The 144,179-nt window shown below is 47.5% G+C and overlaps 1 protein-coding gene across 1 annotated transcript; it reads right to left on the reverse strand.

The window, feature by feature from the left end:
- Positions 1 to 22,842: 22,842 nt before the first annotated feature.
- GABRA4 (gamma-aminobutyric acid type A receptor subunit alpha4) lies at positions 22,843 to 84,737 on the reverse strand. Its single transcript, XM_068137644.1, has 9 exons — positions 84,428 to 84,737; positions 84,199 to 84,317; positions 69,390 to 69,457; positions 64,986 to 65,206; positions 64,799 to 64,881; positions 62,815 to 62,958; positions 59,892 to 60,044; positions 55,383 to 55,642; positions 22,843 to 33,190 (listed from the first exon to the last, which is right to left on the reverse strand). Exons 1-9 carry the CDS (start codon positions 84,508 to 84,510, stop codon positions 32,657 to 32,659), a joined length of 1,665 nt encoding a protein of 554 aa, XP_067993745.1. The 5' UTR covers positions 84,511 to 84,737; the 3' UTR covers positions 22,843 to 32,656.
- Positions 84,738 to 144,179: the final 59,442 nt, after the last annotated feature.

Genomic DNA, 144,179 nt, shown 5'->3' on the forward strand with positions numbered 1-144,179 from the left:
CAGCTCAGCTGTGCTGTGTGTCATCAGTTCCCATCCTGCTCTCTCGTTTTAATTAGACTCTCTTGCAGGCAACAAATCAGACCGATATTCTTCCTAAATGCTGCAAGTGCCCAGAGCAAACTGTGAACACTAAGGGAGAAACAAAGAGGCAAACTAGATGTTTGTGCTCTTTAAGACACAAGAGCTTTGCAAACACAGTGGAATCTATCAAAATAGCCATGTTCCAGGGAGAGGTGGCATCTTACTATCACTGCAGTGTTATTTCAAAGTTGTCAGGCAGAGATACTTCTGGCAGAGAGAGACTCTCCATGAGAGCTGGCTTGGGTTATCTGAGGCTCCTGGCTCAGGTCCTACCTCTGTTTCCTTCCTTGCTGTTTCTTCCCACCAGTGGGATAACGTCATGGGCATGGCTTGTGGTAACAGCCAGGAAAGGCAGGGGATGGCAGCAGGGATGTGTGGTCCATGCCTTCTTCCAATCAGCTCAGTGACTACCACAACTACTTTAAATTTAGAATCATAGAATGGTCCAGGCTGGAAGGGACCTCCAAAGGTCATCCAGTCCAACCTCCCTGCAGTCAGCAGGGACAGGTTGGGGAGGTGGTGAAAGCCTCATCCCTGGATGTTTTTACAGCCAGGCTGGATGTAGCCCTCAGCAACCTGCTGTAGTGTGAGGTGTCCCTGCCCATGAAAGGAGGGTTGGAACTGGATGGTCCTTGAGGTCCCTTCCAACCCTGACAATTCTATGATTCTATAATTCTATCCCCAACTAGATCAGGCTGCCCAGGGCCTTGTCGAGCCTCACCTTGAATATCTCCAGGGAGGGAGCCTCAACCACCTGCCTGGGCAACCTGTTCCAGTGCTCCACCACCCTCACAGTGAAGAGCTTCTTCCTGACATCCAATCTAAATCTGCCCTTCTCTAGTGTGAAGCCAAACCCCCAGCTGCCTCACTTTTCACCAAGAGCAACAGATTACATCCACCTTGTTTGGTGAAAGCCAACCCAAGCAGATAAAGTGCCCTTCTTTAGGTGGGAGTACAGGGCACCCCAAGCTCTTCCAGTGAAACATTCTCCTTTCCTCTTACACATCTTTCTTCCTCCCTCAAAAGGATACTGCACTGCTTGTGTTAGTACCAATGGTGCCAGAGAGCCAAAAGTTAGCCCTCCTCACTAGGGGGTACCTGAATGGAGGAAGTCCAGATACCAAAGGTGCAATCATCCTGTGCCAGACTGCAGCACGTGTTTGTAAGCACAGCATTACAATATTTTAAGCACTCTAACAGCTTCTGTGCTTCAGGGGGAGAAAAAAAAGAGTTCCAGGCATGATGTGCTGAGCTGCATGGAGGCAGGTCTCATTCTCTGAAGGAGGGGCAGAACTCTCATCTTCCAGCGTTTCTAACTTGGCTAAGACACATGAAAAACATCTTCCACTGCTCTCACTATTGTCACAGGGGGGGAAAAAAGAAACCATTTGCAAAGGGAAAGATTTGCAGGCATTCACAAATCAGCAGAGCATTTTACAAGAAGAACTGAATTGCTTGTACACTGCATGAGCCATATAACTACAAGTTAATTACAGCATGAAGTGCAGATTTGAAGGATGATCACAGATTAGGCCCTGGGCATGCATAGAGCAAGAGCCTTTCATTTGAAATGATCTCAGTTAGGGGAAAAAAAACCTGGAGAGCAGAAGCTTTACTCCTGAGGAGGTGGAGGTAAGCTGTTTTACTGAGGCAGGAATGCACTCTGGCAGGGGAATAGGAAATAAGAGCTAATGAAGACAAGCAAAAGTCTGTCTTTGGGATGCCAGCACCTGCTTTAAGGGAATATAGGGCTGCTCATGTGAGTGACATCAACTGCATGACCCTGATAAAATTAGTGGTTTAATACAACCCTCAAAAAGTAGAAAAGGTTCACAGGCTCACAGGATATCAGGGGTTGGGAAGGACCCAAAGAGATCATCCAGTCCAACCCCCCTGCCAGAGCAGGACCATGCAATCTAGCTCAGGTCACAGAGGAATGCATCCAGAAGGGCCTTGAAAGTCTGCAGAGAAGGAGGCTCCACAACCTCTCTGGGCAGCCTGTACCAGTGCTCTGTGACCCTCACAGTAAAGTTCCCCCTTGTGTTGAGGTGGAACCACCTGTGCTGCAGCTTACATCCATTGCTCCTTGTCCTATCCCAGGGAGCAAGTGAGCAGAGCCTGTCCCCTCCCTCCTGACCCCCAGCCCTCAGATATTTATAAACATTTATTACATCCCCTCTCAGTCTTCTCTTCTCCAGACTGAACAGCCCCAGGTCCCTCAGCCTCTTCTCACAGGGCAGTGCTCCAGTCGCTTAATCATCCTCATAGCCCTCTGCTGTACCCTCTCCAGCAGATCCCTGTCCCTCTTGAACTAGGGAGCCTAAACTCAGGTTAAAGATGTCAGTGATATGAGCTGACTGCCACCAAATTCACCATTTTGGACACTCCCCAGATCTCCATAAGTGAAGGGAAAGGAAAAGAAAACAACTATTGCCGTGCTGGGCCAGGCTAACACACCAAGGGAACAGACGCTGCTTGAACAGCTGCCTGTTGACACGCTGCAAACACATGCACGTTTGCCAAGGCAGGCAGCTCCTAGGGATTATGCTTTCCTCTGAGTAGCTATCAGCTTGCAGCATGCATCTGACTTTAGAAAAAAAAAAAAAAAGAAAAGGAGGGGGAAAAAAAAAAGAGGTTTAAAGAAAATGGATTGAACTGCAAACAAAAATAGCAGCGAGCACAGGCAGAGCTCAAACAGCTGCATTGCAGTAGATGTTTGCTTTGAGCATCGCCGTGACACAACAGCAGTCAGCAGAAGCTATCCAGTGAGCAGGTTCAAAAGGGATGCCAGGAGGGTTGCTAGTTCTTGTACTCCCACTGACTGGGATGACAAAGCCCTGAATGTAATTGCCAGGCAGCAAGAACTGTGCCGAGGTGCTTCGAACAAAGGAACATAAAGGTTTCTATGATCGGTTTAGATCTGACGAGACACAGGGTGGGGACAGCATGGGGAAGGGGAAGACAGAGCCACCAGCAGACTGACGAGAACACTAGAGACACACACTGCAAGGGGGAAGCCTGGCACTGCAGAAAGGAAAATCATTGCACAGTAGTGAAAATTAAGGATGAGGAATAGCTCCTAGAAGAATGAAGGGGAACTAAATAACATAAAGTCACATAAACAGTGAAAAGCTTTGGGCCAAAGTCTATCTTTCCATGTCTGCATCACCAAACATGACTGAGACAGGGTCCCTGGGGTTACAGCTACACAGCACTGATGTTAAGGTGATCACTGGATCACAGGATGTTAGGGGTTGGAAGGGATCTCTGGAGATCATTTAGTCCAACCCCCAGCCAGAGCAGGACCACAGAATCCAGCACAGGTCACAGAGGAACACATCCAGATGGGTCTTGAAAGTCTCCAGAGAAGGAGGCTCCACAAACCCCCTGGGGAGTCTGTTCCAGTGCTTTGTGACCCTCACAGTGAAGAAGTTCCTCCTCCTGTTGAGGTGGAACCTCCTGTGCTGTAGTTTGTATCCGTTACTCCTTGTTTATATCCATTACCCCTTGATTATGTTCCTCCTAGGTGCCCAGCTCTGTCAGATCTCTCAGCAGACACCCCTCACTAATGACACTGTGTGTGCTGAAAGAGCTTACCACGAACTAAGCTGTTTGTTTGTTTTTAAAGGAATGCTACAAACCCAGGTTAACAACTCTGGATGCCTTGGCAATGAATGATCTGAGCTAAGCTTAGATATACTGAGGAAGAGGAATTAGCCAACCCAATTTTTCCCAACACAATTACAATCCAGCAACCCTCCCAAACCTGGAAGTGCTCAAATCCCTTCAACACAACCTAATAGAATCATAGAATCAGCTAGGCTGGAAATTACCTCAGAGATCATCAAGTCCAACCTAACACCTCCTGACAAGTAAACCATGGCTCCAAGTGCCACATCCAATCCCTTTTTGAACACCTTCAGGGATGGTGACTCCACCACCTCCCTGGGCAGCACATCCCAATGGCCAATTACTCTCTCAGGGAAGAATTTCCTCCTCACCTCCAGCCTAAACTTCCCCTGGCACAGCTTGAGACTATGTCCTCTTGTGCTGCTTGCCTGGGAGAAGAGACCAACCCCCACCTGGCTACAGCCTCCTTTCAGGTAGCTGTAGAGAGCAATAAGGTCTCCCCTGAGCCTGCTCTTCTCCAGGCTAAACACCCCCAACTCTGTCAGCCTCTCCTCATAGGGCTTGTGAGAGCTCACTGGCAATCTTCTATGTTTCTGCTTCAGCCTGCATAATTCAGCTTCTAGCTGCCAGCCAAACCTCAAGGGAAAGCCCCAAGTTAGCTATTTCTCCAACAGTCTCGACAGCAGCCTGTTTCAACAAGTTTCCTAATGCCCATCATTTGCTCTGGATCAGTTACACTGTGAGCACTACTTTCTCTGGAATGTGTATGCCAGAGGGATGCTTTCCAGCACCAGATCACCATTTCAGCGTGCAGCTTGTGTCCCAGCAGAGCTTTTAGCACAGGTACAACAGGATCCTAGCTCAATTGCACAGCATCTCAGTTGCACAGCATCTCGATTGCGCAGCATCTCAATCAGAGCTGGTGAATACACAAGCAACAATTCCTGCCCATTAAGTTCTGAATGGGCATGGCTGTAACTTTCTATTGCACAGAGCCTCTAAACTACCTGAGGAAAAAACCCAAAATGCAAACCAGCCTGTTGTCATTTGTTGGTTTTCTTTTTCATCAACCCTCATTTATTCTCCTCTTGGAAACACAGAGCTAAGAAAAGCTGACTTGAATCAAGAGCTGGGATCAACATGCTTCTTTTCTTTCTTGATGCCATGCTTTAGTTGATTAGGTGGTGTTGGATGATGGGTTGGATGTGATGATCTTGAAGGTCTCTTCCAACCTGGTCTGGTCTGGTCTGGTTCTATTCTATTCTATTCTATTCTATTCTATTCTATTCTATTCTATTCTATTCTATTCTATTCTATTCTATTCTATTCTATTCTATTCTATTCTATTCTATTCTATTCTATTCTCAGCTATTTTTTATGACCCAGTGGCTTCCTCAAAATGAATGGACCTACTCTTCCCATTTCCTTACTTCTCACCCCTGGCCAGTGAGTAAATCCTTTTAATACTTGATTACTTTCAGCCAAACCAATTCATTACTACCCTTATCTTTCCCATGCTGGTTTTAATCAAGTCTCTAATATTCTTGCAAATGCCTCCTTTAGTTTTTCACCTCTGGCTTAAGTTCCCCCCCCATTTGATGTCACAGCATCCTTATTCATAGTTTATCCATTAGCACCACACACGAGTGTTGACTCTCAGAAATGACATTTCTTCCCATCAACAGTTATTTCTGTCCTTGCTGATGAGTAGATATTTCATTCTCCTACTTTTATATATCATTTCAGTACAACTCTCCCTTATTATTGTTGTTTTTTCCCTATATCTCCATCATAGAATAGAATAGAATAGAATAGAACAGAACAGAACAGAATAGGAATAGAACAGGAATAGAATAGGAATAGAACAGACCTGACCTTTGAGATTATCATGTCCAACCTATCACCCAGCACCATCTAATCAACTAAACCGTGACACCAAGTGCCTCATCCAGTCTCTTCCTAAACACTTCCAGTGATGGTGACTCTACCACCTCCCTGGGCAGCACATTCCAATGGTCAATCTCTCTTGCTGGGAAGGAAATCTTCCTAACATCCAGCCTAAACCTCTCTTGGCACAGCTTGAGACTGTCCCCTCTTGTTCTGGTGCTGCTTGCCTGGGAGAAGAGACCAACACCCACCTGGCTACAACCTCCCTTCAGGTAGTTGTAGAGAGCAAGAAGGTCTCCCCTGAGCCTCCTCTTCTCCAGGCTAAGCAACCCCAGCTCCCTCAGCCTCTCCTCACAGGGCTGTGCTCCAGACCCCTCCCCAGCTTTGTTGCCCTTCTCTGGACACCTTCCAGCAAACTCAACATCTTTCCTAAACTGAGGAGCCCAGAACTGGACACAGCACTCCTTTTACAGAAAGCCACACATCAGGGATATTGACTTGATTTGCCATTGCTAAGCCAGGAGGCCCTGAAATGAATAAAGGTATCGAGATTCCCCCCCTACACCCCCCACCACCCCACCCCCCCCTCTAATAGCTTGAAGTCAACAGCATTTAGGGTTTGCTTTTTTTATCCCTCACCATTTCCTGTTGGAGGATCAGAAAAGCTGTTCCCTTTATGTAATTGTTCCCTCAAATTGCTGTTTTCCAATCTGCATAATGTATCGTTTAAGCAAAGGTAAAGCAGCATTTCATCTTGGTAATTTCTGCCACAGCTGAGGCTGCAAAATTGCTCCTTGTTAGAAGGAAATTTTGGAAAAGTGCAATCACTGCAACTTCCCAGATGGCAACCAACAGTTTTTTGTTTGGTTTTGTTTGTGTTTTGGGGGGGGGGGGGGATGTTTGATCACTCTGCTGCAATAGTATGTTATAGATATGCTTTTTTGTTGTTGTTGTTGTTTGCTATTTGGTTCAAACCAGGAAATATTTGCTCCAACTGAGGTCACTGAAGATTTTCAGGCACATTTTTTTACAGAATACAGAAATAGGATAGGATAGGATAGGATAGGATAGGATAGGATAGGATAGGATAGGATAGGATAGGATAGGATAGGATAGGATAGGATAGGATAGGATAGGATAGGAAAGGATGGGATAGGATAGGATAGGATAGGATAGGATAGGATAGAATAGAATAGAATAGAATAGAATAGAATAGAATAGAATAGAATAGAATAGAATAGAATAGAATAGAATAGAATAGAATAGAATAGAATAGAATAGAATAGAATAGAATAGAATAGAATAGACCAGGTTGGAAGAGACCTTCAAGATCATCACATCCAACCTATCAACCAACCTAATCCACCTAATCAACTAACCCATGGCACCAATGACCACATGAAGTCTCCAATTAAGCAGGTTGGAAGAGACCTTTGACATAGTATCATAGTATCAGTCAGGGTTGGAAGGGACCACAAGGATCATCTAGTTCCAACCCCCCTGCCATGGGCAGGGACACCCCACACTAGATCAGCCTGGCCAGAGCCTTGTCCAGCCTGGGCTTAAACACCTCCAAGGACAGGGCCCCAACCACCTCCCTGGACAACCCATTCCAGGGCTTCACCACTCTCATGGGGAAGAACTTCCTCCTCACCTCCAGCCTGAATCTCCCCACCTCCAGCTTCATTCCATCCCCCCTAGTCCTATCACTACCTGAGATCCTGAGCAGTCCCTCCCCAGCCTTCCTGTAGGCCCCCTTCAGATACTGGAAGGCCACAATTAGGTCACCTGGGAGCCTTCTCTTCTCCAGACTGAACAGCCCCAACTCCTTCAGTCTGTCCTCATAGGAGAGGTGCTCCAGCCCTCTGATCGTCCTCATGGTCTTTCTCTGGACACCTTCCAGCACCTCCCGATCCTTCTTGTAATAGGGGCTCCAGAACTGGACACACATACTCCAGGTGGGACATCATCGAGTCCAACTTATCACCCACCTCCAGCCTCCCTTCAGGTGGTTGTAGAGAGCAATGAGGTCTCCCCTGAGCCTCCTCTTCTCCAGGCTAAACAACCCCAGCTCCCTCAGCCTCTCCTCACAGGGCTGTGCTCCAGACCCCTCCCCAGCTTTGTTGCCCTTCTCTGGACATGTTCAAGAGTCTCAATGTCCTTCTTAAACTGAGGGGCCCAGAACTGCTGCAGATCTATTTGCATGAGCCATATTGTTGTCATTAACCCTGAGGGAAGCACTGCAGTGGTTGCTGGGAGCTGAAATGTTCCCCAGAGCTTGCTTTGATCAGGACAGATGTCATTAAAAAAAAATAGAAATAGAAATAAAAGAAATAATCACAGGTTTTGCAATGTTGAAGGGTTGAGCTTGAAAAGCAAAGACAATGATTGGGGGGTGAGGGGGGGAGCCACTTTTAAAACCTCATTTTTGCAAGCCAGCAAAGGCAAGATTTTCACATTTTCCATGAAAAAAAAGAGGTGGAAATTGTGTTCAGCTCTGATAGGAAAAATAAGGCAGGCTAATAAACCAGCCACTGAGGAGGGATGTGCATGCCCCATTTTAATAGATGTGATCTAAAGAAAGAAATTCAAGTGAGAGGTTGCATCAGCTGGCAGATGATGGAGAAGGATGGCAGCCCAAAAGGAAGCAAAGGAAGATGACAGAAGCAGGCACAAATCTTGTTTAACTCTGCTGACCACCCACACAGGTCTGTGACTGAGTACTGCAGGCATCAAGGCTGGGTACCCTGCTTGTCTTGAAGTGCAAAGAGAGGAGAGATCAGGTGCACAAAGGATTCCTGAGCCAGGTGAAGAGCCTCCGGGTGACAGGCAGAATTTTCTTTCTCTCTGGAGTTTTTTTTCTCTCACAGGATCACAGGATCTTAGAGGTTGGAAGGGACCTGTGGAGAGCAAGTCCAACTCCCCTGCCAGAGTAGGGATGATCAAATGATGACAGAGAGAGGTTGAATTGCTTGAACATTTCCAGAGAAGGGCAACAAGGCTGGGGAGGGGTTTGGAGCACAGCCCTAAGGGGAGAGGCTTAAGGAGCTGGGGTTGCTTAGCCTGGAGAAGAGGAGGATCAGGGAAGACTTTATTGCTGTCTACAGGAGGGGCTTGGCCTCTTCTCCCAGGCAACCAGCACCAGAACAAGAGAACACAGTCTCAAGCTGTGCCAGGGGAAGTTTAGCCTGGATGTTAGGAAGAAATTCTTCCCAGAAAGAGAGATTGGCCATTGGGATGTGCTGCCCAGGGAGGTGGTGGAGTCACCATTGCTGGAGGTGCTTAGGAAGAGCCTGGATGAGGCACTTGGTGTCATGGTTTAGTTGATTAGATGGTGCTGGGTGATAGGTTGGACTCGATGATCTCTGAGGTCTTTTCCAACCTGGTTAATTCTGTATACTGAATGTGTCAGAATTATTTCCTAGACAACAAGAAGCATTTGCAGAGGGCTACACTGCAGTAAGACATTGTGATTTCCCACTGAAATACAGGTATTAATGGTATACAATGCCATTAACTAATGGCAAAGTTAAGTTTGGCCTTCAGCAAGGATTGTTATAACCCTGTGAGGTATTTCTCTCTGCAACTGCTCTTTAAAAATAGAGTAGAATAGAATTAACCAGGTGGAAAATGACCTTTGAGATCATCAAGTCCAACCTATCACCCAACACCATCTAGTCAACTAAACCATGGCACCAAATGTCTCATCCAGGCTCTTCCTAAACACCTCCAGTGATGGTGAGTCCACCACCTCCCTGGGCAGCACATTCCAATGGCCAATCTCTCTTTCTGGGGAGAACTTCTTCCTAACCTCCTATCAAAAGGCCTACTTCCAGCAAACAGTTTGCTGCATCCCTACATACGTTCACAAGTCAAAGAGCTAATTTGCAGCTGCTGCTTAATGACCAGGTGAAATCACAGTCCTTCCAGGAACACAAGGACTCTTCCCTAACCCTTGCAGTTTGGTGTACCTATGCTACTAGGTTAAACTTGCCTAGGATCTTTTCTTGCTGCTGCTGACAGCTGGCACTGAACTGTGCAATTCCATTTACTCCTCTTGCCTTCCATGGAGGACAACTGCGTATGGGAAAAGCTCCTATTAAGGAACTCCCAAATTGTGTTCAGGTGCAAGCCAAAGCCACTCCAGAGTCTAGTTTAGGTGTTTAACTTCTATCACAGACAGAGTCAGGAAGAAACACAAGCAAGCAAGAGATAAAATCATGTCTGGGTGTCTGGGGAGGTGGTTGGAGCCCCATCCCTGGAGATATTCAAGGTGAGGCTCAACAGGGTTCTGGACAACCTGATCTAATTGAGGATGCCTCTGTTGACTGCGGAGAGGGTTGGATTGGATGACCTTTGGAGGTCCCTTCCAACCCAGACCATGATTCTTTGTCTCATTGTCCAAATGCTTGCCTGCAGACTGTAATTACAGCACTGGTAGGCACCAAGGACAGCTCCTAAATGGCTACATAAGTGTTTTGGGTTTTCTTCCTCTTTCCCACCAGGTATCTGAGAGAGGTTTGCATAGTTGCCTGAACAATTCATAAATGAAGCAAATTGTGACAAAATGAAGATGAAGACATTGTTCTTGCATTGATTCATAACTCAGGAAACTCTTCACAACTGTTATTTACTTCACAGACAATTTCAGTCCTGATTAAGTAGAGCATCCTTCTTCAGGAGAGCACTTGAGAATGTTCTCAAGTCCCATTGAAGTCAATTATTCGGTTAGTTCATGGAATCATAGAATCAATAAGGTTGGAAAAGACCTCAGAGATCATCAAGTCCAACCTGCCACCCAGCACCTCCTGACTAACTAAACCATGGCTTCAAGGTTGAGGTAATTGAGGGAATTGGTTACAGAGAGAGTTTGAGGAAGAATATTGGACAAAGGAAGGCATGAACTGAGAAGCAGAGGAGAGAAACAGAGACAATATATAGGGCAAGGCTTAACAGGAAAAAGAAATTATATATATACACACATATATATATAAAACCCCAAAACCCAACAACCCAGGGGTTGAGGTTAAATTAAATTTCAGGAAGAAGCTCTTCCCCATGAGGGTGGTGAGAGACTGGCACAGCTTGCCCAGGGAGGTGGTGGAAGCCTCATGCCTGGAGGTTTTTGCAGCCAGGCTGGATGTGGCTGTGAGCAACCTGCTGTAGTGTGAGGTGTCCCTGCCCATGGCAGGGGGCTTGGAACTGGCTGAGCCTTGAGGTCCCTTCCAACACTAACAATTCTATGATTTACATTTGGTAGCCTTGGACCACTGTACGTTGGCCATTGTAGGGAACTGTACCTCACTTTTTAGCAGCTCCAGCACAAACAGTGGAAAGTGTCTTCTGTATGTAAGACAGAACACAGAATTAACCAGGTTGGAAAAGACCTCTGAGATCATCAAGTCCAGTCTATCATCCAACACCATATGATCAACTAAACCATGGCACCAAATGCCTCATTCAGTCTCCTTTTAAACACCTCCAGGAATGTTGACTCCACCACCTCCCTGGGCAGCACATTCCAATGGCCAATCTCTCTTTCTGGGGAGAACTTCCTAACATCCAGCCTAAACCTCCCCTGGCACAGCTTGAGGTTGTGTCCTCTTGTTCTTCTTTCATTTCTCTACCACTCTTGCAAAATGCTTTATTCTCTACCAATTCCCCTAAAAAACTCTTTAAATAAGCCTCTTAATAACACAACACAAAGCTATTTGTAACTTGAATCAGGTCACTTGTGAGCTCACCTATTTTAAAGGCATGAATGTGATATGTATCAACTGAAGAGTGAAAAAAGGCACTGAAATAATGGTCACAGAGCAATGCAACAGCAATGCATTTCCAAGGACATAACCAATACTCAACAGGGGTTAAAAAAATCCATAACAATGAATTAAGCACACTATTAAGTAATTATTTGGTTGATTTACTCAATTTAGTACACCCTGCTTCTGTCATAATGGAAGTAAGAGATGCTCACATTATGGAAGAGAATTTACTCAAGGAATTTGACTTTCCTGTGAACAAAGCAGCCATAAATCAAGGTGCATGAAACAAAGGAATCAGAGAATCATAGAATTGTTAGGGTTGGGAGGGACCTCAAGGATCAGCCAGTTCCAACCCCCCTGCCATGGGCAGGGACACCTCACACTACAGCAGGTTGCTCACAGCCACATCCAGCCTGGCTGCAAAAACCTCCAGGGATGAGGCTTCCACCACCTCCCTGGGCAACCTGTGCCAGTCTCTCACCACCTCCATGGGGAAGAACTTCTCCCTAACATCCAATCTGAATGGTTTGTTCCATTAATACTCAGGCCTGTTCTCTCAGCTCTCAGTTTCAGCTTCTGTACCCAGCAGAAGTGATTAAAGAGGATGGGAGTCACATAGAGAGCACAGAAGCAGACCTCAAATATCCTCTTTCTTTGTGTGACAGCCACAGCAAGAGTGGTCAGGGATTGCAATGAGCTGCCCAGGGAGGTGGTTGAGTCACCAAGCCTGGATGTGTTTAAAGGTGGTTTGGATGTGGTGCTTGGGGCTATGGCTTAGGGGTGAACCTTGTAGAGTAGGGTTAATGATTGGACTTGGTGATAGTCTTTCTACAGCTGGATCTGTGTCCACACAACCCACCTAAGGCTTAGGACCCTTCAGTGGAGCTTGGCAGCGTTCAAGGCCAAATCCAGCAGCATCTCCATGCACTCTAACCTCTGTCTATACACACTCCACATGCAATGTTACCTGGTGCTAAGGCTCCCTGGACATCCAGGATCCTCAAGCAAGGGATCCAGGAACACTCTGAAAAGTGTGTCCAAAATTATGTCCTAAAGCTCATCCAAGTCCAACCCCCCTGCCAGAGCAGGATCACCCAGAGCAGATCACACAGGAAGACATCCAGGTGGGTTTTGAATGTCTCCAGAGCTGGAGACTCCGCAGCCTGCCTGGGCAGTCTGCTCCAGGGTTCTGTCACCCCCCTAGTAAAGTTTTACCTCATGTTGAGGTGGAACCTTCTGTGCTTCCACCACTGCCCCTTGTCCTGCCATTGGGCATCACCAAGCAGAGCCTGGCTCCATTCTCTTGGCACTCACCCTGCACATCAACAGGGATGAGGTCACCCCTTAGTCTCCTCCTCTCCAAGCTACAGAGCCCTCAGCTCCCTCAGTCTCTCCTCATAAGAAGGATGTTCCACTCCCTTCATCATTTTTGTGGCTCTGTGCTGGACTCTTTCAAGTATTTCCCTGCCCTTTCACCTATGTACAGCTTGCACCTATACACAGCTTGTAAAATGGGCAAGACCCCTTGGAGGTCTTTTATGGGCAAGTGCCCTACCCATTAGCCTTGTAAAGGCAGGACATGAGAAGTACCTCAGTCTGTAGTCACAGAATCACAGAATTTCAGGGGCTAGAAGGAACCTCTAGAGATCATCCAGTGCAATCCCCCCACCAGAGCAGGACCACCCAGAGCAGATCACACAGCAACTCATCCAGGCAGGTTTTGAGTATCTCCAGAGAGGGAGACTCCACAACCTCCCTGGGCAGCCTGCTCCAGGGCTCTGTATCAGCCTAGGAAAAGCATACCCAGCAGGCACAGCACTGCCCAACCCTGAGCTGGTGTGGTTTTGGCATTCTTTCCTCCTGCTTTGAGCGACAGTTCAGAGCAGCTCTTTCTTCAGCTTCTTGCCATCTGCAAAAGGAAATACTTCAGTACATTTTTAGTGAATTTACTGTAGTTGAAAATGAAATTTTCTCAGTTGAGAAAAAGTTGAGGAGCAAAGAGGAAAGGTAATAAAGGAAATACACCTAAAATTCCAATCAACACCAGTGAGAACACCTGGCCATCTTGTCCCTTGTGTGTTAGTTCTCCAAGCAGACTCTTTTCACCCCATAGCTTTGGGGCAGCAACACAATTCCTGTCCAAAGGCTTTCATCAGCATTAAAGCCAGCTCAGCAACACAGATAAATCCTCTATTACAGCCCACCCTTCAGCACCATTTTCCAGCAAAGTTGATAGTTTCCCTAAATCTTGCTGGCTTAATCACATCAAATCCTGCTTTCATCTTCCCTCACCTAATAACATCAGGTTGTGACCAGTTCCTTTCCACTCTCACACACTAGGACTACTAATCTTCACCCTGTCTCTTGAATTTATCCTCCAACCTCCCTCAGCCATGCTCTCTTTTCCAACCTGGTCTATTCCATTCCATTCCATTCCATTCCATTCCATTCCATTCCAATTCCTATCCCTATTTCTATTCCTATTCTTATTCTTATTCCTATTTCTATTCCTATTCTTATTCCTATTCCTATTTCTATTCCTTCCTAAGGTGAAGTCAATGCAGTTTCCTGTCTCTTTATACCTGTGCTGGCTGTCATCCTGACATGCCACTTGCTGGCATAAACTATGAAATACCACATGGATTACATCCAACACATTCCCAGGTGTTCATAGAATCATAGAATCAATGAGGTTGGAAAAGACCTCAGAGGTCATCGAGTCCAACCTGTCACCCAACACCTCATGGCTAACTAAGCCATGGCTTCAAGTACCACATCCAATCCTTTTTTGAACATCTCTACTTATATCTTGAGCTGGGAACTGGCTGGTTTCCTAGACAATTTCATAGAATCATAGAATCAATAAGGTTGGAAAACACCTCAGAGATCATCAAGTCCAACCTGTCACCCAACACCTCCTGACTAAGTAAACCATGGCTTCAAGCGCCACATCCAATCACCTCCAGGGACAGTGATTCCACCACCTCCCTGGGCAGCACATTCCAATGACCAATTACTCTTTCTGGGAAGAACTTTCTCCTCACTTCAAGCCTAAACTTCCTCTGGCACAACTTGAGACTGTGTCCTCTTGTTCTGGTGCTGCTTGCCTGGGAGAAGAGACCAACCCCCACCTGGCTACAATCTTCCTTCAGGGAGTTGTAGAGAGCAATAAGGTCTCCCCTGAGCCTCCTCTTCTCCAGGCTCAACACCCCCAGCTCCCTCAGCCTCTCTTCACAGGGCTGTGCTCTAGACCCCTTCCCAGCCTCATTGCCCTTCTCTGGACATACTCAAGTGTCTCAATGTCCTTCTTAAATTGAGGAGCCCAGCAATGGACACAGTACTCAATTTCATTCTCGTCATCCCAAACCATCTAGCAGGCTGAGCTGGTTTTACCTTTGGTACATGCTAGGTCAGAGTCTGCTTAGTAGAGGACCAGCAATATTCAGCATAGAAGACTAGGACACTCTATTCAAAGCACAGCACACTTACCCATCTCTTCCCCAGGCCCATGCCGACAGAGCATCCCACAATACAGCTATGAGATGAAGCCCTGCAGAAAGGAAGGAGAGAAGGGCAAAAGGCAGTGACATGCAAAGAGCCAGAACCTGACTTCCCCAGCTGAGTTCTCCTCAGTTCTTCTGAGAAGGAGTACAGACAGAAGCAAAACATTTCAATGGGAATTGAGAGCACCTATTCTCAGCTCAACCTCAAATTTTTCACAGGACCTTAGGGACAGCAAACCCAGGCTCAATTCCTGTCAACTCAGACCAAAGATATACATACCACAGAAGTGTCATGGTCATGACCATCAGGAGCAGATCCTAGTGCTCTCAAGAAACACCAATCACATCCAGGTACGTGAAGTGGTATGAAAAATGAATTCAGGAGGTGCTTTCATAGAATCATAGAATCAGTAAGGTTGGAAAAGACCTCGGAGAGCATCAAGTCCAACCTGTTACCCAACAGCTCATGAATAACTAAACCATGGCTTCAAGTGCCAGGTCCAATCCCTTTTTGAGCACCTCCAGGGACAGTGACTCCACCACCTTTGCACCAACCCAGAGCAAAGTTCCTAATTCAGCCTGCAGACTGAATCCCTCTTGTACCACCAGCATCCAGAGCTTTGGCTTGCTTAAGAATCTGATTCCAGTATGCACTCAAGTTAATGGCTACTTTCCCTGGATGCTACACAGGAATCATCCATATCCTACCAGCAAAATTCCTTGCCTAATCAATGTGAATGCCATTAATAACACATAGGATGTGAGGTAGCATCATCCCATGCAGCACATACAACTCATTTGTCCATCAGGCTTAAAAAGCACAGTAAGCACAGTCACAGAAGCCAGGAGAAAGGGATGGAGAGTCTCCCAAACCTAGGGACTAGCAGCGGTTATCAAACGCAGCAGATTTCTTGGCATCAACATCTGTGCCTGAAGCAAGCAGCAATTACAGCACTTAGCTGCACTGTAAGCTCTCCTGACAGCTCTCATCTCAGCCTGCAAAAAAGATTTGATGGTCCTCACTTAGCAAAAGAGATGAGGCTGTCCTGCTCCTCGCTTCTGACAGGCCACCCTGCAGACAGAAATCATTTCTCCTTGCTTCTCTCTTCACACATATTTCCTGCTGAGTATTTTTCATCCTTACTGAAACACATATTTTTTTTGCAAGTCAAGGGGTAATGGATGTAAACTCCAGCACAGGAGGTTCCACCTCAACAGGAGGAGGAACTTCTTCACTGGGAGGCTCACAGAGCACTGGAACAGGCTGCCTAGAGAGGGTGTGGAGTCTCCTCCTCTGGAGACTTTCAAGCCCCATCTGGAAGCATTCCTGTGTGACCTGTGCTGGGTTCTCTGGTCCTGCTCTGGCAAGTAGGTTGGACTGGGTGATCTTTAAAGGTCCCTTCCAACCCCTAACATCCTGTGATCCTCTGATCTTAAGCCCATGCATTTTAATGCATGGAAGTTTTACCAGGTCTAAGCACAGAATATCAGAACAAAACCACTGTGAGACATGTAAAAAAGTCAAGCAGCTGACAATTGGCTTGGTGGCAGGTGAGGCAAGGAGAAGGATTGCTCCACAGGAATGAATGAAGTTAAAAATAACAATAATGATGACAATAATGATGACAATGATGATAAAGATAATAACAATAATGATCACAGGATCATAGGATGTCAGGGCTTGGAAGGGATCCAAAGAGATAGAATCATAGAATCAATCAGGTTGGAAGAGACCTCCAAGATCATCCAGTCCAACCTATCACCCAGCCCTATCCAATCAACCAGACCATGGCACTAAGTGCCTCAGTCAGGCTTTTCTTAAACACCTCCAGGGACGGCAACTCCACCACCTCCCTGGGCATCACATTCCAATGGCAAATCACTCTCTCTGTGAAGAATTTCTTCCTAACATCCAGCCTGAACCTCCCTTGGCACAACCTGAGGCTGAGTCCCCTTGTTCTGTTGCTGGTTGCCTGGGAGAAGAGACCGCTCGTCAAGTCCAACATCCCTGCCAGAGCAGCGGTGATAATAAAATAAAGATGATGATGATGATGATAACATAATAATAATAATGATAATAATAATAACAATAATAACAACAAATTGGGCACTAGTAGCATGAGCATTATTTGTTCCCACAGCTGTGAGAGGCAAGGTAATTTGTTTAGCTTTTAACTCGTTCACGCAGCGAGGCACATCCCGGCAGCGGCACATCAGCAAAGCGCTGTGCCACCCTCATAAATGATACAACAGGTGATCATTCCTCGTCGTGCTGATGAAACCCATCCCTTTATCTGCTCAGATGTGAAGCACTGGGTCGATTGAACCATTTAGCTAACATCAAGACTCCAGCAATCACAGCAGGAGGAACCGTCTCAAGCAAGCTTCTTGCTCCGCTCCTTTTCTCTTGCTTCAGGCCACAATTAGGAAGACAACTGCTTAAGAACTCTCACACTTGTATTTTATTGGACATCAATATACACTGGAGTATAATAGGAACAATTCTCTCTTTATTTTTTAATTCTTTTTTTATTTTCCTTTTTTTTTTCCCATTTTTTTTTTCTTTTCTTTGCACAATCTCTCTTGCAAGAGGGATTTTGTTCTCCAAATACATAGATGTTCATAATACAGGAAAGGTTAACAGTTAAGCTGCACAATAGCAAAATAAAAAACCCAAGTTGACAGCTACCCAACCACCTTTGAAGTTTGATTTAGGATGGCCAGGTGACCAGCACTGAATATGTGCATTCAGCTCAGTTGGTTTGATTCTCCCAATCCTCCCAGCCACGCTGCTCCATGCGACAAAAATGGGCACCAGGGAGAGCCTAAAAAGAATTCAACTCCACCTTCCCCTTTGCTTTGATTTCCTTACTGTTTTTCCCCCCATGTATGAGCCAATACAAAGGGACAAATGTCAGGATTTGGCATGGCACAGCAACTCTTGCAACATGCATCCAGGGCAGTCACATATTGCAGAAGTAGTAAATTACTGGCAGAGAAGTTAAGGGATTTAGGGCTTTCCTAGGAGGGGGTTAAAAGAAGCATTTATATAGAGAGAATTTATATAGAATTTATATAGAAAGAATAAACCAGGTTGCAAGAGACCTTCAAGATCATCATGTCCAACCCATCAACCAATCCAACCCACCTAAAAAACTAACCCATGGCACCTCCTGAAGACCTCCAATGATGATAACTCCACCACCTCCTCAGGCAGCCCATTCCAATGGGCAATCACTCTTTCTGTATAGAACTTCTTCCTAACATCCAACCTAAACCTCCCCTGGTGCAGCCTGAGACTGTGTCCTCTTGTTCTGGTACTGGCTGCCTGGGAGAAGAGACCAACCTCTGCCTGTCTACAACCTCCCTTCAGGTAGTTGTAGAGAGCAGTAAGGTCACCCCTGAGTCTCCTCCTCTGCAGGCTAAGCAGCCCCACCTCCCTCAGCCTCTCCTCATAGGGCTGTGTTCCAAGCCCCTCACCAACTTCATTGCCCTTCTCTGGACTCGTTCCAGCAAGTCAACCTCCTTCCTAAACTGAGGGGCCCAGAACTATGCTGTTTCAGTGTGCATTTTCTGCATGCCATGGCTCTTACAGACAGCAAAGAGAAAAATTACTTTTAAAAGCTTTGTATTCTTCACTGGGAGTATTCCTTAACGACACCTAAAGCTAAGCTCAGATGCTTTGGTTGCACAGGAAAAGAAAAGCTGAGAGTTAATTAAAATCCCAGCAAACACTATCTTCTTGCTCTTCTCTTTCTTTTAGCTTAAAAATGAATAGAGTAGAGTAGAGTAGACTAGACTAGAGTAAACTAGACTAGACTAGACTAGAATAGAATTAAATAGGTTGCAAAAGACCTTTGAGATCACCTTCGAGTCCCACCTATCACCCAACACCATCTAATCAACTGAACTATGGCACTAACTGACTCATCCAGGCTCTTCTTAAACACTTCCAGTTGATGGTGACTCCACCACCTCCCTGGGCAGCACATTCCAATGGCCAATTACTCTTTCTGGGAAGAACTTTCTCCTCATTTCAAGCCTAAACTTCCCCTGGCACATCTTGAGACTGTGTCCTCTTGTTCTGGTGCTGGGTGCCTGGGAGAAGAGACCAACCCCCTCCTGGCTACAACCTCCCTTCAGGTATCTGTAGAGAGCAATAAGGTCTCCCCTGAGCCTCCTTTGCTCCAGGCTAAGCAACCCCAGCTCCCTCAGCCTCTTCTCACAGGGCTGTGAGACCTCTGGTCTCTACCCTGGTGATACTCAGTGCAAACACAGCCCACTGCCAAGGAGCAGATGTGCAAATCCTGCAACATCCCAGTAACTGCTGCCCCCCACCTCAGCCATGAAGCATGGGAGCATAGCCAGGAAATGGTCCAGGGTGAATCAAAAGGGTGCAAATGTAGCAGGACACACTGAGGAGTGTATTTAGACTGTACATTTAGGGGGCTTTAAATAGCTAACAAGCAGCTCTTAAGCCTAATTCAACTCTCACATCTTACCTCAGCAAAATTCCTAATGGTCTCCAGCTTCAGCTGTTCTTACCCAGAACTGAGCTACTTTCTCCTGCTGAACAGACTGCTCCACCAGGACTAATTTTAGAACTATGAAACCACACTCCTAACTCAGCAGCAGGCCCGGCACTCACCAAGTGCCCTCATGACTGGTCTGACAATCTGAACCTAAAAATTCCTAGGCCTTGTTTGCAGATGTTGCCTTCTGCACTCCCTCCATAGCACAGCACTGGGAAAACCTGGAATTGTATAGGGAAGCTGGTAATTTGCACACTGAACAAGAATAACTGAGAGCATGAAGATCAAAGGATTTTCTTTTCCTCATATATTTCCTATTACTTGATGTCATTATATTTAGGTATAGGATACCTAGACAGAAAGTGAGAAATAACACTTTTTACAGCTCTCCAAAGTTCTTCTACCTTCTCTTTACCTATGGCCTTCACATTCACCAAGGGAAAAAATAAAATGCATATCACAGAATCAGAGAATTGTCAGGGTTGGAAGGGACCTCAAGGATGATCTAGTTCCACACCCCCTGCCATGGGCAGGGACACCTCACACTACAGCAGGTTGCTCACAGCCACATCCAGCCTGGCCTGTTTTGTGCTCCAAGAAAGCATCCCCAGTGCTCCAAGGCTCACAAAATCACAGAATTAACTAGGTTGGAAAAGACCTCAGAGATCATCAAGTCCAACCTATCACTCAACACCATCTAATCAACTAAACCATGGCACCAAGTGCCTCATCCAAGCCTCTCTTAAACACCTCCAGGGATGGTGACTCCACCACCTCCCTGGGCAGCACATTCCAATGGCCAATCTCTTTCTGGGAAGAATTTCTTTCTAAGATCAAGCCTAAACCTCCCCTGGCACAGCTTGAGACTGTGTCCTCTTGTTCTGGTGCTGGGTGCATGGGAGAAGAGACCAACCCCCACCTGGTTACAACCTCCCTTCAGGTGGTTGTAGAGAGCAATGAGGTCTCCCCTGAGCCTCCTCTTCTCCAGGCTAAGCAACCCCAGCTCCCTCAGCCTCTCCTCACAGGGCTGTGCTCCAGACCCCTCCCCAGCTTTGTTGCCCTTCTCTGGACACCTTCCAGCATCTCAACATCTTTCTTGAATTGAGGAGCCCAGAATTGATGCCCCACAGTAGAGCTTGGATGGACAGCAATGTACATGCCCCCCAGCTGGCAGCAGCATGTTGGGGGGAGGGTAATTGCAACCCACCACCAAGCTTTTACCTCACATCTTTCCAATCTTCTGATCACAGCATCAGAAACCTCAGGACAGATTAACTGCGCTGATCCTCGGGCAGGGTTCACAGTTGGTGCTGAATTCCACATTGTACTCAGCTGGTGCCTAAATGGCCTACTGGGAAAAGAGCTTAGGGGACATTTCCCTAAGTGGCTTAATCCAATATAAGATCTGCACTGGCTCTGAAAGAGGCATCAGCAAGGCAGCAGCTTTCACACACCAATCTGCAACTCTGGAACAGGTTGCCCAGGGAGGTTGTGGCTGCCTCCTCCCTGGGGGTGTTGAAGGCCAGTCTGGATGAAGCCTTGAGCAGCCAGGTCTAGCTGAGAGCTGTCTCTGCCCATGGTGGGGAGGTTGGAGTAGATGATCTCTGAGGTCCCTTCCAACCTAAGCCCTTCTATAATTCTATATGCTGGGTCACAAAAGCATCTTTGCCTTTGATAGCAAACACTGAGGTTGAGGATGGGCATCCTCAGATGTGTCAATGTTAATCGCAGCCCACAAGCTCCAGGACTAACTGCATTAGCAGAAGTGCTCAGCACTAAAAAGCTTCCACAAACTCAGGTAGAGGAATGAAGACCTACAAATTTAGTAGGGTGCTATAAGACTTCCAAAACCTGACTGTTTCTGCAGTGAAAGTTGCTGGGGGGGTTTGTTTTCATTTGGTTTTAGGAGTTGGTTTGTTGGTTGATTTTTTCATTTGTGTTTTGTTTCGCTGGTTTCTTTTTTATCTCCCCAAGTCTCTCCTTCTCTAATAACTGGATGAAATCAGAGGCAACAATCTCTGTGTTCAGTCTCTTCAACACAAAGCAAGTTAAATAATAGAATTGTCAGGGCTGGAAGGGACTTCAAGGATCAGCCAGTTCCACCCCCCATGCCATGGGCAGGGACACCTCACACTACAGCAGGTTGCTCACAGCCACATCCAGCCTGGCTGCAAAAGCCTCCAGGGATGAGGCTGCCACCACCTCCCTGGGCAACCTGTGCCAGTGTCTCACCACCCTCATGGAGAACAGCTTCTTCCTAACATCCAGTCTGAATCATTTCTAGTTTTCTTCCATCCCCCCCAGTCCTATCACTCCCTGACACCCTCAAAAGTCCCTCCCCAGCTTCCCTGTAGGCCTCCTTCTGATCCTGGAAGGCCACACTAAGGTCACAAAGCTGAAAGTTCCAATGTGCTTCATTACTGAGGATTCAACATGTGGAGTCTCAGAAAGATTTAAACATCTATAAAAGGAAAATTAGAAGAAATAGAGAAAATCAAATTGAAAAATAAAATTAATGTTTGGGGTTTTTTAACCTTTTTTGGTTTGGTTTGGTTTGGTTTGGTTTCTTTTGTTAAGGAATGTTCTAAAGCAGAGTGAAACAGGCTCTGAAAAGCTCACTATTTTCCCCTTAGCAGCATTCTGTCTCCTCATTCTTCCTGGCTGCTGATGAAAATACCCTGCTTTAATGGAAGCAGCTTCAGTGGGATACAAATGTTTCTAAGAGCACATTAGCAACTTATTTTCTTTATTACTTTCTCATTATACTTCTAACGAAGAAATAATTATTTCTAGGCTGTTTCCTGCCAGATGCTGTTCTAGTACCTCTAATAGGACATAGCTTAAAATAACTGCTTGGTGGCAAGAAACTAATTTCTTCATCCTTAGTCATGCTTTCCCTTCTCTTCCTTTTCTCTTCCTTCAAATAACTTTCTCTCTCATAAATTCTGCTCTTTTTTTCCCCCTTTCCTTTCTTTCTTTCTTTCCTTCTTTTTTTTTCTTTCCTTCCTTCCTTTTCTTTCTTCCTTTCTTTCCTTCCTTTCCTTCCTTCCTTCTCTTCCTTCCTTCCCTTCCTTCCTTTCCTTCCTTCCTTTCCTTTCTTCCTTTCTTTCCTTCCTTCCTTTCCTTCCTTTCTTTCCTTCCTTTCCTTCCTTTCTTTCCTTATTTTCCTTCCTTCCTTTCTTTCCTTCCTTTCCTTCCTTTTCTTTTCTTTCTTTCCTTTCTTCCTTTCCTTCCTTTCCTTCCTTTCTTTCCTTTCTTTCCTTCTTTCCTTTCTTTCCTTCCTTCCATTCCATCCTTCCTTTCCTTCCTTTCCATTCTTTCCTTCCTTTCCTTCCTTTCCTTCTTTCCTTCCTTTCTTTCTTTCTTTTCTTTCTTTCTTTCCTTTCCTTCTTTCTTTCCTTTCTTTTCTTTCTTTCCTTCTTTCTTTCTCTCTCTCTCTCTCTCTTTCTTTATTTCTCTACCCTCTTAGAGAGCAACACCTGCACCCAACTTGGTGTCACCTGCAAACTTACTAATGGTGGACTCAATCCCCTCATTCAGATCATCAATAAATATATTGAATAGGATTGGGCCCACTAGTCACCACTAGTGAGTGGCCTCCAGCTGGATGCGGCACCATTCACCACCACTCTCATCTAACAACCTGGTACATTCCAGCAGAATAAGAGATGTTTTCCAAGCTTACCCATGGAAAGCAGACTGCAAAGTCACTGTGAGCAACGGTAACTCTCTCATCTTTTGAAAGCACTTCGAAGAAATACTTGCACATGTTCTTGACTTCATGAGTTTTCCATCCTTGGACATCTTTACTTACCACAGAGCTGAGCCACCAGCATAAGATGATAAGGCAAGGCAAAGCAGTAGTCAACTAAATTCATGATGCATCAAGCTCAAAAGTCCAGCTGAGTGCTTCATACTGTCACCTCTTTCTTCTACCAGCCTCCAGTTAAGTTTTTGCCAAGGATGAAAAAACATATTCACAAACAAGGATTATTAGTTTTTTAATGCTCTTTTTGCCACCAGGTCATCTGGAGAATGTTCTGTCAGTTAACAGCAACATGGATACAACATACACACACAAACCAACCCCCAACACAGTAAACCTTGAAGGAGATCAACAACAGCACCAGCAGGAAGCAGAATATAATCCAGATCTCTGTGCTGGTCAAGGGTTAATTCAGTAGCATTGGGATCATTCTGTTGAAACTAGTAATAGGAAGATAAGGGGAGGGGGCTGGGAAATACCTACCTTAACACAGTGCTTTCCATCCAGACAGGTACTCTTCCAAAACAAGTCTGCTTGCAAGTGTGTCTTAGAATCATGGAATGGTCTGGGTTGGGAGGGACCTCCAAAGCTCATCCAGTCCAACCCCCTCTGCAGTCAGCAGGGACATCCTCAACTAGAGCAGGTTGCCCAGAGCCCTGTCAAACCTCACCTTCAGTATCTCCAGGAATGGGGCCTCAACCACCTCCCTGGGCAACCTGCTCCAGTGTTCCACTACCCTCGTGGTGCAGAACTTATTTCTAACATCCAATCTCAATCTGCTCTTCTCCCATTCCATAGAATCAATAAGGTTGTAAGAGATCTCAAAGATCATCAAGTCCAAGCCATTGTCCTCATGCTATCACTGCAGGCCTTTGTAAACAGTCTCTCTCCAGCCTTCTTGTATCCCCCTCAGGTACTGGCAGGCTGCTATTAGATCTCCCCAGAGCCTCCTCTTCTCCAGGCTGAACTCCCCCAGCTCCCTCAGCCTGTCCTTGTAGCAGAGCTGCTCCCCTGATCATTTTTGTGGCACTTCTCTGGACTCTCTTGAGCTTGCTTCCCTGACAATTCAGGGAATTCACACTGTTTGAGTGGATTCATCTGGCTATAGGTCCAGGCTGAGACCCCCATTAGTATTTTTAAATGCTATTATTTAAAAAGGGCAGTCCATAAATGCTGGGAGTTCAAATGGGTTTCTAAAAAGGGAATCTCCCAGGCTTTTCATTTTTGCTGCTGTTAATTGCATTTTAAAGGAGTCATCCTGCTCTCAAGTTGCTCTCACACAAGAAAATAAAAATAGAATAATGACCAAAAGAAGAAAAAAATGATCTGGTGTATGGCAGTGGAGAGCATCTGGTTTGCTCTCTAGTGGAATAATATCAAAAGCATAAGAAAGTCCAAGAGATACTTTTAGATCATAGAATCATTAAATTGTCAGGGTTGGAAGGGACCTCAAGGATCAGCCAGTTCCAACCCCCCTGCCATGGGCAGGGACACCTCACACTACAGCAGGTTGCTCACAGCCACATCCAGCCTGCCTGCAAAAACCTCCAGGGATGAGGCTTCCACCACCTCCCTGGGCAACCTGTGCCAGTCTCTCACCACCCTCATGGGGAACAACTTCTTCCTATCTTCCAATCTGAATCTATCCATTTCTGGTTTTATTTCAATTCCTGCCAGTCCTATCCCTCCCTGACACCCTCAAAAGTCCCTCCCCAGCTTTCTTGTAGCCTCTTCAGATACTGGAAGGCCACAATTAGGTCTCCTCAGAGCCTTCTCTTCTCCAGACTGAACAGCCCCAACTCCCTCAGTCTGTACTCATAGGAGAGCAACTCCAGCCCTCTGCTCATCCTCATGGCCCTTCTCTGGACACCTTCCAGCACCTCCAGATCCTTCCTGTAATAAGGGCTCCAGAACTGGACACAGGACTCCAGGTGGGGTCTCACCAGAGCAAAGCAGAGGGGGAGAATCACCTCCCTCAACCGGCTGGCTGTGCTTCCCTTGCTGCAGCCCAGGATGTGATGCACTAAGCTAAAGACTGGGATGCAGTGCTAGTCAGTTCTGAGACCAATACCTACTGCATTGTCCAATCCACGTGGAGACCAAATATATTGTACAAATTCTTCCCATTTGACAAGAATTGCATTTTTCATTCTCTCCACTTCTGCACAGAGCACAAACCCTTAGCAAAGAGAGAGCTTCTCAGAGTGCTCAGTACTTCACACCATTCTCACTTGCCTGGGATGTGGGCAAAAACTGACTTTCAGAGTCTGCTTCACTCAGAACATGCTGAAACTTACCACACTCGTATCCTCCAAAAGAAAAGCTACAGCTTGACTCTAATAGAGACTGTAAAAATGAAGACATATCAGACTCTCAAAATCATGCATTTTTCCTGCATGGTCTACTCACAGAATCAGAACCAACCAGGTTGGAAGAAACCTCCAAGACCATCAAGTCCAACTGATCACCCAACCCTATCTAATCAACCAGACCATGGCACTGAGTGCCCCATCCAGGCTTTGCTTAAACACCTCCAGGGACTCCCAACTCCACCACCTCCCTGGGAGGAAACAGCACAATGGCCAATCTCTCTTTCTGGGAAGGACTTCTTTCTAAGATCAAACCTAAACCTCCCCTGGCACAGCTTGAGACTGTGTCCTCTTGTTCTGGCTCTGGTTGCCTGGGAGAAGAGTCGATGTGGTGGTGTTAGGTGACAGGCTGGAGTTGATGATCTCAGAGGTCTAGTCCAGCCTCAATGATTCTATGATCCTGTGATTTTTTTCCTTTCAGTAAACATCCTGTCAATGAAAAACACCTCTTGATGTCAGTGCATCCCAGTACACAGAATCACAGAATGTTAGGGGTTGGAAGGGACCTGCATCAAGTCCAATCCCCTGCCACAGCAGAATCACCCAGGGCAAGCTGCACAGGAATGCATCCAGGTGGGAGACTCCACAACCTCTCTGGGCTGCCTGCTCCAGGGCTCTGTCACCCTCACCATACAGAAGTGTCTCCTCACGCTGAGTTGGAACCTCCTGTGTTCCAGCTTGTACCCACTGCTCCTTGTCCTATCACTGGGCTCCACCACAACGAGCCTGGCACCTTCATCTTGACACCCACCCCTCAGCTATTGATAGACACTGATCAGATCCCCCCTCAGCCTTCTCTTTTCCAGACTAAAGAGCCTCAGGGCTCTCAGTATTTCTTTCTTTCCTTCTTTCAAGTAACTTGTAAAAGAAATAAAGGTTTGAGGGAAAAAATCCAACCACCACCACCAACAACAAAATATCTCTATTTGGAGAGGAAAGTTCCTCTGTCATTTGACTCAATTATTTTTTTCCTGGATTTTTCTTCCTAGCTTTAGGGGCTGGGGGTGTGGTGGTTAATACTGACCTCTGTAAGGCTCTTTACCCTTTGGAGTTTTCACTAAGACATTTTATTTCCAGGGTTTTGCTCCTCTAGCTTTATGCTGTGTTGCTTTATGCTTGTCAGGCTATGAAGCAAATCACCTCCTGTTCTCCCTGCTTCCCACTACTGACCTGCTGCAGACTTACTGCCACATACATTTCTGCAGTACTTCTACAGCTTTAATAATCCTTGGCCTCATCCACAGTGTCAATAAATGTGGCACTTCACACCTAGGCTTCTCAGCACAGAATCACAGAGTTGTCAGGGTTGGAAGGGACCTCAAGGCTCAGCCAGTTCCAACCCCCCTGCCATGGGCAGGGACACCTCACACTACAGCAGGCTGCTCACAGCCGCATCCAGCCTGGCCTTAAAGACCTTCAGGCATGAGGCTTCCACCACTTCCCTGGGCAACCTGTGCCAGTGTCTCACCACCTTCATGGGGAAGAACTTCTTCCTAACATCCAATCTGAATCAACCCGCTTCAAGTTTTGCTCCATTCCCCCCAGACCTTCAATAAATAATTCCAACCCTTCCACCATGGGCAGGGACACCTTCCACTAGCCCAGGTTGTTCAAGGCCTCATCCCGCCTGGCCTTAAATACCTCCAGGGAGGGCACATCCATAACCTCCCTGGGCAACCTGTTCCAGTGTCTCACCACCCTTACTGTCAAGAATCTCTTCCTAATCTTCAGTCTAAATCTGCCCTCTTCAAGCTTCAATCCATTCCCTCTCATCCTATCACTACAAGCCCTTGTAAAAAGTCCCTTCCTGGCTTTTTTAGTATTTTTTTTTTTAGTATTTAGTATTCCTAAGGTTGGAAGAGACCTCAAAGATCATCAAGTCCAACCTGCCACCACAGGCCTCATGACTAGAGTAGGGAGGACACTACTGCCCACTGCAGGCTCGAACTCACGACCTTCCCATTAAGGGTCTGATGCGCTCCCTTCCTGTAGGCCCCCTTCTGGTACTGGAAGACTGCTTCCATCTCCAAGCTCCAAAGCTCCAACATAGAATCACAGAATCATAGAATTGTCAGGGTTGGAAGGGACCTGAAGGCTCATCTAGTTCCAGCCCTACTGCCATGGGCAGGGACACCTCACACTGTATCAGGTTGCTCACAGCCACATCCAGCCTGGCCTCAAAAACCTCCAGGGATGAGGCTTCCACCACCTCCCTTCTCACAACAGGTCAAAAGCTCAAACTACCTCTGAGAGGAGGTCACCCTGGAGGGCTGGGGTTTGCCACCTCACTCAGCTTCGTGACTTTCCCAATTGGAGTGAAACCTGCCAAGAGAGGGCTGTTAGAAATCTGACCTTGCCCACAACAGACTATAAAATACCCTGCCCTTCCTGGGAAGGCAGACTTCCAGAGCCAAGCTTTTCCAACTGTTTTTTTTCCTCCAGTGACTGTGTTGGTGTTTGGGGCTGCATCACTGCAATCTGTGGGAGTTTTGCTGTTGGTAGCAAAGTCTCCGAGGAAACAGCAGGCAGTGGAGATCCATCCCTGTTTCCTGGCAAGGTTTGGGGGTGGGTTTTTCTGGAGGGGGGTGGGGTGTGCTTTTTAACTAGTTTCTAGTTTCCTGTTGGTGGAGATGACCTCTTTGAAGCATTTGGTTAGGTTGAAACCACTATGGTTCTGTCATTAAAAAATAAATGAGAAATAAAGGCTTGTTTGACCAGACCAATAGAGAGAGGGGGGGAAAATACATAAAATATCTCCTGTAGAATTCAGCTCACTCAAATCCAGCCCTAATAAGCCATTTGGTCACTGAAATGATACCAGCAGCATTCTCCCTCAGGATTGGAGTTAGCAGTGTCGAACACTTGGGCCATTATATTTAGCATATTACTGCTTTGCCTGTGCTTCTGAACTGCACAGCATTCAGAACCTGGCAGGATGACCAGAGTACACTGCAGGCTCTTCACTCTCTCTGATCACTCTACAGGGAGATTAAATATAATGAAGAGAAACACTGCTAACTGTAAATTCCTATTTACGCACACAGAAAACTAAATGTAGCAGAGTACATCAAATGAGTCCTGAACCTACAATGAGATTTTATATGTGTGTGTGTGTCTGTATATTTATCTATATATACATGTATATATAGATACAGAATACAGAATTAACCAGGTTGGAAAAGACCTCAGAGATCATCGAGTCCAACCTATCACCCAACACCATCTAATTAACTAAACCATGGCACTATGTGCCTCATCCAGGCTCTTCTTAAACACTTCCAGGGATGGTGACTCCACCACCTCCCTGGGCAGCACATTACAATGGCCAATCTCTCTTGCTGGCAAGAACTTGTTCCTAACATCCAGCCTAAACCTCCCCTGGCACAGCTTGAGACTGTGTCCTCTTGTTCTGGTGCTGCTTGCCTGGAAGAAGAGACCAAACCCCACCTGGCTACAACCTCCCTTCAGGTAGTTGTAGACAGCAAGAAGGTCTCCCCTGAGGCTCCTCCTCTCCAGGCTAAACAACCCCAGCTCCCTCAGCCTCTCCTCACAGGGCTGTGCTCCAGACCCCTCCCCAGCTTTGTTGCCCTTCTCTGGACACCTTCCAGCATCTCAACATCTTTCCTAAACTGAGGAGCCCAGAACTGGACACAGGACTCAAGGTGTGGCCTAACCAGTGCTGATTACAGGGCAGAATGACTTCCTTGCTCCTGCTGGCCACACTGTTCCTGATCCAGGCCAGGATGCCATTGGCCTTCTTGGCCACCTGGGCACATTGCTGGCTCATGTTCAGCCTTCTGTTGATCAGTACCCCCAGGTCCCTTTCTGCCTGGCTGCTCTCCAGCCACTCTGACCCCAGCCTATAGCACTGCATGGGGCTTTTGTGGCCAATGTGTAGAACCTGGCACTTGGATGTGTTAAACCTCCTGCCTTTGGACTCTGCCCATCTGCCCATCCTGTCAAGGTCCCTCTGCAGAGCTCTCCTAACCTCTAACAGATCACCTCCTGCCCCCAGCTTGGTGTCATCTGCAAACTTACTGATGATGATCTGGATGGGGATATTGAGTCCATCAGTAAAGATATTCAAGAGCATGGGGCCCAGCACTGATCCCTGGGGGAACACCACTAGTGACTGGCTGCCAGCTGGATGTGGCACCAGGAGGGAGAGAGTGGGGGAAGAGGTGAATGGGTCCCCTGGACACATCCAGGGAGGGGGTCTGAGAAGTTTCTATGTTGTTTATAAATTGCAAATATATATAGTATATATATATTGCACATTTTGCATATATTCATTGCATTTTATGTTTCTAGATTGCAGTTTGCATGTAAATGGAGCTTCATTTGCTTCCATCCCAAACTGAGCTGGTCTGGCAATTTATTCTGGGGGGTAGCTTTCTCCAAATTTGTTTGAGGGGTGTTTAATTTCAACCCACCAAACGTATTCAGGCTGATCTTGGTCAAACAGCCTGAACCAGTGTTGATCCTACTGAAGAATACACTGAAAAACTTGATTACACAATCAGTATCCAGGGCTGGGTGGAAGGAAGAGCCAGCTGTTCCCAGTGAATTGTTTAAAGCCCTGACTGAGAGGAAGCATCCTTGGTTTTCACCACAGAGGGAAGTAAACTTCTGGCACACACACTAGGTTCTCAACACAGAAGGCCATTGTTCTTCATCCTAGAAATGTTTTATCATTTGTGCAGTCATGAGCAGTAATTGCCAGAGGGTCAGCTTTGTTTCTTCTGGCTTCACAAAACAAATCATCTCTTGTGTACTATCTTCTGTTCTGCCAGTCCCCCAAAAATATAAATACCAAAAATGTGACCAAATTAGGGAAGAAACAGCTACAGCAGCTAGAGAGACATTCAAAGATGCAAACTGCTGCATTGAAACATCTTGCATGGGTTCTCCATCCCCAGCTGGGTGCTGTGGTTTGTCTAAGGAGTGTTGTGATTCCAGACATGAAGGGGGAAAAGGAAAGGACCATCCCTGGCCTTTTGAGAACATCACTTAAGTCAGGAAGACTGAGGTAAGTGTTTACATCACTACATCATCACAAAGCCATGCAAGATGTTCCCCCAGCCTGTGCATTCAAACATTGACAGTCCAGTGCCGGACAGGACGTAGCAGCTTGGGATCCACACCACACACTGCAGTAAACACCTCCTGCAGTTTCCCAGGTAAACTAAAGGTCAGATTCTCAGCCATAAACTGGCTAAAAGATTTGGAGAGACAGAAAGAGGCACAGAGATCCAGTCATAGTCCCACCACCATGGCTCTTTTTTACTCTGATTCCTGTCCCAGCATAATCTAGGGCAGCCTTGAGCGTGCCCTCAGTTCCCCCAGCCACCTGTGGTCTCCGTCAGTCACTTGATCGATACCTGGGCATGGAACCGCTCCACACTCACCTGATCTGCCCTTCAACATGAAACTTTGACAACAGGCAAGCAAGCTGCTACTCCAATCAACCCAAGCTAAGGGTCAGCCCAGACACAGCCAGATCACAGCTGAGAATTTGGCCTTCGCTTTTCACTTGTCACCTGCACAGAAATGCAAACCATTTGCTCCGCCAGATGGATCCTTACAAGTGTTTTGAGGTTCACTGTCAGCATATCTTGCACCCAGTCTGGTGAAAAGAACACTTCTGATCCAGATCTCTATCAGGTTTTAACTAATTCTTTAATGAAGCTTCTTGCTTGTATATTGCAGTTTGAGCCACTAAGGAAAGTGCCTACCTGTGCCATAGTTTAAGAGAAACAAATGAAGCATAGACAATTCCCCACCCCCCACACCCCCTCCTCAGGCTCCACATAGAAACTTTCTTTACTTCTTTATGTCACAGCATTCCTTCACAAAAGGGTTTTGCTCATTGACTCAAAGGTGTGCCACAGCCATGCTGATCAAAACACAGGAAAATTGGCTCTGCTTGATTTTTAAAGCCACTTTTAAACCCCGGGTGGAAAATTCAGCTGGACTCGCATAAAGGCAGAGATTTGTGTTTAAAGGAAATCAAAGGAGTGGGACTGAAAAATATCAGGGAAGGGAAAATAAAAAAGACTCCCTCCCCCCCCAAAAAAAAACACCCCAAACTAAACCCAAAGCATCCAAAGAAAGAAGAGTTCAAATAAAAAGCTGAACATTGTAGGCCTGGTTCTCAATCTACCGCAATGGATTTAATCGAGGAGTAAACCCACTCGAGCCGCTCGGCAAGCTCAAAGAAGAATCACGCGCTCCAGGTCACCTTGCCAAAGAGAGAGAAAACCTCCAATTGTGAGAATTACATCAGGGTTCAGATTTTTACAAGGTTCACCCGTTGGGGTTTTGGTTTGGGTTTGTGGTTTGTTTGTTTTTTTGGAGTGAGAATTTCCCAGGTTGCAACGCAAAAGAACGCTCAGTAAAAATATTCGGAGCTCTACAACTCCTTTGCATAACTTCTCTGGAGTTGCACTCTCCCAGGCTGGACTCTCTCTTCTTTTTTCCAACACTCATTTTTCTCCTTCCCCCCCTCCCCCTCATTCTGCCAGTTTTAAAAGCTAGGAAGGTTAAGTCCTTTCCTAGCAAGCCCTGTCAAAATACTCGGGACGTGGTGGCCCTTGGCACTCTGAGAATGCAATCCAGTGTCCCAGACAGCAGTGCTGGGTGCCTTGGGGAGTCGTAATAATCAACATGCATCCTCCTAGCAGTCCAGATGTGTTCCACTGCACAGCTGGGCACCTCTGCCTTTCATTTGCTTTAGGTGCCTGCTCCTCCCAAAGGCATATTTCTTTGCAGCCAGGGTAGTCTGTCTGAGGAGAGTGATGGTTTGCCTGCTAGCTGAAGGGAGGAAGGCAAACCTGTTTGCTCCTCCCAAAGGCATATTTCTTCGCAGCCAGGGTAGCCTGTCTGAAGAGAGTGATGGTTTGCCTGCTAGCTGAAGGGAGGAAGGCAAACCTCTTCCCCATTCCTCTGGTAGAAGTGAACTAAATCATCCCCACTAACTCCAGCCTTTACAACGGGAAAGTTGCACACAGCTTTTATAAATAAGAATTATTGACCCTTATTTTTCTTTCTTTAAATAGTTTCAAAAGAAGAAACTCTGCATCAAATATGAGTATAATTTAGGAACTACTACATAGCAGCAAAACTACATTAGACTTTCTGATTTTTCCATGGTGTCCTTGGATAGATACACCACCCAGTAGACCATGTTAAATGCTCCAAAGGTAACAGGAAATAAAATGCGTGCATATTTGTCTATCTTACTCGTGCCAGAGTGGGAGGCAGGGGGAGCAGGTGGTGTGGCAGCAGATGGCTTTGCAGATGCTCCTAATGTATTAGGTGTGGTGGTCTGAATCTGCTCCAGTCTAGATCCAAGCAAGTGCTGAATGGAAGGGGATCCAGCTGTGGCATGCTGGGATACAAATCCAGTTAAAATTGGGGTGGAAGGAGGAGCTGGAGGGGTAGCTCTTGCGGAAGATAATGTCTCTGATGCGTTGAGGCGTGTGAAAGGGTTGGGGCTCGATGCAGAAAGGGAGTGGGGTGTAATGTCAGAAGACCCCTGAGCTACAGAGGGAGGCTGGATGGAGCTGTGCCTTGTGTCAATTCGGCTCCCACCGTCAGCTTCGGACTGTACTGTGGCGTTGGTTCTTTTCCTCACGTTTGAATTGGCATCTGTGCTCTGCAGAGTGACCGGGGGGGGGGGGGGGAAAAACAACACAACAACAACCAAGTCATCTTTAAAACCAACACTTCAGCAGAAGCAATGCAAGCTTCACAATCAAGCACTGTCAGAATAAGGCTCACAAATGGAATCAGCAAATACTCATAAATACAATCAGTAAATAGCATAAATATAATCAGTGACTAGAACCTGAAGCACAACGATGCTGCATGCTCATGAAAACAGGTTGAACAGCATATAAAGTGATCAACAAGAGCTCTCTTTACCTGTGGCTGGGACCCCAGGGTGAACACATCTGAGGCATCACGCTCCATGCAGCGTGGTTACCTATGCAAACTTACCACCGTCAGGGTAAGGATTCGTGGGTTAGAGCTGAGGTTTACTGCCAGCCTCACGCTCAAAACAAAATTATCTGGTGCTTACCTACTTCTCTGATGACATAAAACCATGCTGGATGCAACTTACCAGCCAGTGTGGCTTCCTTCAGCTTTTTATCTCCAGAAAAGTAACTACCACATATTAAGATTTCTAGCCTGTCACATCCAGAGCAGATGCTATTAAAATGCAAGTGTTCACCAAACCAAGTCACCACATTGCTGCTCTGTCAGAAACAAAGGCAATGCTTTTTTACATCAACCACAGGCAATAAACTCTCCAGCTGCAACTCAGCCACTGAATAAATCAGTCTTTAATCAACTACTCCTTCCCATTAATTAAGAAAAGTGGTGAATTCTCCATCACTTGATGTCTTCAGGCAAGTCTTAGATGTCTTTCTGAAAGATAACTTAAGCCAAATAGCACTTATTAGGCTGGATGAGAAAGTGAAATAGAGATAAGGAATTAGGATGAGAAACTGAAAGAGAGATAAGGAATTAGACATGAGGAATCCAGCAGAGTTCAATATATTACTGGCTTCTGGGAGTGGGACTCAGGCTCTGCTTTCCTTCTCTGCATTTAACAGGATGCTTAATGTGACCTGAATCTCCTTCTGGAAGTGTACCTGAAGAACAGACTTCTGAACCTTCAGCCCTGCACCCAAAGCATGATATAAAACACACGATGTTTTAGAGCAAATTCAGATACCAAGAGATTTTAGATGGAATATGTGAATATATTTTGCACAAAGACTCACTGCCTTCCTAAAAGACAACTATTCCCTGGCAGACAGGGTACATACACTCACCAGCAGCAACACAGGTCTAAATCCAGGCAGGAGCAAACAATTACTTCATAGATATTGAAAATAAATTGATTTTAAATCACATAGTAAGCACCTTTCTGATGACAGATCCCTGGAGGTTTTAAAGGCCAGGCTGGATGTGGCTCTGGGCAACCTGACCTCGTGTGATTCTATGATTCCATGACAGCATTCCCAAGCATTGCCCTGGATTCACTGTGCCTTTGTTCCACCTTCCTTCCATCCCTACCAGGAAACCCTGCCAAAGCTCACAGCACAAGTAAAAGGGAGAGAAAGTGGGAAGCAATCTTTCTTCCTTCTTTCATTCAAAAGCAGTTCTCTCCAGCTAAGTGCCAGAGCAGCAACAGAGAACAACTCACGTGTTATTCTAGGTACTACTAGTGCCTTGAGTAGTGAGAAGAGTGTCTGCTGCAGCAGTTGTGCTTAGCTGTTTTGCCCAAAGAAACAGAGAAAGCAGAGCTGATGGTAATCACTGAGTCATTTTGCTTATGTATTTCTCCCCTGTCCAGCTGAGAAGGGGGAATGATAGAGCATCTTTGGTGGGCACCTGGCTCCAGCCAGGGTCAAAGAATCATAGAATCAATAAGGTTGGAAAAGACCTTAGAGATCATCAAGTCCAACCTATCACCCAACACCTCCTGACTAATTAACCATGGCTTCAAATGCCACGTCCAAGCCTTTTTTGAACACCTTCAGTGATGAGGACTCCACCACCTCCCTGGGCAGCACATTCCAATGGCCAATCTCTCTTGCTGGGAAGAACTTCTTCCTAACATCCAGCCTAAACCTCTCCTGGCACAGCTTGAGACTGTGTCCTCTTGTTCTGGTGCTGCTTGCCTGGGAGAAGAAACCAACCCCCACCTGGCTACAACCTCCCTTCAAGGAGTTGGAGAGAGCAAGAAGGTCTCCCCTGAGACTCCTCTTCTCCAGGCTAAGCAACCCCAGCTCCCTCAGCCTCTCCTCACAGGGCTGTGCTCCAGACCTCTCCCCAGCCTCATTAACCTTCTCTGGACACCTTCAAGTGTCTCAATGTCCTTCTTAAATTGAGGGCCCAGACACAGGCCTCACAGTGTGGCCTAACCAGTGCTGAGCACAGGGGTAAGTCACCCCAGGCACAAAAGCCAAATATAAAGCATGACAATCAAATGGAACCAAAGTTAAAATGCAATCCAAGAAATGAAGGGATTATGCAAATAAAGATGCCTTCCTGAGGGCAAGCCAAGAAACTGCTCCATTATCCTGAGCCAACAGAGAGCTGCTGTGCTAGTCCAGATGGGGCTCCACAGGAAACACTGAGTCCACTTCTTTTTTTTTTCCACATTCCCATTCTAGACTGAGAAAAGATCTGATTTTTCTGGAGGCATTTCAGGGAGATTTTGGGGAGATATTGAAAATGGTGTCACTCAGGAATGTAAAATAGGAGCCTGGAAGCTTCCCCCAAATAGAGTTACATTACAGCACGAAACAGAAGCCTTAATAGATTTGCCAAAGATTGTCTTTGTACAAGCACAACAACTTGCTGCTTCTGTAAATGACACCTCACCCTTTCATTCTGACTTGGTCCAACCAACTCCACGCTTCACAACCACCACCAAACCCAAAGCTGTAAGTATAGAACATAGGGGAGGACACTACTGTCCACTGCAGGCTTTATTTAGAATAAACCTTTATTTAGAATAAACCTTTATTTAGAATAAACCAAACCAGGTTGGAAGAGACCTTCAAGATCATCGTGTCCAACCCATCAACTAATCCAACCCACCTAAACAGCTAACCCATGGCACCAAGCACCCCATCAAGTCTCCTCCTGAACACCTCCAATGACGGCAACTCCACCACCTCCTTGGGCAGCCCATTCCAATGGGCAATCACTCTCTCTGTATAGAACTTCTTCCTAACATCCAACCTGAACCTCCCCTGGTACAGCCTGAGACTGTGTCCTCTTGTTCTGGTGCTGGCTGCCTGGGAGAAGAGACCATCATCCGCCTGTCTACAACCTCCCATCAGGTAGTTGTAGAGAGTGATAAGGTCACCCCTGAGCCTCCTCTTCTCCAGGCTGAGCAATCCCAGCTCCCTCAGCCTTTCCTCACAGGGCTTGTGTTCCAAGCCCCTCACCAACTTTGTTGCCCTTCTCTGGACTTGTTCCAGCAAGTCAACCTTCTTCCTAAACTGAGGGGCCCAGAACTGGACACAGGACTCGAGCTGTGGTCTAACCAGTGCAGTGTCCAGGGGCAGAATGACCTTGAACTCACGACCTTCCCATTAAGGGTCTTATGTGCTACCAGCTGAGCCACTGCTTTGCTGTAACCTTCTCCAGAGGAAACCTTCTCACTATTGATCCCATCAGGAGAAATCATCCTCAAAATGAGGAGGAACTTCTTCACTGTGAGGATCACAGAGCACTGAACAGGCTGCCCAGAAGTGTTGTGGAGTCTCCTTCTCTGGAGACTTTCCAGCCCCATCTGGATGTGTTCCTGTATGACCTGTGCTAGATTCTATCGTCCTGCTCTGGCAGGGGGGTTGGACTCGATGATCTCCAGAGGTCCCTTCCATCCTGTGAGCCTTCCAAGATCAATCTACACAATTTATTGTTAACCAAGTGGCAGATTTGTGGAGCAAGTCTGCTGGTCAGCTCCTATGACTATTTAGAATCATAGAATGGCCAAGGCTGGAAGGGACCTCCAAAGGTCATCTAATCCAACCTCCCTGCAGTCAGCAGGGACATCCAATTAGACCAGGTTGCCCAGGGCCTCATCAAGCCTCACCTTGGCATCAGGAGTTGCAGACCAGTGTTCTTGATCCTTGCTCTATCTTTCCAGGAGTCCATGTGCTGAAGTCAGGAGGCTTACCTCAGTGTAAAGGCAGAAGGGATATGGAACTGGCAACAGCTGTCTTATACAGGACTGTCCAGTGAATAATGGCTTTAATCTAAAGACCGTCTAAGAGATGCCCTGCTGCCTTCAGTGGGCTTTTGACCAGAGCTCTGTACACATGCACAGCAGTGCCAAGTTCTGAAGATAGTTGTAAAAGAAATGACAATGCAAAGAACAACAACAAAAATCCCTCTGCAACAAATCTATCCCCAGAAACCAATCTGCAGGTTATTTGCTTTTCCACTGAAGCTCAACTCTGAGGGCTGCTGCTCCTCACTACCGCACTAAAATGATGCACAAATATGAATCATAGAATCAATCAGGTTGGAAAAGACCTCAGAGATCATCAAGTCCAACCTATTGCCTAATACCTAACACCTCCTGACAACTAAACCATAGCTTCAAGTGCCACATCCAGTCCCCTCTTGAACACCTCCAGGGATGGTGACTCCACCACCTCCCTGGGCAACACATCTCAATGGCCTATTACTCTTTCTGGGAAAAACTTTCTCCTTACCTCCAGCCTAAGCTTCCCCTACTGCAGCTTGAGACTGTGTCCTCTTATTCTGGTGCTGGTTGCCTGGGAGAAGAGACCAACCCCCACCTGTTTACAACCTCCCTTCAGGTAGTTGTAGAGAGCAATGAGGTCTCCCCTGAGCCTCCTCTTCTCCAGGCTAAGCAACCCCAGCTCCCTCAGCCTCTTCTCACAGGGCTGTGCTCCAGACCTCTCCCCAGCCTTGCTGACCTTCTCTGGACATGATAGTTTCATAGTTTCATTCAGGGTTGGAAGGGACCACAAGGATCATCTAGTTCCAACCCCCCTGCCATGGCCAGGGACACCCCACACTAGATCAGGCTGGACAGAGCCTCATCCAGCCTGCTCTTAAACACCCCCAGGGATGGGGCCTCGACCACCTCCCTGGACAACCCATTCCAGGGTTTCACCACTCTCATGGTGAAGAACCTCCTCCTCACCTCCAGCCTGAATCTCCCCACCTCCAGCTTCATTCCATTCCCCCTAATTCTAGCACTACCTGAGATCCTGAGAAGTCTCAATGTCTCAATGTCCTTCTTAAGTTGAGGAATCCAGAACTGGACACAGTACTCAAAGTGTGGCTTAACCAGTGCTGGGTCAATCTAAGCTCATCAATATTTAACAAGGTTTGCACACTATAAACAGCTGCTCTCCTAATGTGGATATCCTGAAACTTTCTCTAAGCCTACTAAAGCCTTGACTTAAGCCTCTCTCCAAAAAAAAAACAACAGTACAGTTTCCTCTGTATTACCAGGTTTTGACAAGTGAGCCAATTTTGCACTTCAGTGAAGTCAAGATTGCAAATTTAGCATGCACTGAAGCAGCATACAGCAGCTGAGCTGAGATTCATGAGGGGGGGACCAGCAGCCCAGCAATATAGCAACACTGAGCTGACAAACTTAAGTCATCTTGTTACAGAACAAAGAGAGCTGGTAACAACCACAGAGTGTACTCCCTGTGATAAAGCCAACCGAGAGCCTGTAAAACAAACAAGAACATAGAATCACTGAATTGTCAGGGTTGGAAGGGACCTCAAGGATCAGCCAGTCCCAACCTCCCTGCCATGGGCAGGGACAGCTCACACTGCAGCAGGTTGCTCATAGCCACATCCAGCCTGGCTCCAGGGATAAGGTTTCCACCACCTCCCTGGGCAACCTGTGCCAGTGTCTCACCACCCTCATGGGGAAGAACTTCTTCCTAACAGCCAATCTCAATCTACCCAGTTCTAGTTTTGCTCTATTCCTCCCAGTCCTATCACTCCCTGACACCCTCAAAAGTCCCTCCCCAGCTTTCTTGTAGCCCTCTTCAGATCCTGGAAGGCCACAATTAGGTCTCCTTGGAGCCTTCTCTTCTCCAGACTGAACAGCCCCAGCTCCCTCAGTCTGTCCTCATAGAAGAGCAGCTCCAGCCCTCTGCTCATCCTCATGGCCCTTCTCTGGACACATTCCACCACATCCAGATTCTCCCTGTAATAGGGGCTCCAGAACTGGACAGGGTACTCCAGGTGGGCTCTCACCAATGTGGTGTACAGGGGGACATCAGCCTTGTGGATTCCTCCACCTTTCTTAGTCTTACTAGAAATTATTCATGGACAAGAAACAATTCATCTAACTGAGATCTGATGAGGCCACTCGTGAGTACTGGGTTCAGTCTGAGGATTCCCACTACAAGAAAGACACTGAGATGATGGAGCAGGTTCAGAGAAGGGCAACAAAACTGGCGAAGGGTCTGAAGAACAGGGCTGGGGAGAAGCAGCTGAGGGAACCGGGGGTGTTTCGTGTGGAGAAAAGGAGGATGACCTCCTCACACTCTAGAGCTCCCTCAAAGGAGGTCAGAGACAGGTGGGGATTGGTCTGCTCTCCCCAGTAACAAGTGGATGAGAGATGTCCTGTTTGCACCAGGTTTAGGTTGGAGATTAGAAGACAATTCTTAACTGTAAGGATTCTCAAAGAATAGGCTCCCCAAGGAGGAGTCCCAGGGGAAATGCAGCAATAGTAAAAGTCATTACCAGGGCATCAGGCAGCTTTATCCTTAAGACAGTATTTAAGTGCATTTGCCAGCACTGAGACACTGCATGCTGCAAGAAAGTCTTGTGCTGGTTCAGCACTGCACAGTGAGCTCCTTCATACAGCATGGATTCATAGAATGGGTTGGGTTGGAAAGGAATTTAAAGATCATCTGGTTCCAAACACCCTGCCCTGGGCAGGGACACCTCCTACTAGACCAGGTTGTGAAGGCTTCATCCAGCCTGGCCTTGAACACCTATGAGGAGAGGCTGAGGGAGCTGGGGGTGCTTAGCCTGGAGAAGAGGAGGCTCAGGACAGACCTCATTGCTCTCTACAACTACCCAAAGGGAGGTGGTAGCCAGGTGGGGGCTGGTCTCTACTCCTAGGCAAGCAGTACCAGAACAAGAGGACACAGTCTCAAGCTGCCCCAGGGGAAGTTTAAGCTGGATGTTAGGAAGCAATTCTTCCCAGCAAGAGAGGTTGGCCATTGGAATATGCTGCCCAGGGAGGTGGTGGAGTCACCATCACTGGAGGTGTTCAGGAAGAGCCTGGCTGAGGCACTTGGTGCCATGGTTTAGTTGATTAGATGGTGTTGGGTGACAGGTTGGACTCAATGATCTCAAAGGTCTTTTCCAACCTGGTTAATTCTGTATTCTTTCTGTACTCATTGTGCTGTTCTATTCTATTCTATTCTACTCTATTCTATTCTATTCTATTCTACCTCCAGGGAGGAGGCATCCATGACTTCCCTGGGCAACCTGTTCCAGTGTCTCACCACCCTCACTGTCAAGAATTTCTTCCTAATCTCCAGTCTAAATCTGCCCTCCCCAAGCTTCAATCCATTCCCTCACATCCTATCACTACAGCCCTTGTAAAAAGTCCCTTCCTGGCTTTCCTGCAGGGCCCTTTCAGGTCCTGGAATGCCTGTTACACAGCAGCTTTAAATCAGCCTGCACTTATAAATTCCTCCACAGTTTTACTAATGGATGCACCCCATTGGAATGGGAAGCCAAAAATCAGCAATTCCTCGTGCCAGAGCTAAGAGACAACCAGTGAGCACCAAAAACCCCCTTTGCAGCCCCTCTTGCCACTAGGAAGCATAGGCACCATCAACTGAGGAAGAGGCACACTTTAAAGCTGTCTGTTTGCAACAGTATTTGCAGTAGTATTGGCAATAGAATTGAGAGTGTGATGGGTTGAAAAATTACCTCCCAAACTAATTTGGAGACAGTACCCTCTAAAATACCATTTGCCAGCCCAGCTCAGTTGGAAAGCAAATGAAGCTACATTTACAAGCACAACTACAGTCTAGCAATATGGAATGCAATGAGCATGTACAAATTAGACAATATTTACATGTATTTACATTTTACAATCAGCACAAGAACCCCCTGGACAAAACCAGGGAGGTTACCAAGAGCTTCCTCCTCTTCTCCCCCTTCTGCCCTATATATAGGACAAGAGAAAGAGAAGGGCAGAAGGAGAAGGGCAGAAGGAGAAAGAGAAGGGCAGAAGGAGAAAGAGAAGGGCAGAAGGAGAAAGAGAAGGGCAGAAGGAGAAAGAGAAGGGCAGAAGGAGAAAGAGAAGGGCAGAAAGAGAAAGAGAAGGGCAGAAAGAGAAAGAGAAGGGCAGAAGGAGAAGGGCAGAAGGAGAAGGAGAAGGGCAGAAAGAGGAGAAGGAGAAGGAGAAGGGCAGAAGGAGGAGAAGGAGAAGGGCAGAAGGAGGAGAAGGAGAAGGAGAAGGGCAGAAGGAGGAGAAGGAGAAGGAGAAGGGCAGAAGGAGGAGAAGGAGAAGGGCAGAAGGAGGAGAAGGAGAAGGGCAGGAGGAGAAGGAGAAGGGCAGGAGGAGATGGAGGAGGGCAGAAGGAGATGGAGGAGGGCAGATAGTAGTTTATTAGTACTTAGCCACAACAAGAATGCAGCCAAGGTCAGCAACAGCCAGGCAAAAGCTACCAGCTAAGTATCTGCTAGAGTGGAGAAACCAAAAAGAGAGCAAGAGTGAGTTTACACAACTAACTTTATGTTTATGGTCAGCCCAGTGGGATGAGTTAGACCTTATGACTCTTTTCCCTTTTACATCCACTGGCAATTTATTTACATTCTACCACTTCTCCATCTGTGTAATTTTTTCCTAGGCATCAGCCTGAAACTGCCACAGAGAGGCATTCTAATTTGCCTCAGCACTCTGGAAAAGAGCTCAGCAGCCCTGGGGTTGGATGTGCAGACACTTCAGAAGCCCTGAGTCAGCCTCATCCCACAGCAGACCTTCACAGCAACACTGAGCAAAGCCCCCAGGCTTTGCACCATTTGCTTGCTTTGCACACTGCTGCAGGTCAATACATCTTCTAGGTCCTTAGCAGATCTCTGGCATGGGGTAGCACTGAACTGGGATATCACTGGGACAGAGGCAGTACAATATTGAAAGCTGAAGCCTCTGTTTTCTCGGGGATAAATTCAAAGCAGAATTTCCAAGTCACAACACCTCCATCTGGTACCAGTGCTAGCAGGAGAAAGCTAACACTATGGCATCCAGCAAGCAGCTATAAAAACCAGAGAGAAACACCCTGGGTAAGATCACAGTCTAAATTATGTCTCCACAGAAGCATCCACCTAACTGTACCAAGTGCTTTCAGCTCCTTCCTGAAGCTTACTGAGTCAGACTGTAAAAGGACACTCATGAAAAGATTGTCCTCCTCTACAGGAAGCCATCAGCCAGGGTGGGAGAGTAGGTTTGGGTATCACAGAATTTCAGAGCTCCAAGGGACCTCAAAAGATCACCCAGTCCAAGCCCCCTGCCAGAGCAGGGTCCCCTAGAGCAGGTCATACAGGAACACATGCAGGTGAGTTTTGAATGGCTCCAGAGAGGGAGACTCCACAACCCCCCTGGGCAGTCTGTTCCAGGCCTCTGTCACCCTCACAGGGAAAGCATTTTTCCTCATATTTACATGCAACTTCCTATGGCTCAGCTTCCACCACTGCCCCTTGTGCTGTCACTGGGCATCACCCAGCAGAGCCTGGCTCCAACATCTGGGCACTCACCTTTACATCTTTATCAACATTGATGAGGTCACCTCTCAGTCTCCTCTTCTCCAAGCTAAAGAGCCCTCAACTCCCTCAGTCTCTCCTCATAAGGAAGATGTTCCACTCCCTTAATCATCCTTGTGGCTCTGCACTGGACTCTCTCAAGCAGCTCAGTGTCTTTCTTGACCTGAGGGGCCCAGAACCAGACACAATATGCCAGATGCAGCCTCTCCAGTGCAGAGTAGAGGGGGAGAAGAACCTGTCTCAACCTTCTAACCACAGCCCTTCTAATCCATCCCAGAATGGCATTGGCCTTCCTGGCCACAAGAGCACATTGCTGGCTCATGGTCATCCTTCCATCTACCAGGATCCCCAGGTCCCTGTCCCCTTCACTGCTCTCCAGAAGCTCTGCCCCCAACCTATGCTGGTGCATGGAGTTGTTCCTTCCCAGGTGCAAGACTCCACACTTGCCCTTGTTGAACTTCAATAATAACAGGAGACCTCCTCTCAAATCTGCCCTGATTGTGGCACTGGACACTAGGAAAATATGGTTTTTTCCCCCTGCAAGAGTGGTCAGGGATTGGAATGTGCTGCCCAGGGAGTCCCCAAGCCTGGATGTGTGGTTTGGATGTGGTGCTTGGGGCTATGGTTTAGGGGTGAACCTTGCAGAGTAGGGTTCTGGGTTGGACTGGGTGATCCTGAGGGGCTTTTCTAGCCTGAATGTTTCTGTGATCAGCACAGGCTTCACACCATTTACTGGAGGTGTTTAGAAGGAGACTGGATGGGGTGCTTGGTGCCATGGTTTAGTTGATCAGGTGGTGTTGGATGATGGGTTGGACTTCATGATCTTGAAGGTCTCTTCCAACTTGGTTTATTCTCTTCTCTTCTCCTCTACTCTACTCTATTTCACTCTACTCTATTTCAAGCTACCCCCACCAGTCTACTGGATATTTTAGGACAAGAGGCCCTTGTTACAGATACTGTATTCTACACATGTCCATCTCAATCTCACCTTCCTGTTGCAGGGCATGCACCCACAAGCTGGCTCCAGAAACAGCTCTGCTCCTTCTCTCTGACCCCCTAAAAGTTACTTAACGTAACAACAGCAGGCCCTGTAGGCATTTAACATCCCCCAGACTGCAGAGCAGCCTAACTGCTAATAACATTCTCCAAGACAGAATGGGAAGGACTCAAGCCTGCCCACACTCCCACATGGGAGGCAGTACCTAATAGGTAAACTGGCCACTCAGATGACACACAGGAGTTATTTTTCCACCTCAAATGCAAGGCAAACTCTTTGGAAGCAGCAAGTCAGTTCTGTACATGCCTACCCTGGGAAAATATAGTAATTAAGATTTTTACATGCCTCATCACCATTGTGCAGACTTAAATGCTTAAATCCCAGTTGAAGAGGGACAGGGATCTACTCCAGAGAGCGCAATGGAGGGCCACAAGGATGATGAAGGGACTGGAGCACTGCATTATGAAGAGAGGCTGAGACCTGGAGCTGTTCAGTCTGGAGAGGAGAAGACTGAGAAGGGATCTAATAAATGTCTGTAAATATCTGTGGGCTGAGTGTTCAGGAAGGAAGGGACAGCCTCTGATCACTGTGCCCTGGGACAGGACAAGGGGCAATGGATGTAAAGCACAGCACAGGAAGCTCTACCTCAACACAAGAAAGAACTTCTCTGTGAGTGACAGAGCACTGGAGCAGGCAGCCCAGGCAGGCTGTGGAGTCTCCTTCTCTGGAGACTTTCCAGCCTTGTCTGGATGTGTTCCTGTGTGACCTGTCCTGGATTCTATGGCCCTGCTCTGGCAGGGGGGGTGGACTCAAAGATCTCCGGAGGTCCCTTCCAACGCCTAACATCCTGTCATCTCACCAAGTTATAAGAAAAACAAGACAAAATAAACCCAAACAAAATCCACATGCAAACAAAATAACCAACAAGGAGACCAAAGCAACACATGAAACCCAACCAAGCAATGAAAAAAACCCCAAACAACAAACCCTGAAAGGGCACCACAGATAGAACAGTTTTCAGATTGCACAGAGCTTTACTCTTCAGAATAATCAAGCATACAACACAGAGGTCTTACTGTAATGAAAAGTGAACAGTACAGCTAGGAGAGCTCTGCAGAGGGACCTTGGCAGGCTGGGCAGATGGGCAGAGTCCAAGGGCTTGAGGTTTAGCACATCTAAGTGCCAGGTGCTACGCATTGGCCACAACAGCCCCATGCAGTGCTACAGGCTGGGGTCAGAGTGGCTGAGAGCAGCCAGGCAGAGAGGGACCTGGGGGTACCGGTTCACAGAAGGCTGAACATGAGCCAGCAGTGTGCCCAGGTGGCCAAGAAGGCCAATGGCATCCTGGCCTGCATCGGAAATAGTGTGGCCAGCAGGGGCAGGGAAGTCGTTCTGCCCTGTGCTCAGCACTGGTTAGGCCACACCTTGAGTCCTGGGTCCAGTTCTGGGCTCCTCAGTTTAAGAAGGACATTGAGACTCTTGAATGTGTCCAGAGAATGGCAACAAAGCTGGGGAGGGGTCTGGAGCACAGCCCTGTGAGCAGAGGCTGAGGGAGCTGGGGTTGCTTAGCCTGGAGAAGAGGAGGCTCAGGGGAGACCTTCTTGCTCTCTACAACTACCTGAAGGGAGGCTGAAGCCAGGAAGGGGTTGGTCTCTTCTCCCAGGCAAGCAGCACCAGAACAAGAGGACACAGTCTCAAGCTGTGCCAGAGGAGGTTTAGGCTGGATCTTAGGAAGAAGTTCTTCCCAGCAAGGGAGGCTGGCCATTGGAATGTGCTGCCCAGGGAGGTGTTGAAGTCCCCATCCCTGGAGGTGTTTAAGAAGAGCCTGGATGAGGCACTTGGTGCCATGGTTTAGTTGATTAGATGGTGTTGGGTGATAAGTTGGACTTGATGATCTCTGAGGTCTTTTCCAACCTGGTAAGTTCTGTATTCTGTAAATAAACAAACTCATGGAATGTTGGGGCTTGGAAGGGACTCCAGAGATCACACAGTGTAACCCCCTTGCCAAACAGCAGCACCTTGGGCAGGTCACATAGAAACACATCCAGGTGGGTTTTGAACACCTCCAGAGAAGGAGACTCCACAACCTCTCTGGACAGCCTTCCATGCCAATGTTACTAAACCTTCAATGAGACACAGGGAGTTAATACATGGGAAGGTCAGTGCTGTGCCAGATGAAAGCTCAGCTTTCCCAAACAGGGAAATCTCTGTTAATTCAACCAAAACCCGATGCACGACTGGGAAGGCTTCAAGCACCCCAAGTCCTGGCATTGCTTGCTGTTTAGCTGCAACATGGAAACTGTTTGTGTGGCAATTTCAGTAATATTTTCCTATGAAACTCCACCACAGTGGTTTTAATCCTCACCCTTCCTTCCTAAGAAAACAGTCTGTTCTTCTGGGAGGGAGGACATCAGATAGCCTGCCAACTTCACACCATATGACATTTACCAGGGAAGTAGCATGTCATCAGGGTAAATAATGCTGCTTGTCCCAAATCCCACTGAGTCACCATATTGCCATGCTGCTAGCAAATGCTCAGCTTGGAGGAGAAAAACCTACCATGCTTTATTCTTCTGTTGTAGAGCCAGTCAATCAAAATTGGACTGGAACACTACTAGAGGCTTTGGGTTGCTTTACAGAGCCCTCCAATAGAATCACAGAATCAATAAGGTTGAAAAAGACTTCAGAGATCATCAAGTCCAACCTGTCACCTAATGCCTAACACCTCCTGACAACTAAACCATGGCTCTAAGTGCCACATCCAAGCCTTTTTTGAACACCTCCAGGGATGGTGACTCCACCACCTCCCTGGGCAGGGCAGCACATTCCAGTGGCCAATCTCTCTTGCTGGGAAAAACTTCGTCCTAACATCAATCCTAAACCTCCCCTGGCACAGCTTGAGGCTGTGTCCTCTTGTTCTGGTGCTGGGTGCCTGGGAGAAGAGACCAACCCCCACATGGCTACACGCTCCTTTCAGGGAGCTGTAGAGAGTAATGAGGTCTCCCCTGAGCCTCCTCTTCTCCAGGCTAAGCAGCCCCAGCTCCCTCAGCCTCTCCTCACAGGGCTGTGCTCCAGACCTCTCCCCAGCCTCATTGCCCTTCTCTGGACACATTCAAGTATCTCAATGTCCTCCTTAAACTGAGGAGCCCAGAACTGGACACTTGTAAAAAGGACCAAGTGAAAGCCCTACCTGCCCTGAAACACAATGAATTCTAGCCCTTAGCTTTAGCAGCTCAAAGAGCAATGTGCATTCTCTGGAGAGAGAAAAGGGAAGGGAGATGAAGTCAAAAAGCCAGTCCACCATCCAGGCCCTCAGTGTGCAATCTGAATGGCATGATGGAAGGAGAGGAGAGGTACAGAAGTGCATTCTGTATTCTATATTCCACTATTAGACAGGCCTAAAAGTGCACAGTGTGGAGGAAACATGAATTCAGGTGTATTAAAGAGGTGAGCATTAGAAGTTATTAAGGAGATGATAAGTAAAAGGACTTTTTTTCCCCAAAAGGTGGGTGCCAGATTTGTGCCAAATCAGCCTGTGCAGTGCTCAACAGCCACACCCATGCAGCCATATGGGGATGTACATAGAGTCACCTTTGCAAGTAGATCACAGGAGGCCAGGGGTTGGAAGGGACACAAAGAGATCAGCAAGTCTGCCTCCCCTGCCAGAGCAGGACCATAGAACCTGGCTCAGGTCACAGATAGAACAGAATAGATGGTACTTAAGCACTGGTGTGAACAGTTCTGAACAACCCCACCTACCAGTACAGGTTGGGGGTTGCTCTGTTGGAGACCACCTCTGGGGAAAAGGAGCTGGGAGTCCTGGTGAGCAAGAGGATGAACATGAGCCAGCAATGTGCCCTTATGGCTAAGAAGGCCAACAGCATCCTGTTGTATATTTGAAGGGGTGCAGTGTCAAGGCCACATCTGGAGTATTGTGTCCAGTTCTGGGCCACTCAGCTCTAGAAGGACCTCAGGAAACTGCTGGAGAGTCCAGTGCAGAGTCACAAAGATGCTAAAGGCAGTGGAACATCTCCCTTGTGAGGAGAGACTGAGGGACCCGAGGGCTCTTTCGCTTGGAGCAGAGAAGCCTGAGGGTGACCTCATTCCTGTTGATAAAGATGTGCAGGGCAGTCAGGAAGATGGAGCCAGGCTCTGCTCAGTGATGTCCAAGGACAGGACAAGGGGCAATGGGGCAAGCTGGAGCAGAGGAGGTGCCACAGGAACACAAGGGGAAAAAAATTCATTGTGAGGGTGACAAAGCCCTGGAACAGGCTGCCCAGAGAGGTTGTGGAGTATCTCTCTCTCTGGAGACATTCAAAACCTGCCTGGATGTGCTCCTGTGTGACTTCCTGTAGGTGATGCTGCTCTGGCAAAGAGCTTGGGCTGGATGAGTTCTGGAGGTCCCTTCCAATCCCTAACATTCTGTGATCCTGGAGGGGTTTTATTCCTAGCACCACAACAATGAAAGAGCTGAAAACATCACTACAGAGGGGGGAGAAAAAAAAACCCAAATAAATCTATGATGGCAGGTCATGTGCTACCCAGCTTTGGAGGTGCTCTGTGCAGCATCTATCAAAGGAAGAGCTGCTGATTAGGGAGCAAAGACCTTCATTGTCTTCTGTATCTTTAATTTTCAGTGACCTTAAAATTGTGGTTACATTTGCTTCAGTAGTTTGCTGAGAATGCCTTGAGCACTCATTGCCTCCCAGATCTCCCCAAGCCTCTCAAGGTTTATTTCTTCTGACTCCCAATTTTCCCAGTGCAAAAAAAAAATGAAGCCAGGCAGACATCACCTAGGCAGCTGTGAAACCCAGGGGCAGTCTGGTGCCCACCAGTTGAAAAGCCTTTGTGGAGGGGAAAGAAAACTGCACTTTCAATATAAACACAGGAAAAGGTTTGAGCAGAAATGTACAGAGGCAGAGAGTCACAGAACGGTCTGGGTTGGAAGGCACCTCCAAAAGTCATCCAGTCCAACCCCCTCTGCAGTCAGCAGAGACATCCTCAACTAGATCAGGTTGACACAGAGCCCTGTTGAGCTATGGCACCAAGTGCCTCATCCAGGCTCTTCTTAAACACCTCCAGTGATGGTGACTCCACCACCTCCCTGGGCAGCACATTCCAATGGCCAATCTCTCTTGCTGGGAAGAATTTCTTCATAACTTCCAGCCTAAACCTCCCCTGGCACAGCTTGAGACTGTGTCCTCTTGTTCTGGTGCTGGTTGCCTGGGAGAAGAGACCAGCCCCCACCTGGCTAACTTCTTCCTACCATCCAGCCCAAAAATTAGATCAATATGAGACCCATCTTAATGCCTGCCACTGGTATTGGTTTGAAAACACCTTTCATTCTTAAACAGGAACATATGTTGCTTATTCTAATAGCCATAAGGTTTTTCATTCTAAGAACTTAACAGCCTAATCATTCTAAATAATTGTGCTAATAATAGTCACTCAAATATTATTCCAATATTCCTTATGGTTATGTTTTCTGGAGCGTGGTGGGGGCTTTCTCCAGCTGATTAGCACAATGACAGAGAGTCACAGAATGGCTCAGGGACCTCAGAGATCATATCTTCCAACCTCCCCACCATGGGCAGGGCCAGGCCTCAACTAGACTCAGCTGCTCAAGGCCTCATCCAACCTGGCCTTGGAGAACCCAGGGAGGAGGCAGCCACAACCTCCCTGGGCAGCCTGTTCCAGAGTCTCACCACCCTCATACTGAAGAACTTCTTCCTAAGATCCAGTCTAAACCTACTCTCCCTCAGCTTCAAACCATTCCCCCTTGTCCTGTCTCTAGACACCCTGATGAAAAAGTCCCTCTGCAGCCTTCCTGTAGGATCCCTTCAGGTCCTGGAAGGCAGCTCTAAGTTTTCCCCAGAGTCTTCTCTTCTCCAGGCTGAACACCCCCAGCTCCCTCAGCCTGTCCTCATAGCAGAGGTGTTTCAGCTTTGTATCATCTTTGTGGCCTCCTCTGGACTCACTCCAACAGCTCTGTGCCCTTCTCATGCTGGGGACACCAGAACTGGAGACAGTGTTTAAGATGTGGTCTCAGCAGAGCAGAGTCAAGGGGCAGAATCCCCTCTCTTGCCCTGCTGCCCTCACTCCTCTGGCTGCAGCCCAGCACACAGCTGCCTGCTGGGCTGCATGAGGGCACTGCTGGCTCATGCTGAGCTTCTCAGCAACCAACATCCCCAAGTCTCTTTCTTCAGAGATGCTCTCAACCTATTCTGCACCCAGTCTGGATTTGTGCTGGGGATCACAGGATGTTAGGGATTGGAAGGGACCTCTGGAGGTCATCAAGTCCAACCCCCCCTACCGGAGTAGGACCACAGAATCCAGTGCAGGGCACACAGGAATGCATTGGCCCAACCCAGATGCAGGACCTTGCACTTTTGACTTGTTGACCCTCATGCAGTTGTCATGCATTTAAGGCATTTAGTTTTACAATTAAAACCAAGGGGGTTCAGCATTTGCTAGAATAACCACCCCAAAGTTTGACATCCCTGAGTTATGTTGAAGTTTTCAAAAGCAGAGCATTATTCTAAGCCAGTGAAGTTTCCCAGTGTCCACAATAAACACTGTCAGGTATTTGAGCAGCAGATGAGTAACAGCCAAGCAGATCCCTCACATTCCCTGGCCTACTGTTGTGGTAGTTCATTATCATACAAACAGGAGAGTGAGCAATTACCAGATGTCCTGGTAAAGGCTGGAGGGGTTAGCACTCCAGCAGGACCTTTTGGTTAGTTATAAATTAGGGGGGGAAATTAAACTCCTGGGGGCATTGTGCACTAAAAGCAAACCCAAACAAACAGCCGCCAAACCCCCACACACAGCAGCCAATAAAACCCCTAAACAGCAGCCAAAAACCCCCAAACAGCAGCCAAAAACCCCCAAACAGCAGCCAAAACAGCAAGGAAGAAGTAGTAGTGAAGCAGCCTGGTTTAGTATTATTATTATTATTAATAATAATAATTCTTGAATAGTAATCAGGACCTTTCACCACCTTTACCTCCAAGTCAATCTTCAGTGGGATTAGAATAGAATAGAACAAACCAGGTTGGAAGAGACCTTCAAGATCATCGTGTCCAACCCATCAACCAATCCAACCCACCCAAACAACTAACCCATGGCACCAAGCACCCCATCAAGTCTCCTCCTGAACACCTCCAATGACGGTGACTCCACCACCTCCCTGGGCAGCCCATTCCAATGGGCAATCACTCTCTCTGTGTAGAACTTCTTCCTAACATCCAACCTAAACCTCCCCTGGTGCAGCCTGAGACTGTGTCCTCTTGTTCTGGTGCTTGCTGCCTGGGAGAAGAGGAGGAAACTTTGAGGGTTATAGCCTACTTGTGACCGAGTTTGAAGCCATCATTCAGTTCAAAAGGTTCATTTGAGTCTGACCTGGTTTTTCCCAAGTTTCACACTCCTTTAACAAACAGCTGAGGTTGAGGCTCATGTTCACAGGGGTTTGGAGCCTATTTTTTAAAGATTGTTGTTTGTTTTTTTTTCCTCCAGTAGCATTCTTCATCTCCATAATGGGGCAGGTCTTTAAAAAGACACTTCACAGGAATACAGGGAAAGGGAAATAGTGCAGGAGCATAAAAATAGATTCAGGGGTACAATAACAAACCCTAAATCGTTCATTTCCATCACACACACTGACTTGCAACAACATTGCTGCTTTTACATAAGACAGGAGTTCAGAACACTTCAGGACAGGTTGATTCCTTCTAACCTGAATGCATTTTAACTTGCTCCCAAGAGAAGGAAACCAGAGAGGACTGCAGTGTAAGGCATCTCTCTTGGCTTAGACAGACTCCAGTCCTATCTCTCTGTGCTTGACTGAAGGGGTGAGTGAGGTTGTCAAAGTCAACAAAGCAAAACCCCAAAGCCAAGCACTAACTAAAGCCAAGCACTAACCAAAGCCAAACCAAGCACTAACCAAAGCCAAACCAAGCACTAACCAAAGCCAGGCAAAACCCCAAAGCCAAGCAAAACCAAGCACTAACCAAAGCCAAGCACTAACCAAAGCAAAACCAAGCACTAACCAAAGCTAAGCACTAACCAAAGCCAAGCCAAGCACTAACCAAAGCCAAACCAAGCACTAACCAAAGCCAAGCCAAGCACTAACCAAAGCCAAGCACTAACCAAAGCCAAGCCAAGCACTAACCAAAGCCAAGCCAAGCACTAACCAAAGCCAAGCACAAAACAACTTCAGGTTTGACACAGAAGTTTTCCTTGAGTCCTGGCAATTGTACTGCTACCAGCAGAATTTCTAGGATGATAATGGCAATGTGGTGCAACCTTTTTTAAACACTAAGTGGGTTAAGACAGCAGAGGGATGTTTCATAAAGGTGTCTAGGATAAGGGGGAATGGTTTGAAACTGAGGGAGAGTAGGTTTAGACTGGATATTAGGAAGAAGTTCTTCATTATGAGGTAGGTGAGACCCTGGAATAGGCTGCTCAAGGAGGCTGTGGCTGCCTCCTCCCTGGGGCTGTTGAAGGCCAGTCTGGATGAAGCCTTGAGCAGCCAAGTCTGGTTGAGACCTGTCCCTGCCCATGGTGGGGAGGTTGGAGTGGATGATCTCTGAGCCATTCTATGATTCTGTGACTGATTCAATGAAACCCATCATTTATTAGCACTCCTCAGGAGTGCCTGAGATGCAGGCTGTACAATCATGGAGCTTAACATGAACCAATACCTCTGTGTACAAGACAAACTCCACACTACTATAAACATACTTTTTCTTGTTCCTGTCTCCTACTAGCAGCCAACAGAGTGATGAGTAACCAACTCTTCAGGAGCACATCTATCCTTTTAAGCAGAAATGGGAGCTAGCAGAACAACACAGCCAGGAGATTGAAAACAGTAATGATCTGAAGTAGGAGAGCGAAGAAGAGGAAGAAAAATGGAAGTGGGTGGACAGCAGCTGAGCAGTGATAGCAAATGGAAGGGGTGGGAAGGCAAGGGAGAGCAGATGAATAGGGAAGGAGACAAATGAGATGTGAAAAGAGACAAAGGACAAAATTACCAAGACTTAGTCTAAAACAGTGTTTCTTAAATCATGGCTCAGGCACAGGAAATTACAAAATCATCCTGACAGGAAGAACAAATTACAATGCTGCTGTCAATGTCTTACTTCTTGAGTGGTGTTGCCAAGAGTCAATCATGGCTGGGAATTACAGCCTTCTGCATGGCTGGTGCAAGTGCGGTAATGACTTTGTTAGCTAAGTAGCTCATGAATAGAAACTGATGCAGCAGAGAGTAAAGCATAGGAACAGGAAAACAGAGCAAAGGAGAACCACTGGTGAGCTCAACTGGAAATCCAAGATCAAGATGGAGATCACGCCAGTATTAACTGTTCCACATATTAAGATAGCTACCACACAAGTCACACCCAAAGGTGTTCAGGAGTTAAGCTGCAAAGATACACAAATGACATCAAAATGCAATGTCTACTGGACACAAAGCTTTCATCCAGCATTCTTCAACACTCCTGAAACTCATGAAGAAAGAAGGCTCCAGATAGGTAATACAGGCAAGTAAAGGAGCACTGTGATGTCCAAGAATAACTGCAATGCTTTAGCTTATTTAAATCTCTTAAAGGCATTAGTCACATAAAACAACATGCTGCCTTTATCATAGAATCAATAAGGTTGGAAAAGACCTCAGAGATCATCAAGTCCAACCTATCACCCAACACCTCATGACGAACTAAACCATGCCTCCAAGTGCCATGTCAAATCTCTTCTTGAACACCTCCAGGGATGGTGACTCCACCACCTCCCTGGGCACCACATTCCAAGGGGCAATCACTCTCTCTGTGAAGAACTTTCTCCTCACCTCCAGCCTAAACCTCCCCTGGCACAGCTTGAGACTGTGTCCTCTTGTTCTGGTGCTGCTTGCCTGGGAGAAGAGACCAACCCCCACCTGGCTACAACCTCCCTTCAGGTAGTTGTAGACAGCAATACAGCTCCCTCAGCCTCTCCTCACAGGGCTGTGCTCCAGACCCCTCCCCAGCTTTGTTGCCCTTCTCTGGACACCTTCCAGCATCTCAACATCTTTCCTAAACTGAGGAACCCAGAACTGGACACAGGACTCCAGGTGTGGCCCAAGCAGTGCTGAGTACAGGGCAGAATGACCTCCCCGCTCCTGCTGGCCACACTGTTCCTGATCCCGGCCAGGATGCCATTGGCCTTCTTGGCCACCTGGGCACACTGCTGGCTCATGTTCAGCCTACTATCAGCCAGTACCCCCAGGTCCCTTTCTGCCTGATTGCTCTCCAGCCACTCCGACCCCAGCCTGTAGCACTGCATGGGGTTGTTGTAGCCATTGTGTTGAACCTGGCACTTAGATCTATTAAATCTCATGCCCTTGGGCTCTGCCCATCTGTAACACCTTGGTCTGTATAATCAGTTCAATCAGAATCAATGTGGGAAAGGAAAGAAATTTTCCTGTGGACACTCACAGTACATGACCATCACCAAAACCAAGCTAAATATAGAAGAGGGTGTGGGTATGGATGGGCATAACCTCTTCCTTCCCCCTGAACTAACTAGGCCTGGAGAAGAGAAGGCTCCAGGAAGACCTTCTGGTGGCCTTTCAGTCCTTGAAGGGGCTGATAAGAAAGCTGGGGATGATAAAGACAACTGTTTAGCAGAGTCTGTTGTGATATAACAAGGGGTGATGGCTTGAAACTAAAAGAGGAAGATTTAGGCTAGAGCCAAGGAAGAAGTGTTTTACACTGAAGGGGAGACACTGGCCCAAGCTGCCCAGAGAGGAGGTAGATGTTGGGGTGGATTGTATCATAGTCAGGGATGGAAGGGACCACAAGGATCATTCAGTTCCAACCCCCCTGCCATGGGCAGGGACACCCCACACTAGATCAGGCTGGCCAGAGTCTCATCCAGCCTGGTCTTAAACACCCCCAGGGACGGGGCCTCAACCACCTCCCTGGACAACCCATTCCAGGGTTTCACCACTCTCATGGGGAAGAACCTCCTCCTCACATCCAGCCCGAATTGTGGTAGTATTAGGTCCTGCCTTTAAAATTTTTCACAGATCTTAAGCAGAAAAGTAGTACAATATAAATAAATCACTATTGGGTGTGAAAAGGAAAATAAAGATACTTCTAAACAAGTCCATTGGATAGGTATCTAGGCAGGTGATGGAGTCACCATCACTGGAGGTGTGTAGGAAGAGCCTGGATGAGGCACTTGGTGCCATGGTTGAGTTGATTAGATGGTGTTGGGTGATAGGTTTGACTTGGTGATGTCTGAGGTCTTTTTCAACCTGTATTCTGATGCAGGTTGGGTGGGCTAGATGACCTCTGAAGGTGCCTTCCAACCCCAAACATTCTGTGAATGCCGCAAGTAAGAACTGAGTCACAAATGCTGCGTGGCATCAGCCTTCCGCTAGCCTGACTTACACTCCTTTGTTAGCTGAGATGGGACCTGGGAGGAAGGAGAAGGCCTATTTGCAAAGACCACCACCACCAGGAAAGAAGAAAAACCTTTGTATAAGCTGGCAACCTACCGTGAACGTCTCTTCTGTGCTTCTTTCTCTTTGTATTGGAGCAACCGGGAATTCAAGGAGGGATTTCACCGTCTTCCTCTTGGCTTTTTCCATCTGAATGTTAGTGAAGTAGTTGACAGCAGCAAACTCAATGAGAGCAGAGAACACAAAAGCGAAGCAGACGGCTATGAACCAGTCCATGGCAGTAGCATAGGAGACTTTTGGCAGTGAATGCCTGGCGCTGATGCTCAGCGTCGTCATCGTCAACACCGTGGTTATTCCTGCCAGGAAACAGAGCAAAAGAGCACTGCTGAATCCAGGTAAAACTAAGGGAGAATTAGGAAAATAACTTCAAACAAAGAATTTAAAATCGCATTTAAAATCACTTAGGAGTCTTTCTATGCTGCTTGTGAGCAGTGCATTAGATTTAAGTCATGGAATTGTTAGGGTTGGAAGGATTGTCCCATGGGCAGGGACACCTCCCACTACATCAGGCTGCTCACAGCCACATCCAGCCTGGCCTTAAAGACCTCCAGGGATGAGGCTTCCACCACCTCCCTGGGTAACCTGTGTCAGTCTGAGGGGGGAAAAAGAAAAACTTCTGAGAAGTTATTTTTCCTCCCAGAAAGGAATCTTCAGATCCCTGCTTAGCTCTATTCTTCCTGATTCTACCTGTGTCCACTTCAAGCAAGTGGTTTATCTGAATTGCCACTCTAAACACATTTGTTTAACAGATGTAAGAACAGGGTGAAGTGACTTGAATGACCAACCACTTCCCAAGCACAGGAAGGAGAGGGGAGGCTGTGCCCTTGTGGCCAAGAAGGCCAGTGGGATCCTGGGGTGCATTAAGAGGAGTGTGTCCAGCAGGTCCAGGGAGGTTCTCCTTCTCCTCTACTCTGCCCTGGTGAGGCCACACTTGGAATATTGCATCCAGTTCTGGGCTCCCCAGTTCAAGAGAGACAGGGATCTGCTTGAGAGAGTCCAATGCAAAGCTACTAGGATGATGAAGGGACTGAAGTATTGCCTGGTGAGGAGAGGCTGAGAGCCCTGGGGGTGGTTAGTCTGGAGAAGAGAAGATTGAGAGGGCATTTAATAAATGTTTATAAGTATCTGAGGGCTGAGTGTCAAGAGGGATGGGATAGGCTCTGTTCCGTTGCACCCTGGGATAGGACAAGGAAGAATGGAATGGAATGGAATGGAATGGAATGGAATGGAATGGAATGGAATGGAATGGAATGGAATGGAATGGAATGGAATGGAATGGAATGGAATGGACCAGGTTGGAAAAGACCTTCAAGATCATCACTTCCAACCTATCACCCAACACCATCTAATCAACTAAACCATGGCACCAAGCACTCCATCAAGTCTCCTCCTAAACACCTCCAGTGATGGTGACTCCACCACCTCCCTGGGCAGCACATCCCAGTGGCAAATCTCTCTTTCTGTGAAGAATTTCTTCCTAACATCCAGTTCCACCTCAATATGAGGAGGAACCTCTTCCAGAGCTACTCTCAACCTACTCTGCACCCAGCCTGGACTTGTGCCTGGGATCAGCCTTACCCAGATGCAGGACACTTTGGCTTGTTGAATCTCATGCAGCTGTCACTCATTTAAGGCATTTAAGTATATTTCAGAATTAAAACCAATGGGGTTTAGTATTTTCTAGAAAATCCACTTGAAAGATTGTCATTACTGAGTTCATAGAATCAATAAGGCTGGAAAAGACCTCAGAGATCAAGTCCAACCTATCACCCAACACCTCATGACAACTAAACCATGGCTCCAAGCGCCACGTGCAATGCTCCAATTACTCTTTCTGGGACGAACTTTCTCCTCACCTCAAGCCTAAACTTCCCCTGGATCTGAGGTTTCCAAAAGCTTGTGAAGTGATGTACCAGTTCACCTAATGCAATGCTTGAGTTGAGAGCTAGTGGGGTTCTTAGCAGGTTTACAGGTTGTTCCTGCTATAGCTAATCATTAACCTTGTCCAATTTGTGCATTAAACACTCAGGTGTTTGAATGGGCCAGCACATAGGAACACTAATCCCTACCACTCTTGCCAGCATCTATCTATAGAAAGGCTTTTTGCAGAACATTCTCTTCCTGATTAAGTCCTGCTTTTGTCTACAGTACATAATAAAGTCAAGATATTGCTCTATAAAGGCTGCTTTAAAGAAATGTTTTCCTCCCACTTCTTTGTTAGGAATCAAATCATATTTTCATTTAATTTCTTATGTTTTGGGTTTTCCACAGAAGCTTCTTTGGGCTTCTTGTTTTTTATTTTCAGTGTTCACTGTAGCTTCTCATTGAATCAGAGAATTGTCAGGGTTGGAAGGGACCTCAGGGATCATTCAGTTCCAAGCCTCCTGCCATGGGCAGAGACCCCCCTCACATTAGAGGGAAAACTCACATAATCCAGTTCCAACCCCACTTCCATGGGCAGGGACACCTCACATTATAGCAGGTTGCTCACAGCCACATCCAGCCTGGCCTTCAAAACCTGCAGGGATGAGGCTTCCACCACCTCCCTGGGCAACCTGTGCCAGGCTCTCACCACCCTCATGGGGAAGAATTTCTTCCTAACATCCAATCTCAATCTACCCACTTTTATTTCTTTTCCATTCCCCCCAGTCCTATCACTCCCTGACACCCTAAATAGTCCCTCCCCAGCTTTCTTGTAGCCCCCTTCAGATACTGGAAGGCCACAATTAGGTCTCCTTGGAGCCTTCTCTTCTCCAGACTGAACAGCCCCAACTCCCTCAGTCTGTCCTCATAGTAGAGCAGCTCCAGCCCTCTGATCATCCTCATAGCCCTTCTCTGGACATACTCCAGCATCTCTAGATGTGGGCAACCTGTGCCAGTGTCTCACCACCCTCATGGGGAAGAACTTCTTTCTAACACCAATCTGAATCTACCCATTTCTAGTTTTTTTTTCCTTCCCCCCCCCCAATCCTATCACTCCCTGACAACCTAAAACGTCCCTCCCCAGCTTTCTTGTAGCCCCCTTCAGACACAGGAAGGCCAGGTCATTCAAGCTGTATTTTGATGAAGACAATTTTAATATCTTGTGATCATGTTTCTTTCAAATTCATTTTTGCAGTGGCACTAGCAGAAAGGAGAAAAGAGCACTCAACATGACATTTCAGTAAGAGGATCTAAGACTTACTCATTGCAAGCTTCTCCTGAGGACACTGATATAATAAGACATCTGCACATCTTGCACACTCCCAATCAAATGATTGTACAAGTGTTTTAGAAAGTGTGAGTTCACATAATTATGCTACTGCTCACTGGAGGATAAAACTGCTCTGGATGCAGACAAAGGAGCTGACTGTGTTATTCAGGGCCAGGTCTTCCCAGTTTGCTCTCCACAGCAAGTAGAATCCTCAGGGATGTGCATCTATTTGCCACAGGCAACCATGCCACTCCCTTCAGGTTCTGTGTTCTGAGTTCCTCTTCAGATTGCAAGGGTTCACATAATACTCTTCATACACTGGCAGCAGAAATTGCTCTGACTTTACATTGCCCTTCTTGTTCCTCCACTATTGAAGAATCAGAGAATGACTTGGGTGAGAAGGGACTATAAAAATCACAGAATGGTCCAGGCTGGAAGGGACCTCCAAAGGTCATCCAGTCTGACCTCCCAACACTCAGCAGAGACATCCCCACATAGATCTGGTTGCCCAGAGCCCTCTTGAGCCTTACCTTGAACATCTCCAGGGATGGAGCCTCAACCACCTCCCTGGGCAGCCTCTTCCAGTGCTCCACCACCCTCATGGTGCAAAACTTGTTCACAGTATCACCGTATCACCAAGGTTGGAAGAGACCTCAAAGATCATCGAGTCCAACCTGTCACCACAGACCTCATGACTAGACCATGGCACCAAGTGCCACATCCAATCCCCTCTTGAACACCTCCAGGGACTGTGACTCCACCACCTCCCTGGGCAGCACATTCCAATGATGAATGTCTCTCTCTAGGAAGAACTTTCTCCTCACCTTGAGCCTAAACTTCCCCTGGTGCAGTTTGAGACAGCATCCTCTTGTTCTGGTGCTGGTTGCTAGAGAGAAGAGACCAACCTCTTCCTGGCTACAACCACCTTTCAGTTCCTAACATCCAATCTCAATCTGCTCTTCTCCAGTTTGAAGCCATTGCTCCTCATCTTGTCCTTGCAGGCCTTTGTGAACAGTCTCTCTCCATCCTTCCTGTAACTCCTTTCAGGTACTGGCAGGCTGCTATTAGATCTCCCCAGAGCCTCCTCTTCTCCAGGCTGAACAACTCCAGCTCCTTCAGCCTGTCCTCTAACCCCCTGATCATTTTCATGGCCCTCCTCCAGACCTGTTCCATCAGTCACCTAAACCATCCTAGCTCAAACCCCCCTGCCCCAGGCAGGGACACCTTCCATAGACCAGGATGCTCAATGCCCAATCCAGCATGGAAGCAATGGAGTACAAAGGCCTATTCTATGGCAAGTCATGAAAAAAGAGGAAACATGAGGAAGAAATAAACAGAAAAGCAGCAATTACCAAACACAGTCCTGGCTGGAACAGACTCCTTATTGATCCAAAAAGAAACTTGAGAAAGGATCACGGTCATGATGCATGGGATGTAGGTCTGGATCATAAAATAACCCATTTTCCGTCTCAGGTGGAAGTAAACTGTCATGACAATATATTCACCTAGAATAAAAGAGAGAACAAAACAGGTGGGTTTGGTTGGTTTGGTGTTGGTTGGTTTGGTGTTGGTTGGTTTGGGTTCTTGGGGTTTTTTGACTGCTTGTAAAATTTGTCTTGCAGAATAACTGTTTCAGGTTATCCCCCTGGGACCGTTTAAGATGCTGCCCTTCGTACCCCTTAACGTGCACAGAGGACCTTAGAGGCAAGGATCAATGAAAAGTTTGGAATGAATGGAAAGTTTTAAATGAAAAACCCCTGGAAGCAGTAGCTCCTTACAGTGCCCTTCAGAAGGTGATAGGAAAAAGGTGACAAATGGACAGTTAATATTAGAGTACTATATAAGCATATATATAAGCATATAGTATAAGCATGACTAAAAATCATAGAATTGTCAGGGTTGGAAGGGACCTCAAGGATCAGCCAGTTCCAACCCCCATGCCATGGGCAGGGACACCTCATATTACAGCAGTTTGCTCACAGCCACATCCAGCCTGGCCTTCAAAACCTCCAGGAATGCGGATTCCACTATCTCCCTGGGCAACCTGTGCCAGGCTCTCACCACCCTCATGGGGAAGAACTTCTTCCTAACATCCAAACTGAATCTACCCATTTCTAGTTTTGCTCCACTCCCCCCAGTCCTATCACTCCCTGACACTCTCAAAAGCCCCTCCCCAGCTTTCTTGTAGACCCCTTCCAATACTGGAAAGATACAATATGGTCTCCTTGGGACCTTCTCTTCTCCAGACTGAACAGCCCCAACTCTCTCAGTCTGTCTGTTTTGGCTTCTGTTGAATAAAAGAGTCCCAAGGCAGAAGCTCTCTACCTCCCACAGCACCCATAACATTGTGATTCCTACCTGCCAAACCAAACAGTACCAGCAGTGCTGCACATTAAATGTCATGGAAGCAACTCTGCTTTCTTCGCTAGGTTTCTACATCAGCACTGCAGCAATAACCATGCAAAATGCACAACTCCCTGACAGCACTTAACAATACTCTGATGCTCATCTAAAATGTTGGCATTCACATTAAAAAAAACCTCCCCCCAAAGAAAAAGAAGGGCAGTTTTGCCATCAACTGAACAAATTGCCTACATAAAACGCTACAGAACGAGCGGTCGGGGGGACGGTAAAGAATCTCTGGGCTGAGAAGTAAATTCTGAGTGGATGGCAAAAATGCTGCTTTATCTTGGAGAAGAAGACAAAAAAAATCCCACAAACCACTCCTTAGAGCCATACATCAAATCTATTTGATTCATGTGTTTCATTTTGACCCTCTCACACAACACCCAAACTTGCTGATGGCTCAGGAAAGCATTCCAAACGTTAAAAATACTTTGGGAGTGTGCTTGTTTATCCCCACACTGCTCATCAGGGATACTTCACTCATTCTGCAGGGCCTGTGGCTGCCATTTGCCTTGTTTCTTACAGCACAAATCAGCAGAAGCATCTATTGTGACTAATGCATTTGTGCCTATCCTTATCTGACTAGAGGGTTTTTATGGCTCTAATAACCCATTCTGTGCGCTGCACTTCTGTGCCGAGCTGTTTGCACCGCCACACAAAGGAAGTCTTTTGCACATAATGTGGATACAGTGCTGAGAAATTACTTCCTCACCCAGGCATCCTCTTGACTCTTCAAACTGCATTTTAAGCAGTGATTAAATGCTCATTTTGTCCCTTGGAGTAATGATCTCATTCCAGCTCTCTGAAAGACCGTCGCAATCGACGGTAATGAATCTACCAATGCAAAGCTGAAGGACAGAAACCCAGCTCAGATTTGTGCTCTCAGCCCTCAACATAAACCCTCTGGCAGCCAGTAGAACACCTGACATAGAATTTCATAGAATAAAAAAGAATCAAGCAGGTTGGAAAAGACCTCAGGGATCATCAAGCCCAACCTATTACCTAATACCTAACACCTCCTGACCACTGAACCATGGCTCCAAGTGTCACATCCGATCCCTTTTTGAACACCTCCAGGGATGGGGACTCCACCACCTCCCTGGGCAGCACATTCCAAGGGCTAATCTCTCTTTCTGGGAAGAACTTTCTCCTCACCTCGAGCCCAGACTTACTCTGGCACAGCTTGAGACTGTGTCCTCTTGTTCTGGTGCTGGTTGCTTGGGAGAAGAGACCAACCCCCACCTGTCGACAACCTCCTTTCAGGTAGTTGGAGTGAGCAATAAGGTCTTCCCTGAGCCTCCTCTTCTCCAGGCTAAGCAACCCCAGCTCCCTCAGCCTCTCCTCATATGGCTGTGCTTGACGCCTCTCCCCAGCCTCATTGCCCTTCTCTGTGTCTCAGTGTCCTTCTTAAACTGAGGAGCCCACAACTGGACACAGGACTCAAGGTGTGGCCTAACCAGCACTGAGTACAGGGCAGAATGACTTCCCTGCTCCTGTTGGCCACACTATTTCTGATGAAGGCCAGGATGCCATTGGCTGTCTTGGCCACCTGGTACCTGGTTCATATCTCCACTGACTTCAGTGCTTATTGCTAGACCAAGGCAGTGCCTTGGTAGTGTAGCTACTACAGAATGACACTGCCCTGTGAGCAGCAGAGCCTGGATGCTTTCCTTTTCTTCCTTTTGTTTTGGTAGGAAAAAACCCCAACACTTCTAAGTGTCATCAGATGGTTTCAGGAAACGTTTCAATTCTGCAAATGTCAGAAGGGCAGCCAAGCTTAATAGCCTCAGGAAGGAAAGAAAGAAAGAAAGAGCAATTTCCCAGGGTTTGGTTTTACCTCAGGCTGGTCTCCAGTGACGAGATTCCTACCTGTGATAGATTTAATAGTTTCAGTGGACACCGTATGCCCAAGCAGGTCATACTGAACTAAACTGGAAGACTCCTCAGGAACTTCCACAGACTTCTCAGGTCCTTTTGTCCAGGTATAAATCATTTCACTCTTTGGATAAGCATCTACAACACAGCAGCAACAGGCATAAATAGGAAACTTCTCATGCCTGACTTAAGACCCCACTCCAAACCTACTGCAACCGAACAGCAAGGCTCACACTAACCACGTTAGAAAAGCCACCCCTCAGGGGACAATAAATGGCAGCTAAGGTCATATATCAAGTGCTGCACCACAGCTTTACATTAAAATGTGATGTCTGAACAGCGAGTTCATTCTGGATCAGCCCTTTCTTGGCATGAAAGGTTGATCTTTAAATTATCTTTGAAAGCTTTGTTAAAAAAACTCACAATAAATTAATCCTTCCAATCTGCTAGCATATAAAACCAGCATGTATAAGGAGGACACACTTTGGAGGCTGGCTCTACATTCCTTCACAGGCAAGAATGATTACACTTTATAACTAGAATAGACTAAAAGCTGCAATATTTTAAACTTGGGTTTAAAATATTTGCCAGAAACCAGAGGTGAGTAAAAACAAACAAACAAACAAACAAACAAAAACCCCAACCACAACAAAAAAAACCCCACCTCCCAACAGCCCAAATAAACAGATTCACCCAAAGAAACATTGCACATGTACTACAATAGACATATAACTCAGGGCTAGCATTCAATCCCTACACAGCCCAAACTCCTGTTAAAATGCAGTGAAATCAGTCTTGCATTTGGAATGGCTCCATTTCATTTCAAGTTTCACTGAGGGAAAGGATCAGATTAGTGTAAAGCACAATTTTCTGCTGGCTGGTGATTCTGCCTGAGGGAACGTGCCCGTGGAGGAGCCCTCAAGTATTGAGGCTCCCTTATCACACAGCTAATACCAAAGCCACATCTGGCAGCACCTCGGCTCCAGTCTCATCCTAAGGGGGATGAAAAAACCTTATCAAAGCCACGTCTTTAATGCTGCCCTTTTGGCTGACTACCCATCTGTACAAACCAAATTTATGCTAAGCAAACATTATGAGGAACTTCCAGCCATTTCTAGCCTCAGAGCTCTGGGGTCAAGGCAGACAGATTAATGTCCAGCCACTGACTACACTGGAGCGTAAAGCTGAGAAGTCAGTGACTGAGAAGGCTTAGAAGCATGACAAGGTAGGGAAGGAAGTGCACTAACCAACCCCAGGCAGTCTCAGAGATCCTTGCTGTGGATTCAAATCAGAGAATAACCACCTCCCTTGGTTATTATGCATGTATGTCCCAAAATAGTTTGGAGATCACCCAAAACTTTCTCTCTGACTTCAAAGCAGAAAAGGAAAGTCACCTGCACTGAGGATTCCTCTCATCAGTCTAAGAATTATTTATCTAGTCCAAACTTGTCATGCAGACTCCCATTTTAGTCCAGAAGATAGACAATTAAAGCTCAAATCCCTGCACATAACCTACACAGCTACCCTTAGGCTGCCAATGTGCCCCCACTAACTGTAGAGAGTCAAATAACCTCCTTCCCTAGGATGATGTAAGTTGGGATGGAGCCCACCCTCTTTGCCTCCTCCAAAGACTCTGAGTACACAATTCCTCCCTGAGAATCAAGAAACACAAGTGCTAATGTCAAGCAGTTGTGTAGCCCCAGCGGTGTGGTTTAACATAACAGCTGAATCCCTGCTTGCTTTTCGCTTCTCTTCCCGGGGTTATATTTTGAGGCCCTGAATAAAATTCCCAAGCAACTTAACAGGAGTTTTCTCTGCATAGGGATTGTTGTAGCACCAAGACTAATACTCAGAAAGCTCAGCAATTGCTCCAAAAAGAAAAAAAAGAAAGAAAAGGAAAGAAAAAAAACAGAAAAAAGAAATCTACTTCCACTACTTAAATTCTGTAGTTACAAGAAATGTCGTAATTGCAACTTACAACTCCCAAATTTGAGAGGACAAGCATGACCATCCATGGGAAAATCCACTAATCTCATGGGACACTCTGCACTTATTGTAAGCCTATAATGGAACAAATTGAATAGTCTCTGGTTGCCATTTTGTCTGGGCAGTACAACTTTTGCATACAGTCATTGGTAAGAAGCTGAAACGAGCACGTTCGATACCTCATGGTGTACAGGATGGTGCCGTTCCTCATTATTCTGAAGAGCTTATTCGGGGCTGTCATGTTATGGGCCACAGACTTCTTCCCATTCCTGAAGAAAGTGTCAGGAGTCCACACCTTGGAAACCATCAAGTTGTTCAGCCTCAGAATTTCAATAGGGCCATCGTATTTTAACCTCTTGTCCACCCAGGTCTGACGGAAGAAGACATCCATTGTGTACTCCTGGGGCAAATTTCAGGACAACAAAGAAGAATAGGAACAGAAGAGAAATAGAAGAGAAATAGAAGAGAAATAGAAGAGAAATAGAAGAGAAATAGAATTAACCAGGTTGGAAAAGACCTTTGAGATCATCCAGTCCAACCTATCACTCAATGCCATCTAATCAACTAAACCATGGCACCGAGTTCCTCATCCAGTCTCTTCCTTATCACTTCCAGTGATGGTGACTCCACCACCTCCCTGGGCAGCACATCCCAATGGCCAATCTCTCTTTCTGGGAAGAATATCTTCCTAACATCCAGCCCAAACCTCCCCTAGCACAGCTTGAGACTGTGTCCTCTTGTTCTGGTGCTGGTTGCCTGGGAGAAGAGACCAACCCCCACCTGGCTACAACCTCCCTTCAGGTAGCTGTAATCCCTCAGGAGCAAAGTAATCAATAGCAAAGAAAGTGCCAAGTCCACTACACAAACATATTTCCATCCACTACAGTGTGCAGCAGCTCAATATCCCACATTAGTCATATCAATAAATTGCCACACAGATCTCATCATTAAGGCATCATTAATCTAATTAGGTTGCAGGAAGCAGGCAACTGAATTTGTAGTCAAGCGTGGAACTGGAAATGGAAGAGTCTCTGACAATAAACATCAACAGAGTTTTAAATAAAAGATATCCAGGGATTTATTATTCTTCCCTTTTCCTGCTGCTGGCTAAATTAAAGCTACCAGGAGAAATGATTGCTTCCACTTTAAAGTTAGGAAAGAAAAGTCAATTTCCGCTCCTGGAAAGTGAGCTTTCAACTGAGGCAAGCTAAATATTTCCTTTGCCATGCCCACTAAACACAGATGATGAAATTCCATACACACAGATTTGCCTTTAGCTATGTAGATAATAAATAAACCCACAAACTTCCTCAGAAAAGCCTTTCAGGTGCTCCAAGGAAAACATGCAAGCAGCACTTGCGCGAGCACAGGCACACCATGAGAGACCCTATGGGAAAGAATGGGCACAGGGATGCATTTCTCTCAGCACCGAAACAAAAAGCATCATGAGGCACTGGGGAAAAACAAAGCTTGAAGTGCTTTCTAACTTAGAGCTGTGATGTTTGTTGTTAATTCAAACAATGTTTCCTGACTTGATTTCCAAGTCATCTGCACAATGCAGCTCTTGCAATTGAGCTTAGAATCATAGGATTGGAAGTGACCTCAAGGATCAGCCAGTTCCAACCTCCCTGCAGTGGGCAGGGACACCTTATACTACAGCAGTTTGCTCACAGCCACATCCAGCCTGGCCTTCAAAACCTCCAGGAATGTGGATTCCATTATCTCCCTGGGCAACCTGTGCCAGTCTCTCACCACCCTCATGGGGAAAAACTTCTTCCTGACATCCAGTCTGAATCTACCCATTTCTATTTCTTTTCCGATCCCCCCAGTCCTATCACTCCCTGACACCCTCAAAAGTCCCTCCCCAGCTTTCTTGGAGCCCCCTTCAGATCCTGGAAGTCCACAATCAGTTCTCCTCGGAGCCTTCTCTTCTCCAGCCTGAATAACCCCAACTCCCTCAGTCTGTCTTCATAGGAGAGGTGTCCCAGCCCTCTGACTTGCATGGCCATTACCTATCAGCAGTGCCCAGGCAGCACATCTGCTGGCGGGATGCATTTGAGGGTTACAGCTTTCTTCCTTGCCATGTCTGCATCTTCCATTACAGTTTAATCAGTGAAAAGTCTCTTTTCTAGTGTCATCTCTTGATGGTGACTTCTTCATAGCTCCTAAGTAGCAGTTTCTGTTATTAGCTTCTACGTGAATGATTTTGCAACGCAAGCTTTCAAGTGCTTTCATTTTCCTGGGCACCAAAGTAATCCAGCTCGAAAAAGACACTCTGATCATCCCCTCCACTAAGACTATGTCACACTTGGTTGTTGGAGTTTCATGAACGCTGCCACATTCAGATTACCCTGGGTCACTAATGGCTACATGAACTAACATTTCATAGAAACACAGAATGGTCTGGGTTGGAAGGGACCTCTGAAGGTCATCCAGTCCAAACCCCTCTGCAGTCAGCAGGGACATCCTCAACTAGATCAGGTTGCCCAGAGCCCTCTCCACCCTCACCTTGAATATCTCCAGGGATGGGGCCTCAACCACTTCCCTGGGCAACCTGTCCCAGTATTCCACTACCCTCACGGTGCAGAACTTGTTCCTAACATCCAACCTAAATCTGCTCTGCTCTAGTTTGAAACCACTGCCCCTTGTCCTGTCACTTCAGACCTTTTTAAAGATACTCTCTCCAGCCCTCCTGTAGCCCCCTTCAGGTACTGGAAGGCTTCTATGAGGTCTCTCCAGAGCCTCCTCTTCCGCAGGCTGAACACCCCCAGCTCCCTCAGCCTGCCCCCATAGCAGAGCTGCTCCACTCCCTTGTCATTTTCATGGCCTTCCTCTGGACCCTCTCCATCAGGTCCATGTCCTGCCTATATCGAGGGCTCCAGACTGAATGCAGTACTCCAGGTGAGGTCTCAAAACAATCCCTTGATCCTGAATAGCCTCCTAGCTAACTCCTAATAACAAAAGGAGAAACATCTGCTACAAACTCTCCTTTTACCATTTCTTTACCTTCAGTCCACTATAACTTACCACGTGGCACCACATCAAATGCTTCAGTGAAACCTGAGTGATGCCATGCAGCCCTCACTTTAGATTTGAGGCACGCCTTACTAGACCTCCTTTCAACCAGATTCTCATCCCCCTTATCATCCTGAACAGCATCATCCTGTAGATGGTAAAATCCATTGCAACAAGAGACTGATCTCTAAAAGAATCTCTTGCTATCACATAACCTTTCCATGTGACAGAACCAAACCAGGTGCAGTGTGGCAAGAAAGTTATTGCCCCAAAACTGTCTTTCCCTTAAAAAAGTTCAATTCATAGAATTGTCAGGGTTGGAAAGGACCTCAAGGATCAGCCAGTTTCAACCCCCTTGCCATGGCCAGGGACACCTCACACTACAGCAGGTTGCTCACAGCCACATCCAGCCTGGCTGCAAACACCTCCAGGCATGAGGCTTCCACCACCTCCCTGGGCAACCTGTGCCAGCGTCTCACCACCCTCATGGGGACCAACTTCTTCCTAGCATCCAATCTGAATCTACCCATTTCTAGTTTTGCTCCATTCCCCCCAGTCCTATCACTCCCTGACACCCTCAAAAGTCCCCCCCCAGCTTTCTTGTAGCCCTCTTCAGATACTGGAAGGTCACAATTAGGTCTCCTCAGAGCCTCCTTTTCTCCAGACTGAACAGCCCCAACTGCCTCAGTCTGTCCTCATAGGAGAGCAGCTCCAGCCCTCTGACCATCCTCATGGACACCTTCCAGCATGTCCAGATCCTTCCTGTCCTAGGGACTCCAGAAGTGGATGCAGTACCCTAGGTGGGGTCTCAGCAGAGCGGAGTAGAGGGGGAGAATCACCTCCCTCAACCTGCTGGCTATGCTGTGTGAATTTTGTGGGAATTCTTGGATATTTTATACTAATAAAAGAAGTTATTGTCTGATGGAAGGAAATACTACTGGATTAAATAAGTGAATGACAATTTTACTGGATTTGACCTCAAACGAGTGCTGATACCCCTCAGACACACCCACAAAAACCGCAGCAGGTGTAAACGTAACATTTGTCCTCTATTTCATGAGTGTGGCTTTTGACATTGAGTTTCTGCAGCCTGCTTCTGAAAACACTTGCTGAAAGTGGTGCTGAAAGGGGCAGAGAGACCAGCAAAGGGCATTCATCTGAAAGGAAAACGTCAACAAGCGCTGTGAAGCGATGTCGTGGTTATTATTCACCTGAGAGTAACACCGCTTCCAAAAAGGAGAGGCAATTTCAAAGACATGGCACATTTTTTTTCCCCACAGCAGACTGACTGAGACAACTCCCTGCAAGGCCTGATTCTGCCTCTCTACTCTATCAAAACCTGATTTAAATCCCACGAAGCAAATTCCTTTAAGCCAGCCAAAAACCAGCGAAAATGCGACCAGAATCAGGCCTGATGTAGCTAATTATAACCTGTAAATTAAGCTGTTACTAATCTTGCCTGCTTTGCATGATTGACAGAACAGTACAGATGAAGCATCCACTCCTTACTGCAGAGCTAATGGTTTCTTAGAACCAGGAAATGGCACTTTAATCCCAGAGATACATACCATTTCTACATCAGAAACAGGTCCAAAACTGGTGACATAGATATCTGTTTTGACTTCGGTCACAGGACCTAATGGATGGAAAAGGAAGTGAGCAAGGGGGAAAAAAAAAAAGAAAAAGAAATTAATTTTGCAGGCCAACACTTCCCACAAATGATCCTGGCAGCTGTGAACAGTTATCACTTCAAGGGTTCTGTGAAGGAGCAAGAGCAAAATGCAAACACAGGTCCCTAACAACAAGCGCTGCCCAATTACCTCTGGCCACCTCAGTAAATCACAACCCACATTTCCATGCAAATCCCCATCCAGAAAAGTCAAGCTTGCCTCAACAGATAACAGGTGCCAAAGAAAGTTAGTCATGAGGTAGAACAGAACAGAAGAGAATAGAACAGAACAGACCAGGTTGGAAAAGACCTTTGAGATCATCGAGTCCAATCTATCACCCAACACCATCTAATCAACTAAACCATGGTTCCAAGTGCCTCATCCAGGCTCTTCCTAAAGACCTCCAGTGATGGTGACTCCACCACCTCCCTGGACAGCACATTCCAATTGTCAAACTTTCTTGCTGGGAAGAACTTTCTCCTCACCTCCAGCCTAAACTTCCCCTGGCACAGCTGGAGACTGTGTCCTCTTGTTCTGGTGCTGCTTGCCTGGGAGAAGAGACCAACCCCCACCTGGCTACAACCTCCCTTCAAGGAGTTGTAGAGAGGAAGAAGGTCTCCCCTGAGCCTCCTCTTCTCCAGGCTAAGCAACCCCAGCTCCTTCAGGCTCTCCTCACAGGGCTGTGCCCCAGACCCCTCCCCAGCCTTGTTGCCCTTCTCTGGACACGTTCAAGTGTCTCAATGTCCTTCTTAAATTGAGGAGCCCAGAACTGGACACAGGACTCAAGGTGTGGCCTAACCAGGATATTTCCATTTCTGAGGGTCTGAATTTGGTTCCACATGCCTGCCTTGGGTGAACCAGTGATACTTAGGACACTTTGAAAACAGTGCACTGAGCAGAGGTCCTGCACTCTTCCAGCTGGATATGCCACATGCAGCCACATCCAGCTGGAATACCTTAACATTCCATTTCCTTTGCCACAGGACAGAAACATCTTGACATTTCAGCTAGGCATTCACTCCACAGCACACACTACAGTTCCCCTTAAACCACGGAGCACAGTATCACAGTATAACTAAGGTTGGAAGAGACCTCGAGGATCACCGTGTCCAACCTATCACCACAGACCTCATGACTAGACCATAGCACCAAGTGCCACGTCCAGTCCCCTCTTGAACACCTTCAGGGACGGTGACTCCACCACCTCCCTGGGCAGCACATTCTTCACACACTAATTTCATTGGGATTTAGGTCTGTTCCCAGCGTTAAAGGCTAGGGAGCTGCTAATCATTACCAGTTATGATGATCGCAGTATCACAGTATCACTTAGGTTGGAAAGGACCTCGATGATTCTGTGATCAAAACCATTAGCTAATGGTTTACATCAGGTAATTAACTCACATCATTTTATATTTTATGAATTGCAACACACACACACACACAAATCCACTGCTGGTCTCATCCAACAGTATCTGTCTGGGGGGGGGGGGGAAAGGATGTTAGGAAGAAATTCTTCCCAGCAAGAGAGATTGACCATTGGGATGTGCTGCCCAGGGAGGTGGTGGAGTCACCATCACTGGAGGTGTTCAAGAAGAGACTGGATGAGGCACTTGGTGCCATGGTTTAGTTGATTAGATGGTGTTGGGTGATAGGTTGGACTCGATGATCTCCAACCTGGTTAATTCTGTATTCTGCTAACACAAAAAAGGCATCATCTACCAATTGACTTCAGCAGCTTCTAAAACCCTACAACTCTAATTTGTAACGAGGAGAAGGGGCTGTTAATTCAGGTCCTAGCATAGTATCTGCCATCTAAAAAAAGGAAAGGAGGAAAGAAAACTAATAAAACAATAATAACAACAATACCTGTTCAGAGATGTCACTTTGTAGCAAATGTTGAAAGGAGAAAAAGAAATAAGCCACTGGAAAACAAGGAACCTGTACTTAGAATCATAGAATCAAAAAGGTTGGAAAAGGCCTCAGAGATCAGCAAGTCCAATCTGTCACCCAGCACCTCATGACTAACTAAACCCTGGCTCCAAGTGCCACATCCAATCCCTTTTTGAACACCTCCAGGGATGGTGACTCCACCACCTCCCTGGGCAGCACATTCCAATGGCCAGTTACCCTTTCTGTGAAGAACTTTCTCCTCACTTCGAGCCTCAACTTCCCCTAACACAGCTTGAGACTGTGTCCTCTTGTTCTGGTGCTGGGTGCTTGGGAGAAGAGACCAACCCCCACCTGGCTACAACCTCCCTTCAGGTAGCTGACCACCTCCCTGACTTCTTGCACCCAAAGCAAGGCTGAACAAAAAGCACAGCAAAACCATGCAAAATTATTTCACTAAACAGTTTGCCAATTATGTAGAGATGAACAGAATCACAGAATCACCAAGGTTCAAAGAGACCTCAAAGATCAGCAAAGAGTTTTTCAGCTAAATGTCAAGGAAAAAAAACAACCAACCAACTTTGCTGGAAGTTAAGAGTTTCACAGGACAGTCCTTGAGATTTTATCTTGGTACAAATTCACCCTGAGACAGTTGATAACTCATCAGTCCCTACAGAGTTGGATGGTTTGGCAGGTAGTGATAGGACTAGGGGGAATGGAATGAAGCTGGAGGTGGGGAGATTCAGGCTGGATGTGAGGAGGAAGTTCTTCACCACGAGAGTGGTGAAGCACTGGAATAGGTTGTCCAGGGAGGTGGTTGGGGCCCCATCCCTGGAGGTGTTTAAGCCCAGGCTGGATGAGGCTCTGGGCAGCCTGATCTAGTGTGGGGTGTCCCTGCCCATGGCAGGGGGGTTGGAACTAGATGATCCTTGTGGTCCCTTCCAACCCTGACTGATATAGTGATACTATGATACTATGTCTGGAAAGCCCTGAGTGCTTTGACCAGTGTAGTCCAATGGCAATTCCTGAGCATAACCATTTCTGGAGAGGAGAAGAGCTTCAAGAGACTGGAAAAAACTCATACTAGAGCTGTCAAGATAGTGGAAGTGAAGACATTCATCTGCAGCACTAGAAAATACGTGAGAAAAGCTCAGTCATACCACACAGAAATAGACCTATCCAGTCATAGAATCAATAAAGTTGGAAAAGACCTCAGAGATCATGAAGTCCAGCCTATACCTAACACCTCCTGACAACTAAACCATGGCTTCAAGCACCACATCCAATCACCTCCAGGGACAGTGACTCCACCACCTCCCTGGGCAGCACATTCCAGTGGCCAATCTCTCTTGCTGGGAAGAACTTTCTCCTCACCTCCAGCCTAAACCTCCCCTGGCACAGCTTGAGACTGTGTCCTCTTGTTCTGGTGCTGGTTGCCTGGGAGAAGAGACCAACCCCTACCTGGCTACAACCTCCTTTCATGTAATTGTAGAGAGCAGTAAGGTCTCCCCTGAGCCTCCTCTTCTCCAAGCTAAACACCCCCAGCTCCCTCCCTGCTCAGTCATAGCTGATCTCCCATAACCCATCATTTATGGAGGGCTGGTTTACAAGGCATCAACATTTGTTTCATCTGAACTTGAACTGCTTCTGAAAGCAAAGTTCTCTAGAAATTAAAAGGTCCTCTTCCCACACAGCTCTAATAAGTAAATGAGGAATTAGTTTCTTTCCCAATACCTGAATACAGAATATTGCACTCAGTTCCTGAATCTCTTTCAGGAGATTCCTGAATCTCTTTCTCAGGAACTGCTTTATTTGTTAGTTCTAAGGGACTAAATAGGAATATTCCTTTTAAAAACCCACAAAGCTAAGCAACAACAAAACAACTCCAAAAACCAACCAGTGAACCCTGAACTGCTTTTCTCTGCTGATCTCTTTTTCTCTCTGCTCACAGAACACTGTAATTTTATAATCATGATCAAATTGAGGAAAGGCACAGATTTTTTCCCCCCACAGGCACGAGCTGCTCCTCCTCAGGCCTTGATTTCTTTTGTTTTAGTAAATGATTACAGCTTCACGGGTAATTAAGTGTTCAGATGCTTTTTGCAAGCCTATTTCTTGAAGTTTCTTGGAAGGGGAGAGCTAAGACCACGAAGCTAATCTCCAGATCAGCAAGCCCACAACCTAATGCTATTAGAAATCCTACGGCAGCAGCGCAGGACTGAAAGCTATGCTTGAGTTCACTCTTTAGTAACTGCTCTTCTGCTCTCAAACCTTTATGAGCAGGACCCATGAGAAAGATGGAACCAGGAAATCTCAGACAACAATGATGCCAGAAAACAAGGCTGAAATTGAAGTCTACCCAACGTGACAGCAAAAATAATGCTCAAATCACACTTCAAGCCACTAGAAAACAGTAGATGAATGGGGATCTGGAAAAAAATTGGGGGATTATAACAGTTTTCCAGCTAGTACTGATGTGCAAATGCTTGCTTTGCCTCCCAAACCTTGGTCAAACAGTAAAACGTTTGGGAGGAGTGAAGGCAGCAGCAAGGGACAGCAAAGCTGATTATCCTCCTAATGCTTTTTCTCCAGCTGCAGCCCTGTCATGCTCCACATCTTCCACCTACATTGTCAGTTCACATCTCTAAAGGCCAACTCTTGGATCCTCCAGCACATCCCAGTATTTAATGCCAACCCAGGGGTATCTATGGCGACACCAAAACCTCTCTCTCTCATTCTTCTTGTTCTGGAAGAAAATAGAACTCCGGGTGGTAACAATAGCAGGGGAACAAATAGTGAGTCATGATTCCCTCTTTTCTGAGTGTATATTTTTTTTTAACTATTATTAATCATGGGAATTCCTGTCAAGGAGGAGGTGATCTGCAGTCACCTAACCTACTTTTAACTGGAGATTCAAGCAGCCCTCCGAAATGAAGGTGTTGCACCGCTTCATCAAGCCGGGCTCTGCAAGCTAAAGATCCTATGAGAATCCTTCACACCACTGCCTGCAATAAAATGCAGCACGTTGTAAGAAGGCCAATTAACTTTAAATATGACCATTTGGGCTTACCCCTCAATGGATGTTCAGAAAGCATCTAGCCACCATAAATCTTCAGGAACACTGAGGAGCTATTTATAACGTGCTGGTGTGTATTTTTATGTCAATGAAATAGGAGGAGAGTCCTACACACTGCAGTGGGAACAGTTAAGTCTGAATCACGGCTTGCAAGATGATATACTTTAAAGAAGCTCAGGCAGGATTAAAAGCAACCCCTGCAAAAAGCCAGAATAGTTCAGCATTAGATAGAGATGTTGCATGTGGGCTGAAGAAGCGATGCCAGGCCCTAACCCCGTGAAGAGGAACAGAAGACAGCTCTCCCATGCATTTTATGCCAACATATGGGTTGAGCTGCAGCACAGCTCCCAGCTAAAGACTTGGGGCTCTATTATCCCTGCGTCTCCATAGGCAACTGTCACTGCAGAGATCTCCACTGTATGTAAACACTCAAATCCTGCCCAGGCTTTCTGTGTCTTGCAGATTTCGCCATCAAGAGTCACACAACCAATTGGGGAACAGGGAAAATAAAACAACAAAAGGTTACAACGTACAAAAGTGCAATTTAAATCCTAAGTGTAGTTATGGCTGCTGTTAGGAGATCAGTCCCAAGATACATAACTACATGAAATGTTGCATCAGCTCTTACAGCTATATCTAAAAACAAAAGAGAAAAGAAAAAAGAGGGAGAGGGGAAAGAGAAAAAAAAAAAAAAAAAAAAGAAAATAAAGAAAGAAAAAGGAGAAAAATAAAAAAGGTTAAAAAGAAAAAGGAAAAAAAAAAAAAAAGACAACGTAAGAAGAAAAAAAATAGAAAAAAGAAAAATGAGGGGAAAAAAGAGAAAAAGTAAAACAAATAAGAGGAGAAAAGAAAAATAAAAGAGAAGAAAAGAAAAAGAGGGAAAAGAGAAGAAAAGGAAAAGAGAAAAAAACAAGAAAAGGAAAAGAGAAAAAAACAAGAGAAGAAAAGGGAAAGAGAAAAAAACAAGAGAAGAAAAGGGAAAGAGAAAAAAACAAGAGAAGAAAAGGGAAAGAGAAAAAAACAAGAGAAGAAAAGGGAAAGAGAAAAAACAAGAGAAGAAAAGGAAAAGAGAAAAAAAGAGAAGAAAAGGAAAAGAGAAAAAAACAAGAGAAGAAAAGGAAAAGAGAAAAAAAAGAGAAGAAAAGGAAAAGAGAAAAAAGAGAAGAAAAGGAAAAGAGAAAAAGAGAAGAAAAGGAAAAGATAAAAAGAGAAGAAAAGGAAAAGAGAAAAAGAGAAGAAAAGGAAAAGAGAAAAAGAGGAGAAAAGAAAAAGAAAAAGGAGAAGAAAAGAAAAAGAAAAAAGAATAAAAGAAAAAGGAAAAAAGAGAAGAAAAAGAAAAAAGAGGGAAAAAAGAAAAAAAAAGAAAAAAGAGAAAAGAAAAAGGAAAAAGATAAAAGAAAAAGGAAAAAGAAAAGAAAAAGGAAAAAGAAAAGAAAAAGGAAAATGATAAAAAAGAACAAAGAAAAATAAAAAAGAGAAAAAAGAAAAAGATAAAAAAAAGTGAGAAAGAAAAAGAAGAAAGAGGGAAAATAAAAAGAAGAAATAAAAAAAAAAAAGAAGAAAAAAGAAAAAAGGGAAAAAATAAGAAGAAGAAAAAAAGAGTTGCTAAAGATTTTTTGCCCCCCTCATATAACTCCATGTGGAATACTTGGTGCTTTCTCTTTCCATATTCTTTCTGCCTGAAAAGGTTTGTACCTTTTAATTGAAGTTTAAAACAAAAGAGCCATCATATGAAGCACGTTCCCTTGTTTAGTGATAGGAAAAGAAGGAATGGCCTCAAGCTACACTTGAGGGGGGAGGTTTAGATTTTTCCCAGCAAGAGTGGTCAGGGATTGGAATGTGCTGCCCAGGGAGATGGTGAAGTCACCGACCCTGGATGTGTTTCAAGGTGGTTTGGATGTGGTGCTTGGGGCTATGGTTAAGGGCTGAGCCTCGCAGAGTAGGGCTCTTGGCTGGACTTGGTGGTGCTGAGGGTCTTTTCCAACCTGAATGTTTTTGTGATTCTATCTGAAAGAACAGCTGAGGACACCTGCCATATGTGAGATTTCTGTCAAGAAGCCAAAACACCTAGGTAGGGCATTTTTACAAACAAACAGATATCAATGTGGAACTCACACACATGGGCTACACTCTCTACCAAGCCCAGCAGCACACAGCCACCTTTGCCTCCAGATCTGCTCACCCATTAAGACATTTAAACCCTGAAAAGGTAAAGCCATACTTCCAGAAATGAGGAGATGAGTGTTTGTTTTCCTGCTCATCTTTGCTGAGACAGCCAACAAGCCTGCTACCGGTGCCAGTTTTCATGATGTGGACACCTGTCTACTCAGAAGTGGCCTAAGAATATCAGCTAATTTTATACAGGTCACTGAACAACAGACAGATGGTGATGACTTCAAGCATTACTAACCTGGGCCAAATTCAAATCAGTCAACTACAAGTATCTAAGACCATATCCTGTTAAGCCTTTGAGTCACTCTCCCCAGCTGAGGAAGGCTGGACAACTGCCTGGAAAAAAATAATAACCTATCAGCTTCCCTGTCTAATCACAGAATCACCAAGCTTGGAAGAGACCTCGAAGATCATGCTCACTTCAAGTCCATTTGCAATCTAAGATGAGAATAAAAGGGAATATCCATTATGCTGAGCAACGGAATCACAGAAACATTCAGGATGGAAAATACCCTCAGCATCACCAAGTCCAACCATTAACCCTGCTCTACATGTTTCACCCCTAAACCACAGCCCCAAGCATCACATCCAAACCACCTTTACACACATCCAGGCTTGGGGACTCCACCACCTCCCTGGGCAGCACATTCCAATCCCTGACCACTCTTGCTGGGGAAAAAAAAACTTTCCTAATGTCCAGTCTAAAAGCTTGAAGGTAGGCATGGGATCCTCACAAGAGCAGATAACCCTGTAGGTGGAGTTCCCTAATGACAGAAAATCATTTTTGCTCCTCAAATGTATTCTGTGTTTATTTTCTGACTAAAGTCACTCCTCCCTCACCGACAGGAAATGAAACTCCTCAGAAACGCTGCTCATCAGCTGAGCATCACACAGCCTGCAAGGGACAGAGAAGCCCTCACCCATCCCTCTTAAGGGAGACAATGGCCAACAGATTTAACTCCACCAAGGCCTCTGTTGCACTTCACAGGTATGAGATCATGAGGAAGAATATGAAAAGAGAAAGCAAAAGGAAAATGAATGAAGGCAGAGCAGTTTCTTCTGCTCGTGAGCCACGGTACATGGCAACTTCCAAGCAGAGAGTCTCAAAGCTGTCACCATTTCTGTAGCTGATAGTGAGTCTCTCAGCTCATGCCAGAGTAAGTCATGCAAGTAGAACCCAAGAGGAGAGCAAGCTCCAGCTTTCACTGCCTGATGAGTAACTACACCCCACCAAGCCGGTGACATGCTGTGGGTGATTCTCTCAGCTTGTTCAGAGCTGAAGTCAGCAGGTTTAGCAGGCAATCTAAGAGCCTTGGGCTGGAGGCACGCCACACACCACCTCCTTTCTTTGGCCTGGCCATATAATTGGCCATTAAAAGCAAGACACCAGGGATGAGGTCTTCTCTAAAAGACACAGTTCATTAAAATTAGCAGATACAGGGCAGCACAACCAGCTCGAGCCTTTCCATGCCTTCTTACCTCCCTAGGTGCAGGTTGAAGTGTGATGAGTTACTGCATCAGGCAAGTTTCAAAGGCACTGTTACAGTTTAAGTTACAATCCAAAGCAGGTTTGAATGGATCTGGCAGGGCCTGATTTAAATCAGGAGTTGCTCAGGTAAAGCCTGAAGCCATGCAAAAGTTCAAAACAGCGAATCAGATCCAGGCCTTTTGTTGTAGTCAGGTGGGGGTTGGTCTCTTCTCCCAGGCAACCAACACCAGAACAAGAGGACATAGTCTCAAGCTGCACCAGGGGAGGTTTAGGCTGGATGTTAGGAAGAAAGTCTTCCCAGCAAGAGAGATTGGCCATTGGAATGTGCTGCCCAGGGAGGTGGTGGAATCACCATCACAGAAGGTGTTTAAGAAGAGACCGGATGGCGTGCTTGGTGCCATGGTTAGAGTTGATTAGATGGTGTTGGGTGATCTCAAAAGTCTTTTCCAACCTGGTTTATTCTATTCTATTCAAGAAAATAATGCTCCTTTTCACAAGTGTCTGGAGTTCTACCAGCACTTTGAAACTAATCTCCAATGGAAAGTTAACAAGGGGGTCATCAGAAAACCCAACCCCCCCCACCTTCTGCAACTTCCTATAGTTCTCCTCTGTCAGACACAAAAGTTTTAAAAGCAAGATGGAAACTGCAGCCAGGCCACAACCAGAAAGAGTTTTGCTGCAAAGTTTTACAGCACCGTGGTAACGCTCCTGAACTTTCCCAGCAGATAATGCTTTTAATTAATCACACTATAAGTAGCTTCTGTTCTTACAGAGTGGTTTAGACCAGGAAACCCCCAGGCATTACAGATTGCATTCTTGAAATTCAGGCTAATGATAATAATGGGGCACAGAGTGGAGGGAATGGAACTGACTTAATTTCCACCACACTATCTTCAGACATCACACAGCATTACTTTATTCATTAGTCCCTCAATACCTTCCCCCTACTGAAATTCAAAACTCTTATGCATTTTAAGTCTTCCTGACAGCACTTGGGTTTAGGTTAGGATTTTTTCCCCCTTTCCTATACAAAACTCCTCACTCTGCTTAGTTTCATTAAATTTCTAGGTGAAATCTCTTTGCCTCCCTCTTGCTTCTTCAGATTCTATCCCTCTCCAAACTTAATAGGAACTTCCACTTAAATGGTCTTTAATAATCTCTTTCTTTGTTAACCATTCTGGTATTAGAATTGTAGAATCAACCAGGTTGGGAAAGACCTCAGAGATCATCAAGTCCAACTTATCACCTAACAACCTCATGACTAACTAAACCATGGCTTCAAGTGCCACATCCAATCCTTTTTTGAGCACCTCCAGGGATGGTGACTCCACCACCTCCCTGGGCAGCACATTCCAATGTCCAGTCTCTCTGGGAAGAGCTTCTACCTAACATCCAGCCTAAACCTCCCTTTGGCACAGCTTGAGACTGTGTCCTCTTGTTCTGGTGCTGGTTGCCTGGGAGAAGAGACCAACTCCCATCCTTTCAGGAAGCAAGAAGGTCTCCCCTGAGCCTCCTCTTCTCCAGCCTAAACAACCCCAGCTCCCTCAGCCTCTCCTCACAGGGCTGTGCTCCAGACTTCTCCCCAGCCTTCTTGCCCGTCTCTGGACACATTCAAGTGTCCGAATGTCCTTCTTAAATTCAGGAGCCCAAAACTGGACACAGTACTCAAGGTGTGACCTGACCAATAAGGGGGCAGAATGACTTCCCTGCTCATTGTTTAATGCATTACCAAACCTCAGAGTGCTTAGTAAGTGACAGAAGCTTTTTAGAATCAGTTAAATCCCTTCCATAAATCATAGAATCAACCAGGTTGGAAAAAGACCTCAGAGATCATCAAGTCCAACCTCTAAAGTGAGTTTGTAACACAAGGTATCAATCCAATGGCAAGGGGAAACTTCTTGTTTCTATTAACCCTCATCCCATGCCACGCTTCTGCATAAGGAGTACCAAGAAGGGATTCCACATACTCCACTGAGAGATCATTTGCACATTTGGAAGCATGCTCAGGCAAATTAACTTCTCCCCTGGAAGTACAAAAATAAGAAATGTGCTAATTAATGACAGCGTGGGGAATCTGCATCCAGTTTTAGGAAATCTCCAATATTTAACATTTTCTACTCTTTTTTCTCCCCCCTACCCCTGCACACAACAAATCTTCATGAGCTGTGGCAACTCTGGAAGACGCCAGTGACACGCACAATTTGGCTATCCCCGCCCCAGGTCTGATTTTCCAAGCTCATTTTGCACCCGAATTAGAATCGTAGAATGGTAAATAGAATCAAAAAGGTTGGAAGAGACCTCCAAGATCATCAAGTCCAACCTGTGAAATGTTTTCATTTAATCTGAAGTTCCAATTCAGCAGCAGTCAGACCTCTGTGCAGCTCTCTCTATTTTTTATTTTTTTTTGTTGTTGTTGTTCTTAAAATAAAGCCTGGGTTTCATTGCGAGCCACGTGAAAACTGGATGGTGAATCAGCTTCGAGAAGAAAACAGAAATAAATACTCTGCTGCTCATCAGAAAGTGATGCAGCTTTAGCATCACACCAAAACACACTACCACTTCCCCAGCTTGAAATAGTCCCGTTGCCCTCTGACATTTGGTTTGCTAGGCTACAAACTAGCAAGTGGCCCACTTTTAAGATGCAAATCTCGTTTGTCATAAAGGTTGGAATAGAATAGAATAGAATAGAATAGAATAGAATAGAATAGAATAGAATAGAATAGAATAGAATAGAATAGAATAGAATAGAATAGGATAGGATAGAATAGAATAGAATAGAATAGAATAGAATAGAATAGAATAGAATAGAATAGAATAGAATACTACACAACAGAACACAAGAGAATGGAACACAACAGAACGGAACGGAATGGAATGGAACACAACAGAATTAGCCAGGTTAATTTTTGCCATTGGTCAGATCTGACTTTTGGACATAATACAAGAGTACAGAAAGAATACAGAATTAACCAGGTTGGGAAAGACCTTTGAGATCATCGAGTCCAACCTATCACCCAACACCATCTAATCAACTAAACCATGGCACCAAGTGCCTCATCCAGTCTCTAAAGAGAAAAGATTTGTCAACACACCAAAAAATCCCCACCCCAAAACACCAAAAATATTGAGAAAACTTGATTTGCATAGCATAGATTTTCATAGCTAATCCATAGTTACTTTACAGTAATACATACTAACACATAGGCACTTTAGAGAGTGGAGCTAAGTTAAAAAAATAAAAAAGCAAAGAAAAAAAAACCAAGAAAAATAAAAATAAAAAAGAAAATAAAAGAGAAAAAATAAAAAGAAAGAAGGAAAGGAAAAGCAGAAGAAAGAAGGAAAGGAAAAGACAGAAGAAAGAAGGAAAGGAAAAGACAGAAGAAAGAAGGAAAGGAAAAAACAAAGAAAGAAGGAAAGGAAAACGGGAAAAAGGGAAAAAGGGAAAAGGGAAAGGTTAAAGAAAGGAAAGAGGAAAGGTTAAAGAAAGGAAAGAGGAAAGGAAAAAGGGAAAAAGGAAAGGAAAAAAGGAAAAAGGAAGGAAAAAGAAAGGAAAAAAGGAAAAAGGAAGGAAAAAAGGAAAAAGGAAGGAAAAAAGGAAAAAGGAAGGAAAAAAGGAAAAAGGAAGGAAAAAAAGGAAAAAGGAAGGAAAAAAGGAAAAAGGAAGGAAAAAAGGAAAAAGGAAGGAAAAAAGGAAAAAGGAAGGAAAAAAGGAAAAAGGAAGGAAAAAAGGAAAAAGGAAGGAAAAAAGGAAAAAGGAAGGAAAAAAGGAAAAAGGAAGGAAAAAAGGAAAAAGGAAGGAAAAAAGGAAAAAGGAAGGAAAAAAGGAAAAAGGAAGGAAAAAAGGAAAAAGGAAGGAAAAAAGGAAAAAGGAAGGAAAAAAGGAAAAAGGAAGGAAAAAAGGAAAAAGGAAGGAAAAAAGGAAAAAGGAAGGAAAAAAGGAAAAAGGAAGGAAAAAAGGAAAAAGGAAGGAAAAAAGGAAAAAGGAAGGAAAAAAGGAAAAAGGAAGGAAAAAAGGAAAAAGGAAGGAAAAAAGGAAAAAGGAAGGAAAAAAGGAAAAAGGAAGGAAAAAAGGAAAAAGGAAGGAAAAAAGGAAAAAGGAAGGAAAAAAGGAAAAAGGAAGGAAAAAAGGAAAAGAAAAAAGGAAAAAGAAAGGAAAAAAGGAAAAAGAAAGGAAAAAAGGAAAAAAGAAAGGAAAAAAGGAAAAAGAAAGGGAAAACAGGAAAAAGAAAGGGAAAACAGGAAAAAGAAAGGGAAAAAGGAAAAAGAAAGGGAAAAAAGGAAAAAAGGAAAAAGAAAAGGAAAAAAGGAAAGGAAAAAAGGAAAAAGAAAATGAAAGGGGGAAAAAAGAAAAAGGAACAGGAAAGGGAATAAAAAAATAAAGAAAATTAAGAAAGGAAAAAGGAAAAAAGAAAATTGAAGGGGAAAAAAAGGTCTATTCTTGCAAAATCTCCAGCAGAGGACAACTGTATTAAAATGAAAACCAAGGAAAAATAGATCTCCTCTTGCAAAATCTCCTGCAGAGGACAACTGTATTAAAATAAACCCCCCCCCCCCAAAAAAAAAAAATTCTGCTCTTGCAAAAATCTCCTGCAGAGGACAACTGCATTAAAATAAAAGACCAAGCTCAACTGCATGCCACATTACATATTTAGTAGTTTGTTTAATTTTGGAAGTCTGATAATGCTCATAAAGCATCTTTGCTAGATGACTAATTAGTTGGCATTCAACCCCAAATGATGCCAAACATAGCACATCTCTTGTACGCGTGCAGAAGTGTCTGTAGCCTCTCCGCAGAGACTGAGCGGCGCAAGGCCGCTCCTCCTGGGGCTCACAAATTTAGCTTCCTTCCCTCCCTCCTAACGTGCAAGGTAACTTCTAGAGAAGACCTCGCTTATGCCATGCGTTCTATAAGGGATAAAAGGGAGCCACGGAGGACGGCTGCTGCCCCTTTGGCAACCGCAGTCCTGCATGTGAGCGCTGTATGTGGCATGTGGGGAACGTGTTGGCATACATGTCAGTGGAGAGATGGATCACGTGCACGAAGAAGGTACTTTGAGAGGAGGGAGAAAGTATTTCGCAGCATAAACCTACGCAAGGATTCTCATTCAATCCTGTATAGGAAGCAGCCTATAAAACACTCCCGGTAGCTTTGTGCATCATCAGAAGGGATGTAGCATTTCTTTTTTCACTCTTTCCCCCTCTCCTCCCTTCCCCCCCTTGCTTTAAAATTGGTGGGTTTAACATCTTCGTTCCAGCTTCCAAAATAAAACTTTCATTTCATCGGGATCCTAACGATTTTTAATTCTGTTTTTGGTTCAAAGTCCCCACAGAGTAACATCAAAACCACTAAAGAACAGCGAGTCTGGCTGCTGCTTCAGCAGCACGGCGCTAAACTGCATCTTAACAGCCTGGGGCAGGGAAGAAGCACCAAACCCCCACACGCAGAGCACAGGTGAAGGCAAATTGAAGACTCCTCCACATACAATTCCTACACGGCAATTAAGTACGCTGCTTCTAAATCAAAGCTGGAATTGGAGTGGTTCTGGTAAATGTCTGGTGTGCTCAGGCACCTGAGCTCTGGTTTTCCCTAACTAGTTGAACAGAACCCATCAGAGACCTACCCTCAAAAGATACTAAAAGTACACTTGTTTCTATCAAGTACCCCATCCGCGGCAATTAAGGGTCGCAAACGGCCAAGAACCTGAAGCACCTGGTTGTTAGACAGGTCCCTCCAACCTCCTCAAGCCAACACACACCGGCTTTAGGGTTGGGGTTTATTTTCCCAGGCGCAACAGCAGCAACCCGAGCCCGGGATGTGGGCAGAGCAGCGAAGCGGGGGCTGAGCCCGGGACCGCCCCAGCGGGGCCCCCACGGCCGGGGTTGTTCAGCGCCCCCCGGAGCTTTCGGGGCCAGGCGCTGTCTCGCTGCCGGCCCTTCCCTCCCCGGAGGGCTCGGACCCTGGGCTGGGGAGAGGGACATACAGGCACACACTGAGGTTTTCGGTCTATAACGGGTCGGTACGAGCGGCCATCCTGCCCAGCGCCCCTACCCGCCCCCACGCTGGCACCGCGCCGCCACCGTACCCCCGAATCCCGGTCGCAGCCGGTTGTCATAGCCATCCAGGAGGCTGTTCAGGATGCTGGTGAAATTCTCCGGCCACAATTTCTCCTCTTTTTTGCTCTGCCCTGGCGGCCCGGTGAGACTAGGAGGCAAAGAGGGAACGGAGGGTGAGCGATGCCGCCCGCAGCCCCGTGCGTGGGCAGCGGCACCGGCCACCCGGGCCCCCCGCCGCCGCCGCCGGGGGGTACTCACCACGTCGCCAGGCACAGGCAGTGCAGGAGGGCGATGGAGAGACCCGAGGACATGGCGATGGCTGGCTCCTTGGCAGAAACCATCTTTGCATGCCATACTTCACGCCTGGGCACGTTAAACGCCTTGTCCGGGGCGGGGAGGGGGACGCGGGGCCCGGCGGGAGAGGAGGGGGGCGGCGGCGGTGGCGGCAGCCCCCGGCGGCCCTACATGCGCGGCGCCCCGGTTGCCAGGCGCCCGGCACGGGCGGAGGAGAGGCGAGTTTCCCCGCACCGTTAACTCTCTCGGGGCAACAGGCGCCGGTCGCCGCCGCCGCTCCCCGGCACCCCGCTCCCACCTCCGCCCCGCCCCGCCCGCGGCCCCGCGCTCCGCCCCGCTCTCCCCTCACGGCCGCCCCGTGGCACAGGGCGGCCGCCGGGCCAGCAGAGCCGCTCGCTGCCCGCCGGCGGGGGAGACTGTGCCGGAGGGGTGGCTGGGGCCGGCGTGGTGCTGACCGCAGCGGGCAAGGCTCCGTGCGTCCCGACCATCTCTGCTCCCCAAGGGGGGAAACGAAACGAATGGGGGGGAGTGATTAATTCCCTAGCGAGGAGGGGCTGGGAGCAGGAGGGTCCCTGCGCTCTGATGGGAGAAGGAGAAGGAGAAGGAGAAGGAGAAGGAGAAGGAGAAGGAGAAGGAGAAGGAGAAGGAGAAGGAGAAGGAGAAGGAGAAGGAGAAGGAGAAGGAGAAGGAGAAGGAGAAGGAGAAGGAGAAGGAGAAGGAGAAGGAGAAGGAGAAGGAGAAGGAGATGGAGAAGGAGAAGGAGGAAAGAAGAGGGAGAGGAGAAGGAGAGGGAAAGGAGGAGAAGGAGGAGATGAGGAGGAAGAGAAGAGAGTGAGCTCTAATTTCAAGGTTAAAACAGATGGGAGTGAGTGGGTTATCCCAGGTTTCTAAAGCAAAATGCCAGAATAAGGGAATGGCTTCACATTGTTTCTTTTTTTTTCTTTCCTTTTTTTTTTTTTTTTCCATTCCTATAATTAGGAAATAAGATTTGGTGACCCAAATAATTTCCATTATGCAAGGTCCAGGGGATTCTGCAACGATTACACTAAAATCCACTCCAAAGTGTTGCTGGCCTGTCACAGGCTATTGGGATGGTTGGGCAGAGAGGACATGCAGGAGACAGGGTGGGGAATAGTTCCACACATACACCAGGTGTCATAGTATCATAGTATCAGTCAGGGTTGGAAGGGACCACAAGGATCATCTAGTTCCAACCCCCCCTGCCATGGGCAGGGACACCCCACACTAGATCAGGCTGGACAGAGCCTCATCCAGCCTGCTCTTAAACACCTCCAGGGACGGCACCCCAACCACCTCCCTGGACAACCCATTCCAGGGCTTCACCACTCTCATGGTGAAGAACCTCCTCCTCACATCCAGCCTGAATCTCCCCACCTCCAGCTTCATACTGGCAATAAACAGCTTGGCTTTGTGCTCAAGTGTGCAGCAGGGACAGTTGTTTAGGTTTGGAAACCTGTGCAGGTCAGTTTCAACGAGGATGCTGAAGTTCATGATGAAGGAGCACATAAAGCAGGTACCGTGAGTGACTCCAAGATTACAGTACTGTCAATGCTGACAGGAAAGGGCATTATTCATTACTTCCTACAGTATCTACAAGCACTGAAATGCCTGATTATCTTCAAAACTACCATGCACTTGAAATTTTCCTGAATGTACTTCACAGCTTGTTCCAGCTTGGGTGCCCTTTGCTAATTCCTCAGGAAAAAAAAAGCCAACACAATTAAAGCTGTGCTTGAAATCCATTTAGCTTGCTGATGCTGTTTGTCTTTCAAAAAAACTCTGTCTAGGCACTCGGTTCTGCTTCCAATTTTAAAAGCCCTATTTAGGCCTTTGCAGATTACCAATCTGCTTCCTGAGATTTTGACAGGATCCTGCCTGCCTCACAGGATCCTGATCTGACTGCTTTGCTGGAGGAGCAATTAATGCTCTGTCAAAACCTGACAGCGTGGGCAGCCTGCCCACGGGTGGCACGCCTGCTCCAAGCAGCATTTACAAGCCCAGACAATGCAGAGGGTGGGGTGTCACACCAAGGTCACTCTGGTTCCTGTGATGAGGCTCTGGGAGCAGCCTCTTTAACTCCACACACAGGTGAAAATCAGCATGCCAGCAACAGCCCACTGGCAAAGAGTTTCAGGTGAGACACGTGGACGTCCACTTGGCTTCTGGAGTCATGCCTACAGAGGCTCGGAGGCAAATTATACTCCAGCAGAGAAAGAGATTTTAGCTGCCTATGAAGGAGTAAGAGCTGCTTCTGAGGTAATTGGAACTGAGTCACAACTTCTTCTAGCTCCTAGATTGCCAGTTTTGAATTGGATGTTCCAAGGTAAAGGTTCCTCACCACCCAGTCTGACCGGGAGCAGAAGAAAGATGGATCAGCAGCTCCTCAGGAGTCTGATTTCACCACATCAAATAAGTTGGCCTGTGTTAATCAAGCCACTTTGGATCTTCCCTAATGTAATGTGGGGTTTTTTTAGACTAGTCTTCCAGAGGTTTTTGCAGCCAGGCTGGATGTGGCTGTGAGCAACCTGCTGTAGTGTGAGGTGTCCCTGCCTGTGGCAAGGGGGTTGGATCATCCTTGAGGTCCCTAAGAATTCTATGATTCTATAGGATGGACTCTGGCAAAGGAATACTTAGAACTGGCCTCCAGTAAAGAGAATCTCTCGGGTTTCTGTTCCTTGCTAAAAAACAAACAAACAAAAAAGTAATCTCTTGTTCCAGAACACTGAAAATATTTTAGTAAGGTTAGCTGATCTAGTGATACCTCATTAGAAAAACTATATCACATTCTGGCAGAAGCCAAACTCCCAAAACTAAAGCAAGGGCAGCAAGTGGTAACTGAGAACTGGGAAGAATCCTGCTGGCTAGTCACAGGCACACAGCAAACCGCAGCTCTACAGCGCTGCCACTTCTAGCAGCTGCTGTGGAAGAAAGCCAGCAACACCCTGACAGAGCTGGGACACCCTTGGGTTTAGATTGTTTTGTTACCTTCTGCATATGTATAGACACCTGGCAGAACTGAAATAGAAAAGTTGAGTGGCATTCGACCAGCAATGATCTCCCTGTGTGAATATCCCGGGAAATGTCACTCAAATGGCTTCAAACTGGAAGAAGCTCCATTGAGATAAGGTATTAAGGAGAAATTCTTCCCCATGAGGGTGGTGAGGCACTGGAAGAGGTTGCCCAGGGAAGATGTTTAGGCTCCAAGGAAGGCTGGAAATGTTTAGAGCCAGGTTGGATGGGGCTTGGAGCCTTAAGCAAGCTGGTCTACCAGAGGTGTCCATGCCCATGGAAGTAGGGGTGGAACTAGAGGGCTGGAGCTCCTCTCCTGTGAGGACAGACTGAGGGAGTTGGAGCTGTTCAGTCTGGAGAAGAGGAGGCTCCAAGGAGACCTAATTGTGGCCTTCCAGTATCTGAAGGGGGCTCCAAGAAAGCTGGGGAGGAACTTTTGAGGGTGTCAGGGAGTGATAGGATTGTGGGGAATGGAACAAAACTAGAGCTGAGTAGATTGAGATTGGATGTTAGGAAGAAGTTGTTCCCCATGAGGGTGGAGAGACACTGGCACAGGTTGCCCAGGGAGGTGGTGGAAGCCTCATCCCTGGAGGTTTCTGCAGGCAGGCTGGATGTGTCTGTGAGCAACCTGCTGTAGTGTGAGGTGTCCCTGGCCATGGCAGGGGAGTTGGAACTGGCTGATCCTTGAGGTCCCCTCCAACCCTGACCATTCCATGATTCTAATTATGGTAGCCCTCTCTCAGACCTGTGCATGGAGTCTTAAGGAATGTGGATGCCATAGACCCAGCAGCTGGGCTACAGGTAAAAATCAAACAACTCACTCAGTTATCTCCCCTCCAGCAGTTTTATGAACTGAGGTGCTCTTTGAATGACTCCCAGGTTCTATAGAATATTACTGATTCCTTTTGTCTCTTCAGTACAGTCCTTTAGTACCTTTACTTCAGTAAAGGTACTGAAAAGAGGCTGAGGGACCTGGGGCTTTTTAGTCTGGAGAAGAGAAGACTGAGAGGGGATTTAATAAATGTTTATCAATATCTGAGGGCTGGGGGTCAGGAGGGAGGGGACAGGCTCTGCTCACTTGCTCCCTGGGACAGGACAAGGAGCGATGGATGTTAGCTGCAGCACAGGAGGTTCCACCTCAACACAAGGGGAAACTTCTTCACTGCGAGGGTCACAGAGCACTGGAACAGGCTCCCCAGAGAGGTTGTGGAGTCTCCTTCTCTAGAGACTTTCAAGGCCTGTCTGGATGCATTCCTCTGTGACCTGAGCTAGATTGTATGGTCCTGCTCTGTCAGGGGCGGTTGGACTGGATGTCCTCTCTGGGTCCCTTCCAACCCCTGACATCCTGTGAGCCTGTAAAGGTAACATCAAGTTGAAAGTTTTGTGGGCACAGCAGACCAGGGCACCAGGGAAGAAGTGCTCCTGGCTTCTAACAGGATGCTGATATTGTTGTTTCTCAGAAAAGTTCCAAATGGTGCCCTTGTGTCACACCCTCCCTCCCAGAGGCTTGTATTGGTGTAGGACCCAGGTGCCAGCTGGATGCCTTTACTCCTCCCAAGTGCTAAAACTAAACGAGAAACCACTTTAAATCCAGGAAATTAATTATAATGCTTCTCAGAGCTATCAGCAGTTAATATCTCCCTTAGATCCAGCAATGACCATGAAGAACTCAATAAAATTAATACCATAAGCAGGGATTGGTGTCCTTGACGTGTGACAAACTCTCATTTGTGTACTGCTGAAACTTACACAAAACTAGGCTTGCAGGAAACATAAACCAGTTCCACAGAACAGCAAACAGCCCTGCAAGCCAAGATATATTACCTCTGAGTACTTCTTTATGTCTTCTGATACTGCTCTGGATCTGATACTGACCTTCTGAAATTGCCCTGGCTCCTTTCAACATCTCTTTTAATTACATCTTAAGAAATATTCTGGGTTCCTTTATAACATATTTGTGGCACAGACACATATACAAACTCCCAGGGTGCTCCTTTGTCACCAACAGATTGATGCTGACCTTAAAAAAATACTGCTTCAAATGCTCTTTGACCACTTCACAGCTTTTCTGGGTTATATCATAGAATCAATAAGGTTGGAAAAGACCTCAGAGATCATCAAGTCCAACCTGTCACCCAACACCTCATGACAACTAAACCATGGCTTCAAGTGCCACATCCAATCCCTTGATGAACACCTCCAGGGATGGTGACTCCACCACCTCCCTGGGCAGCACATTCCCGCGGCAAATTAGTCTCTCTGGGAAGAATTTTCTCCTCACCTCAAGCCTGAACCTCTCCTGGTACAGCTTCAGACTGTGTCCTCTTGTTCTCATGCTGCTTGCCTGGGAGAAGAGACCAACCCCCTCCTGGCTACAACCTCCCTTCAGGTAGTTGTAGACAGCAAGAAGGTCTCCCCTGAGCCTCCACTTCTCCAGGCTAAGCAACCCCAGCTCCCTCAGCCTCTCCTCACAGGGCTGTGCTCCAGACCCCTCCCCAGTTTTTTTGCCCTTCTCTGGGCACATTCAAGTCTCTCAATGTCCTTCTTAAATTGAGGAGCCCAGAACTGGACCCAGGACTCAAGGTGTGGCCTAACCAGTGCCGAGTACAGGGGCACAATGACTTCCCTGCTCCTGCTGGCCACACTGTTCCTTCTCCAGACTAGGATGCCATTGGCCTTCTTGGCCACCTGGGCACACTGCAGGCTCATGTTCATCCTACCATCGACCAGCACCCCCAGGTCCCTTTCTGCCTGGCTGCTCCCCAGCCACTTTGCCCCCAGCCTGTAGCACTGCATGGGGCTGTTGTGGCCAAAGTGGAGCACCCAGCACTCAGACTGTATCATGTCTCTCAAAGAACTCAATGACTCCAAGGGGGCTTTGGTGGTTGCAGCTTGGGTAGATAGTCCCTAAAACTGTTTGCTGAATTCAGCATTTTCTCAGCTTCTTCAGCTTTTACCACCCATTCTCCCAAGATTTCTCTGAAGAAATCTCACCCATCGTGGACTATTGTCAGAAGGGGACTATTTTTGCCCAGCTCCATATGCTCAGACAGCACTTGCACGTCTCAAATGGCTTTTAGCTATTCATTTATTTGGGTGGGTTGTTTTTTTCACTGCCCCTATGCTGATGTACCCTCCTGGTGTCTGATAAAATCATATAAGCATTCTGGCCATGCCTCAAAAGTGGTTTTATCCAAAGCTATGTACCTTCAAGTATAGCTCAATCATTTCTTATTTATCACAACACACAGAGAAGTGGAGGTTTGTTTTTTTTTTCATCACTCTTCCCACCTCTACTTTATCATCAGATCAAGCAGAAAGAATAAAAAGAAGTGAGTTTGTTGGGGTTTGTTTTTTTTTCAAGTGGAAGGCATTATCTAACCTTTCTGAGTGCTTGGTTTGATGTTTTATTTGCTATAAGCTCTGGGCTCCACCAGCTTCACTTTACAGGTTGTGCAGGTAAATTGTAGCTTGCATCCTGTTTGCCAGCAGGTTTCATTATGCAGCTGATTTTGTACTGATTTAGTCCTGGCATCGATTCCATGAAGACAGCCAAGCTCATATGGAAAAGACTGGGGAAAACTTTAATGCCCAGCTACATATTTCATAGTTAGAAGCCTTTAATGGCTTCAAAAAAAAAGGAGATGAGACTGGAGTCACTGCCAAGCACCTAAATGTTTCTTTGTCTGAATAGCTAAGTCATTGATTTCTAAGACTTTTTACAGTCTCTGCCCATATCAAGAGAGTTTCTCACAGTCTTGATCTGCATCTTCTCTAAAGGTCAGGAATTGAATGTCCATTCTTTTTGGTAGATGGAATGAAGCTGGAGGTGGGGAGATTCAGGCTAGATGTGAGGAGGAGGTTCTTCACCATGAGTGTGGTGAAACCCTGGAATGGGTTGTCCAGGGAGGTGGTCAAGGCCCCGTCCCTGGAGGTGTTTAAGCCCAGGCTGGATGAGGCTCTGGCCAGCCTGATCTAGTGTGGGGTGTCCCTGCCCATGGCAGGAGGGTTGGAACTGGATGATCCTTGTGGTCCCTTCCAACCCTGACTGATACTATGATACTATGACCAAGAGAGGATATGGATTCCTTTCCTGTACAGCTAACCAGAGAGATTTTCACTCTCAACCTCTCCTGAATTCAGACACATTCAAGTGTGGTGGGTTTGAGAGAGAAGGCTTAGCCTCCTCTCCCCCACACAAAGAGGAAGAAAGAAACCACAGCTAGCCAGGCAGAGAAGCAAAAGGGGGGAAAAATGCTATATTTACAAGCAATTTTGGGGAATGCAGGATATATATATACACAATTTACAGTATTTACAATATATACACAGAAATATACAGCAAGGTGAAAAAAAGAAACAATAATACAGGAACGGAATTCCCTCCTCTGGAGGAGGGTTCCCCCCCTGCACCCCCTTCTCTCCCCTTTTTCCCAAAGAGGGTTAGAATAAACCTTTATTAGAATAAACCAAACCAGGCTGGAAGAGACCTTCAAGATCATCGTGTCCAACCCATCAACCAATCCAACCCACCCAAACAGCTAACCCATGGCACCAAGCACCCCATTAAGTCTCCTTCTGAACACTTTCAATGACGGCGACTCCACCACCTCCCCAGGCAGCCCATTCCAATGGGCAATCACTCTCTCTGTATAGAACTTCTTCCTAACATCCAACCTGAACCTCCCCTGGTGCAGCCTGAGACTGTGTCCTCTTGTTCTGGTGCTGGCTGCCTGGGAGAAGAGACCATCATCCACCTGTCTACAACCTCCCATCAGGTAGTTGTAGAGAGTGATAAGGTCACCCCTGAGTCTCCTCTTCTCCAGGCTGAGCAACCCCAGCTCCCTCAGCCTCTCCTCACAGGGCTGTGTTCCAAGCCCCTCACCAACTTCGTTGCTCTTCTCTGGACTCGTTCCAGCAAGTCAACCTCCTTCCTAAACTGAGGGGCCCAGAACTGGACACAGGACTCGAGGTGTGGCCTAACCAGTGCAGTGTACAGGGGCAGAATGACCTCCCTGCTCCTGCTGGCCACACTGTTCTTAATGCAGGCCAGGATGCCATTGGCCCTCCTGGCTGCCTGGGCACAATGCAGGCTCATGTTCAGCCTACCATCGACCAGTACCCCCAGGTCCCTCTCTGCCTGGCTGCTCTCCAGCCACTCTGACCCCAGCCTGTAGCACTGCATGGGGTTGTTGTGGCCAATGTGCAGAACCTGGCACTTGGATGTGTTCAATCTCCTGCCCTTGGCCTCTGCCCATCTGTCCAGCCTGTCGAGGTCTCTCTGCAGAGCCTCTCTACCCTCCAGCAGATCAACTCTTGCCCCCAGCTTGCTGTCATCAGCAAATTTACTGATGATGGACTCAAAGAAAGAGAGAAAAAGAGCAGTTATTAATTAAAGCAAAGTATATTAGTAGGCCTTAGTTGCTTATCTGTCCAAGGTCAGTCAGGCAGGGAGCCCAGAAGCAGACGAGCTGGAAAGGGGGAGGGAAAGGAGCGAACTGAGGAAAGTCCCAGCTGCACCTAAGCTTTAAACTGCATTTTACCAATCCACCAGTGAAATTAGTTTAGAATATCTGATTGTTTTAATTAATATTCCAAAACATTCAGCCATAGTGTCCCAGCACTGTCTCTTCTCTTAAAGGCACAGCCTCAAACGGTCACATCAAGAGATCATGGGAGACTACCAAAACAAACCCTTCTTCTCTTTGACTTTAGCAAGACTTAGATCTGGAGCTGAGGAGAAACCCGAACCACCTGCTCAGGGAAGGTTTCCATCAGTGGGCTGCCAGGATACTGTGGGTCTGGATTGCACCTCTAGCAATGTATTTATTGCTAGATTCTGGATTTGGGGTCTGCTGATTGCCATTTAAGTGCTGCTCTAGGAGCAGTAACATAGACGCTTAAATTCTTTGCTCTAGGAGCAGTGAGACAGATGTTTAAGTTATTTCTGGCTCTTCTTGCAGGCCAGCTTTCCCTCCCTTCTGTGGTTCTAGTAGTTTTCTTTCCAGATTCATATTTCAGTATCTGGTAACAAAATCATTACCTCCAGTTTTAAAAGGATCTTATTGCACTCATTACAGCAAACACAGAATCGTCATGTAGTCCAACCCCCCTGCAGTGAGCAGAGGCATCCTCCACTGAGGTTGCTCAGACCCCTGTCAAGCCTGACCTTGAATATCTCCAGGGATGGAGCCTCAACCACCTCCCTGGCCTCCCTCCAGTGTTCCACCACCCTCATGTCAAAGAACTTGTTCCTAACATCCAGTCTAAATCTGCTCTTCTCTAATTTCAAACCATTGCCCCTCATCCTGTCACTGCAGGCCTTTGTAAAGAGTCCCTCTGCAGCCTTTTTGTAGCCCCAAGGTACTGGAAAGCCACTATTAGGTCTCCCCAGAGTCTTCTCCAAGCTAAACAAGCCTGTCTCCTTCAGCCTGTCTCCTTCAGCCTGTCCTCATAGTGCAGATATTCCAGCCCCCTAGTCATTTTCATGTTAACAGATGCACTGTTCTGCATAGGTAAGGCTAAGTAAGAACTGGACACAACAAAGTCCAATAATTTCTGTATGGCTGGAAAACAAGATGCAAAAATCATTGAATCATAGAATGCTCCAGGCCAGAAAGAACCTCCAAAGGTCATCCAGTCCAACCTCCCTGCAGTCAGCAGGGATATCCCCAACCCGATCAGGCTGCCCAGGGTCTTGTCAAACCTCACCTTGAATATCTCCAGGAATGGTGCCTCAACCACTTCCCTGGGCACCCTGTTCCAGTGCTCCATCACCCTCACAGTGAAGAGCTTCTTCCTGATATCCAATCTAAATCTGCCCTTCTCCAGTTTGAAGCCACTGCCCCTTGTACTGTCACTGCAGGCCCTTATAAACAGACTCTCTCCATCATTCTTGTGGCCCTCTTCAGGTACTGGGAGGCTGCTATTGGGTCTCCCCAGAGCCTCCTCTTCTCCAGGCTGAACAACCCCAACTTCCTCAGCCTGTCCTCACAGCACAGGTGCTCGAACTCCTCTGGACCCTCTCCACCAGGTCCATGCCCTTCCTACATTGAGGGCTCCAGAGCCGCACACAGTACTCCAGGTGAGGTCTCACCAGAGCAAAGTGGCAGAGTCCCCTCCCTGGATCTGCTGGCAATGCATTTTTTGATGCAGCCCAGGATGTGGTTTGCCTTCTGGGCTGCAAGCTCACTCTGCCTGCTCATGCCCAGCTTCTCATCCCTCAGCACCCCCAAACCCTTTTCCCCAGGGCTACCATCTACAATCTTAAGCAGCAGTGCAATGCCGTAACGCCGCCGAAAATATCTGCGGCGGAACAGGAGCTTAATTGCCGCCTGTTGTATCCCAGGCCGGTCCTTTCACCGCCACCTCAGCTGTGTCCTTTCAAAGCACAGCCTAAGCTCTGTGTAAAACTGAACCTGCAGCTGGCTCAGCCTTGTCTGCTTCATTTCCATGGCCAGAACTCCTACGGAACTGCAGGAAGCGATGCCGACATGCACTTAGCCGTTTATTTTTTCCTCTGACATATGGTATTTATAGGACTGTTCTACAGAGCCATGGTTATTTTAACACACATGTCCTTGATTGCTTGGAATAAGGCTAGAAAAATCCTTTCAGTATACACACACACACACATATATATATTTATTTATATATGTATTGCTATTACTGATTGCAATAAGATTTCTGTGGATTCCTCCAGTTGATTGACACGTGGAAGTTTAAGGAGGCAAACTGTGAGCTCCCTATTTAAGGGGACCTCTACTCCACACACTGCAGTGGAAATGTGTTTGTGGAAGCACTCACTGCAAGAGCTGCCAGTTTGGGGTAAAGTGTTTCTCAGCAAGAAAGCACTAGAGGATTCCTGTGCCTCCATCTCTCGCTGCTCCTCTAACCCTTCTGCTTTGCCAGCACACACACTCATCATCAGGCACATCGCTGCAGCGTGAGCCAAGGGATGCAGGGACCATCAGGGCAGGCCATAGTCACCTTCTCAGTGGCAGAGTGGGGAATAAAGTAACTCTCCTACCTTCAGTCTCTAAAATGGGCATCCCCACGAAAAAAGAAATCCCATATGGTAAGGCAATGTATTCAAGCAGGGGGAGGAAGAAAGATTTCTTTCCTGAAAGCACTGAGGTGAAGGAAATGGCAGCCAGAGTTGTGGGGAGGAATCTGGAAAGCCACTGCCCTGTACCCTGCCTTCCCTGTCAGGGATGCCAAGTTTAATGCAAAATGTGTCACAAATTTGGGTTGCCCAGAGCAACAGCAGCAAACCTCCTGCAGCTTTCAGAGGCAGCAGAGAGGGCAGCGAGGGGAGCAGGAGCAGGAGCAGGGGCAACTCACGAGGGTCTGCCTGGCTCAGGAGAGAAGGGAGAAGGTTGGGTGTTCTCACTTGGAGTCTCCTTCAGCTTCCTGCTTTCAGGCAGAGCCTCCCACTCTGCCACCTAGTTCTAAACCAGCTGCATGCCTCTGCTGGCCCCTGCTCTCAGAGGGAACAGGAGAGCAGAAGCACCAACAAACTGCCTCCCTAGAGTGCTTCACGTTCCCAGTCATTTAACATCTATTAATTCAAGGAGTATAAGAGTCATGGGCCAGTGCCTGGTGAATGAGTTAAATATGCCATGGGAGATGTAGGGCTGGCTCCTGACTCACACTGAACCCACTGGCATCAGGTCTAGCGATTTTCTCCCTGCCTCATGGTGCTTGGCTAGGCCTAGGTCTCTCAAAGGCAGGAAGAGTCTCTCTTTTTTTCCCTTAAAAGGCAGAGAGGGAGTTGCAAATTCTCTGTATTGTACAACAGGGAGGAAAAAGCTGGAAGTTTCACCTGGGTGTTCTAAAAGGCACTACACAGATAATGCAAAACCCTGCTGGTAGATAAGTAGAACTGAGACTTCTGAACCTCATTATCCCTGTGGGGCTGAATTCTGACTCTCAGAAGATTCCAGCAGTACTCAGGAGGCTCTATCTCTGCTGCTCTTTCCTCATGATGCCACTGTGGAGGGTTGGTGAGCCGTGCTCAGCACCATCCCTGCGCTGGCAATGATGTTCAGTGAAGAAGAGACACCTGCCTTTGATTTGGTTCCCTTCCCACTGCTGCTCTCTTTGCTGATGTCAAGGACACACATTAACAACAGAGGCCTTCCTTTCTGCCTTGGAAGAGATACATCCTTTATCTCAGCACATTTGAAGAAACACTGTGTCTCCAGAAGGAGCAAAGAACACCTCCAAAGGTTCTCTGCATCTATCTTAGAATCATAGAGTCAACCAGGTTGGAAAAGACCTCAGAGATCATCAAGTCCAACCTATCACCCAACACCTCATATCTTCTTAACAAGGAATAGTTTCTATAGTAGATGCTAACCTTAGACAAAACCTTCCAGGAAGGCAGGAGAGAGACTGTTTACAAAGGGCTTGTGGTGATAGGACAAGGTGCAATGGCTTCAAACTAAAGAGGAGATTTAGATTGGATGTTAGGAACAACTTCTGCACCATGAGGACACTGGAACAGGTTGCTCAGGGAAGTGGTTGAGGCCCCATCCCTGGAGATATTCAAGGTGAGGGTGGAGAGGGCTCTGGGCAGCCTGATCTAGTTGAGGATGTCCCTGCTGACTGCAGAGGGGGTTGGACTGGATGACCTCTGGAGGTCTCTTCCAACCTAGCCCATTCTATGATTCTGTGATTCCTTACAACTACAACATCCCTGTACTAAACAATATCAGCACTCATGCATTATGTAGAAAACATTCCCTTTAAAATGTTTTAATATAAAACCAAACAGAACAATGTATTTCTTTTGTCTGTAGACAGAGCTGCCAAGCTGACTTCTGCAGTGACCCAGGGGGTCTGTAAACAGCTGAGCAAACTGACATTCAGAGCTGTGCTTGTAAGCTCTGCTTGCAAAGGCAAAATTTGCCACTGTGATGACAGACTTCATCTACAGAAGACCCACAACCAGTCTGCTCTTCATTACCATCTGGTGGTTGCTGTATGGAGTGGCATTACTCACGTGTCCAAAAGTTACTGAGGGGAATTTTCATGTCATCACCAGAGAGAGAAGGATTCTGCTGCAGCAGCAGGCAGCACAAGAGAGCTGGTTTCATCTTCCAGAGGCACGGGCCTCAGAAAACACTGGTTAAAAAAAAAAAAACATGTGGAGAAGATACGACTGAAAAGCATCTGGTGATAGTTCAGCATTTCATCAGTAGTTCAAGGCACACCTGAACAGCATTCCCAAGGAGCTGAGAACTGCTCCCTCCCCCTAACAGCAATGGCAGCTGAGGCCATTTGGGCAAGATAAGGGATCTTGTTAACCATTTTGAGTAACTAGTTCCCACTTCTCCTTCACTACTTACCCAGAGAGGTATCTTACACATAGCAGGGGCCCTGTCTTCAGTGGTAAGCAAGAGGAATCACAGAATTGTTAGGGTTGGAAGGGGCCTCAAGGATCATCCCTGCCTCACACAGGCAGGGACCCCTCACACTAGATCAGGTTGCCCAGAGCCACATCCAGCCTGGCCTCAAAAACCTCCAGGGCTGAGGCTTCTACCACCTCCCTGGGCAACTTGTTCCAATCCCATCCAGGACAATCCCATCCAACAACTACAGAGCTAGCTCTTCCCTCAGACACTTCATGTTCTCCACTCTGTAGCCTCTTCCCTTCCCAAACAATGGTTTCACCAAAGGGAAACTCTGCAGTCAGGTTCAGCTTGAAAGGGTCTTTTGGAAGTAAATGGTTCCATCTCCTGCTCAAAGAACAGCCCAGTTCAAGGTTACATCAGGCAGTTCAGGTCCTCTGAGGAGGTCCTCACCCTTTTCAATCTTCTTGGAGTATTTATTATCCTTGGAGTATTTCTTGTGAGGAAAAGAGTTTCCTCTTATACCAGGTAGAAGAAGAGCAATAACTGCTGAAGTACAACACTCTTGCTTTTACCTAGGTGTATCAATCAATAAATGATTAATACACAGTGACAAACCTTGGGCAGCCAAGTCTAGATGAGAGGTGTCCCTGCCCATGGTGGGGAGGCTGGGTGATAGTTTGGACTTGGTGGTCTCAAAGGTCTTTTCCAACCTGGTTAATTCTGTATTCTGTATTCTGTATTCTGCCTGGCTGCTCTCCAGCCACTCTGTCCCCAGGCTGTAGCACTGCATGGGGTTGTTGTGACCAAAGTGCAACACCCAGCACTTGGACTGGTTAAATGCTATCACCGTGCTTCTGTGAATGTACCCCCAGAAAAAAGTTGCTTGTCTGACTGAACTCAGCCATTCTGTGCCCTTCTTGCTAGAAGCAAAGGAGCTGGGCTCTTATTTATGTGATTCACAGATCCATAAGCCCATGCAGCAAGCACTTCACATCACTGAAATGGGACAAAGAGACACATTGCATTCTAGTGGCTCAGGGTGGTAAAGTACTTCTGAGAGTACTGCTTGTACTTCTCCACTCACTGCTTTGAACAGGACTTATTCAACCTGACAGTTTAAATCAGGTTTTGCAGTGGAGCTGCTTCAGAAAACAATGAAAAGGCAAAGCTGGAGAAAATGAACTCCATTGATCAAAAAAATATAAATGTCTGGGCCATTCCAGTAGCAGTGCTGCATTTCTTATGCCAAAAAAACTCCCCAGGCAAATAAAGACAGGGCCAGGCCTAAAAGGCACAGGTCTCAGTGCAACTTGCCACAGGATACAACAGCCTGCTAAGGGAGCTGCTTGCAATGGAGAGGAATATGTGTGCTCAACCTCTGCAGGGTAAACCAGCAGCTATTGTCTTGCTTCTGACATCTCACCAGCACTCACAAACCCCAGCAGTTAGGAATGCATACAAGGAAGTAGCTAAAACACTTTTTTAAACAGGAGTCATAACAGCATCACACTTTCTATGTCCCTTCCTTAAATATCTCCTTCAAAGCAGCCTCTGCTATTAGGTGATAGGTTGGGCTTGATGATCTCTGAGGTCTTTTCCAACCTGGTTGAGTCTGTGATTCTCTGCACTGCCTTCCTTTTTCCAGCTACACTTCATCTCCTGGCTCCTTGTAGTTAATAAACTCCCTGAGGCCACTAAGCTCTCCAAATGCATACAGACTAACTGCTGCCTTCACCTTCCTCGTGTCAGACTCAACACTTTTTGAATGTCTTCCTTAACTCATCCTGGATGGTTTGCTTTCAAAAGCCAGGATTGCCTTTTATGATTATGTCTGTAACATCTGGCACAAATACCTCAATCTTTAGCTTCTGCTACTTCTCCTGAGCTAGCATCAGAGGGAGAAGGAGTTTGTGAGTCTCTTACACCTGGGATGGGATGGGATGGGATGGGATGGGATGGGATGGGATGGGATGGGATGGAATGGAATGGAATGGAATGGAATGGAATGGAATGGAATGGAATGGAATGGAATAGAATAGAATAGAATAGAATAGAATAGAATAGAATAGAATAGAATAGAATAGAATAGAATAGAATAGAATAGAATAGAATAGAATAGAATAGAAATAATAGAACAGGAACAGAACAGAATAGAATAGAATAGACCAGGTTGGAAAAGACCTTGAGATCACCAAGTCCAACCTATCACCCAGCACCATCTAATCAACTAAACCATGGCCTTCAGGGCTGCCAATGCACATGGCTGGCTCCTTATGGCTGTATTTTTGGTAGACTTCTATGGGCAGAACTTAGTCATTTTGTAAGTGCTACAGCTAAGCCACCCCAACTACAATTAAACCCCATCACATGTGCTAATCTTGACTGGTAAATCCTAAAGACTCCTTCCAAACAGCAATGCTGAAGTCCCATCGAGTTCAGCTGGGAAGTCCCATTTTTTACAGCAACTAAGGACTGAAGTTGGAGGAAAGGAGAGAGACATTCAGTGTCAAGCCAAGCTGCCAAAGCCAGCTGAAAAATCTTTTATTACACTGTTACAAACCATCAATAAAATAATTATTTCCATAAACTTGCACTGCCAGAGTTACAGGAAGAAGCTGTGAGGGCAAAAGAGTCCCGTGGAAACATCTCCAGGAAATGTGTTGTGCTCCTTCTCCACAAGTGACAAAACGGCAGAGAAATACAGACTGCAAAACTGTTCCAAACTGTCACTGCAATTTGTGTCACAAACCATCTACTTGAGTATTTCTGTGTTTTTCAAACATTCTGGCATGTTTCAACCAGAAAAGCAACACCAGAAGTCTGCCTTTGCTCAGAACTAACTCTGCATGACGCTGGAGGAGCCTCGAAGACGGCAGACACATCTCTCAGCGTCCATTAGATGAGGATGACCAGGGGACTTGAGCATCTCCCCTATGAACAGAGACTGAGAGCCCTGGGGTTGTTGAGTCTGGAGAAGAGAAGGCTGAGAGGGGATCTGATCAATGTCTCTCAATATCTGAGGGGTGGGTGTCAAGTGGAGGGGGCCAAGCTCTTTTCAGTGGTGCACAGTAATGAGACAAGGAGCAATGGATACAAACTTGAACAGAGAAGATTTCAGCTCAACATGAGGAGAAACTTCTTCACAGTGAGGGTGACAGAGCCCTGGAGCAGGCTGCCCAGAGAGGTTGTGGAGTCTCCTTCTCTGGAGACTTTCAAAATCCACCTGGATGCATTCCTGTGCAGACTGCCCTGGGTGATTCTGCTTTGGCAGGGTAGTTAGACTCGATGATCTCAGGGGAGACCTTATTGCTGTCTACAACTACCTGAAAGGAGGTTGCAGACAAGTGGGGGTTGGTCTCTTCTCCCAGGCAACCAGCACCAGAACAAGAGGACACAGGCTCAAGCTGTGCCAGGGGAAGTTTAGGCTGGAGGTGAGGAGAAAGTTCTTCCCAGAAAGAGTAATTGGCCATTGGAATGTGCTGCCCAGGGAGGTGGTGGAGTCACCATCCCTGGAGGTGTTCAAGAGGCATATTGGATGTGGCACTTGGTGCCATGGTTTAGTTAGTCATGAAGTGTTGGGTGACAGGTTGGACTTGATGATCTTTGAAGTCTTTTCCAACCTTATTGATTCTATGATTCTATGATCTCTGGAGGTCACTTCCAACCTTCTGATCCTGTGATTACACACAAGGCTGTGTAACACACAGACGAGTTGGCTTGAATTTGAAAGGGATGAATGGGATTTCTGCTGAGCTGCTGTGCAGGGAAGCAGAGAGGCACCCACAAAGCCATAAATTATTGACAGGGCTCTGATTAGTGAGCAGGTAATTCAGCTCCTGAGAGGTCAGGCTATGTTAGAGCATCAATTCACAGAGTCTTTAAAAAAAAACTCCCATCTAAACACAAAATCAATTCCTTTGGTTGAAAAACAGCAACTACAGATCTGTTGTGATCTCCTGCATAGAATAGAATAGAATAGAATAGAATAGAATAGAATAGAATAGAATAGAATAGAATAGAATAGAATAGAATAGAATAGAATAGAATAGAATAGACCAGACCAGGTTGGAAAAGATCTTTGAGATCATCAAGTCCAACCTATCACCCAACACCACCTAATCAACTAAACCATGGCACCAAGTGCCCCATCCAGTCTCTTCCTAAACACCTCCACTGATGGTGACTCCACCACCTCCCTGGGCAGCAACTTCTGCAGCCAGCTCCAGCAACAATCCTGCCCTGGGTGCAGTGCATCAATGGATGGAGGCATAGTTAAGCCTTCACAGCTGGACAAAGTACTACTTGCACCAAAATGTGTCATTTCCTCCAAATCTCCCAAGTCTCTTCCACATTATTATTAACATCTGAGTCTACTAGTGGGAAAATTCACAGAGAAGTGCCCTGAGCGATCTGTTATTATGTCTTGGTAAGGACTATGTGCCCCAGGGGGTGGCTGCACCAGGCCCTGGCAGACCCTCGTGGCAGCCCAGGGGCTCTCACAGGCTCACACACACAGAGAATGGTGAGCTTTCGAGGGGACCTCTGGAGATCATCGAGTCCAAGAAAAGAGCAGAGTCACCCTGAGTAAACCACACAGCAATACATCCAGGCACCTAGGTTTGGAAGGCCTCCAGAGAGAGAAACTCCAGGGCCCCACTGCACACCCTGTGCCAGTGCTCTGCCACCCTCACAATGACGAAGTTTTTCCTTATGTATAATGTGGAACCTTCTGCACTCCACTTTGTGGTCCAGTTTGTCCTGCCACTGGACACCATTGACAAGAGTTTGTCTACATCCTTCTGGCTCCCCAGTTCAAGAGGGACAGGGATCTACTGGAGAGAGTTGAACAGAGAGCTACCAGGATGATTAAGGGACTGGAGCACTGCCCTATGAGCAGGGGCTGAGAGCCTTGGGGCTGGTTAGTCTGGAGAAGACTGAGAGGGGATTTAATAAATGTCTATAAATATCTGAGGGCTGGGGGTCAGGAGGGAGGGGACAGGCTCTGCTCACTTGCACCCTGGGATAGGACAAGGAGCAATAGATAGAAACTACAGCAGAGGAGGTTCCACCTCACCATAAGGGGGTTCTTCTTCACTATAAGGGTCACAGAGCACTGGAACAGGCTGCCCAGAGGGGTTGTGGAGTCTCCTTCCCTGGAGACTTTCAAGACCCCTCTGGATGTGTTCCTGTGTGGCCTGTGCTGGTCCTGCTCTGGCAGGGGGGTTGGACTCCATGATCTTTGGAGGTCCCTTCCAACCCCTAACATCCTATGATCCTATGACACTCTCCCTTCAGATATTGATAAGCATTACCGAGACGCCCCTCAAGTCTCCTCCAGGATTAGCAGCCGCAGCTCTCTCACCCTTCCCTTGTAAGGCAGAAGTTCTAATCCCCAGATCCCGGTCCCGATCTGCCCTGACCGTCGCTTGTTTTCGCCGGCCCCACCGCCGGCACTTGCTGCTACCGCCCTCAACCTCACCGCGGCGGGGTGGGATCGGGTCGGGTCCGGCGCGGTGCCGCTGGGTGCTGAGGCGCCGCAGGCATGCCGCGGGCAGAGGTGCGCTCCGGAGCCGCCACTCCATGCTCCACGCTCCACGCATGCGTTGCGCTGTCGGGAATTGTTGCTTCGCTCCGCACCAAGTTCCAGAGCGTCCGCGGCTCTTCCCCCCTGAAGGCAGCGGTGCGGCTGCTGTGCGGGGGGCGGCAGGAACCCGGCGGGGCGGCCCTCGGGCGCTGCCGCTGGTGCTGGCCGTGGCGCTGGCCGTGGTGCTGACCGTGGCGTGCGCGGCGCGCAGGTGAGCGCCGCCGGGACATGGAGAGGAGACGGGCGTGGAGCCGCTCTGCCGCTTCCCTAACCCACCTGCGCTCCTTCCCGCAGCGCCGACGGGCCCAGCAACATGTCCTACGTGAAGGAGACGGTAGACCGGCTGCTACAGGGCTACGATGTCCTCCTACGGCCCGACTTCGGCGGTGAGGTGTCCGCGCTCCCCTGACCCGAGCCGCCTACCCCGGACGCTCCTAATCCCGTTAACGCCGCCTCCCGCTTCCCCCGCAGGTCCGCCCGTGGATGTAGGCATGCGGATAGAGATCGCCAGCACCGACGTGGTCTCGGAAGTCAACATGGTGAGTGACCGGCGGGCCGTGTCGGACGCCGCTGCCGCCACCGCTGCTGCCACCGCTGCTGCCACCGCTGCTACCTCCCCGCCGCTCCCGGCCGGAGCAGGGGAGCGCCCCTCCACCTCATGGCGCCGCCTGCCGGCCGCGCCGAGGAACTCCACGCCGCCCCGCGGGTGCGGAGGGCGGCAGCGCCGCGGCGGGGACAACTCGGACACCACAGGCTGCACCGACCCCTCGGGGTCCGGCTGCAAAGGGAACTGCCTCCGACGTACAGCCCATGCGATAAAATAGCCGAGCACATCGCGTTGCTAGGAAAAGTTGTTTGCGTTGTGGAGGCAACGTTTCCGTGCCCGCAGTGGCACCCCAGAGGTGCTCCCATGCCTCGGTCGAAATGCCTGCGGCAGGTCGGAGGTTCTGGGTTCTGTTTGCCCTGATTTGCCCTTTGCATAGTCAGAAACGGTAGAGATAAATGATTTAAAGAGTTAACATTTCACTTTGCAAGCTGGTGGCATTAGTTAAAAGGTGCAAAAAAAAAAAAAGAGGAAAAGCTCCTGGAAAACACTCCTCTTCTCACAGAAATAATAAGGACCTTGCCTGTCCTGCTGTCAGAAAGTCTCTTAGCCACAGGTGTGAAACATACAGCATTTGATTTGGGTGCTGATGCGGGAAGGAATGCTAATAGACCAGCAGGAATAGAAAATGGAATGGAATGGAATGGAATGGATGGAATGGAATGGAATGGAATGGAATGGAATGGAATGGAATGGAATGGAATGGAATGGAATGGAATGGACCAGGTTGGAAAAGACCTTTGAGATCATCAAGTCCAACCTATCACCCAACACTATCTAATTGACTAAACCATGGCACCAAGTGCCCCATCCAGTCTCTTCCTAAACACCTCCAGTGATGATGACTCCACCACCTCCCTGAGCAGCACATTCCAATGGCCAATCACTCTCCCTATGAAAAACTTCTTCCTAACATCCAGCCTAAACCTCCCCTGGCACAGCTTGAGACTGTGTCCTCTTGACAGCTTGAGACTGTGTCCTCTTGTTCTGGTGCTGCTTGCCTGGGACAAGAGACCAACCCCCGCCTGGCTACAACCTCCCTTCAGGTAGTTGTAGACAGCAAGGACTTGTTTCATTTTCATACTGAGCTTTCCTGTTGTTTGTTGTGTATATTCACAGTTCCTCTTTGTCTGTTAGATTTGCTGATGAATACAACTTGCCAGAAGGATAACAAAGGAGGTTTGTCAGGTTGGGTTTGGCATAGCAGGCTCTGCAGAGTGCTACCACAGAGAGACAGCATTTTGCTGAGGGCCTCCTCAACTAAACTAACTGAGGTGCTCCCTGGCTGGCCGAGGAGCATCTTCATAGTATCATATCATAGTATCAGTCAGGGTTGGAAGGGACCACAAGGATCATCTAGTTCCAACCCCCCTGCCATGGGCAGGGACACCCCACACTAGATCAGGCTGGCCAGAGCCTCGTCCATCCTGGTCTTAAACACCTCCAGGGACGGGGCCTCAACCACCTCCCTGGACAACCTGGCCAAGGATCATCTTGTCCAGCCAAGGCGCTGCTCTGTGCCCGGCCGAGAAGCGTCTTGTCCGGCCAAGGTGCTGCTCTGTGCCCGGCCGAGGAGCGTTTTGCCCAGCTGAGGCACTGCTCTGTGCCCGGCCAAGGAGCGTCTTGCCCAGCCAAGGCGCTGCTCTGTGCCCGGCCGAGGAGCGTTTTGCCCAGCCAAGGAGCATCTTGCCCAGCCGAGGAGTATCTTGCCCTGCTGAGGAGCATCTTGCCCGGCCGAGGCGCTGCTCCGTGCCCAGCCGAGGAGCTCCAGTCAGTTAATGAATCAAGACCTGCACAGCCTCGAAGTCAATCTTTCTTTTATTTCCCCTGACTCCTCATCTGTTCAGCTCTTTAAACTGCATTGTTGTATAGCTGCTTGGTGCTTTACTAACGGGGTAGTGAGCTGCCAGAGCAACTTCTACAGAAGGATTAACGGAAGCCCTCATTCTCATCACTCTCCCATTCAGCATCAGATGTGTTGTTATACATTGATTTTTGCAGGTAATGAGCTGAAGAGCTTGTCGTACATCCAACTAGCAGGACAAGCAGAATGTCAAAGTCCTGATCACTGCTGCCTGCTTCTAGCCATACTTTCTCCCTGATGCACCACGAGATAAGTTTTTAGTGTGTATTTCTGTCAGGTTTTCACATCCTTGCTATAGTAACTGCCAGCATTCTCTTCCAAAGACACAAGGTGGTCCATCATTTTGTCTAGGTTAAGGACAGTTCACCTAACTTTGAGCCATGACAGTTCCCTTGAACCATGTCAGTTCCTTTATCAGACATGTACAAGACTGGAGGTGAGGAGAAAGTTCTTCACAGAGAGAGTTGTTAGCCATTGGAATGTGCTGCCCAGGAGGTGTTCAAGAGGGAATTGGATGTGGCACCTGGTGCCATGGTCTAGTAGACACGAGGTCTTGGGTGACAGGTTGGACTTGATGATCTTTCAGGTCTTTTCCAACCTTGATGATTCTATGATTCTAAGAATATAAAGGGTTTATTAAGAACCATGCTATGACTAAATCCTACTGTGATGTGGGCTGTCTGGTGTACTCTGATACCTTTAGGTGCTGCTTGTACATAAAAAAGAAAGGTGGATAGCATGATTCATGGCAACTACTGTCCAGCTTCAGGGCAATCAAACAAATAGGTTATTGCTGTATCTACTAGGAAACAGTCAACATGAGCTGCCAGTGTGCACTTGCAGCCCAGAAAGCCAACCAGATCCTGGGTTGCATTAAGAGAAGTGTGGCCAGCTGGTCAAGGGAGGTGATTCTCCCCTTCTCATGAGACCCCACTTGGAGTACTGTGTCCAGATCTGGAGCACCTATTACAAGAAATATCTGGAGGTGCTGGAATGTGTTCAGAGAAGGGCTACAAGGATGATCAGAGGGCCAAAGCTCTTCTGCTCTGAGGACAGACTGAGGGAGTTGGGGCTGTTCAGTTTGGAGAGGAGAAGCCTCTGCGGAGACCTAATTGTGGCCTTCCAGTATCCCAAGGAGGCTAACAGGAAAGCTGGGGAGGGACTTTTTAGAGTGTTGGGTAGTGATAGGACTGGGGGGAATGGATCCAGGCTAGAGGAGGGGAAATTGAAATTCAACATTAGGAAGAAATTCTTCCCCATGAGGGTGGTGAGAGACTGGCACAGGTTGCCCAGGGAGGTGGTGGAAGCCTCATCCCTGGAGGTTTTGAAGGCCAGGCTGGATGTGGATCTGAACAACCTGCTGTAGTGTGAGGTGTCCCTGCCCATGGCAGGGGGGTTAGAACTGGATGGTCCTTGAGGTCCCTTCCAGCCCTGACAATTCTGTGAATATGTAGCTGGATTCTGTACAAATAAAAACCAAACAACAAAAAAATGCACCTGAGAGAATGTTCTCTGATTGTATTTCCTACTGAGCAAGTGGTCAGGCCTTGATAATAGGGAAAAGCTAACTGTCCATGTTCTAAAGGTTTGAAAACCATTGCACATGAGCCATTTATAAAGCAGCTCTAAGGGACACTAAAAAGGAGGGGGGAGGAAAATCAAAGCCCATTATTTGATACTGGGAACACTGTTCCTGACCTGCCATACTGATCTTCCACTGATGGTGATGATGTGCTTTGTATGATAGCAGAGTTTGTGTCCCAGCAAGAAGAGGGTAAAGGAAACGTGGAATGAATGTATAATTCTTCAGCTTCTCTCCACCCAAAGTCACTTTGACTCCAGGCTCTTAGGTTTATCCCATCTCTCAAGCCACAAATCTTGCAGAGGAGCAGAGTCTTATCTGTTGTCTACCACTCAAAAGTCACTACCTGGTTCTCTCACATCCCCTCTCAAACCTCTCATCCTCTCTCACACCCCATCTCAAACCTCTCATCCTCTCTCACATTCCCTCTCAAACCTCTCATCCTCTCTCACATCCCATTCTCAAACCTCTCATCCTCTCACATCCCCTCTCAAACCTCTCATCCTCTCTCACATCCCATCTCAAACCTCTCATCCTCTCTCATATCCTCTCTCAAACCTCTCATCCTCTCTCACATCCTCTCTCAAACCTCTCATCCTCTCTCACATCCCATTCTCAAACCTCTCATCCTCTCTCACATCCTCTCTCAAACCTCTCATCCTCTCTCACACCCCATCTCAAACCTCTCATCCTCTCTCACATCCCATCTCAAACCTCTCATCCTCTCTCACACCTTTCATCCTCTCTCACATCCCCTCTCAAACCTCTCATCCTCTCTCACATCCCCTCTCAAACCTCTCATCCTCTCTCACATCCCCTCTCAAGCCTCTCATCCTCTCTCACATCCCATCTCAAACCTCTCATCCTCTCTCACATCCCCTCTCAAACCTCTCATCTTCTCTCACATCCCCTCTCAAACCTCTCATCCTCTCTCACATCCCCTCTCAAGCCTCTCATCCTCTCTCACATCCCCTCTCAAACCTCTCATCCTCTCTCACATCCCCTCTCAAACCTCTCATCCTCTCTCACATCCCCTCTCAAACCTCTTATCCTCTCTCACATCCCATGTCAAGCCTCTCATCCTCTCTCACATCCCCTCTCAAACCTCTCATCCTCTCTCACATCCCCTCTCAAACCTCTCATCCTCTCTCACATCCCCTCTCAAACCTCTCATCTTCTCTCACATCCCCTCTCAAACCTCTCATCCTCTCTCACATCTCATGTCAAAACTCTCATCCTCTCTCACATCCCCTCTCAAACCTCTCATACTCTCTCACATCCCATGTCAAACCTCTCATCCTCTCTCACATCCCATCTCAAACCTCTCATCCTCTCTCACATCCCCTCTCAAGCCTCTCATCCTCTCTCACATCCCCTCTCAAACCTCTCATCCTCTCTCACATCCCCTCTCAAACCTCTCATCCTCTCTCACATCCCCTCTCAAACCTCTTATCCTCTCTCACATCCCATGTCAAACCTCTCATCCTCTCTCACATCCCCTCTCAAACCTCTCATCCTCTCTCACATCCCCTCTCAAACTTTCTAACCTAAGAAATCAGACACAGAGACAGCTGTTATCTTCCAGTGCGTCTTTGACATCGTGACCCAGCTGAATGATGTGTTTGAAGAACAGAGTGGACCTGCTTGCTGCATGTCATCCTTGATCCCTCAGCCTGCCTTGTCAGACATCCTTTTCTACTACCCTTACTTTGCTTTCCCTGGCATCAATATGGTATTTCTTTTATTTGATTTTTATTGCTTTAGGGCTGCTCCTAGGCCCACTGCTGGAGCATGGCTTGCATTAGTAATTGCATCCAAGAGAAATGCATATTCTGATGCTCTAGAAGCTTGCAGATCCGTGCTTTAGAAGCTTAAGAACAGCTCTCTGAAGGGTTGTCTCTATTAGTGCACTTTGCTATCACAGTACATTAGAGGTTGGAAGGGACCTCCAGAGATCATCCAGTCCAAACCCCCCCTGCCAGAGCAGGATCCCCCAAGGTAGTCTGCATAGGAATGCATCCAGGTGGGTTTGGAAAGTCTCCAGAGAAGACTCCACAAGCTCTCTGGGCAGCCTGCTCCAGGGACCTGGCACCCTCACAGTAAAGAAGTTTCTCCTCATGTTGAGGTGAAACCTTCTATGTTCAAGCTTGAACCTGTTGTTTCTTGTCTGATTACTGTGCACACCACTGAAAAGAGCTTGGCCCCCTCCCCTTGACACTCACCCCTCAGACAGTGATAGACATTGATCAGATCCTTCTCAGCCTTCTCTTCTCCAGACTAAACAGCCCCAGGGCTCTCAGTCTCTCTTCATAAGGGAGATGCTCAGGTCCCCTAATCATCCTTGTGGCTCTCTGTTGGACTCTCTCCAGCAGGTTCCTGTCTGTCTTGAGCTGCAGAGCCCAAAACTGGACACAGTATTGCAGATGTGGTTCTCACCAGGGCAGATCAGAGGGGAAGAAGAACCTCCCTAGACCTGCTGACACTTTTCTTGATGCACCCCAGGATCCCACTGGCTCTCTTGGCCACAAGGGCACGTTGCTGTCCACCAGCACTCCAAGGTCTTTCTCCATGGTGCTGATTTCCAGCAGGGCAGCTCCTAACCTGTCCTGGTGTCTGTTGTTACCTCTCCCCAGATGCAGGACCCTGCACTTGTCCTTATTAAACTTCATGAGGTTTGCCTGCACCCAGCTCTCAGTCTGTCCAGATCTGTCTGGATGGCAGCACAGCCTGAGAGGTGTCAGTCACCCCCCAGTTTTGTATCATCAGGAAATTGCTGAGGGTACTCAATCCCCTCAGCCAGGTCATTGAACAAAACTGGACCCAGCACTGATCCCTGGGGAACACCACTGGCCACAGGCTTCCAGGTTGACTCTGTGCTGAGGGAGGGTAGGTTTAGACTGGATCATGGGAAGAAGTTCCTCAGTATGAGGGTGGTGAGACTCTAGAATAGGTTGCTCAGGGAAGTGGTGGCCGCCTCCTCCCTGGGGATGTTCAAGGTCAGGTTGGATGAGGTCTTGAGCAGCTGAAACTAGTTGAGAGGTGTCTCTGCCCATGGTGGGGAGGGTGATGATCTCTAAGGTCCCTTCCAACCTGAGTCATTCTGTGATACACTAGGGAACCAAACCAGCATTATGAGCCCATCTCTCTGATGCTCTTTGCATCAGAGCAACTGAATCTCTCTTTCTTTTTTTTTTTCCCTTTTGTACTCTGAAGTCTGGTTCCTGAAGAACTAAAAAGTCAAACTCCTTCAGCTCTGCCAGAGAGGCAACAGAAGTGCTCAGGGTAGCCATAATGATAACAAGTGGTCCTTGTTCTAAGTCTATTTAACTCAAGATGTTCATGCAGATTAAACTGAATATTAAAACAAGGAAATAAAGCTCAATAACCATTAATGAGCATTTGCTTAGCTGCAGTGCAGAGGAGGAAAGAGTTCTGGAAGACAATGAAGGACATACAAAAGCACTTGAATATTACTAAGAGTGTTCAGCAACTTACTTTAGGGTTTTTTTTCCCAGCAAATATGGTGAGGGGAATCAAGTAAAGGTCAGATCATTCTCATAGAATCACAGAATCAATAAGGTTGGAAAAGACCTCAAAGATCACCAAGTCCAACCTGTCACCCAAGACCTCATGACCACTAAACCATGGCACCAAGTGCCTCATCCAGTCTCTTCTTGAACACCTCCAGGGATGGTGACTCCACCACCTCCCTGGGCAGCACATTCCAATGGCCAACAACTCTCTCTGTGAAGAACTTTCTCCTCACCTCAAGCCTAAACCTCCCCTGATGCAGCTTGAGAGTGTGCCCTCTTGTTCTGGTGCTGGTTGCTGGAAGAAAAGACCAATCCCTTCCTGGCTACAGCCTCCCTTCAGGTAGTTGTAGAGAGCAAGAAGGTCTCCCCTGAGCCTCCACTTCTCCAGGCTAAGCAACCCCAGCTCCCTCAGCCTCTCCTCACAGGGCTGTGCCCCAGACCCCTCCCCAGTTTTGTTGCCCTTCTCTGGACATGTTCAAGAGTCTCAATGTCCTTCTTAAATTGAGGTGCCCAGAACTGGACACAGGACTCAAGGTGTGGCCTAACCAGTGCTGAGTACAGGGCAGAAGGACTTCCCTGCTCCTGCTGGCCACACTGTTCCTGCTCCAGGCTAGGATGCCATTGGCCTTCTTGGCCACCTGGACACACTGCTGACTCATGTTCAGCCTACTATCAACCAGTACCCCCAGGTCCCTCTCTGCCTGCCTGCTCTCCAGCCGCTCCATCCACCTAGAGCAAGATTGAGTCGTCAGGTTTGAAATGCTCATGGATCAAGTGTGTAGCTTCAAAGCACAGATTAATGATTTTAGGCTGCCAGACTTAATTAAAGGCTGGGATAAATGTTCTCTGTTAAAATTCATCAATCCATTTGGCTGAGATTGAAGAACTTCAGTCATGTCTGTTTTAATTGCCTGTCGAGAGAACTGAAGGGAGGGCAAAGTCAAAACGGTTGAATCGGATACACGGTGTCTAAATATTATCCAGGATTTTAATCATGTTAAGAGAGGAGTGCAATTAATTCTGCAGCATATTTTTAACCTGAAGAGACTCTCATGTGTAGCTGAAGTAACATGAGTAGCAGTCAGCTACAGACAGACAGCTTCATGCCTGTCTATCTCAGGAACTTCTAGGCAGTACAAATTAGGATAGAATAGAATAGAATAGAATAGAATAAACCAGGTTGGAAGAGACCTTCAAGATCATCACATCCAACCTATCATCCAACACCACCTAATCAACTAACCCATGCAACCAAGCACCCTGTCAAGTCTCCTCCTGAACACCTCCAGTGATGGCGATTCCACCACCTCCCCAGGCAGCCCATTCCAATGGGCAATCACTCTCTCTGTGTAAAACTTCCTCCTGACCTCCAGCCTGAACCTCTCCTGGTGCAGCTTGAGACTGTGTCCTCTTGTTCTGGTGCTGGGTGCCTGGGAGAAGAGACCAACCTCTGCCTGTCTACAACCCCCCTTCAGGTAGTTGTAGAGAGCAATAAGGTCACCCCTGAATCTCCTCCTCTCCAGGCTAAGCAACCCCAGCTCCCTCAGCCTCTCCTCATAGGGCTTGTGTTCCAAACCCCTCACCAACTTTGTTGTCCTTCTCTGGACATGCTCCAGCAAGTCAACCTCCTTCCTAAACTGAGGGGCCCAGAACTGGACACAGGACTCAAGGTGTGGCCTAACCAGTGCAGTGTACAGGGGCAGAATGACCTCCCTGCTCCTGCTGGCCACACTCTTCTTGATGCAGGCCACTATGCCATTGGCCCTCCTGGCCGCCTGGGCACACTGCAGGCTCATGTTCAGCCTACCATCAACCAGCACCCCCAGGTCCCTCTCTGCCTGGCTGCTCTCCAGCCACTCTGACCCCAGCCTGTAGCACTGCATGGGGTTGTTGTGGCCGATGTGCAGAGCCCAGCACTTGGATGTGTTCAATCTCATGCCGTTGGAAAGATTTAACATATCCAAGTGCCGGGTTCTGCACATCCCACAAAGCACCCAAGAGTCAAGTCCCATCCGAGGTGATTAGATGCTGATAAGTCTCATCGATTTCAGTGGGTGTGCTCATGGATCAAATTCTTCACACCAGTAAAACTGAGTGCATATCAGCTCAACAGTCCACTCAGCAGTTTGCAGCAGCAATCCAGCTCCTGCAGAACACCAGTTCTAAACCTTTGCCTCCTTATCACTTTCTCCGTTGTTACTCTTCAGCGTTGGAGAATAACCAAGCCTGGAATGTTCCAACCCTTGGATCCACCAAATATGGAATGGAATGGAATGGAATGGAATGGAATGGAATGGAATGGAATGGAATGGAATAGAATAGAATAGAATAGAATAGAATAGAATAGAATAGAATAGAATAGAATAGAATAGAATAGAATAGAATAGAATAGAATAGAATAGAATAGAATAGAACAGATAGAATATAGACCAGACCAGACCAGAAGAGACCTTCAAGATCATCACATTCAACCTATCATCCAACACCATCTAATCAACTAAACCATGGCACCAATTGCCCCATCAAGTCACCTCCTGAACACCTCCAGTGATGGCAACTCCACCACCTCCCCAGGCAGAAATATCAGCTCCAAGAGTGCTCAACCCAGCTCAGAAGTGCTCAGCCCATATCATCCTTTGGTTAGATTCTAATGAAGTCAGTAAGGAATCAGAGAATATATCTGGTTGGAAGAGACTTCAAAACTCACCCAGTGCAACCTTCTACCCAGTACTGAAGAGTCAACACTAAACCACTTCCCTACGCACCAGGTCCACACACGGCTTGAACTCCTCCAGGGATCATAGAGTCACACAATCAACCAGCTGGGAAAAGACCTCAGAGACCATCAAGTCCAGCCTAATACCTAACACCTCCTGACAATTAAACCATGGCTCCAAGTGCCACATCCAGTCCTTTTTTCAATACCTCCAGGGATGGTGACTCCACCACCTCCCTGGGCAGCACATTCCAATGGCCAGTCTCTCTTTCTGGGAAGAATTTTCTCCTTACCTCCAGCCTAAACCTCCCCTGGCACAGCTTGAAAGTGTGTCCTCATATTCTGGTGCTGGTTGCCTGGGAGAAGAGACCAACCCCCACCTGGCTACAACCTCCCTTCAGGGAGTTGGAGAGAGCAAGGTGGTCTCCCCTGAGCCTCCTCTTCTCCAGGCTAAATGCTTAACTTCCCTGCTAAAGCTTCTCAGAACATCTCAGTAACAACATGCAAACAAATGAAAATGAGCAAGTGAGGAAAAGAACACCCCAAGAAGCCTCCCAGGAGCACATTCTCTGTCATTTCAGATTCTTGGCTTGCTGACAACTTGATTTTCCTTGCAGCTTTTGCTTTCTTCTTTTTTATCTTACAATTTTCCTGCTGCTATATTCATCCATCCCAAACCAACATTTAAATGTTGGTACTGGCTTCCTGACAGTAATCTGAGATCACAGTCTCCTTAGTCTACACTGAACCAGCTCCAGTAGCAACAAAATGAATGTGACTACGTACCTGTGCATCATCTCTTACTCACACCCATAACTTACACTGTCAGAATGACATCCAAGCTTTAAAAGGCTGAAGTGAGAAGCTCTTCTGTTCTCTGGAGCTGACAGCTACTTTCAGGTTTTGTATATAGATACTTTTGGTTTATAGATCCTTTTTGTGTGTGTATATACATATCATAGAATCAATAAGTTGGAAAAGACCTCAGAGATCATCAAGTCCAACCTATCATCCAACACCTCATGACTAACTAAACCATGGCTCCAAGTGCCACATCCAAGCCTTTTTTTAACACCTCCAATGCTGGTGACTCCACCATCTCCCTGGGCAGCACATTCCAATAGCCAATCTTTCTTGCTGAGAAGAACTTTCTCCTCACCTCCAGTCTAAACCTCCCCTGGCACAGCTTGAGACTGTGTCCTCTTGTTCTGGTGCCGGTTGCCTGGGAGAAGAGACCAACCCCCACCTGGCTGCAACCTTCCTTCATGGAGTTGTAGAGAGCAAGAAGGTCTCCCCTGAGCCTCCACTTTTCCAGGCTAAGCAACCCCAGCTCCCTCAGCCTCTCCTCACAGGGCTGTGCTCCAGACCCCTCCCCAGCTTTGTTGCCCTTCTCTGGACATGTTCAAGTGTCTCAATGTCCTTCTTAAATTGCGGAGCCCAGAACTGGACACAGGACTCAAGGTGTGGCCTAACCAGTGCTGAGTACAGGGCAGAATGACCTCCCTGCTCCTGCTGGCCACACTGTTCCTGATGCAGGCCAGGATGCCATTGGCCTTCATGGCCACCTGGACACACTGCTGGCTCATGTTCAGCCTACTGTCAACCAGTACCCCCAGGTCCCTTTCTGTTTGGCTGCTCTCCAGCCATTCTGACCCCAGCCTGTAGCACTGCATGGGGACATCAGAACAGATTCCCAACAGGAGCTTTGAATTTGTTTGCTGACATTGGGAAGTACATGGATGGTAATGCTTCTTCCTCCTGGTGATGATGACAGTCATTGTAGATTCATAAAATGGTTTGGGTTGGAAGGGACCTTAAAAATCATCTAGTTCCAACCCCCTGCCGTGGGCAGGGACACCTCCCACTAGCCCAGGTTGCTCAAGGCCTCATCCAAGCTGGCCTTCAACACCTCCAGGGAAGGGGGCATCCACAACCTCCCTGGGCAATCTGTTCCAGTGTCTCACCGCCCTCACTGTTAAGAATTTCTTCCTAATTTCCAGTCTAAATCTGCCCTCCTCACGTTTCAGTCCATTCCCTCTCATCCCATCACTGCAAGCCCTTGTAAAAAGCCCTTTCCTGGGGCAGGGAAATAACACTGCTGGGATAGGTCCTGATTCCAAAGAAAAAGGCTTGGGACAGGCTCAGAAGGTGTTTTGAATTGCAGAAGCCTTAGGTTTCACTCAGCTCAGCAGGAGATAAGTGCCTACAGCGATTTTGTGTTGTTGCATTACAGAAGTCTGGAAGGAGAGATCCTGGATGGAACCAAAGGGCCAATTTCTATTCCTTACATAGGTACTTTTTTCTGCCTGATTGTGGACACACAGCAATTCCTCTGGCCCTCAGATCCTCCTCTGGTTCCTACCTTACAGGAATAGAATGAGAACTGCATACATGCCATGAGTGCTCATTTGGACAGGGGGCAAGTTTCTGCACACTCAGGTGGAAAGAAAAGGCACCGAGCCTGCAGCTGAAAAAAAGGAATGCATCCCCTGTGAGCAGTGATTTCCACACATAAGCATCCTGGCTGATGACCCAGCTAGTCTCTTCCTACATCTCTACAGCAGTATTCCTGCAGTGCTGACAGGGATTTATTTCTTACTTACCTAGTGAGAAATCCCAAGACAGCACAAGATGTTGCATGGTAATTACATTTGCCTCGGTGGGATTGCTGAATGGCACTTTGTGATATATCAGGAGGCAACTGTGAATTCCACTTGAGTCAGCAGAGCAGCCTTGGCACAGTACAGTAGGGGTCCAGATGAGCTCCCTGTGAATGTAAGAACAAAGGGAAATTTGTGACTGCCTCAAGAGCATCCTGCATCCTCTGTCAGCAACAGCTTCCCCAACACACTCAGTTCTGGCTCGGCTTGGGAGAACTTTCTGCATTCATTGTTTATTGAGGGTACATGCTCACTGCAATGCTTAAGAAGATATTGGAATCACAGAATTGTTAGGGTTGGAAGGGACCAAATGCTCACAGTTCCTGCCAAGTGCTTGACCTGAAATTGGTCTGATTATTAAGCTGATCCCCTGTCTCAGACCCTCTGAGCAAGCAAAGGACAAGGGAGAAGGTACCAGAGAGACCACAGACATCTTGACAGTTCAAGAAGGACCTCAGGGAACTGCTTGAAAGAGTCCAGTGCAGAGCCACAAAAATGATTAAAAGAGTGGAGCATCTTCCTTAGAGGAGAGCCTGAGGGAGCTGAGGCTGAGCTTGGAGAGGAGAAGCCTGAGGGTGAACTCATTCACGTTGATAAAGATGTACAGGGTGAGTGCCTAGAGGCTGGAGCCAGGCTCTGCTGGGTGATGCCCAATGACAGCACAAGGGGCAGTGGTGGAAACTGAGGCAGAGGAAGTTCCATGGAAACAGGAGGAGGGTTTTTTTCCCTGTGAGGGTGACAGAGCACTGGAACAGGCTGCCCAGGGGGGTTGTGGAGTCTCTCTCTCTCGAGATATTCAAAACCCATCTGGATGTGTTCCTGTGTGATCTGGTGGAGATGATCCTGCTCTGGCAGAGGGGTTGGACTGGATGTTCTTTTGAGGTCCCTTCTAGTCCCTAACATTCTGTGTTTCTATTGAAATGATGAAGGCCCAGGATGTATAAACTACACACCAACTGTAAGCCATGGTTGTGTATAGAGTAGGATAGGATAGGATAGGAATAGGAATAGGAATGGAATAGAATTAACCAGGTTGGAAAAGACCTTTGAGATCCTCAAGTCCATCCTATCACCCAGCACCATCTAATCAACTAAACCATGGCACCAAGTGCCTCATCCAGTCTCTTCCTAAACACCTCCACTGATGGTGACTCCACCACCTCCCTGGGCAGCACATTCCAGTGGCCAATCTCTCTTTCTGGGAAGAACTTCCTCCTAACCTCCAGCCTCAATCCCCCTGGCACAGATTGAGACTGTGTCCTCTTGTTCTGATGCTGGTTGCCTGGGAGAAGAGACCTACCCCCACCTGGCTACAGCCTCCCTTCAGGTACTTGTAGACAGCAATAAGGTCTCCATCAAGGTGGAAATTTTCAGGCCAAAGCACAACCACTGTGTGTTAGGAGTCTGGTCCAAATCAGGAGTCTAAGCTCATTTGTAGCGTCATTAGAGACAGACATGTCTGCCCAGCAGGTTATTGATCCATTCCTCCCCATTCTAAGCTGTCTGACAAAAGTGTGATTAAAGGCTCTCCTGCTGCTGTGAGTGAAATGACAGTTCACAACATCAGAAATGATGTAGTAGAGGGAGGGGGAGAAAATGAAATCAAGGATCAGCAATAAAACATTTCAATGAGGCAGGGTAATTGAATCAGTCCCAAATGGTTTTGTTTTCCTATGCCCAGCTTAAAGCAATGTCAGTAAAGGCTATTTGGAGATTCCCTCCAGTTCCATCTTTGGCATCTGGGAATAGAATCGTAGAATCAATAAGGTTGGGAAAGACTTCAGAGATCATCAAGTCCAACCTCTCACCCAACACCTATCATCAAGTCCAGCACCTCATGACTAACTAAACCATGGCTTCAAGTGCCACATCCAAGCCTTTTTTGAACACCTCCAGGGATGGTGACTCCACCACCCCCCTGGGCAACACATTCCAATGGCCAAGCTCTCTTTCTATGAAGAACTTTCTCCTCACCTCCAGCCTAAACCTCTCCTGGCACAGCTTGAGACTGTGTCCTCTTTTTCTGGTGCTGCTTGCCTGGGAGAAGACACCAACCCCCACCTGGATAGAACCTCCCTTCAGGTAGTTGTAGAGGGCAATGAGGTCTCCCCTGAGCCTCCTCCTCTCCAGGCTAAGCAACCCCAGCTCCCTCAGCCTCTCCTCATAGGGTCTGTGCTCCAAACCCCTCCCCAGCTTGGTTGCCCTTCTTCTTCTGTGGTGCTTAGGGCTATGGTTTAGGGGTGAAGCTTGTAGAGCAGGGTTAATGGTTGGAGTTGGTGATCCTGAAGGTCTTTTCCAGCCTGAAAGATTCTGTGATTCTCTCTCTGATAATCAGTTCACAATAAGTAGGTTCAACCTTGCAAGGCTTCACTTGAGGAGCAGGGCCTGCAGCCCCCTCTTCTGGCTCCTGAAACATTTCCTTTCTCTTCCATCATTGCTGCTCCCCCTCTACCTTCTTTTCCTGCCATGCCCTCCTGATTTTTGTGCTGTGCTGTCCCCTCCTCCCAGACAGCTTGGCAGCTTGCTTCCTTTGCACGCTGGCTTGCTGGCCAATGTGCTGAGCAGCACAGTGTGCATCTTAACCAGCTGGCTCCTTTCATCTGCCACATATTGTGCATAACCTAGCATAAAAGATAAGATTTATTCAATGTTTAACTGGAATTCAGACATTAATCAATTAACCAAGGCTCTGCTGTTTGGGTCTGTTTCCAGAATGAGCGCTCTGCTCACAGTTCCTGCCAAGTGCTTGAGCTGAAATCGTTCTGATTATTAAGCTGATCCCCTGTCTTAGACACTCTGAGCAAACAAAGGGCAAGGGAGAAGGTACCAGAGAGACCACAGACATCTTGACATAGAACCATAGAATTGTCAGGGGTGGAAGGGACCTCAAAGATCAGCCAGTTCCAAGCCCCCTGCCATGGGCAGGGACACCTCACACTACAGCAAGTTGCTCACAGCCACATCCAGCCTGGCTGCAAAAACCTCCAGGCATGAGGCTTCCACCACCTCCCTGGGCAACTTGTGCCAGGCTCTCACCACCCTCATGGGGAAGAACTTCTTCCTAACATCCAATCTCAATCTACCCATTTCTAGTTTTGCTCCATCCCCCCCAGTCCTATCACTCCCTGACACCCTCAAAAGTCCCTCCCCAGCTTTCCTGGAGCCCCCTTCAGATCCTGGAAGGCCACAATTAGGTCTTCTGGGAGCCTTCTCTTCTCCAGACTGAACAGCCCCAGCTCCCTCAGTCTGTCCTCACAGCAGAGCAGCTCCAGCCCTCTGCTCCTCCTCATGGCCCTTCTCTGGACACCTCCCAGCACCTCCAGATCCTTCCTGTAATAGGGGCTCCAGAACCTGGAGCAACCTGTTCCGGTGCTCAGCGCCCTCATGGTGCAGAACTTGTTCCTAACATCCAGTGTAAATCTACTCTTCTCTAATTTCAAACCACTGTCCCTTGTCCTATCACTCCAGGCCTTTAGAAACAGTCTCTCTTCAGCCTTCTTGTAGACCCCCTTCAGGTACTGCAAGGTCATTATTAGGTTGTTATTAGCACTTAGATCCTGAAGCAACCAATGCACCCTGTATCCTCAGTGTTAGAAAGTCTTCCCTTACTAAAAGAAATCTACCTGACTACATTTTAAGCCCTTGACTTAGGCTCTGAATTCAGCAGCAGCCTTTCAAGCATGGGAAGAGTGGTATCACCACCTCTGTGTCCTCTCCATACTATGCTGAATAGGAGACACTGCAGGTTGTCTCTCTCTTCACACATCCCACTACAGCATATGTCTTTTTTCCTTCCTGCAACAGCTTGACACTAGTTCACATTCCTCTTGTGAGCCATGAATCCTTTTGTTCAGAGCTGTCATCTGCTCCCTCTCCTGTGTTTGCATATTCCTGTTGGATGTAGGCAGGAATTTGAGGTGAATCTCAGAAGGCCAGACAGTTTCCTGAGCTTTATCAAGATCTTGACACAGAGACAAGAGAGCAAAAAGAAGAAGACAGACCAAAACAAAAATCACTTTCCCTGAAGGGAGATACTTTCAGCATCACAGAAGAGAAGCATAGAATTAACCAGGTTGGAAAAGACCACAAAGATCATCAAGTCCAACCTGTCACCCAACACCTCCTGACTAACTAAACCATGGCACCAAGTGCCTCATCCAAGCCTTTTTAGAACATCTCCAGGGATGGGGACTCCACCACCTCCCTGGGCAGCACATTCCAATGGCCAACAACTCTCTCTGGGAAGAACTTACTCCTCACCTCCAGCCTAAACTTCCCCTGGCACAGCTTGAGACTGCGTCCTCTTGTTCTGGTGCTGGTTGCCTGGGAGAAGAGACCAACCCCCACCTGGCTACAACCTCCCTTCAGGCAGTTGTAGAGAGCAATGGGGTCTCCCCTGAGCCTCCTCTTCCCAGTACCTCAGAAGATGCATTCTGCAGTGCTACCCAGTGCAGAATTTGTGCAGCCCAACTGTAGCAGACCTGTGACATCCACGACAGCCTGGATGGATAACAGACAGCTCTGGGAAGTTGCTAGGTAACAGTGTCTTGTCGTCAGCAGCGGTGAGGATCTGTTCTCATGATGCAATGCTGCAGCTTAATGTCCTTGCTCCAAATTTCTGTGTGTACACACTGCTTTTTTTGGTTTGTTTTAACAAATGGGAGGGCCCAGGCTTGTTCAACATCTTTGTCGGTGCCATGGACAGTGGCACTGAGTGCACCCTCAGCAAGTCTGCTGATGACACCAAACTGTGTGGTGCAGCAGACACACTGGAGGGAAGGGTTCCATCCAGAGGGACCTGGACAGGCTGGAGAGGTGGGCACAAGCCAACCTCATGAGCTTCAACAAGACCAAGTGCAGGGTCCTGCATCTGGGTCGAGGCAATCCCAGGCACAAATCCAGGCTGGGCAGGGACTGGCTGGAAAGCAGCCCTGAGGAGAGAGACTTGAGGGTGCTGGGGGAGGAGAAGCTCAACAGAAGCTCTCAATGTGCACTTGCAGCCCAGAAAGCAAAACAGATCCTGGGCTGCATCAGGAGAAGTGTGGCCAGCAGGTCGAGGGAGGTGATTCTCCCCCTCTACTCAGCTCTGCTGAGACCTCACCTGGAGTACTGCCTCCAGTTCTGGAGCCCCTATTACAAGAGGGATCTGGAGGTGCTGGAAGGTGTCCAGAGAAGGGCCACGAGGATGAGCAGAGGGCTGGAGCACCTCTCCTATGAGGACAGACTGAAGGAGCTGGGGCTGTTCAGTCTGCAGAAGAGAAGGCTCCCAGGTGACCTAATTGTGGCCTTCCAGTATCTGAAGGGGCCTACAGGAAGGCTGGGGAGGGACTGCTCAGGATCTCAGGTAGTGATAGGACTAGGGGGAATGGAATGAAGCTGGAGGTGGGGAGATTCAGACTGGATGTGAAGAGGAAGTTCTTCACCATGACAGATGGTTGGGGCCCCATCCCTGGAGGTGTTTAAGACCAGGCTGGATGAGGCTCTGGCCAGGCTGATCTAGTGTGGGGTGTCCCTGCCCATGGCAGGGGGGTTGGAACTAGATGATCCTTGTGGTCCCTTCCAACCCTGACTGATACTATGATATCCAGACCTGAGCTGATCTCTCTGACTGTACAGAATGGGTCCCTTGCCAGCTTGCTGATCGCCTGCCTCAGCCATCACTCTCACACCAAACAGAGTTCTTTGAGTTTCTGGGAAACCACAGCCTGGTTCTCAGTGCCTTTTCTTACTCAAAGATCAATAAGGAAATTTTACAGCAGACAGCTCAGCCCTCTGCCCAGATACATTAAACAAACCAACAAAAAGACAGGAGATACAACACTGCATTCATAGAGACACAGAATTGTCAGGGCTGGAAGGGACCTCAAGGATCAGCCAGTCCCAACCCCCCTGCCATGGGCAGGGACACCTCACACTACAGCAGGTTGCTCACAGCCACATCCAGCCTGGCTGCAAAAACCTCCAGTCATGAGGCTTTCACCAGCTCCCTGGGCAACCTGTGCCAGTGTCTCACCACCCTCATGGGAAAGAACTTCTTCCTGACATCCAATCTCAATCTACCCATTTCTAGTTTTGCTCCATCCCCCCAGTCCTATCACTCCCTGACACCCTCAAAAGTCCCTCCCCAGCTTTCTTGTAGCACCCTTCAGATACTGGAAGGCCACAATTAGGTCTGCTGAGAGCCCAGAACTGGACACAGGACTCCAAGTGTGGCCTAACCAGTGCTGAGTACAGGGCACAATGACTTCCCTGCTCCTGCTGGCCACACTATTCCTGATGCAGGCCAGGATGCCATTGGCCTTCTTGGCCACCTGGGCACACTGCTGGCTCATGCTCAGCCTACTAACAACCAGCACCCCCAGGTCCCTTTCTGCCTGGCTGCCCTCCAGCCACTCTGTCCCCACACGTAAGGCTGGAAAAGACCTCAAAGATCACCAAGACCAACCTGTCACCCAAGACCTCATGACTACTACACCATGAAATGTAGCCCTTTTTAAAGTCTCAGGCTGCCCAGTGCAATCCTGCAGTGAACAACTCTGCTACTAAGCTGTTGAGATAGGCTCTTCATAAGTGCCAAAGTGGAGGGGAGGAGCCAAGGCACAGACCCAGAGATTTCACTGAGAAGTTCAATGAACAGAAAACCACTTAGGAGAATAAGGCTGCATGGTTTCCCAGCTCTTTCTAGAGAATGCATGCCTGGCAATTTCCCCTGCTTGTAACAGGCAGCTCCTAACACCCTTTGGCAGCTCAGAGTCCCCAGAGCAGCTCACACTCTTGCTCATTTGCTGCCATTTCTCGTTTCCCAACTTGCTGTGGCACGAAGGCAAAACTGACATGGATTATTACCCTTCATGAGATGTTTCTGCTTCATCCTCTCTCCTCTAAAACTGTTGCTGCTTCACACATTAACACTAATTGCAGGAGCAGCAGAGGTATCAGCTGTGGAAAACCAATTCCCTGCAATAACCAAGTCCCAAAACATTGAGAGCCTTTATAGGGTAATAAGGCAGAAAGCAGCTAATGCAGCATGCAGCGTGCTAGCAGGATGTGTGAAGCAGTACAGCTTAGACAAACCCATTCAAAGCTAATGCACCTTTTGGCTGAGGAGCTCTGTAAACAGCTCCATCTACTGCACAAACATCTAGAGGGGAAGGATGGTTATAGTATCATAGAATCAGTCAGGGTTGGAAGGGACCACAAGGATCAGCTTGTTCCAACCCCCCTGCCATGGGCAGGGACACCCCACACTACATCAGCCTGGCCAGAGCCTCATCCAGCCTGGGCTTAAACACCTCCAGGGACGGCAACCCAACCACCTCCCTGGACAACACATTCCAGGGCTTCACCACTCTCATGGTGAAGAACCTCCTCCTCCCCTCCAGCCTGAATCTCCCCATCTCCAGCTTCATTCCATTCCCCCTAGTCCTATCACTACCTGAGATCCTGAGCAGTCCCTCTCCAGGCTTCTTGTAGCCCTCTTCAGATACTGGAACGCCACAATGAGGTCACCTCAGAGCCTTCTCTTCTGCAGACTGAACAGCCCCAACTCCTTCAGTCTGTCCTCATAGGAGAGGTGCTCCAGCCCTCTGATCAGCCTCCTGGCCCTTCTCTGGACACCTTCCAGCACCTCTATATCCGTCTTGTAATAGGGGCTCCAGAACTGGAGGCAGTACTCCAGGTGTGGTCTCACCAGGGCTGAGTAGAGGGGGAGGATCACCTCCCTTGCCCTGCTGGCCACACTTCTCCTGATGCAGCTCAGGATCTGATTGGCTTTCTGGGCTGCAAGTGCACATTGAGAGCTCCTGTTGAGCTTCTCCTCCACCAGCATCCCCAAGTCTCTCTCCTCAGGGCTGCTTTCCAGCCAGTTACTGCCCAGCCTGGATTTGTGCCTGGGATTGCCTCGACCCAGATGCAGGACCCTGCACTTGCTCTTGTTGAACTTCATGAGGTTGGCCTGTGCCCACCTCTCCAGCCTGTCAAGGTCCCTCTGGATGGCCTCCCTTCCCTCCAGTGTGTCTGCTGCACCACACAGCTTGGTGTCATCAGCAAACTTGCTGAGGGTGCACTCAGTGCCGCTGTCCATGGTACCGACAAAGATGTTGAATAAGACAGGTCCCAGGACTGATCCCTGAGGGACTCTGCTTGTCCCTGGCCTCCACTGGGACATGGAGCCATTGACAGCCACTCTTTGGGTGCGGCCATCAAGCCAGTTCCTTATCCATCTAGTGGTCACCCATCACACCCATGTGTCACCAGTTTGGAGACCAGGATGTGGTGTGGGACAGTGTCAAAGGCTTTGCTCAGGTCCAGGTAAACGACACCAGTTGCTCGCCCCTCAGCTATTAATGTGAGTCAGAGAGGCCAAATTCTCCTCAGCAGGCAGCATGACTGCACTAACTTCCAGGATTTAAATCAGTTCAAACTCACAAAGTTCTAATAGCCAACCAGATCCTGGGCTGCATCAAGAGAAGTGTGGTCTGCAGGTTGAGGGAGGTGATTCTCCCCTTCTACACTGCTGTGGTGAGACCCCACCCTGGAGTACTTTGTCTAGTTCTGGAGCCCCTATTACAAGGAAGATCTGGAGATGTTGGGATGGGTCCAGAGAAGCACCATGAGGATGGTCAGAGGGCTGGAGCTCCTCTCCTATGAGGACAGACTGAGGGAGTTGAGGCTGTTCAGTCTGGAGAAGAAAAGGCTTCCAGGAGACCTAACTGTGGCCTTCCAGTATCTGAAGGGGGCTACAAGAAAGCTGGGGAGGGATCTTTAAGGGTGTCAGGGAGAGATAGGAGTGGGGGGAATGGAACAAAACTAGAAATGGGTAGATTGAGATTGGATGTTAGGAAGAAGTTCTTCCCCATGAGGGTGGTGAGAGACTGGCACAGGTTGCCCAGGGAGGTGGTGGAAGCCTCATGCCTGGAGGTGTTTGCAGCCAGGCTGGATGTGGCTGTGAGCAACCTGCTGTAGTGTGAGGTGTCCCTGGCCATGGCAGGGGGGTTGGAACTGGCTGAGCCTTGAGGTCCCTTCCAACCCTGACAATTCTGCAATAGACTATGCATTGATTAAAAATAATAATCACAGGACTGGAAAACACCTCAGGAGGTCATCTGGTCCAGCCTCTCTTCTCAGGCAGGGCCACCAAAAACACACTCTGCAAGTGTGCTTTTGTTAATAACTCCAGGAGTGGAGACTCCATGACTTCTCTGAGCAGCATGCCAGTGCTCAGTCACTCTCATAGCAAAAAGTGTTTCCTGACATGCAGGAGGAATCTCCTGGGCACCAGTTCATGCCCATTGCCTCTGGTCCTGTCACCAGGCACTGCTAGAAATAGCTTGACCTATTTGCACCCTCCCTTGATGAGCTCCTCCCTGAGGAGGGAAGCTGGGGAGGGGTTTGGAGCACAGACCTGTGAGCAGAGGCTGAGGGAGCTGGGGTTGCTTAGCCTGGAGAAGAGGAGGCTCAGGGGTGACCTCATTGCCCTCTACAACTACCTGAAGGGAGGTTCTATCCAGGTGGGGGTTGGTGTCTTCTCCCAGGCACCCAGCACCAGAACAAGGGGACACAGTCTCAAGTTGTGCCAGGGGAAGTTTAGGCTGGAGGTGAGGAGAAAGTTCTTCACAGAGAGAGTAACTGGCCATTGGAATGTGCTACCCAGGGAGGTGGTGGAGTCAATATTCCTGGAGGAGTTTAGGAGGAGACTGGATGGCATGCTTGGTGCCATGGTTTAGTTGATTAGCTGGTGTTGGGTGATAGGTTGGACTTGATGACCTCGAAGGTCTTTTCCAACCTGGTTACTTCTATTTCATTCTATTCTATTCCATTCCATTCCATTCTGAATTCAAGAGGCACACTGTTCAAGGGGCACAATGCACATGCTTCGGAATCTGTGCACCTTCCGGTTTTACTCTAATTCTTTTAGTGGCTTTAGAGCACATATTCAGGAGGTGGAAAGAGCCAGGAACACCCTGGCTTGAAAGGAAGGTTTCTTATTAGTCATAGCCACACAAAACCCCTCAGTTTAGGAAGTACATTGAGACGCTTGAACGTGTCCAGAGAAGGGCAACAAGGCTGGGGAGAGGTCTGGAGCACAGCCCTGTGAGGAGAGGCTGAGGGAGCTGGGGTTGCTTAGCCTGGAGAAGAGGAGACTCAGGGGAGACCTTCTTGCTCTCTACAACTACCTGAGAGGTGGTTGTAGCCAGGAAGGGGTTGGTCTCTTCTCTCTAGCAACCAGCACCAGAACAAGGGGACACAGTCTCAAGCTGTGCCAGGGGAGGTTTAGGCTGAAGGTGAGGAGAAAGTTCTTCACAGAGAGAGTAATTGGCCACTGGAATGTGCTGCCCAGAGAGGTGGTGGAGTCACCATCCCCGGAGGTGTTCAAGAGGGGATTGTTGCCATGGTCTAGTCATGAGGTCTGTAGTGACAGGTTGGACTCGGTGATCTCTGAGGTCTCTTCCAACCTTGGTGATACTGTGATACTGTGAAAACAGCCACAGCAGAGTAAAAGTTGATAGCAAAGGATGTTCTCAACGAGATGAGCAAGTAATGCAAACACTACCTTAGGCCCTATGGTTTCTGTTGTGCTCCTGTACCACAGTATCAGTGTGTCTTCTGTGACGGAAACGTTTCTTTATTAAAGAGGCGTGATATGCCTTAGACAGAGAAAAGCAAATGAGCTGGTATTCTAAAAACCAATCATCAGACTTTTCCCTATCTAAGCCTCCAGATGATTATAAAAATCTTAGCTGGAAGCCACTTCTTAGGCCAAGAGATCCACCGAGGCATTCCTACACGCTTATTACTTCAGCCACACTCTTGTTTCCATGGTAGAGACCCAAGCCTAAGAATACATTGGCCAGGAAGAAGTATTATTGGCTAAAGAAAACACTAAATGCATTCTCATACCACCTGTAGACTTTTAAAAGCAAGCAGCTGCAAAAGATGATCCTCAGAATGTCTTTGCTAAAGGCTTACAAGCAAAGGATGCTTTTCACACACCCCCTACCCCCCACCCCAGTTTTCTTCACACTTGGGAATATGACAAGGATCTAAAACAATTTCAAACACACTTCACTTTGAGTAACAGCTATTAAGTGACTCAAGGCTTTAGCTAAATCTTTTTTCTTCTTTCCTAATAAGTAGCTAATTGCAGTAAATGATTCCAGATGAATGCTTTGCAAGCTGTGTTTCCGTCACTCTTCATCTGGGCAGGAGCAGGCCCAGGAAACAATAGAGGCTGGGCAGGGACTGGCTTGAGAGCAGCCCTGAAGAACAGAACCTGGGGGTGCTGGGGGAGGAGAAGCTTAACATGAGCAACCAGTGTGCACTTGCAGCCCAGAAAGCCAATCACACCCTGGGCTGCATCACGAGAAGCAGAGCCAGCAGGGCAAGGGAGGTGATTTTTCCCCCTATACTTTGCTCCAGTGAAACCCCACCTGGAGTACTGCATCCAGTTCTGGAGCCTCTATTACAGGAAGGATCTGGAGGTGCTGGAAAGTGTCCAGAGAAGGGCCACGAGGATGATGAGGGCCTACCTGAAGGGAGGTTGTAGCCAGGTGGGGGTTGGACTCTTCTCCCAGGCAACCGACACCAGAACAAGAGGACACAGTCTCAAGCTGTGCCAGGGGAGGTTTAGGCTGAAGGTGAGGAGAAGGTTCTTCACAGAGAGAGTTGTTGGCCACTGGAATGTGCTGCCCAGGGAGGTGGTGGAGTCACCATCCCTGGAGGTGTTCAAGAGGGGATTGGATGTGGCACTTGGTGTCATGGTCTAGTATTCATGAGGTCTTGGGTGACAGGCTGGACTTGATCATCTTCAAGGTCTTTTCCAACCTTGTTGATTCTATGATTCTCTGATGGTGTTGCCACAGACTGCTAGCCACACGCTGATTAAATCTTAGATTGCTGACTTTAAAAGCCCCAGTGCTGGTTTTGAGCAGTGCTTTCAGCTAGCATGTATTCTTCCACTTCTTATGTAAGCCACCCATTTATAAGCACAGGCCACTGTCTTGCAAGCAAAGTGTTGCAATGGAATTATCTCAAACTGTCAGTGTCTGCTTTGGTACTTGCAAACATGATGCCAAATGCTTGGGGGTGTCTCCAATCTATATATTTTCCTCCAGGCAGTTAAGACTTAAATCTTGGACTCAGTGCTAGAACAGGGTGCTGTAACCATAGTGATTTCCTTTCAGTTGCTAGACTTTGACTTGTCATGGAACGGAGAAGGAAAGGGGTTGGGAAAAGATTTAAACATTTCATCCAATATTGAACTGACACCTGCTGCTGAATCTACACTGATGCTGCAGAAAAGGAAAGAAAGAACTCTATTTATGATGGGCAGTCTTTGCATACAGAATTTGAAGAGGGGGGAAACAGTTCAAATCTGACTAAGAACAGGATTAAAAGAACTGGAACTGTTCCTGCAAGTACAAGAAAACACAGAAAGGAGAAATAAAAGCACTGTTGCCACATAGAACACTTATCTTCTACCTAACAGATTCCCCAGCACAGAAAAGCTTTCCCAAACATCAGGCTGGTGATGCACAAGAGGGCATGTGAGGGTACTGGAATGTGTCCAGAGAAGGGCAGCAAGGCTGGGGAGGGGTCTTGAGCACAGCCCTGTGAGGAAAGGCTGAGGGAGCTGGGGGTGTTTAACCTGGAGAAGAAGAGGCTCAGGGAAGACCTTATTGCTGTCTACATCTACCTGAAGGGAGGTTGTAGCCAGGAGGGGGTTGGTCTCTTCTCCCAGGCAAGCAGCACCAGAACAAGAGGACACAGTCTCAAGCTGCACCAGGGGAAGTTAAGGCTGGAGGTGAGAAGAAAGTTCTTCCCAGAAAGAGTAATTGGCCACTGGAATGTGCTGCCCAGGGAGGTGGTGGAGTCACCATCCCTGGAGGTGCTCAAGAAAGGATTGCACGTGGCACTCATGGCCATGGTTTAGTTGTCAGGAGGTGTTAGGTATTAGGTACTAGGTTGGACTTGATGATCTCTGAGGTCTTTTTCAACCTGGCTGATTCTATGAGTCTATGATAAAAAACAAGTGCTGGGCAGGGACAAAGCTTTCTTAGCTTCCCCCCTGAGATGAGACACAAGTCAAAAGAGCATTATCCCTATCACAGCTACTCTTCCAGCAGGCAATGTACAGTATACTTTACCAAGCCTACTGAACTTCATTTTGCTAGAGCTAAAGCCAGGCTATTCCTCCATCCTGTCCCTTATACATTCTCAGTAACATTACATGTGATGAATGAACTACATCCTTCTTGCTTGCAGAAACTAGAGAGCTCTCTCTCATCTACAGCTATTTTACTGCTCAATATACAGATGTTTGACTGTTTTACCATGTCTGTAATCCAGGAGAGACTTTGTCTTAGTCTAGAGTGAGACAGATGCTCTTTTACCCCTTCCAAAAAGGGGCAAAAGAAAAACCCCTTACACAAGAGACTGTATAGGATTGGGAAACTTAAATGGAAATGCTGTTGGCAACCACATAAAACAGTACAAAGCACAGGAGATACACAGAATCCACAGCCTGGGCTTAACACAGAAGCTCATCAAGGCAAAGCTTCACACAAACCTCCCTGTAAACCAGGGAACAAACTCAAGGCTGCCCCTCAGCTATGCCTCTCTACCCCTCACAGCACACCATTGTGATGCAGCTAAAATTCAGCTTGGCAGTATTGTGTCCTGTTCTGGACACCTCAATACAAGAGAGATGTGGAGCCAGGGCAGAGGGGGGCAAGGAAGCTGGGGAAGGGCCTGGAGAATAAATCTGATGAAGAGCAACTGAAGGAGCTGGGGATGGTTAGTTTGAAACAGAGGAGGCTGAGGGGAGACCTCATTGCTCTCTACAGCTGCCTGAAAGGAGGTTGTGGAGAGGCTGCTGCTGGTCTCTTCTCACAGGTAGTTAGTGACAGAACAAGAGGGAATGGCTTCAAGCTATGACTGGGTAGGTTTAGACTGGACAGTAGGAAATGTTATTTCATGGCAAGAGTGGTCAGGGATTGGAATGTGCTGCCCAGGGAGGTGGTGGAGTCACTAAGCCTGGATGCATTTCAAGGTGGTTTGGATGTGGTGCTTGGGGCTATGGTTTAGGGGTGAGCCTTGCAGAGTAGGGCTCTGGGTTGGACTTGGTGATGCTGAGGCTCTTTTCCAACCTGAATGTTGCTGTGATTCTGTGACCCTGGCCTCCTCTGAGTAGCAGGCAAAACCTGCTTGCTGCTGGCACACAGGAAGGGATGGAAGGAGTGGTTGTCTTGGGCTTCAGTGAGGTGAAAGCCTTCTGAAACTTCAGGTTCAGAGAGAGGTTTAAGTGCACTGGGGAAAACTGGTTTGGGGGTTTGCTTTGTCTACAATATCCCTTGCAAGAACACATTTACCCAGATATTCAGTTTGTTGGTGCCAGTCCCAGCTTTCTGTGCACTAAACTACTCAGTTCTCCAAATAATTACTATTGCTGTGTTCTCCCTAGTTAGATATTTTGCCAGAAAGAGCTTTCACTTCCACATCCCAGGCAGTACTCAGGAGTATTATTCACGTGGCTTCAAAGTGACTGATTAGTTGCTATTTGCTTTTGCTTGGTTGGTGGTTTGGGGCTTTTTTCTTTCCCCTTCCCCAAATGCCTACACATACTCTAAACCAAAATGTGTATTCCCCTGAAACTGGCAGCAGCACAGGATTTGTGGGGTGTTAATCAGATTAATGACATTAAATTGGCCAACTCAATTAGCCAATTGCTGAGGCTGTTAGCAAGATGATAATAATAAGACAAGGCCCTTTATGAACAGCATCCTGAAAATAGCCTGGATTCTGCCCTGAGGATTTAGTGTCAGTAGTACATGCCTCTGAAAGCAAACTGATTCCCTGCAAAAGCCAGTTTGGGGCAGAAGATTTCATAGTGTCACAGTATCAGTCAGGGTTGGAAGGGACCACAAGGATCATTTGTTCCAACCCCCCTGCCATGGGCAGGGACACCCCACACTAGATCAGCCTGGCCAGAGCCTCAGCCAGCCTGGGCTTAAACACCCCCAGGGATGGGGCCTCAACCACCTCCCTGGACAACCCATTCCAGGGCTTCACCACTCTCATGGGGAAGAACTTCCTCCTCACATCCAGCCTGAATCTCCCCACCTCCAGCTTCATTCCATCCTCCTAGTCCTATCACTACCTGAGATCCTGAGCAGTCCCTCCCCAGCCTTCCTGTAGCCCCCTTCAGATACTGGAAGGCCACAATGAGGTCACCTGGGAGCCTTCTCTTCTCCAGACTGAACAGCCCCAACTCCCTCAGTCTGTGCTCATAGGAGAGGTGCTCCAGCCCTCTGCTCATCCTCGTGGCCCTTCTCTGGACATGTTCCAGCACCTCCAGATCCCTCTTGCAATAGGGGCTCCAGAACTGGAGGCAATACTCCTGGTGGGGTCTCACCAGAGCTGAGCAGAGGGGAAGGATCAGGTGAGTTTTGAATATCTCCAGAGAGGGAGACTCCACAACCCCCCTGGGCAGCCTGTTCCAGTGTTCTGTCATCCTCACAGGGAAAACATTTTCCCTCGTATTTAGATGATACTTCCTACAGCTCAACTTCCACCACTGCCCCTTTTCCTGCCGTTGGACACCACAGAGACGAGCCTGGCTCCAGCCTCTCAGGACTCCCCCTTTATGTATTTATGGTTAAGGGTAGCCAAGTCCACTCCTAATCAAAGCAATCCATGTTAGTGTTTAGTAACAGCATCTATTTTCTTCCTATGCAAAGGGAAAGTGGCACTTTCAGGCCTCTCAGGTTAGCAAAGTTCAAACGAGAGAAAGCAAGCAGAGGGCAAGGTAATGAGGTATTGATCCAAAGCACAGAAGCCCTTAACCTTCTTCTCCCTGAGAGGCAAAGTAGAACTCACCAGGTAACATTGGGATTTTTCCCTCCTCCATGTTCAATAGTGCCAAGCCAGTGGAACACAACTACCACAACAAGAGTAATAAATAATCCTGCTCAATATTCTGACTAAACCACTGAACAAAATGCAACAAAACACCCACTCTGCTGTCCTGACTGAGAAATGTTTTGCCTTTTGCTTTCCTTAAGTACTGTGTCCAGTTCTGGGCTCCTCACTTTAAGAAGGACATTGAGAGACTTGAATGTGTCCAGAAAATGGCAATGAGGCTGGGGAGGGGTTTGGAGCACAGCCCTGTGAGGAGAGGCTGAGGGACCTGGGGTTGCTTAGCCTGGAGAAGAGGAGGCTCAGGGGAGACCTTCTTGCTCTCTACAACTCCCTGAAGGGAGGTTGTAGCCAGGTGGGGATTGGTCTCTTCTCCCAGGCAACCAGCACCAGAACAAGAGGACACAGTCTCAAGCTGTGCCAGGGGAGGTTTAGGCTGGAGGGGAGGAGAAAGTTCTTCCCAGAGAGAGTAATTGGCCATTGGAATGTGCTGCCCAGGGAGATGGTGGAGTCACCATCCCTGGAAGTGTTCACAAAAGGATTGGATGTGGCACTTGGAGCCATGGTTTAGTAGCCATGAGGTGTTAGGTATTAGGTAATAGATTGGTCTTGATGATCTCTGAGGTCTTTTCCAACCTGGTTGATTTGATGATTCCTTAGTCAGTAATGACTGAAGACATTGGATGCAATTCTAATCCCACTGCAGTGAAGTGGACTTCTGCCTTGCCTGCAATGAGTACTGTTGGACCCCAACACAGTACTGACAAGCACCTTCATTTCCCACATGCTACACTTTACAATGAGTCTAATCTTCTTCCTGGCTGTGCTTGGAGCAATCAAGAGCATCCTCATTACAGCTGCCAGAGCTCTGCTTCACTCTGTAAGACACAATCCTGATGCCACATGCCTAATTAAATTGTGGAGTTAGAACTGCCAGCAAGGTTTATGAAACATTCCTCTGGAGAACTGTCAGCACATTGGGGGGAAAAAACCAGAGATGCAAGGAACTTCACCAGCTACTAAAGCTGCCAAGTGGATTAAAGAAAATAACAGCAACGTGCACAGCTTTTTCTCCTCAGAAACCCTGCACCTCCAAATGATTTACAATAGAACTAACCAGGCTGGAAAAGGGGAGGGGTTTCCCACAGAATCAACCAGGTTGAAAGAGACCTCCAAGATCATCAACATCTATTCTGCAAAGCTGAAGCTTGCTGTGGTAAAATTCTGACCCCATTAAAGAAGGGCCAAGAGGATGATCAGAGGGCTAGAGCTCCTCTCCTATGAGGACAGACTGAGGGAGTTGAGGCTGTTCAGTCTGGAGAAGAGAAAGCTCTGAGGAGAACTAATTGTGGCCTTCCAGTATCTGAAGGGGGCTACAAGAAAGCTGGGGAGGGACTTTTGAGTGTGTCAGAGAATGATAGGACTGGGAGAAATGGAGTGAAGCAGGAGGTGGGGAGATTCAGGCTGGAGGTGAGGAGGAAGTTCTTCCCCATGAGAGTGGTGAAGTCCTGGAATGGGTTGTCCAGGGAGGTGGTTGAGGCTCCATCCCTGGAGGTGTTTAAGAGCAGGCTGGATGAGGCTCTAAAACTAAAACTAGAAGTGGGTAGGTTCAGATTGGATGTTAGGAAGAAGTTCTTCCCCATGAGGGTGGTGAGACACTGGCACAGGTTGCCCAGGGAGGTGGTGGCAGCCTCAGCCCTGGAGATTTTTGCAGCCAGGCTGGATGTGGCTGTGAGCAACCTGCTGTAGTGTGAGGTGTCCCTGCCCATAGCAGGGGGTTTGGAACTGGCTGAGCCTTGAGGTCCCTTCCAACCCTGATACTATGGCACTATGATCATTTCACCCTCTGCATTCTCTCATCTGAAAACAGCTCTTGTGCAGGTGATGTGGAGAACTTACAAGCACTAAGAACTTCTTAATTAATTGCAATTAGTAACAGCCTGCAGACACAGACAGATTTATGTGTCTGTATTGCCATTCTACATCTGTAGCCTTATTGCAGTCAATATTAGTGTCCTGATCATCCCTCCATAGTTAATGCTAAATTGCAGCTTCAGTTACGTTTGTCCTGATTAAGTTATGCTACATTGGAATTTCATTGCATCTCATTTTCTGTGCTGCTGCCAGATATTTGATTGTTGGAGGCTTCTCAAGGCTGCAATTTAAATCTAAGGTTATTTGGGTGCACGTTACTCATCCCAACAATTACCAGTGTACAGTGATCTCAAAGCATGACAGGGGGTTGTTTCGCTGCACAGTGCACCCTCAGCTGCAAAGTCATCCAGAGACCCAACATTTGATACTGAAGTACAGGATAACAGAATGATAGGGGTTGGAAGAGAGCTCTGGGGAATTTCAGCCCCCCTGCCAGAGCAGGACCATAGAATCCAGCACAGGTCACACAGGAACACATCCAGATGGGGCTGGAAAAGTTCCAGAGCAGGAGACTCCACAACCTCTCTGGGCAGCCTGCTGCAGAGCTCTTTGACCCTCATAGTGAAGAAGTTCTTCCTCATGTTGAGGTGGAACTTCCTGTGCTGGAGTTTATATCCACTGCTCCTTGTCCTATCACAGGGTGCAACTGAGGAGAGGCTGACCCTTCCTTCACAACACCCACCCCTCAGATATTGATAGACACTGATCAAATCCCCTCTCAGCCTTCTCCTCTCCATACTAAACAGAGATCATCAAGTCCCACCCCTCTGCCAGAGCAGGACCATACAATCTAGCTCAGGTCACAAAGGAATGCATCCAGACAGGCCTTGAAAGTCTCCAGAGCAGGAGACTCCACAACCTCTCTGGGCAGCCTGCTCCAGTGCTCTGTGACCCTCACAGTGAAGAAGTTTCCCCTTGTGTTGAGGTGGAACCTCCTGTACTGCAGCTTACATCCATTGCTCCTTGTCCTGTCCCAGGGAGCAAGTGAGCAGAGCCTGTCCCCTCCCTCCTGACCTCCAGCCCTCAGATATTGATAAACATTTATTAAATCCCCTCTCAGTCTTCTCTTCTCCAGACTGAACAGCCCCAGGTCCCTCAGCCTCTCCTCACAGGGCAGTGCTCCAGTCCCTTAATCATCCTCATAGCCCTCTGCTGGACCCGCTGCAGCAGATCCCTGTCCCTCTTGAACTGGGGAGCTGTCCAGCTGAACACAGTACTCAGGGTGAGGTCTCACCAGGGCAGGGCAGAGTTTTCAGTACTCCATTCGCTGCAGTACAGGGGCTTTTCCAATTTAATAAATAAATAACTAAAAACCACCTTTAAAATTGCCAAATGCCCAGGAGGACAAACACAGGGCAGTAAATCAAACCAAAAGCCTTTCAGAACAATTTCTTATCAGGCTAAAAGAAAGCTGAGGGGCTGCACAAATGGTACTCCACCCAAGCCAGGTGACAGACAAGGGATGTTCATTTTCTTTGTGGTAGGGTCTGATTGCTGAGGACAGGAAGCACCACGCTCCCTGGGCTGAGGTGAGATGCATCCAGCTGTCTAAGGTCACTCCATCTGGTAACTCCAGCAGGGACATGATAGGATGTGCTGCCCAGAGAGGTGGTGGAGTCACCATCCCTGGAGGTGTCAAAAAGGGATTGGAAGTGGCACTAGAAGCCATGGTTTAGTTAGTTATGAGGTGCTAGGCATTAGGTAATAGGTTGGGCTTGATGATCTCTGAGGTCTTTTCCAACCTTGTTGATTCTGTGATGGCCTTTCTGAGTTGTGGGCATTAGGAAAAACTTTTGTCACAGCAAGAGTGGTCAGGGATTGGAATGTGCTGCCCAGGGAGGTGGCAGAGTCACCAAGCCTGGATATGTTTAAAGGTGGTTTGGATGTGGTGCTTGGGGCTACGGTTTAGGGGTGAGCTTGGTGTAGTGTTCTCAGATTAACTTGATGATCCCAAGGGTCTCTTCCAACCTGAATGTTTCTGTCAGTCTGTGGGGACAATATTTCAGGATGAGTCACCAACCCTGGATCTGTTTAAAGGTGGTTTGGATGTGCTGCTTGGGGATATGGTTTAGGGGTGAGCTTGGCAGAGTAGGGTTCTAATCTAGGGATCTCCAATAGTCTAATAATCTAATCTCTACTCTCTAAAAATCTGATCTCTACTACTCTAATCTATCTCTAATAGTCTAATCTCTAATATTCTAATAGATCTCTAAGGTCCACAGAATCACAGAATTACCAAAGCTGGAATAGACCTCTGAGTCTATTAGGTCTCTAATAGTCTAATAGTCTCTAATAGTCTAATAATCTAATCCCAAATAGTCTAATAATCTAATCTCTAACAGATCTCTAATAGTCTTCCCAGAAAGAGTAATTGGCCTTTGGAATGTGCTGCCCAGGGAGGTGGTGGAGTCACCATCCCTGGAGGTGTGCAAAAAAGGATTGGATGGGGCACTCGGAGCCATGGGTTAGTTCTCAGGAGGTGTTGGGTGATAGGTTGGACTTGATGATCTCTGAGGTCTTTTCCAACCATGTTGATTCCATGACTCAGAACTGAAGCAGAATAAACCAAGGTTAATCACCTGGCTTTTCAGATGAATAAGCAAGGGAAACATGCACTGAATACACTGGACTGGCTTTAGATCATGTAACAAAGCTTTATCACTTCACTATGTCTCCATTATGGTATCATTCCCAGGATGAAGCAGAAAAAAACCCCACCCAAACAAACCACCTTTTCCCCAGTAAATTGCAGCTGCTACATCCCCACAGTTTAAAGACCCCAAAACTTGTGCAAAGACAGAATACTCCTGCCTCAAAATCCTGTCTCTCACTCCAAGTGCTGCTCCTCTTAATCATTTGCAGCAGGGAATAGTGCATGAAGTCACTAAGCAAGGAACACTCTCATCCTATCAGCCAAGCAACTAAGCACACCTAAACATATTTTCACTCCACGTTAATATTTCAGCTGAATGCCATTCCAAACACGTTAGGGAAGATGAGTGTGTCACTGTTAAGGATCAAACACCTAAAGTGTGTGATGCTTCAGTTTCTACCAAGTACTCCCACCAGCAGCTATTATTAATTTCTGTGCTGTAGCCACCTGCTTCTTAAAGAGAAAGCCTTTTTCAAACCACTTGGAGTCAATGTGCAGCACTGCAACACTGAGGCTCATGTCAGAGACAACTCCAGCATGATCCCAGCACAGCTGGTAAAAAGAGAGGTTTCTCTGGGTTTATTTCTCTGTTTTTAATAAGTCATCAGATCCTCTCCTGACAGACCTTATAGCTTCCTATCAATATCTGTACTCAGATCAATATCTGTATCAATCTTGGTACTCAGCACTGGTTAGGCCACACCTTGAGTCCTGTGTCCAGTTCTGGGCCCCTCAGTTTAGGAAAGATGTTGAGATGCTGGAAGGTGTCCAGAGAAGGGCAACAAAGCTGGGGAGGGGTTTGGAGCACAGCCCTGTGAGGAGAGGCTGAGGGAGCTGGGGTTGCTTAGCCTGGAGAAGAGGAGACTCAGGGGAGACCTTATTGCTGTCTACAACTACCTGAGGGAGGTTGTAGCCAGGTGGGGGTTGGTCTCTTCTCCCAGGCAAGCAGCACCAGAACAAGAGGACGCAGTCTCAAGCTGTGCCAGGGGAGGTTTAGGCTAGATGTTAGGAAGAAATTCTTCCCAGCAAGAGAGATTGGCCATTGGAATGTGCTGCCCAGGGAGGTGGTGGAATCACCATCACTGGAATTGTTTAAGAAGAGACTGGATGAGGCACTTAGTGCCATGGTTGAATTGATTAGATGGTGCTGGATGACAGGTTGGGCTCAATGATCTCTGAGGTCTTTTCCAACCTGGTTAATTCTATTCTAGTCTATCTGAAGGAGACCTGCAGGAAGGCTGGGGAGGGACTGTTTGGAAGGGCTTGTTGTGGTATGATGAGGGGCAATGGTTTGAACATGGAGAAGGGAAGATTTAGGTTGGGTATACAGAAAAAGTACTTTACAAGCAAGGTGGTAAAATACTGGAACACTGCCCAGAGATGTGGTTGAGACTGCATCCCTGGAGGCATCCAAGATCAGGCTTGATCTTGGCAGCCTGATCTAGTTGGAGGTGTCCCAGCTGACTGCAGGGGCGGTTGGACATGATGACCTTTGAGGGTCTCTTCCAAGCCAGTGCAATCTGTGAGCTCCAATCATAGTAGTATCATAGTATCAGTCAGGGTTGGAAGAGACCACAAGGATCATCTAGTTCCAACCCCCCTGCCATGGGCAGGGACACCCCACACTAGATCAGCCTGGCCAGAGCCTCATCCAGCCTGGGCTTAAACACCTCCAGGGACAGGGCCCCAACCACCTCCCTGGACAACCCATTCCAGGGCTTCACCACCCTCATGGGGAAGAACTTCCTCCTCACCTCCAGCCTGAATCTCCCCACCTCCAGCTTCATTCCATTCCCCCTAGTCCTATCACTGCCTGAGATGCTGAGAAGTCCCTTCCCAGCCTTCCTGTAGGCCCCCTGAGAGCTGTAGCACCATCAGGTTGTGATGTTGTCATAAGCTAAAATGCATTTTCAGGGCTGTTCTTATGTGCCAAATGGGTTAAAGTGACATCATCTGTCCTGGGTCACATCTCACAGACCGCAGTTAATTTGATAGAGATTACAAACTGGATTCTATAATGCATTTGGGGGGGAGGGAGGAATAAGTCTGTGTATTATCATCTTAATACAGCTACAGCCTGCAATTTACTGCATGGAGGACAGCAGCACTCAGGCAGGCACTGCTGTGTCAAGGCACAGCTTCTTTTTCACACCGATGCTGAGGGATGTCTGAGTACTGCTGAAAGCACAAGGAGACAGGAGGTGTAGTCTGTGCCTCAGCTCTGTGCAAGAACAAGTGAAGGAGCAGCAGAAAATCAGACACACTCAGCCTCATTCATTTTTGGTGAAGGTGTGAATCTCACTGAAGAATATTTTCATAGTCTAGCTGGGGGAAGAAATGTGGAATGATACAAGAATCCTGCACATTGCTTTTCAGGCACAGAAGGGGGGAAAAATAGCTGCCATTCTATTGAAACACCAAGCAAAACACTGGCCACAAACACATTGGCCACAACAACCCCACGCAGTGATACAGGCTGGGGACAGAGTGGCTGGAGAGCAGCCAGGCAGAGAGGGACCTGGGGGTACTGGTTGATAGCAGGCTAAACATGAGCCAGCAGTGTGCCCAGGCAGCCAAGAAGGTCAATGGCATCCTGGCTGAATCAGGAATAGTGTGGCCAGCAGGAGCAGGGAAGTCATTGTGCCCTGTGCTCAGCACTGGTTAGGCCACACCTGGAGTCCTGTGTCCAGTTCTGGGCTCCTCAGTTTAAGAAGGACATTGAGACACTTGAACATGTCCAGAGAAGGGCAACAAAGCTGGGGAGGGGTCTGGAGAACAGCCTTGTGAGGAGAGGCTGAGGGAGCTGGGGTTGCTTAGTCTGGAGAAGAGGAGGCTCAGGGGAGACCTTCTTGCTGCCTCCAACTCCCTGAAGGGAGGTTGTAGCCAGGTGGGGGTTGGTCTCTTCTGCCAGGCTACCAGCACCAGAACAAGAGGACACAGTCTCAAGCTGTGCCAGGGGAGCTTTAGGCTGGATGTTAGGAAGAAATTCTTCCCAGCAAGAGAGATTGGGCATTGGAATGTGCTGCCCAGGGAGGTGGTGGAGGTGGAATCACCATCAGTGGAGGTGTTTAAGAAGAGCCTGGCTGAGGCACTTGGTGCCATGGTTTAGCTGATTAGATGGTGTTGGGCGATAGGTTGGACTGGATGATCTTTGAGGTCTTTTCCCACCTGGTTAATGCTGTATTGTGTGTTCTGTTTTTCAGGTCTTGAAGTTCATTAAAAGAAAGGAAAAAAAAAGAAACCATTACATAAAAAGTAAATTCATTTCCCTGAAATAATGAAAATTGAAAGGGGAGAGTAATTAAAGTTGCACTTTGCTGCAGATTGCCAATTTGCATGCTGAGAAGAATTACTATTGAGGGAGAAGCAGTAAGTTCTTAGCTGCCAAAGCCAACCTCAACCTCACTCCATTTGTATGGGTGGTGATGAACTGCTCAACCCAAATCAGAGGGGCCAGGGGGTGAGGGGTAGATCTGTACCTTTTCTAGGCAATAGAATTGTCAGGAAGGTAGATTAAAATCCTAGGGGCTGCAAGCAAATATTTTATCAGATCTGTGCCAAAGTAATGGATGCAATTAGATCCACAAGATGGAGGGGTGTTAATTTAGGCATTTTCTCTAAGAGGCAATTTTATCCTAATGAACATTACCCTAAAGCTCCAGAAATGCTGGGACAACCTATTGACTGACAATACCCAGAGGGGGAAAAAGGAAAATTAATAAAAGGTGCCAGGCTGAGGCTGCTGCTGCTTCTCAAGAGACACCCTGGGCTGCAGCAAAAGATGCATTGTCAGCAGATCCAGAGAGGGGATTCTGCCACTTTGCTCTGGGGAGACCTCACCTGGAGTACTGTGTGCAGGTCTGGAGCCCTCAATATAAGAAGGACATGGACCTGATGGAGAGGGTCCCGAGGAGAGCCACCAAAATGATCAGGGGGTTGGAGCAGCTCTGCTACAAGGACAGGCTGAGGGAGCTTGGGGTGTTCAGTCTGGAGAAGAGAAGGCTCTGGAGAGACCTAATAGCAGCCTGCCAGTACCTGAAGAGGGCTACAAGACAGCTGGAGAAAGACTGTTTACAAAGGCCTGCAGTGATAGGACAAGGGGCAATGGCTTCAAACTAGAGAAAAGCAGATTTAGATTGGATGTTAGGAACAAATTCTTTACTATGAAGGTGGTAGAACACTGGAACAGGTTGCCCAGAGAGGTAGTTAAGGCCCCATCCCTGGAGATATTCAAGGTGTGGCTGGACAGGGCTCTGGGCAGCCTGATCTAGTTGAGGATGTCCCTGCTGACTGCAGAGGGATGGATGACTTTTGGAGGTCCCTTCCAACCCAGCCCATTCTATGATTCTATGATCTCTTCACTCACAAAGCCTACAGTCATCAGGTCACACCTGCTCTGCGCTGCCTCACACAGAAGGTTGGGTTTTGCCATGTCAGGTGTTCAAGAGTGTCAGCACCAAGAGCAACCTTGCCTTGATTAATTCACTACAGCAATCACACACAGTGTTTTCAAGACAGATTCATAATGGGGGGCTGAGTACACTGCTAAAATCCTGCACACACACAAAAAGCTTTCAGGCAATGTATTTTCTCCTTAACCCTCACCCTTCACAGAACCACACAGTGGCTTAGGTCGGAAGGGACATTAGAGATCCTCTACTCCAACCTCCTGCCATGGGCAGGGACAGCTCTCAACTACACTCAGCTGCTCAAGGCCTCATCCAACCTGGCCCTAAACACCTCCAGGGAGGAGGCAGCCACAGCCTCCCAGAGGAGCTTATTCCTTTCACTGCCCTTGTACCAAAGAACTTCTTCCTAAGATCCAGTCTAAACCTACTCTCCCTCAGCTTCAAACCGTTCCCCTTTGGCTCATTGCAGGAAACCCTCAGGAAAAGTCCCTCTGCAGCCTTCCTGTAGGATCCCTTCAGGTATTGGAAGGCAGCTCTAAGGTCTCCCCACAGTCTTTTTTTCTAGGCTGAAGAGCCCCAGCTCCCTCAGCCCAGTCTCATAGCAGGGGTGTTCCAGCCCTCTTCTACAGCTGCCTCCAGTTAAAAAGGGGATTAGCCTTTCCTCTCAAATATCATTGGCCTACTTCAGAAGGAGCTGCCAAGGAATTTACAGCCAATCCCTTGGGTATAATAAAGTGTCAAGTGAATTACTCTATGAAATCCAAGAGTACATTCCTCTATCCAGCAGCTTTGCTAGAGTTTTGGTACATGTGCTCATAATTGCCAGGCCAAAACGACCTCATTTTAAGAGGCACAAGTGTGTGACAAGCAGGATGTCTTAATTTATAAGGCCATTTAAAACCAAATGAGATTACCAAATATTGCTACAGCAATATTAAACTGTGAGTCTGACCACTGAGAAGTCAGCCTGAGGAAGTAGAAACACCAAATACAATCGATGCACTTTTGGATTACAAATACAAGCAGGTGTCATCCTTCAGAGAAGAATCTAGAAGTATCACAGGTATTGTAGATCCTGAGAGCCTAAAGCACAGGGCAAAATACAAGAGAGATGTGGAGGGGCTGGAGCCAGGGCAGAGGAGGACAAGGAAGCTGTGAAGGGCCTGGAGAATAAATCTGATGAAGAGCAGCTGAAGGAGCTGAGGATGGTTAGTGTGAAACAGAAGAGGCTGAGGGAAGACCTTATTGCTCTCTACAACTACCTGAAAGGACATTGCAGAGAGGCTGCTGGTCTCTTCTCACAGGTAATTAGTGAAGGAATGGCCTCAAGCTGTGACTGGGTAGGTTTAGACTGGACAGTAGGAAACATTTCATCAGAGCAAGAGCAGTCAGGGATTGGAATGTGCTGCCCAGGGAGGTGGTTGAGTCCCTAAGCCTGGATATGTGTTTAGACATTGTTTGGTTGTGGTGCTTGGGGCTATGCTTTAGAGGTGAGCCTTGCAGAGTAGGGTTCTTGGTTGGGCTTGGTGATCCTGAGGGTCTTTTCCAACCTGAATGATTCTGTGGCTTCTGTGAATATTACAGGAAGGATCCGGTTGCCCAGGGAGGTGGTTGAGTCATCGACCCTGGAGGCGTTCAAGGGGAGATTGGACGTGGCACTTGGTGCCATGGTCTAGTCATGGGGTCTGTGTTGATAGGTTGGACTCGATGATCCTCGAGGTCCTTTCCAACCTAGGTGATACTGTGATACTGTGGAGGTTCTGGAAGGTGTCCAGAGAAGGGCCACGAGGAGGAGCAAAGGGCTGGAGCTGCTCTGCTGTGAAGACAGACTGAGGGAGTTGGGGCTGTTCAGTCTGGAGAAGAGAAGCCTCCGAGGAGACCTAATTGTGGCCTTCCAGTATCTGAAGGAGGCTACAAGAAAGCTGGGGAGGGACTTTTGAGGGTGCCAGGACTGGGGGGAATGGAAAAAAACTAGAAGTGGGTAGGTTCAGATTGGATATTAGGAAGAAGTTGCTCCCCATGAGGGTGGTGAGAGCCTGGCACAGGTTGCCCAGGGAGGTGGTGGAAGCCTCATGCCTGGAGGTGTTTGCAGCCAGGCTGGATGTGGCTGTGAGCAACCTGCTGTAGTGTGAGGTGTCCCTGCCCATGGCAGGGGACTTGGAACTGGCTGAGCCTTGAGGTCCCTTCCAACCCTAACAACTCTATGATTCTATGCTGCTGCTGTCTCTCTCAGCAGAGCTATTCCAGCTACCTCCAAAAGCACTCTCACAAGAGACTGCAAATGCAGCATTTTTCCCAAGCTGTAGAGAGGTGGATTTGTAAACTGTGGAAGACAGTGTGATCAAGTGGTTAGAGTGGAAGCATAAATCTACTTCCAGCCCTGTTCCCAATAGATTTGTATAAGTGAGGAAGTAAATCTGGTGTAGAAATCTTAATATTTTTTAATGTGGCAATGCTTTACATTTGTCCTGAGGTTGGGTGATAAAACATTTTACAGTGGAAAGGCCTTAGCCCCTGAGGCTATTTTGGGGTGGGGGTTTTTTGTGTTAAAATGGGAGATAAGAGGTTTTTTTACTGCCTGAGAGTTATCTGAGTAGAATGTCCCTGATGCTGCATTTCTCAGAACAGCAGGAAGGCTGCAGAGGGACTTTTCATAAATGGTTTAGTCATGAGGTCTGTGGTGACAGGCTGGACTCAATGATCCTTGAGATCTCTTCCAACCTTGGTGATACTGTGACTAAACCATGGCACCAAGTGCCACATCCAGTCTCTTCCTAAACACCTCCAGGGATGGTGACTCCACCACCTCCCTGGGCAGCACATCCCAATGATGAATGACTCTCTCTGGGAATAACTTTCTCCTCACCTCAAGC

This window comes from Melanerpes formicivorus, unplaced genomic scaffold (genome assembly GCF_026170545.1).
Source record: "Melanerpes formicivorus ecotype bairdi unplaced genomic scaffold, bMelFor1.0.p_v2 SCAF_4, whole genome shotgun sequence".
NCBI lineage: Eukaryota > Metazoa > Chordata > Aves > Piciformes > Picidae > Melanerpes > Melanerpes formicivorus.

Bases quoted from the DNA above. Each gene is read 5' to 3' on its own strand.
- GABRA4 (XM_068137644.1), bottom strand. From the start codon at position 84,510: ATGGTTTCTGCCAAGGAGCCAGCCATCGCCATGTCCTCGGGTCTCTCC. The intron at 64,882-64,985 runs GTATCGAACGTG...GTTCCATTATAG, and splicing joins ACCATCCTGTACACCATGAG to GCTTACAATAAGTGCAGAGT. The intron at 33,191-55,382 runs GTAGGTTGCCAG...GTCACTCTGCAG, and splicing joins GCACAGAAGAGACGTTCACG to AGCACAGATGCCAATTCAAA.